Genomic DNA, 125103 nt, shown 5'->3' on the forward strand with positions numbered 1-125103 from the left:
CAGGATAAGAGCGTCTGATAAATGCAGTAAATGTAAATGTCAAGTCCAGGTGCTCTAAATGTAAAAATGTAAATTCAAACCACCACTAGGAATCCGTCTGCCGGAAAATGTCCCGGGTCGCAAGTTTGATCCCCTCGTGAGTTGTTCTGGTCTAAGGTCAGTAGCAGCACTGCCTTCACCCTGCCACACCCCAGCACAAAAACAAAAGGCCAAGCGGGCACAACCTCAGCTCCGAGGGTGCTCAGGGTGTGGCCGAGTGTCCAGAGCTGAGGAGGCGACCCCGTTGCCAGGTGACCTGGAGTGTGTGCAGGGCGAGGTGTGAGTCCGATCAGAGCCAATAAAGAGGATTAGCCGAGATGAGAGATCTCATGGTCGCAGCAGCAGATCTCTCTCAGCAGCCTTCACAGCCGTTCTTAAACCTGTTAGCATGCTTCATTTCATTGTCTCATTTCAACAAAATGTCTTTTAAAAATATGATAATTAGTAACTTACTTGCTAAAAATGACTCATGTACGGACACCGCATGACCGTGCTCGTAAGATGAGCTTTCTGCCAAGGTTTTCGCTTTGGACATTTACTCTCTGGCCCTCGCTTACCACTGAGCCTATTCAGTTTGACACAAATGGCCAGTGACAGGTCGGCCTGAGCTATTGACCAGCCTGCAAGACAGACTAATCTGCGACTGCTCAGGTCAACTCCAATCAGCGCTGAGGCTGGCCTGGCAGCAGGCGATCGTGACCGCCAGCGTGCCGGGGGTAAAAGCTAATCACCTCACTCAACCTCGGGTCCGTGAAGCACGCTCGCACCACATTTTAGAGAGCTGGCAAGACGTTATGCCAGCTACACCGTGCAAGCAGTAACATTTGTTATTATTTGCAGTAGATTAACTCGAGGGTTTAGAATCACGTGCCTGCTTGATAACATCAAAATTTTATTGTCGAGTAGGTTTTAAGTGAAAGCAACTTTTGCATTATGTTTCATTCTCTTTTGCTGTGATCTGAGTCAAAAATATTTTTTTATGATTTTCATGTTGTTTGTGTGTGCACAAGTTTATATCTTTCAGTCATGTTGTGCATTTTTAGTGGCGGCCTTGTGGAAGTGGACGAATCGCGGACCGCCAAAGTGCCACTGAGGTGCCACTGAGCAAAGCACACAATGCCCACTGGCTGCCTGCTGCTCACCAAGGGTGATGGATAAATACAGAGGACACATTTCACTGTGACACCGTGTGCTGTGATGCAGTGTATCACAATGAAAAAAACATTCACTTAAATATATATGCTGAGTTGAGATCACCTCATCTCTTCTGATTTGAAATGGATTCAGTAAGTATGCTCAATAACACATTATTTAGCCAATCAAATGGATATGATTTTGATGTATATTTAGTGAGGTGGGGGTTGAATGGACAAATGCGTTTGAGTTATGAATGGACAGTGACTCGATGCCACTTGGGTCACACGATGGCGCGTGCAGTTAAGTGACGTGACCTCACACACACCTGAGTCCCCACCCTGCACCCAGTGTCCCCGGATGGACTCCGGCAGCTGTGACCCTGAGTGACAGGACTAAGCAGTTGAGGAAAGTGAATGAGCGAATGTGAAATGATGCACCTTTACATTCCTTTTTTTTTTTTTTTGCCATTGTCACACGTTTGTGTGCATTTGTGTATTTAAATAAAGTGAGTTTGTACAAGACACAGACCAGTTCAGTTCCAGTAAATGTACTTGTGTTAACTGTTTAATAAATGGTAATAATTGGTTGCATTGGTAGTGGAACCATTTCCAGCAGCTGGTTGCCAGACACTGAGAAGAACTGGCTTGTGCGGCTGTTGCAGGGGGCATGGCGCCCACCTGCTGCATCCCTGACCCGCTTTACGCCGAGCACAGCCGGGGCGGCCGTCTAATAGCGTTGTTGTAAATAGTAGGGATTACAGATCACTTTGAGAGGGTGACACACGGTGGCAACGTCCTCTGTCATCCCAGATAAATCCGACAACAGTTGTTCCTCAAGCTCCCTTTTGTGGGATTAGCGATGGAGATATGGGCAGTAATCCGCCCACCTACGCCCTCCCCACGCCGGGCGTCCGCTGTGAGCCGCCAGCACTTCCTGTCCACCTCAACAGGCTTCCTGTGCTCCATTGCGCTTTACTGCCCCTTCTTCCAGATTTTTTTTCATTTTGAGATTTTTCCAGAAATGATTAAAATTACAATGTAGAGTGATGTGCGTCAGGTATCAGCCGCCAGGCAAGAGGATGCATTACAGCATTGGGTTTTAAGTCTGGTCAGAATTGTGGGGGGTCATTAATCTCCTCAGCACTGTGTGTGGACGTAACTGGGATAAAAGTCTGCTTCACCAAATGCATTATCACGTCCCCTTCTGCCCTGCCCGTTACTGCTCTCCAATGCGCGTCAGAGCCCTGCGGATATAGATTATGTGCAGTTGTTGGAGATGCTCAGCTTTAGAAAGTGAACATTTCCTGTCAATTTTGTAGGGTTATCCATTTTTACTTTTACATTTGACCATTTTACTTATTTTACAAGAACATGGAGTCACTTGGTGAAATAGACACAATTAACAATTTTAACAATTTAACAAATTGTTTTTTTAACAATTTTTTCTCATATTGCCATATTTGGTATCCCAGACGATTACTCTCATTATACCTCAAAGCAGCTGGATGTCCTGGCTTTAATGATGGAAATTCACTAAAGCTCCTCCTACAACTAGGTGGCTTGAAGACACCATGTTCTTTGTAAAGCTAGAGAGCGTGAAATCATCTGTGAGCAGTAACACTGTGAAATTTTATAACAAGCGGCAATTCTTCATAAACCTCTTCAGTTCTTCTGTGTCTACAGACCGAGCATTTCCCTCCCTGTCAAAATTATTACTTATAGGGTTATTATTTTTATTATTATCATATCATGTATCATCATTATTGTTAATGCACTTTTTTATTTTATTTTATGGTTTTATTATTTCATTATTATCATTGTTTATTTGAATTTCTTCTATTTCATATAAAATGTTTATATATTTTTATTATCGTGTTAAACTGTATTTAGACTTATTGTTTTCAGGTACTGGTTTGTTATTTTGTAGTGTTTCTCATTGTGCTGATGCAATCATTTTGCTGTAAATAATGATCAATAAACATATTAATACAAAGCAAAATAATAATAATTCACCCTGGCATCAGGAAAAGGTGAAAAGACAAAGACAAGGGCTGCAGATGAGCAGGTCATCCGTGTTGTGGCTGTTTAATTGCTGCTCCCCCACCCACCGCTGCAGGCGATGCTGAGTGCCTGAAGACTGATGACCCATTTCATCTGGACCTTCCCAGGGGTCCTTGCTTCATTGTTCTAAACAGACTCTAATCAAAGTGAGGTCCAGGGCTCATTTTCCATTTTCTTCCACTTCCTAGACAGATAGACACAAGAATTGCATGAGCGTTTATATAGATGAAGTGAAGATTCAGTCCCTCCTCATCATCTGCAGCAGCTGCAGTCGGGAATGTCCCCGCTGAGACACGCCCATCTGACAAGGTCCTGGCATATGCTGCACAGCCCTAATGGACACACTATTGACAACATAAGCCCAGTGGTTATCTGATCCTCCCTCTGTGCTGGTTTTTTTTTCTTTGATAAACTCTGTTTATCCCTCAGATGACTTAGTTTATTTCCATGTGTTGGCTAAAGTCACACCAAGTGGCACCAGCACAAGTTAGAGCATTTTTTTTTTTTAAAAAGGTTGTTAAGGAATGACTGAGCTTCTTAATTTTCATCCCACCAGGGTTACACTCTATTTGGATGTTAGTAGTGTTGTTTTTATGATGAAATATCTTCGAGACACAACGTGGTCATGAATTATATAGTGTAATATTGTTAACAAATAAAAGCAAGACTAAATGTGGTTTACAAAAAAATAATTATACAAAAATATCTCTTTATTCTCATTGACGTAAACGAGACAAGATGCTAATTCCTCACGTTTAATAACATTATTATTTTTATGCAGTTTTGGTCATACGGGTGACATCACTTCCAACTCTAAACATTTTCCTTCTTATCCTTGCCAATCTCTTCTACATTATGGACTTACCCAAGAAGAAAAAGTCTATTAATACTATCTATAACTTATTCATAACCACCAATCAAGAGTACTTAGAGGCCTTGAGATGTAAATGGGAAGGGCCTCTAGAAGAAACAATATCAGGTGATATATGCCGATTAAAAGAATATATTCTTCATCTGCCTCAGACACTGTAGTTCAATTTAATGTTTCATTTCAGCTTCATTGGTCCAGCGATTGATCCTACATGTGACAGATGCAAACAGTTGCCAGCTTCTTTACTTTACTTCACGTTTTGGACATGACCAAAGTTATAAAATTTTGGGGATCTGATATTTGATACCTTTTCCAAAATGTGTGGTCAATTTATCGCTCCATCTTCCACCATTGCAATGTTTGGTGTAACCTCTAATGATGTAAAATTAACTGATTGCTTTTTGTTCACTTGTTGCTAGAAGACTAATTCTGCGTAAATAAAAAAAAATAAAAACCTTTAATAAAAACATTTGGTTAAAAGACTAAAATGAGTCTGGACTAAGACTAATAAAAACTAAAATGACATCTTGACACAAAGACTAGACTAAAACTAAAAATAACATAGACTAACCAAAAATATTGTTCATATACTGTATGTGTGCTAGCATTCGAACTACACTGCACCTACCAACTAACTAGTCAATTTAGACAATTAAACTCTGTTTACTTTTAACTCCAACAGCTTTATTCTACACTTGTGATCCTCTTTCCATCTGCTGTGTTTTTTCCACATCTGTCTAAAACTATTCCACAAAGCCCAGTGAGGATAAGCTTGTGTCCTGGGGTGTGGTTACATGTGGTTTTGTTCTCCTGTTCAGTTGGGTCTTTATGCAGGCGGCAGCAGGCTCCGGATCGGTGATCCTGAATAGGGTGCCGAGGCGGGACAGTGCTTCTGCTGTCAGACGAGGCCTTTAATGCGCGCCTGCTGCATATAGCAAGATTACCGTCTGAATGAGGAAGAGTTTTGCATGTAAGGCTCAGTGGGACTGAGGTGGGCCAGAGTGTGAACCATGTGGCCTTCAGAAATTGAGGCTGTTGTATGAATCCCGGGACACCAGAAGCGAGTACAATGAATCTTTTATTTGTTCATTTTTATTTAATTGGTCCCTGTGTGAGATATTGATTTTCTGAGCTCTAAATTGTGATTGCAATTATTTTTCACACAAAAATAACATTTCAAAAGTTACAATGGCAACTGAGCAAAAGAACAATTTTAATAAGATTTAATAAGATCTTCATTAGATGGAAGCTAAACACATTCCTAGCGGTTAAGGAAGGGGCCCCGTAATCAGAAGGTTGCCGGTTAGAATCCCGATCCGCCAAGGTGCCACTGAGCAAAGCACCGTCCCCACACACTGCTCCCCGGGCGCCTGTCCTGGCTGCCCACTGTTCACTCAGGGTGATGGGTTAAATGCAGAGGACAAATTTCACTGTGTGCACTGTGTGCTGTGCTGCTGTGTATTACATGTGACAATCACTTCACTTTCACATTCATAGCTGCTGGTGCTGACAGTGCTGGTGGGATCTTAAAATGCAGTTAGAAGGAAGCTGCTGCTGTCACAAACATATTTAACCTCTCATTACAAAGTGACTTGAAAGTGAAAGTGAAGTGATTGTCATTGTGAAACACTGCAGCACAGCACACGGTGACACAACTAAATTTGTCCTCTGCTTTTAACCATCACCCTTGGTGAGCAGTGGGCATCCATGACAGGCGCCCGGGGAGCAGTGTGTGGGGACGGTGCTTTGCTCAGTGGTACCTCAGTGGCACCTTGGCGGATCAGGATTCGAACCGGCAACCTTCTGATTACGGGGCCGCTTCCTTAACCGCTAGGTCAGGACTGCCCAAAGACCTTGTGGCTGTCGTGAGCCTGATTTCCATCAACGACATGGTGGCCTACTGAGATGAGATGAGGCAGGACATGGACTTATCCCCTCGGTGTCATTGACTACAGTTCATGCTCTCAATTACATTGGTGGCGATCCACTCCAGAGAGCCACTTCAATATAGAGGTATGATGTCTGGGTTTCACATTATAAAGATTTATAATAATTAATCTGAAACGTGTTGAAGCATTGTTGAAGATGTGCTTAACCAGTCATTAACTGCATTAATGTTTTTCTCTCTCTCTCTCTTTCAATTTCTTTTAATGAGATGCGCTGGAGACTCTACATTCTTATGTATTATGTCTCCATGTTCATCCATTGCTCCTCATGAGTGTAGATTACAGGGTCACCCTGAGGTCACGACACTAATCAGCCCTCAGCCAGTCAATAGCTCGGCGGCCGAGAGAGCTTATCCCTCTGCAGTCATATTTTCACCTCCGGCCAGATGAAATCTACACCGTCCAACTCTCCAGTGCTCACCAAAAAAAAAAGCTTCAATGTGCACATTTTGGTGAGATAAGGATAAGAATCGATTGTTTGCTACGAGGGGGTCCCCTCAACCCCCCTGTGCCACCACCACCCATCATTTGGGCAGTCACACTGGAACAAGGTCCCCTTTTATGGCCTTCACCAGCTCCAGCCCAGTTAACATTCCAGTAATTACAAAGTCAATATTGTTGCTTTTGATTCCTGTGGCAGTTTGAAGATAATGCGAACCATAACTCTCCTGAGCCATTTACCCTGTCCAGCGTGGTTCTGAATTACCACCAGAATTAAACAGATAAAAAAAAATCTGACCTTGGTTATATTTGATCTAACGTCAAATGACTATGTTAAAGTGGAATTGATGTGGTCCGCATCTCATTCTTATCCTGGTAATGTGAGGCAGATGTCTGATGGCATGAAACTAGTCAACACCAGTCAGGTCTGTTTTCGCTCTGTGTCTAATCAGTCATTACAGGTTGAGTATTGTGAAAATAAATAAATAAATAAATAAATAAATATATGTATGTATATATGTATGTGTATATATATATATATGTGTGTGTGTGTGTGTATGTATATGTATATATATATACACACACACACACATACATATATATACATACATATGTGTGTGTGTGTGTGTGTGTGTGTATATATATATAAATTCTTTTTTTTCCACAATACTCAATGTAACCGTGTCTAGTAATGAGTCTCCACAACTCCAGGACGGTTATTGGGACAATCCACAGACCCTGGAGACACTCAGGGTTACGTGTCTTGCTCAGGGATATAATGATAGTAAGTGGGGTTTGAACCTAGGACTTTGTGGTCTTCTGGTTATGACTGATTGTCCACTTATTTGATTGATAGATACTGTTTGTTTGTGTAACCCACTTAAAAATGGGGTTCAGTTGTGGGCAGATTTTACTAGATTGGCAGCCATGTGGACACTGAAAAATCATCCAGTACACATATTCCTCCAGTTTAGCTTTTCTACGTTGACCTGTTATCATTACAATCGGATTCTCTCAGATGGATTAGCGAACGACATAGAAAAATATTCACCTCTTCGGACATGCAAAGTATTTCCTGAAGTCAGGGAAGAGAATGCAGCACTGTGGCTGATACGGGGTGTTTACATGATGCTTTACAGATTAAAGCATTTTCAGATGTGGAAATAAAAGAAGAAAAAAACCACACACATTTAAATCAACACGGCGCCGGGCTTAAATCTTTTCATTCTATCAAGAACATTTTTTTCTGCCCTCCACAGGTCCAGACTCCAGGCCTGGTGTTGGGTCTCTCCCTGTCTCGAGTTCACTTTGTCTGTCTGTGTTTTACATTTACAGCATTTATCAGACGCCCTTATCCAGAGCTACTTACAATCAGTAGTTACAGGAACAGTCCCCCCCTAGGAGCAACTTAGGGTTAAGTGTCTTGCTCAGGGACACAGTGGTAGTAAGCGGGGTTTGAACCTGGGTCTTCTGGTTCACAGGCGAGTGTGTTACCCACTAGGCTACTACCACCCCCTGCTTCATAAGTACAGCATAAGTATCAACTACTCAAATGTAGTTGATGACGCGATGCAAGATCTTAAATTTTATGAAAGTGGCCATAAAAAGAGTCTTTAAATGTTGAATTTTATTTTTTTTTTTTAAATTTGGCATCCTTAACCCTGCAGATATTTTCCCCTTAATTAAGGCACACAGTTAATTTCACACATAATTTCCCACCCAAATTCATCTGTCACACACAGGAGTCAGAGCTTTAACTTTGTCCAGTGGTATTACATCTTATTTAGTGGTGCTCCTGAGGGCCCTAGTTGTCTATGCAGAGCAATAACACAGTGCCTTGTGGGATGGCCTGATTCAGGAGGGCAATTTTCAGAGGCCACAATGTCCTTTTACAAGCAGGCAGGGACTTTCACACACTCACAAATAAGGAATCCACACAGAGTCGCATTTCACGTCATACACGCTGTTATGATTCACTGCCAGTAACAATATCAGCTGAATGGGTGTTCCGCTGAACCTTGACCCCCCATATGTTATCAGATCACAGCGTGCGGGTCAGAGTGTCATATAGGTATATGTGGGTGGTGTTAGTAGATTGTTGCCAGGGATTAAAAGAAGAATAGTCTCACCAGTTGCTTCTAGTAGAATTCATTTGCTTGGAGAGAAGAAAACAAACCTGAAAAGCTCATTATCCTGCTAAGAATCCAGAGAAGAAAGACGTCTTTTTAGGCGGGGAGGTTTAATGAAAGATTACCGTGCATTCAAATCTCCAGATTAAAAAAAAATCTAATCTGAAAAGCAAGTAATCCTTATCGTGACTGTCATCCGGCTGAACTTTACATCAGGTCCCAGCTACTGCTATAGCAGGAGTCACATCATGTTGCGGCATTGGAAAGCAGGTGCATTGTGGGAATATGGACAGACGCAATTCAGGTTGTTGAGTAAAATAAATCCTTGTCGTATAATGAAAGTGTCACAAATGACAAGAAAACTCGCAGTTCACACACAGAGTGCTGCACACCTCGCTGTGTGTAATGCCGTGGAGCTCCAGACCGATCAGGGTGCCCATGCTGACCCCCTGCGTGCCACAGAAATCTGCTGCAATTTTGCGTGTTGGCACCAGAACTAGACCATGGATGAGGACGTCCCGGTCGGAAGAAGCACCAGCATGCACTTCGGGTCTAGGTTCTGCTGGGAAACCATGGGTCCCGCATTCATGCTGATGTCACCACCTAAAGATTGATGTAGACCACCTACACCCCTTCATGGTAAGCATCTCTAGGATTCCATCTATCTATACGTATCCGATATTAAATGTTGGACATAAATATGTAATGTGTGTCACAAAAATACTAATTCCCAGTACATGTGTTAGATATAATAGACTACAATTAAATAGTAAAGGTCACGGCTCTCTAATCCTGGTGTGTGTAAGACAACTTTAAAGGGCGTCAGATACAGCCCAGTGAGATTTAAATCCGCCTTGTTAGGTGTTGTTAAATTGGCTTTGTTCGTGTGCCTGTCAGTCCCGACTTGTCTATAAAACAGGAGAGAAGGAAGGTCAGATCCCCGAGGGGTGAGTGACCCTCTACAAAAACCTCCGTCGACCAGCTGGACTCGGCTCAGCGGGAGATTTACATACGAAGAAGGCTGCTGCATTTATTACTGCACAAAGAATGATGGCTGTCACCTCGTCTCCCTGTCCACACACACACACACACACACACAGGTTCTGAAAACACACCGCATTTCAGCAGGGTTAGTGTATGTTTATAATGGGACACAAAATGGCACAATTTCTCAGCAGTCAGTGTGGCCATTATATGCTTTTCCAATATGTTACAGTTGCTCTTTGTTATACGTTACTGCTCGCTTATCAATAAATCTGAATTATTAATACCCATTTCTAGACTTCCTGTTTTTAATGCAAACACCCTATGCATTAAAAGCATATTTCCTGTCACCTGAACGTTTCAATGATAAGTTGTGCAGTGATTTGATGATCCAGCACACTCGAGCAACCAAAAGGTGAAATACTGCCACCTGGAGTTCTTCCTCCACTACTGCGATCACAACATCTTTCATGCTTATTAAATTAACAGAATCAGCCAAAGTTCAGTATTAAGTGCAAAACATTTAGCTATTTAAGATGTACTGTGTGTGACATCAAAGCACCTTTTAAACAATAACTTATTAAAAAAATTATTCATCCCTTTAGCACCGGTATTTTTATTTCATTCTTTTTTTTTATGGTTTTATTACTGTTTTATCGTCCGCTACTTCAGCTGCTCTGCCACGGGTCCATCCTTCACCCCCGCACCCACCACAGCGAAGAAGAGGCTGGGGAAGAGGGCACGGGCGTACACTGCCACCCACGGGACGGGGTGCGCCATCACCACTTCACGCCTCCTCCTGCTCACCGTCCTCACAATTTCGTTGGCCAGGTCATCAGGGGTCACTCCAGTGGTCAACTTACTAGAAATGTCTGCGGGAAGCACAGAGAGGATGTCTGTATTCAGACTGAGGGCCTAAAAACGCGGTTTGTTTATTAATGTCTTTCCTTGACCATAATCCCAGCAACGTCATGTGACCAGTTCCTGACCTTATGACGTGGCACAGCATTAACGTTGTAATGCAGGATAAGACTTGAGTGATGATTTTTCAAAAGAGCATGCACCACCCTGTTGGGTGTAATCAAGGTATGAATTCGACATAATCCAACTAAACATTTCTTAATTCCGATGGGAATTAAGGATGAAGAAAACACCAGGACAAATGTGCCATCATTTGTTCTGTAAATCGTAGGCTGGTTTCAGACAGGCTAAGCTTCTTCATTCTACTAGTGTTGCCTGTCATTCTACACACGCGCTCATTCACACGGACTTGGGTGGACTCACAGGCACTTAGAGCTCTCAGTTTGGGATAGGTGGACAGGAAGGGGAGCGGCTGCGCTCTCTGTTGTGTGGCATTGATGAAGGTGTGGCTGATGGTGCTGACAGAGATGCCGTACTCCTCCACCTCCGCCCGCAGGCAATCAAAGAAGGCCTGGACTGCGTGCTTGGAGGCCGCATCTCCCGAAAAAAAAAAATTAAAATCTCCGTTACGAACAGAAATATTGCAACTCAGCAGTCAAGTGATGTCGGTGTAAACAACAGGCGTGCTGAGGGCACTGAAATTTCAGATTCAACCCGTGCTTAGCTCAGCAAACACTGGGCAAGCAGAGGAAGCACACTAGATTCTAGAAGCTAGAAAACATTATTGGTTGATACTAACACAAAAACTAACACATAACGACATGGAGGTTAACAATTACGGGGTTACCAAAAAGTCATTTGGTTTTAGTAGAAAAACAAGATGCTTACAGGAAGTGCGGAAGGGGACCGACAACCTTCCCTGGATGCTGTTGACCAGTAAGAAATGGCCTGATCTTCTGGAGATCATGGAAGGCAGGACAGCTGTAACACATACAATTATTATTTCAATAGAGCAACTGCATCTGTTTTTGGCCATGTTAAAAGTTGGCCCAAAAAAAGGTTCTAACGTACACGTCACCATATTTCTAGACAGGGGATAACCAGGTGTGCAGCTGAATCTGAAGAACATATAAACCACTTAGCCTGCCTGTGCAAAATATAGGAAAACTGAGCATTTTGTCTCGCGTTTTTATTTTTCCTGTAGTTCCCATAGGTCAAGTGACACAAAAATTTACATATAAATTAAGGTTAGTTCGCCTTCATGCTGGATCTCGGTTACCATTTGTCTTGCATGCTTGCAAAAAGGAGCAATGACTAACTAGTTTATAACAAGAAATAATTGCTAGCTAGTTATCCGTATCTTTCAGAAGAGAAACCAACTTCCCTTTCTGTTGATGTGTATCATTATTTCACCCAAAAGATGATCTTTAATGCAGTTTTAATAAACAGAGTTTAAAATGGTAGAGGCCCGTGGCAATGACAGATATCCGTCATTCATCCAAACAGTGTCGCCAAAAATACGCAGAGCTGCGGATCTGAAAAGTTCAGGCTCTTCAACTCTTGAATCCAAATCCAGGCCTGGTCTTCAGTTCTGCCAGGATGTTAGTTATTCTTTATATCGGCTGTAAATCAGCAAAACTTTTTTTATATATAAGACAAGAAGCGAGAGAAGATAGATACAGAGAGAAGATTTTACACCTACCAATATTTACTCAGTTAATTTTCACTGACAGTACAAAAATTTCTCTGTATCGGAGATCGGGCAACTGATAACCGCCAACAAACGAAGAACGAAGCCTTTAGTTTTCGAGGAGCCCTATTGAGCCTGAAACTGCTCATGGCCTCGGTGGACGGCGGACACCCTATTTATATTCAGTCTGCTGATAGAGCTGTGGGTCTGGTTTTGTGTTTCCTCTTCCTTTTACTCTGCCCAGGCTGTGATAAGAAGAGAGAGATAATAGTCGGCAGCGTGCACCTTCGCGAACATCTGCATTTCCTGGTTGGATCAGTGAATGAAAAGTGTTGTGCTGTGTGTACCGTTTCCCAGTCACAGGACACAGGACAGGGTTATAGATGTAAACAGACCAAATATGCCTGTCACTGATAGAAATATTCATAATATGGAAAGCTCTGGCAAATACAGTAAAGTCCCAATATACAGCTATAAAGAAAACACGAGAATAGGCACAGCATCAGCATTACCACGGTTCAAATACTTCAACAAAATGAAGGGCTAATGTTCCACTATCGCAGCTTTGAGATGGAATGGATTTACAGTACAGGCCAAAAAGTTGGAGACACCTTCTCATTCAATTTGTTTTGTCCTTAACAAAAAAAGGTGAAATAACTGAAAACATGTTTTATATTCTAGTTTCTTTGCTCTGATTACTGCTTTGTACACTCTTGGCATTCTCTCAATGAGCTTCAAGAGGTCGTCACCTGAAATGCTTTTCCAACAGTGTTGAAGGAGTTCCCAGAGGTGTTTAGCACTTGTTGGGGTCCAGCTCACCCCAAACCATCTGGATTGGGTTCAGGTCCGGTGACTGTGGAGGTCAGGTCTCCACTTTTTGTTAAGTACATAACTCCACATGTGTTCATTCATAGTTTTGATGCCTTCAGTGAGAATCTACCAACGTAAATGGTCATGAAAATAAAGAAAACACATTGAATGATAAGGTGTGTCCAAACTTTTGACCTGTACTGTATGCCGATCGATTACATTTCATTTCTTTTGGCTGCAGATCTTCTCCAGTCCAGCTTTTGTCCACTAATTACAGGAGCAGGGTTTAATAAAATTAAATAAATAAATAAAAAACTACATTCACCTTTGGCAAGAGTGATTGGCCCAAAGTAGTTGACATCCATCACGCTCTTGTCCATCTCCAGAGATGTGTTCTGCACTGGCGCTTTGACCTTCATGCTGCTGTTGCAGATTAAGACGTCCACACAGCCGTAACACTCCAGCACCTCGTTGCTCACCTCCTGCAGGCTGTCAATGTCGTTGAAGTCCAGTAGCACCAGCTTGGGCGTGAACGTCTGTAGCACAGACACAGAGAGTTATAGGAGTACTTGTAATCATATTAAAGGACCAACGCATTGCATAATGGGTGGGTGGGTGAGCTGTCAATCGACTGTCTGTTTACGTGATGACGGCCGCCATTTACAGTTTTCAATAAAAGCGACGGTGACCAACACAACGCTGTGGTAAGATATCTGGACTGTTTGGAGTGTCTGCAGAGGACAGCGAGCTGCCAGCAAGGACATCCTGCCATTGTTCCTCACAGAAAAGGACGAGCCAGCTGTGACGCGGCGTTGGAGTTGGACCTCCAGAGGAGAATTAGCGAGGAGGGGGTCTGTGATGATCGTTCCTACAGGATTTCCTGCTCATGTCTATGGCGTGCGGCTGAAAACTGGAGCCGGGAGACGGTCGGGATTCAGGCTCTTACCACGCTGGGGTCGGAGTCGCTGCAGAGGGCATCGCTCAGGGATTCCAGCTTATCCCAGCTTGGTCCACACAGAACCAGCCTGGCACTGCCTTTGTGGAGGAGCCTGGCACACTCTGCATCAACACAAACAACAATACGTTATGAAGCACGTATTTGACTTGGAGAGCAAGTATAGATTATAATTAAAGCAAAAAACTGTATGTAAAAAAAAAAAAAAATGGTATTTTACCAGTTCCCATTCCTGACACAGCATCAGTTATCACAACCACTTTGTTCTGCACCACAGACTTGGTCATGAACCGGATGATCTCGTTGTACACATAGTAGACCCCAGCAAAGACTACTATCAGCAAAGGCAATACCATCACAGACGGGACCCCCATCTCCTGGAAGACAGCGTGCAAAAGATAAATGATCAGCGACGCCCTGATTGTTCATTTGGAGGACTTTTGGAAAATGCCATCATGCCATTCACAGAAAAGCATGATCTTCCGTCAGGAAAAAGCAGCTGACCGTTTTGACTATTTGACTGTTCAAATGTTGTTTGCACACTGTGCAAATGCAATGTTTCTGGGAAAAAAAAGTGTTCTATGCATGAATTGAAATGAATTTCAGTATTCGTGTGTGTGAAAACCTTTTGAAAAGCTGCTTGCCCGCCACATGCCCAGTGCCCAGTGTCTCTTGCCCATGTTTAATGTGCCATTTGTCAGCCCAGCTGCACCACTGTCACTGTTGCCATGTACAGTGTCCGAGGACAGATTCTAATTATACACCGGCAATGACTGGCTTCACGGTCTCTGTTCGGTCTTTTAAGAAGAAAAATACCCACTCTGAAGTGCTTTAAGTCCAATATTTCATTGATACGATTGACAAAACCTTGAAATGTTTCAAACATGTGCAGCTACAGTTATACTGAGTCTCGGCGTGCAGCTAACTTTAAAACATTGTACAGTCTACGGTCACTTACAGTTCCTGAACGTTGGACCTAAGCCTCCACAGGGAAATGGCGTGGTTTTCGGCCAGGTAACCAGCTCAACGCCCGTGTCCTCGTCCATTCACAGAGCCCCTCTGGACAGGGCAGTCCAAGCACCTTGTGGTGATCCAGTTTCTTTTAATAGCTTGTAGCTGACTCGGGTTTCCAGTGCACGTAGCGTGCAAAGTATCTTGGGTAAGACAACTGGCACCCATGCCAGTGAGCAGTGAAAAATGTTGTAAAGCAAATGTTTTAAGATGACCAGAAGCTTTAAACATGGGTCTATTCTAATTATTTATACATGTGATGTGCAAATGAACAAGTCTACGAAAATTGAGTTTGCCGAAGTTAGCCACGAGCAAAAAGTTGCTAGTGGGTAACACACTCGCCTACTGATTGTAAGTCGCTCTGGATAAGGGCGTCTGGTAAATGCTGTAAATGTTTGCACTTTTGACCCTTCTGGACAACCTACATGACTATATAGTTAACATGAAAATAAGATATGTGGCTTTTTTGCCTAAAATCATTCAATCTGCTTGAGAATTGAGTAATAAATTGCTTATTAAATATAAGACCACTGACGAAGCGTTTGATAATAAGCCCACTGCCTTGCCGTGGAAAAACTCCCCGTCCAGATCCAAGATGGCGCCCTGGGCAGCTCTCGCGAGAACTCGCGGAGCCGCAGCCGCAGATGAGGGAGCCCGCGACCTCCCTCCCTCCGTCGGGAAGCAGCTGACGCGAAAAGCGGGGAGGACGCGGCGCAGCAACATGTAGCGGCGGAGGGGGGGGTGGCAGGCTACGCGAGGACGGCACCGAACTCTGCCCCGGCTTTCTCCGCAGCTCTCGGAGCCCAGCGCGGCCCGGAATTCTCGCGGAGCCGGGAAGGATTTGAGTGGCCGCGGCGGAGACCCCACCTCGTCCGGGCTCTCCAGTGAGCCTAATCCGGGCTTTTTTTTTTTTTTCGGGAGGGGGGGGGACCGCTTGGCCGCTGGAATTTAAGCGGCGGCTTAAATTGGAGAAGCCGCCGTGCTCACTCTCGCTCGGCTGCGGGGACGGTATTGATCTCCCCGGGCTGCCGCTGGCTAATCGCTCCGGTCCCCGCTGGCTTTGTGCGGACAGGCCATGGACGCGGCGGCGCGTTGTTAGGCGGCTAGCCTGGAAGCTAGCTGCCCCACGACGGAAAGCGGCCGGATTTCTCCCCCCCAACCGCGTGTTCCGCGGCCGAAAACCGGCGGCGCCGGGCTTTAAATGAGTCGCACGGGCGCTCCATTATTTCGGGAAGGATAAGCACAAGGGCCCCGCCGCGGGGTTTCTCGTCCCGTTTGGTGTCGCCCCTGAACGGGAGGGATACGAGGGGGGGAGAAGGAGGGGAGAGAAGAAAAAAAAAAAATGTCGGCTAAAGAGAATCCGTGCAGGAAGTTCCAGGCGAACATTTTTAACAAAAGCAAGTGCCAGAACTGCTTCAAGCCCCGGGAGCTGCATCTTCTGACCGACCAGGACCTGAACCAGGTAAAAAAAAAAAACAGCCCGACTTGGCGTTGGTTGAAAGGGGAGCTGTCACGGTTGTCGGTGTTAAAAGTTTAATGACGAGGGCCCTGACCTCACCATCCTCATCATCCTCATCCCCACCACCACCACCGTCCTCCTCAGTCGGCGATGACAGCCCGTGTCTGTGGAATGCGCGCTTAATTACTGTTACGTAAGACGTCTCACTGCGTTTCTAGGAACAATTAGGGTTCCAGGTTTTTTTTTGGTTTTGTTTTATACGGTTCGGGCTTCATTAAATCTGTCTGCCGAGGTCATTGATATTCCGTGCCGAATTTCATGCGCCTGGCAATAAAGATCCTCGTCCCGCTTGTGGGTTCGGATGGTTTGCATCTGTGGCGCCTTGACGCGTCTCCTTTCGACAGGAAACCTGTTTGTTCCTCGTGTAATTTGGCTTTTGGCGAATTTCACGTTTGGATCGAAGCCTAGTCTCCTGGACTAAACTAAATTTGCCACCATAGGGTGGTAGTATGCTAGTGGGGTAACACGCTCGCCTGTGAACCAGAAGACCCAGGTTCAAATCCCGCTTACTACCATTGTGTCCCTGAGCAAGACACTTAACCCTGAGTGTCTCCAGGGGGACTGTCCCTGTAACTACTGACTGTAAGTCGCTCTGGATAAGGACGTCTGGTAAGTGTAAAATGTAAACATGTTTAACCCATGAACGGAAGGGAAGTGTCCCTTCTGTGCAAATGATGGCCGTCTGACTTTGCGTGGATATTTTTGACCTCCTCCGTGAGAAGGGGTCGCTTTGCGAAACGGAAACCACGTGGTCCCCGCGGCCCTTCGCGATTCTGCCGTGACTCTCCGCCCTCTCCCTCCCCCGGACGGATGCTGAGCTCATCCCGACCGTGAGAGGCAGGCAGGCAGGCAGCGCTCTGGATGTTGTTTCAGGGTCTAATGTGACTTCCATCCTGGGAACGTTGGTGACTCTGAGGCCCTTTGGCTCTGCAACGGTCTCCAGTAATTTAGAAGGCGCGGATATCCTTGTTCTTGTGTGAGCGGAAGATGTTCTTCATCCAGTGGCCACTCCTGTTAAATAGTCTAAACCTCCAACTCTCGCCCTGATGATCCCTACGTGCCGGCACCGTCTCGGTGTTGTATGATCTGCGTAGTGCTTTTCCACGTTGGGTAATATGAAACGGGCCACCGTGTTCCCGCCGTTGGAATCAGCCTTCTAGATTAGAGTATGCAAATGAGGAGGCTAATAACGCACGTTGGCGAAAATCCGCGCTTTAATCCGGCTCGCGGTTGCGAAATAGTCCCTCCCTCCCCTCCTGTTAACAGAAACGCTTTTTCGCAGCAGATTCCGGTCCTCCGTTGTGTGTGTGTGTGTGTGTGTGTGTGTGTGTCCATTAACCACGTGCTACTGTTATGAGGTGCTAAGAAAAACGTGTGCATCTCTGATCTGAGCAGAATTTTATCAGACGCGACGGCTGCACTTCCGCTCACATTAGATTTAGAAACGATACTGCAAAAAGTTTGGCTTGTATGTTTCGAGGCGCGCCACCAACTCTTAACGAATCGGAGACGCATTAGATCAATCCTTTTATATGTTAATATATATTTTTTTATTTTTACACTTTTAATCATTTGCTGATCAGTACTTTGTTTAACTTTCTACATTTATAATGTAATCAGAAAACTTTATTAATCCAGAAGGAAATTGCTTCTTAATCCATAGTCCTTTCCATGTTGTATTATATCAATTGTTAATTTTTTTACATTTATTTATTTATTTTTAAATCATGTACTATATATTAATCTCATCGTGATAAAATGTTTTTTTTTTTTTTTTTTTTTTTTATGTTTACATGAGAGGTGGTAGTAGCCTAGTAGGTAAAAACCCAGAAGACCCAGTTTCAAACCCCATTTACTACCATTGTGTCCCTGAGCAAGACATTTAACCCTGAGTGTCTCCAGGGGGGGACTGTCCCTGTAACTACTGATTGTAAGTCGCTCTGGATAAGTGGGTCCGATAAATGCCGCAAATGTACTACATGCCCAATAATATATATCATTCTCTGTTTGCGGAACACGTTTCTAATGTTCGTTTCTGTTATTAGACCATGTAAATGATTCCACTTTTCCACTGGCCACTGTCATTGTTTGGTGTCCGGCGTGCATCCAGAAGGGTGTGGTCCAGCACGTCCCTCGGCTGCCCGCTCTTCACCCCTCCCGAATCTCAGTCTTCATTTGGCTTTAAAAGAAACCGCTTGGAAATTTCGACATGTTGGGCTGTCTTGTAATTTTGGCCTTGTTGCCCGTGCAGGTGTTCCTCCCGTAAAACAGATGTTGTGCATGGAAACCTGTCTGCTGTGTTTTCTAACCGGTGAAGGACGGCGCAGGTGGCCTGAGACCCAGCAGCAATGTCAGAATGTTCCGGTGCCCGAGAGAGAGGTTAATCTTTTCCCACCGGCCTCCCTGAGTCATGTTATGGATTTCCATTATTTACTAGCGGGCGCAGCTGGGCAGAAAGTTCACTCGTCTGTTGTTTTTTTTTTTTTTTTTTTAATTCAGTGTACGTGGTCCCGGCCGAGGAACGGAGCTGCAGGATGTTCAGGAACATGTTTGTTTAGGCTTGTGTGGTCTGAGTGTGTAGGAGGACGGTCGTAAAAACCGCAGAATGAGAATGAAAGCGCTCTGTAATGAAGCCGACCCGGGCGGGCGGCGCGGTGCGTTACGACACCTCGCGCGGCGTCCTCGTCGGTGGCCTTGTGCAATCGTTCGCCGTCCTCAGCTCTTACGCCGATTACTGGCAATAAAGTTGGGCAGATAGTCAACGTTATTTATTGTAAAAATATTTTGGTCCTTATCTGGTAATGTTTTTATGACCACCAGTGGGGTTTAGGCGTGTAACAAGATGTTGAAGTCGTAATATTGTCCCCCCCCGCCTCTCCTCCATCCACTGTAACGGGGATTATTATATCATTTCAGAAATAGAAATGAGAGAACATATAGGGCACTCGTTTCTTTCTTAAAGATATTTTTATATACTTTAAGCAAAAAAAAATACGATGCACGCAATATTAAAAAAGACCTCACTAAGTAAATCAATTCTGTAAGAGTTGCATACCAAGATGGGGTAACATTGCAGTAGAGTATTATAGGAAAAATGGCAATTTAGTCATATTCGAAGAACAATAATGATAATAACGTCCCAGATTGATTCATTAAAAAGAGCAAGACCACAACATTGTTTCTGGAACTTTACTGGGTAACGCCAACAGTCGGATTCTGGGGCTGAAGGCTTGTAAAATACTCCAGGAAGGGCCCCCGCACCTTTTTGGTATCACTAATTGAGTAGCCTATCTTTTCGAGGCCTGGACAGGACACAAGGTCCCTCATCCATTGAGCACGGGTGGGAAGAGCAGCACCCTTCCATCTGAGTAAGACTGCACGTCTGGATAAAAGGGATTTCACCGTTTTTCTTGGGCGGTATATGTCGTATTGGCACCACTGCTTTTTGTCAATTGCGCCGTTATTTATATCCTGCGAATACAGTTTCTGTTCCTTTTACAGCTTTCCTCCGGTGGGGGAGGGGGCCCGTGACGGAGTGAAGTGATTGTCATATGTGATACACAGCAGCACAGCACACGGTGCACACAGTGAAATTTGTCCTCTGCATTTAACCCATCACCTTGAGTGAACAGCGGGCAGGCATGACAGGCGCCCGGGGAGCAGTGTGTGGGGACGGTGCTTTGCTCAGTGGCACCTTGGCGGATCGGGATTCGAACCGGGCACTTGATGATTACGGGGCTGCTTCCTTAACCGCTAGGCCAACCGCTGCCCCGGGCGTCCCGCGCGTCACTCGCGCGCAGGTACGGGGCAGGTGAGCCGTCGCGTGGGTGCTCCGGCCCGCGGGGGGCTTGTGGGAACTGCGCCTGAGAGGAAGCAGGCCCGCGGTGGCCGGAGGAAGAGCGCGGCGCGCCCCACCCCTCCCGTCTCCCAGCGCGGGCCACGGCCCAGCTGGGCTCGGGTCAGGGTTTGTTTTAGTTCCCCCCCCTCCCGGCCCTTTCTTCTTTTGAGGAAAAGCACCAGAGAAAAAGAGTTCACAAAGCTCTATTTATATCCCAGCGATCTGCAGCAGATACCATCATTAATGGGGAGCCGGGGTTTCAGTTTCCCCGTCGGCCATGTTAACGTTTTCCGCAGTGCGCAGTTGAAATGGAAGACCGTATGAATGTGTTGTACGGCTCGCGTTGCTTATTAGTTCGAGTGTAACTGAAGGGACGAGGGGAAGAAGCCTCCGGCGGAACAACATTTGCAACATCTGAGCCAGAGTGTGTCCCCACATTCCTGTAATCTTTGCCTAAATAGTGGTGTCTTCTTTTCACAGGCCAAACCCATTTATGGCGGCTGGCTGTGCTTGGCTCCAGAAGGAACAGATTTCGACAATCCTATGCAGAGATCCCGGGTAAGAGGGGTGGGGGGAGCTGGCTGCTACCTAATTAATTTCAACTCAATCTCAAGGTTTTTTAATGTTCTTTTCTTGTAAAACAAATCAAGTTGATACTGTTACTGTGGGTAAATGATGGTAGATGAGGTTTCAACAGTTATTGTGGGGATACCATAACTTCTGGACTAAAGATATATACACACACACCTTATCTACCATCAATTACCACCAATTAGTAGGTTCTCTCACACACACACACACACACACACACACACACACCCACACACACACATATATATATATATATAGGCCACACCTACTATTTTTATTTATTTATTTTTTTAGATATGCCACACTAGTGGTGGCCTAGCGGTTAAGGAAGTGGCCCTGTAAACAGAAGGTTGCTGGTTCGAATCCCGATCCGCAAAGGTGCCACTGAGGTGCCACTGAGCAAAGCACCGTCCCCGCACACTGCTCCCCGGGCGCCTGTCATGGCTGCCCACTGCTCACTCAGGGTGATGGGATAAATGCAGAGGACAAATTTCACTGTGTGCACCGTGTGCTGTGCTGCTGTGTGTCACATGTGACAATCACTTCACTTTACAGAAGTGAAAAGGTGAAATTGAAGTGATTGTCATTGTGAGACGCTACAGCACATGGTGAAACGTGTCCTCTGCTTTTCACCATCACCCTTGGTGAGCAGTGGGCAGCCATGACAGACCCCCGGGGAACAGTGTGTGGTTTGCTCAGTGGCACCTTGGCGGCTCGGGGAGTCGAACAGACAAACCTTCCAATTCCTTTGCCGCTAGACCACCACTGTACATAAGCCACAGATTTCCACGTTGAAACATGCGGTATTAACAGACCAAGATGTTGCAGGAAATGTAATTAAATAAATACTGTTAATATCGGCAACTACATACATGCTGTAAATGGGTTTTTCTGAACAGTGCTTTTAACTACAGTTGTTGTCTTCTGTATCAGAATTCTGTATCAGAATTGAAAAAAAATAATATAAAAAAAAAATGCTGATCTGAAGAATTAAGTGTGAGTAACTTTGCCGCAACAGTTTTTTATTGGTCCACTGTGACCTGTTCAGTAATGTAATTGGTCTGGTATGACCAGGTTAAATGTGTTGGCGGCAGGAGACTAGCTAGCTCATAAGTGTTCATAAATTTGCCGCATCGATGTAAAAGCCGCACTTGTCGCCATGGTGACCAAATCGATGGTCAGTGTTTGTGAGGGAAGGTGGTTAATTTTTCACTCCATGTGCTATTGTTGCCATGGCGACCAAATCGATGACCAGTGTTTGTAAGGGAAGGTGGTTAATTTTTTGCCGCTGCATTTAGCAACAAACTCCTGTGGGCCACGGGGCGTCGGCCTTGTGCTACTCGCTGGCTCCACTTGTGCCTACTGCGACTGCACAACATGCAAAGCGAAAGCATGTCCAGTCTGTCATCTGTCCTAAACCCTTTTGTTTTCTCCTTGACAGAAATGGCAGCGTCGGTTCTTCGTGCTCTACGAACACGGCTGTCTGCGTTTTGCCCTGGACGAATCGGTAAGCTCTTCTGCCCCCGCGTGTTCCACCCCCGGAGTTCTGTACTGTTGACGTGGAGAACGGAGGAGACGTGCATCTGGGCCCGGTCACTGTCTTCACTCGCACGCATCAGCAGACGCTTCCAAGCTATAAACCGTTGGAACCAGAGCTGCTGGTGATGCTGCGTCCGCACGTTAATGCATTTTATTCATACGCTGGTCACCAGTGGACCTTCTAGGTTCTGGTTTATGAGGTGACAGTCGCATCATTCCTCGTCTCTTCCTGTTTAAGATCCCAGACAGCTGCCTTTTTCAGGCTGCTGTTGTGGTGCAGCTGTGCAAAACCTGTATTGTTTTATTTCTCGATAGTGATCGACGGTCCTTTTTCCAGAATGACATTCATGTGACATTCCAGGTCGCCCACCCCTCACCAATCCTGATAATAAAAAAAAAAAATCCTCAAATCCAAGAATCTCAATCCCATTGATTTCTATGGGATGCGCGACTGAAGAGCGCCTTACGCTGCGCCCAACAGAGAGGCGCAGCAAAACGATGGTCCGCGAGCCACTGCAGACATCCCGATTTAAAGTTGAATATTGTTCAACTTTGACCTCTGTGTGTTGTGACACATTGATAAGCAACCAGTAGAAACTAAGCATCGAAGCAGTGCTCCAACCAAGATGGAGGAGAGGTTGATTTTATAGCGATTTAATTTGGCGGTATCATCTTTCTGGTGTATAGTTATAAATCGCATTATGTGTTTGTGAATGGTGGTGCTTTAATTAATCATCATCCCTTCTAGCGTTCTACTGACTTGCCTGCTTCCCCACACGCCCACCTACCGCACTCGGAACCGCCTGCTGTTAGAACTGAATTCCACTCCGTCTTTGCTTTAGAGGGGCTTCAGATGGTTTTCTTTGACATCTGACCTCCACGCCGACTCTGCGCTACTTTTAGAATTTTTTTTTTTAGTATTATTATTACTAAATATTTCAGATTTGCGTCAGTATGTTTGGAGATCTCGGTGTGTCTGAAGTCTGGAGAGCCGCTTCTGAGCAAGGCTGGTCCTGCACTCCAGCAGCAGGCCGTTTAAATGCCCATATTTGGTAAACAGTAGAGTTTGTCAGTGACTCTGCCTCAGCCTGAGAACATCGGCCCCCCAAAAACCGCATCAAAATGCCAAATATGTCTCTTAAGCTCACATTCCCCCACTTCTCCATCGCAGCACCTATTTCTGTAATAATTTAGTAAGTGCATAGTGGCTTGTTGCGGTTAATGTGAAATAAGGACGCTCAGAAAGACGCTCAATAACTTTTCAAAGGTTGCCTGAGGTGACTGGTTGCCAGGTGTGGAGAAAAAAAAAAAATATATATATATATATATACATAATTTTTTTTTTTTTTTTTTTTTTTATTGAACTGACAGTTTGAGCTTCCACTGGGGAAGGAATGAAGCCGATCCTCGGCGGCCTGTTTGATGGGAGTCTGTGCTGCGTGTTGAGGCACATTTGCAGGGGCCGTATAATGTCCATAATCCCGATTTTACCACTGAATTTAGGCCAGAACTTTTTTTATTTTATTTTTCACAGCTGAAACCGCTGTGCAAGGTTTGGGTCAATAACCTATTTTTTTTCATAAATCTCTGTTGTGTCTAATTAGGAGATTATGTAATAATCGGTAGTCTGACAAGAGTACCATGTGGCATTTTTCATGGGAATCTCCTGATAAGATAATATACGGATACTTGGGGTGTTAGGAAATATCAAAAAGCAAAATATTGTGATATTGTATTGATTCAGGGACAACAAACATCGTACAATTTAGCTATATAAATTTTGTCCAAAATTCAGTTGTGCGTTATGCCGTTTTTAATCGTATCAATATAATCATATAGTCACCCCTGTATCGCAATACGTATCGCAAGATCCTCGCCAATAAAAGATTCCCATGTGTTATTATTGAAAGCGTATACATTAATTAAAAAAAACTATAATTTTAAAGGACATTCATATCTCGCAAGCTTTCTGGGGATTTTTTTTTTAGTTCTACAGCAGTCTTTTCCAAATAACTTGCATCTCATACTTCAATATAAGTTTATTTATAAAAGAAACAAACATTCACTTTCCTCATAATTACATAACAGTTCCTTCTGTTTGGAGTAGGAGTAGGTAGAAGTATAAACTTATTAGGCCCTACCCCTTTTAAATCACTTACTTTAAACAAAAAAAAATATCTAGAAAACCGAACAAAATTATTTCATTCAACTACATAAAATTTGCAAACAACCATTTTTCAAATAAAGAAACAAAACAAAATGACACATCCTCCTTCGACCTCCTCAGCATTAGCATAACATTCGGCTCTCCGTGGCATCCCGCACCAATTTCCTCTGGGATCGTTTTATCCTGATTTCATACTTGTTGTTTTTCTTTGTCCTCATCCTGCTCTTTCAGAGTTTACGGAAAGGTTCTATCAAATTACTAAAGTTTCTGAGACCTAGCAGTGATAGATGCTTGCTATAGCTTTGTTCAGTCTAAAGTTCATGCTAGGTAAGCGGACCATGACACAGGCTAATGCTTAACTACACCATGCGTTCTATGGCCGCATGGCTAATTGGTCAGGTTAAGAAGCCCTGTTCATCACAACGTCCCAGTTTTCTTAGTGCTGTGGTCTCAACGTAACTGAGCGTGTAAATCCAGCAGAGGTGTCGGCCTTCACTGCTCTCACTATTCTGTTCAATCACGAACATCATGTCAGCGATTCGTTGTCGTCATTCGTCGTGCATCAATTCTTTCTATATTACGTTGTTTTGCGTTGATTATGAGATTAATCTCGACAGCCCTTGTGTCTAGTAGAATCTGCGTGATTAGCGAACTCTCTAGTACTGGGCTCCCCTTATTTAGTTTAAGTTGAGAATTAGTATCGGTACAGAATTCAACTAACCTCATGACGTGAGGGCTATATAAAATGCCGGCATGTTTTCTTTATGCAGATGTGGGCCACCTCCATTTTTAATTTTTTTTTTTTTTTTTCTTGTCTGTCGCTGAGATGGTGACTGGTGCCACATGTTCTCCTCTGAAGGGGCGGACCTGCTTCTCCCCAGGGTGGTTTCATGTTGTCGGCTTGTGCGCTGTGACGTGAAGCTCCTTGTTGAACGTCTCTTCCCCCTCCTGGTGTCTGATTACGTCCCGCCAGCAGGGCTGCAGTGTGGAACTGTGACGCTCTCTAATTGCCATTTTTGGCAACCCCTGGGGTTTACTGGCGGCTTTTAATAAAGCCGGATCGCAGTAAAATGTCCATAAAAGGGGTGGTGGGGAAGCCGGCACCTGCTTCACATCCCCAAGCAGCCGATAATGGTCCAGAGCAGGGATTCTGCCAAACAGGTTTTATTCTGACGTGATTATTTAAAAAAAAAAAAAAACTTTAAAAATTGCAGGTTTGTGTAGTTGTACTGCAGTCGACTGTTATTTTACACACACTAAGGCGTGCTTTGTGCTCTGAAGGAATGCAGAATGCTTTCGGGTCCCTCCCCTCACAAAAGAGGCTTAGTCCTGCTCTTCCTATGCTGTCACCTTGTCCATTCAAGCAGCTGCCACTGCAAAAGAAAGGATCTCTTGCATTGCCATGGTGATGATGATTTTTTTTTTTTTGTCCCCGCCCACTCTCTCTTTTTTCCCCCCTCTGTTTCTGGATGACTGTGGAATGACCTTACAGTAGAGACGGATAAGTGCTTTAGGAGGACACGAGAGAAGTTACAAACAGACTACGTTTTTCTATATTATACCTGCAGGGGTTGAACGATTATTATTCTTTTTTTTTTTTTTTTTTTTTGGTTAAAAAAGTGAACACTGTTCAGTATTCACTATACTATGTGTATTTAAAACCAGACAATGAAATATGAACTGTGCTGTAAGTAGCATACCACAGGTTGAGTGCGAGTGTCCATGTCTAAGTGGGCGTGGCTTTAGCTTTTGACACTTCTGACTGGTGAGCGTGATTGTCTGTCACACAGGGACATCAACGCAATGTGGTTAACTGTCGTGGCACCTGTCAGATTTATCAAGTCGTTTTATTCAAATCACAATTTTGGTTGAAATTCGGGACCTACCCTGTTAAAACTGCTTTTGTATGGAATGTGGTGCTAAATATGAATTCTTCTGAAAGATAGACTGGTGCTGAAGTTCTTAGTGCAACACAGTTTGTGTGCGAGTAGAATATATATACGGTTAATGTTGTGCACTTGCAATGTCGGAAGTGGACCTCCTGTGCGGTTACTGGTGTGTGAACGTTAATCTCCTCTACTATTGAGGTTTTTGGTAGGATTTGGAACAATATGGTTTTTATTTGTAGGTATGGGGTTGTTTCTGTGGTAGCCCAGGAATAACTCGCCAGACATTGTCTAGATGCTGCATGTTTTCATGGAAGTAACCAGTTGGTAGGATTTACATGTATTCACGGGGCTAGTGCAGTTTTAAATACTGATTAGAGAATGAACGTGAGGTTGGATCTCCACTAAGTAATTATTTTTACAAAGTGAGAGTTTTAGGTTTCTTAGGCTTTTTCTGTAGCCGTGGACTAAGTAATCAGACAGTCTTGACTGGTTTTACAACAGACTTGCAGTAAACATGCTCATTATGTAGCAATTGTGAGAACCCCCCCTTTCTAAATCATAAAATCTGCCCTTTTGCAGCCAAGCACACTTCCTCAAGGAACCGTGAACATGAACCTTTGCACAGATGTGATTGACGCAGAGCCCAGGACCGGGCAGAAGAATGCACTGTGCATCATCACTCCTGACCAGGAGTACTACATTCGAGGGGAGAACAAGGAGATCATCAATGGGTATGGATCTTCAGTCTTCCACAGTGTGCGGTTTTTGGGCAAGACCGAGGCCTCTCAGAGACTTTATGATGATCGCTGAGGAATTGTTTCTGGTTTTCATCCCAGGTGGAATGAGCAGCTGGTGGTGTACCCAAGGACCAACAAGCAGAACCAGAAGAAGAAGCGGAAGGTAGAACCTGCAACGTCCCAGGTCAGTCTTTGAGTTTTAGGCTTCTTTGAATGTCATTGCATGTCCTTTCTTCACCCCCTAGGGTGGTAGTAACCTACCATTGTGTCCCTGAGCAAGACACATAACCAGCGGGACTGTCCCTGTAACTACTGGTGCTCTGGATAAGTGACGTAAATGTCATAGTCTTGTCTAGGGAAATGGTTTCCTGAGATCTTCATCTGGTGTTTTAACAGCAGCCCGACTTTTCGCGTGTTGTCTTTGGTCAGCTTTGATTGTTTTTTTTTTTGTGTTAAATGTAGTCATAGAAACCTGCTCTTTTGAAAATGGCCAGTCAAAGACCAACACAAAAAACCCACTCATCTGATTGTAAAACTCGTTTCAAGCCTGGCTTTTCAACCCGAGTTATCGTTAGAGTTAGTTAGATGTATTTGGTGGCGGCTGAATTTCCGGATGCTGATGATGCGCTGGTGTGAACGGTTGTCAGGAACCAGGACCAGCCAAGGTAGCGGTGACCGGCTCCGGTATCCCCGATGCTGAACAGGTACCCGACTCCAGCTCCATCATCTGGCAGGAGGAGTTGCAGAACAGAGAGGCAGACGTGGGCCAACCGTGGGTCGCCACAGACATGGCGCCGCTCTGCTCCCCACCCCTTTCTGCAGCAGGTAGGGATCTTTGTGTTTTTATAAAGATGAAGTTTTGTCGTTTGGTGATGATGTAACGTGTGGTGCTCACACAGGAGAAGGGTCTTCTCTGAGCCAGATGTCGGACCAGGGCTCTGTGAACGGAGATGAAGTGGGCCGTGGCGCCTTCCCATCCTCCGTGCCCGTCCATGGCCCTCTTTCACCCACTGGGAGCTGGTCGAGCCGCCAGGGCGCCGCCGAGCTGGGCGGCGTCCCCAGGTGCCCGTCTCCGGTGCCCAGCGATCCCTTTCCCTCTGGCAGCAGCCTGCTGTCCAACGGCTCCCACATCAGCGGCTCCATGAGTTCTCTGGACTCCGACGCCAGCGGCAGCACGGTCACCAGCAGCGACAGTCACTTGACCGACCAGGCGGGGCTCCGGGGGCACCGCGCCCTGGACACGCCCCGCCTGCGCCGCCTGGAGGCCGAGGCCCGCAAGGCGGAGAAACGCAGTCGGGCGCTCAGCCCCGAGACGCAGCGGCCAGAACCGCTGCTCAGCCCGGAACGGAGGTCAGCGCTCTATCGCTCCTTTCTCTCTTTCCACATTCTCTTCTTCATCTCACTTTTCCCTCCGGCGGCATGGCCCCTCCCACGCTCGCCATTTAAAGGCAGAATGAGCCGGCATGCGAGGACCGTACCAGCAGAAAATACCTTATTAGGCCAAATCTGCCCCCCCCTCCCGTGTCTGAGGAGCGGTGGATAATGGCTGGAATTTATTTTCTCCCGCCAGTTCGGCAAAACACGAGCGCAGGCTACAGTAAACACTCCTTGTAGTCTGCATTCGGGTTCAGTTTCCTCAAGATTCCCCCCTTTTGCTGAAGGTCCTACGGTGAAGTTCTGCCGAGTTGGCTATTGCAAACAAAGAGAATGACAAACCGCCGGTGTGGAGTGCTTCCATTTGGGTTTGTGGGATCTGTGCCACTCTGCAGCCCGTGGTCATGTGACGCGCATGCCTCGCTGATTGGCTCCTTGCTGCCTTTTAAGGAGGCCGGCTCAGCAGTGGAGCCCAAATAAGGCCAGGATTTAAAAAGGATCATTGAATATTTCTGTCCTTCAGTAAACCCTGTTCACCTTCTAAAGAAACAGAAATATCTGGCTGTGCTCTGCGGATTTGGAGGAAGGAGAACTTTGTGTCCTACGAAGTATAAATGTCAAATTTGGCCTTCACCACAAGGCCAATCACCAAGTCTGCATCACCCCAGACAAACGGAAGAATGGCCAAAAAGTCTGTTAACCACGAAGATCTAATATTATTACAGTCACCAAAATGTGCCTTTTTAATTTATTACCAGGATTTGGTCATCCAAGTAATATTTATCAACTCATAAACATTAGTTATTTAGCATGACGCTAAACCTGGTAGCAGGTTCAAATCCCACTTAATACCATTGTGTCCCTGAGCAAGACACTTAACCCTGAGTGTCTCTAGCTGTCTGTCCCTGTAACTACTGATTGTAAGTTGCTCTGAATAAGGGCATCTGATAAATGCCATAAAATGTAAACGTAAAACACACCCTCGTAAGTTGTCACATCACAATCACAGATGTGGCTTTTATGAAATTATTTAGATGTGATCGTGGAGTCGCCGTCATGTCGTGTGGCAATGTAGTTAAAAAAAAAAAAAAAAAAAAGATTTACACAAGTTATAAATATATATGTAAATCAGTTCTTATTTAACTCCTTGCCTGATCATAGCAGCGCTATTATATAAGGGCTGGACCGACTGTTCGTTCTGCTCTCTTCTCCAACAGCGAGCGTGCCAATGTGATTGAGAAGCTGCAGGCGCTGGAGCTTGAGAACGCCGAGCAGATGGATGTGGAGGAGGCAGCCCCCAGCGGAGCCCGACAGGGCCGCAGCCAGATCCGACGCCCACACAGAGAGGTAGGCCTGGCATCTCTGCCGCGGCACAGCGCGCCCACCATGTTCCCGCTGGGACCGAGCCGCTACTTATACATAAATAACAAAGCGCTGTCTACATCTGTGGCTTAGTGTGATTGTCATGCATTCGGACACAATGTCCGTCTCCTGGACAAATCTCCCAGTAAACTGGCTAGGCTGTGGGTGTGTTTAATGTGATCCAAAGCAGCACCATCAGCTGATAATGAATTTGCGATGTAACAGAGGCCTTTAGCTGTTTAGAAGTTGCCCAAGGTCCAAACCAATCTTACTGTCATGATGATTTCCTGCAAATGTGTTTTAATAAAACAGGCAGGTATCAAAATCAGATCTTTCAGAAACATACCTCATACTTATGTTCCCCATGATTCATATCTGATTCCACTTTCTCGATGTCGGAAAATCCAACGTTGTCCTGGTTTTAAAAGTGCCCCGAGTTCCTTTCGTGACCTTGTACGCACTTCAGCTTTCTGAACACTGACCGATTAGAACTGTAAATGCATTTAAACAACTCAATAAAACAATCGGGTAGAATCCCAACACGTGTGTGTGTGTGTGTGTGTTTTTTTTTTTTTTTTTTTTTTTTTTTTTTTTTTTTTGTTAGTTTTGGGCCTGATCCGTGTTGTGGTGGTCGGTGAGGGGGTTGTAGTTGGAAGTGTGTTATCTACTCTGGTGCACTGGATGTGGTTTGTGGTCCTGTAGTTGACTCTCTTCCCCCTTTGGGCCGTTCCTCAGGACCAGAAGCAGTGCGGTGGCCAGACGGCGTGCTTCCAACACCACGCCCTGCCCCCTCTGAGGAGAGCCAAGTCACTGGACCGCAGGACCACAGAGTCGGTTATGACCGTGAGTGTTCACTGCTGCGTCCACACACATGCTCGCTCACTAATTCTCTTTCTCGTCTGTTCTCACACACGCAGGGCCATTCCCTTAAACAGGGAACAAGATTCCTTAATGCCAAAATACCGACCACACATCACTCTATTGAACACACTCCATACATAATATCTGTTCTAAATCCATCAACATCACTCCTGAATGTTTAAATGCTGTGTTTTGTCTTTGTGCTCATGTGGCCCGTCCCGTAATTGTCACCTGATCAACCCATCTGAATTTTTTTTTTAATTTTTACTCTTGAGGCACCCTGTCGAGGGTAGTGGTCCTGGACGTCAGCCCCTCCTGCCCAGGTCATCAGCAGCAGGCGCCGTATTAAACTGAGCTGTGCATTTATGTGGGATTGTGGGGGGTATAGATGATTGTTCATAGAATATAATGAATGAGAACGTTTGTGTGTGCGCGCGTGCGCTTTTGCACGTGTCTGTGTGTGTAGCTTTGTGTATTTTAGAGCTTGTGTTATCTGCACATTCACAAATGCTTCTCCTGGGCACCTTGCACCAATGCCTGTAGTGAACGTTGATTCCGGCGTGTGAAACACTTGACTCTCTTCTCACCGGAGTTGCGCTAATCACCGCTCATCAGGAGCCGTATCAGTTTCTGTTGGGTCGTACTGTAGCACCTCCCATACTCAACAACTCCTCGGCAGCGTTACTGTAGAAGTTCCCACGTTCATCTGCGACAGTCTTCTAGCAGTTTCTACCAGCGGTGCGATGGTACAGGTATCCCATTGTATGGTCCGTACCTCGGTTATGCAAGTGGCGACACAACGGTGATTGGACATTAACTCGTGGGGAGGGGCATTTAAAAATGAATTGCAGAACCATAATCCTATGTTGGACCATGCAGGGCGGTCCGAGTGGTTCAGTATTTTACCGTTGCATCAGCTGTAGCTCGCTCACTCAGGTCCATTCTCACCATGCTCGGCCCCAGTAGTTCTGTGATGGTTAACAGGGTCATGTCAGTGGCCACATATGCTAATCACCAGCAGTACGAACAAAATAAAATTGCATAAATGTGCCCTCAGGTTTTCGATTGGCTGCCCTGCTCAGCCTGGATCTTTGTTTGACTTTCTTAGTTAATATAACACCTGACTGAAAGCATATATCTGTCATTTAAAACTTTTTTTTTTTTTTTTTTATTGCACGGGAGTAGTGACAGTTGCCACCGACGGTACTGCCGTTCGATACCAGAAGTTGTCTCTGCGTTTCCTAAGCCCACAGCTCGTACACACCTCCATCTCCCCCACCGGTTGTGCAGCAGCTGCCTGCCGCTGCAGGCTGTTTGGGTGCAAGGTGGACGTGCAGCATGTGCAGCTACTGCAGTCCTTCAGCTCACCAGTTCTTCCACACAAAATGAAGAGAAGTACTGTGTGCATTTGAAATGTTGATGCGTATGATGCGTGTTGTGCTGCCGTATGCTGAGAAAAAAAAAAAAAGTCAAATATTTTTTTTTACGGTACATGGCTATGGTCGCAGACAAATGGGACCGTAGACATGCACTCGTACGAATTGCTGTTTGTCAGCATGAGACTGACCGTGTGACTTCACCGATGTGAAAGTGCTGCTTGCCCGTCTGAAGCGGTTCCTGCCGCTCTACTCACTGGTGAATTTTTTCTTTCACAGCCAGACCTGCTGAATTTTAAGAAGGGTTGGATGGTCAAGCTGGATGAGGAGGGACAGGTAGGAATATATATTTTTTTTCTGGCCATTTTGTAAAATCCTCACCAGCTCTGCATGCTCCTCCTCATTATTATTTTTTATTATTATTGTTTTATTGCAGTTTTATATTTCCAGCTTTCCTAAAAATTGAACCAGCGTCACATTATAAAGGATTTGATTTTATCACCCTTTTGAGACCACTGTGTTCTTCTATAGTATTACCCCAGTGCCGCGAGTGACCTCCCAGAGAACAGAGAGGGATGCAGGCGCAGGGTTTCAGGCTTTGGCTCTGATGAATTCATCAAAGCAAACCTACCTGCTCAAGTAGCTGCCTGTGCCCTGCCCAAGGCACAAAGGCACACCTTTAATGTCCACTGCCACACTTTGATAGTGAGACTTCAAGGTGAAAGTTGAAAGGACACGACTGCTTGACTTTCATTTGATTATATATATATAAAAAGAGGTTTAAATGTCCCTTGCCTTCACCTGCTCTTGGACAGATGAGGTAGCCAGTCCAAGCAAGCATAGCATGGCATCTTCTATCAGTGGAAAAACCTTCTTTGTTTTTATTATTCTTCACAGTGGAAGAAGTACTGGTTTGTACTGACCGACCACAGTCTTCGCTATTACAAGGATTCTATTGCAGAAGAGGTGATGTAAAAATATATATTCATAATATTAATTATGCTGCAAAATCCAGTTTTCTGACTGTAACTTCCTCAGCAGGCATCAGACCTGGATGGCGAAATAGACCTCAGTAACTGTTACAATGTAACGGAATATCAGGCTCAGCGGAATTATGGATTTCAGATCCATGTGAGTCTCCTTTATGATTACGCTGTCTTCCTGTGATGCTGGTTGTATGGTTATGCATTGGAGCTGATTGACCATTTCATACTTTATCGGTCACTATTTTAGAAGAATTCACGGTATGATGTTCTTGGAGGACTAGTGCATGATCTCATGACCTTTTTTTTTTTTGAGATTCTTGACTGAATCATGTTAATCTGTAGAGGTGGAGTAAGTGTGCGAGTATAACCTCCAGTCCTTTATATCAGTTTTCAAAATTATACATTTTATCTTGTCCGAAGACAATTAAAGATAAATGTCAGTTCTGAGTTATGTTGTTTTGGCTGTAGTGGTGGCCTAGCGGTTAAGGTTGCCAGTTCGAATCCCGATTCGCCAAGGTGCCACTGAGCAAAAGCACAGTCCAAACACGCTGCTCCCCGGGCGCCTTTCATGGCTGCTTACTGCTCATGGTTAAAAGCAGAGGACACATTTCGTTGCGTCACCCTGTGCTGTGCTGCAGTGTTTCGCAGTGACAATTACTTTCACTTATTAATGTAATGGGATCCACCCAGATTGTTCACAGAATCTTGCATTTCAGCTCTATTTTTACATTTTCAGTGAACTGTAAAAGCTCACTATATATCCGCTCGGTATGGCGATATGACCTGATATAATCGTATCGTGGCCCAGGAAATAGTATCGTGAGGTCCTGGCCAATACGCACTGCTACTAATCGGCTTGAAATTCCGCTCACAAGACCCAGGAAGGAGTTCACACACTGTCTGCCATGACTGCTGGGATACGCCGCAACTGGATCCAGGCGGTGATGAAGAACGTCAGGCCATCGACTGCACCGGATGTCGCCAGGTCAGGCACGGTGCTTCAGTAGCCAGTAACCTGTTTGTGTGGTTTGCTAGTCTTCTGATAGACTTGCTTGTAACCGCTACTACAGATTATGGTAACATGTCGACTTAACTAAGTCCATTTCTTCCTGTCTAATCAGCCTGGCCGATGACCTTGCCCCCAGTGGCCCTCTGGAGGGTTTGATTCGGCCGGACGTGACCCAGGACTCGCAGTCTTCTGAGGAGCGCGAAGTGGGACCGAAAAGGAGCCGGGCGCGCGAGCGAAGACGAGATGGACGCTCCAAAACCTTTGACTGGGCGGAGTTTCGGCCCATCGCCCAGGCCCTGGCGCAGCAACGGGCCAGTCAAGCCGACTCGCTGCAGGCGGAGCTGGGTGACGCCGAGCGCAACCGGAGGCGCGAGGAGCGCCGGCGGAGGCGCTACGAGTCTCTCAGCGGCACCTCCGTGGACGCTCCTGCTGAAGCCACCGGCATGGACTGTGAGGGTGGCACAGCCGTCGGTCCCAGTGGGACTCTTACCGAGAGGTGTTCCCCTTCGCTGAAGCAGAAGGTGGAGGAGGAGATCGAACAGCAGTGGCAGCAGGTCGAGAAGACCCCCATCCGTCAGGAGAGGAGGGTGCCGCTGTCCACCGGCACGCAGAGTAGGGACATGGTCGAGCTGGAGAATCTGCTGGAGACGTACAAGCGAGGGGTGCGTACAGGACAAACAGTGACCCTCGAAAGCCAGACATTGTTCCCGAGGAGGTCTTCAGGTCCTTGTGTCCTTCTCCCCTCTTCAGGTGGAGGAGCTGAAGACGCAGCTGGACAGCTGCCACATGCATCTGGAGGACTCCAACCAGCGCAAGCTGCATCTGGAGCAGGACCTGAGAGCTGCTCTGGAGAGGGAGCAGCAGGTCCGCGCCGGATACATCTCTCCCGTAAGTCTCCCCGCCGCGACCCTACGTGCAGGCTGCCCGACGTTCTTTGCATGTCCTTAAGTAAAACAACTCAACAAAACGTGGAAACGGGAGCGTGCCTTGCATGACTGCATTGCATGGAAAAGAAAGATCTGGTACTTTCACTCATTGTGTTGTGTTTTTTTTTTTTTGTGTGTTTTTTGCTCTTCTTTGGCTTGTTCCATCTGCCCTTTGCCATGTTTTACACAGTCGCACATAATATATATGCAATACGTACCCTATTAACCGTAGATGTTTAGACCGAGCCGAGAGCCGTTTTGTGTGTGCACCCTTCTGATATACTCATACCCTTGATAAAGGACCACAGAAAAGCAACCGGAAGGTCTTCATTACGTAGACCACGCTTGATTTGCCGCCGCGGCATGCACACCGAATTTAACGTGAAGCCGACTGTCCGGGCTGTTGGCATGCAGCCTGATGCTGGAGACGTCCATTTCACGTCACTTTTACACACCGCGTGTACACACGCTTAGAGGCCAAGCACAGCAAAAAACAGCTTCACTGTCCAGTTCCAGCCACTTATTTCCTTCCGTGTGTTTTGACGGCATGTTTTAACAGTATGCAGTGTTTTCTGCGTAATTTGAATGGGCGTGTGATGGTGGACATCTCGAGAGGAGTATTTTTTATTTTTATTTATTTTTTTATAAATCGGTCACTTTGATATATGCCTTCTCCACTTTTTAGTTCGCGGTCTTTCTTACATTCCATAGTCAGTTATACATCATACTACATGATCCATAAATATTAAAAATTACCTTTTTTATTGTATTTATTTTATTTTTATTGTAATTTTATTTTTTTCCAAATACTGAGGTTAACTGACTAACGCCCTGTTCAATAGTCTTTGCTTCCAGGTTTTTTTCAAGGGTATTAGACATATCTAAAGGTTGTTGATCCTTTTGTAGATCCTTTTCATACTTAACAGCTTTCAACCATCCATTCTTCCTCCTAACCTGGTGAAGCAAACCATGTTAAACGTCTAGTTAGACTGCACTTAGTGTGTGTGTGTGTGTGTGTGTGTGTGAGAGAGAGAGAGAGAGTGAGAGATGCATAGTTAGGTTGAATTTCTTGCTGAAACTGGCAGATCTTGTTTGAGTGTACCCAGTTCTCCAGTGAACCTGTTATGAGACCAAGTCTTTTGTGTGAAATATAAGGCCTTGGAAACCTGAATCTGGAATATCCGCATAGGGAAGCTGATATTTGAAGATGATCTGCATTTGTTCATTTGTTTTCCAAAGCGGCAGCTTGTGTGGTGTTATTTTTATGCAAGTTATGTTTTTTAAAAGGCCTTTATGCCATTTTATTTTAATGATTTATTTCGGCCACCTTTTGTGCAAAAAACGTTTTTGAGTTTTGATCTGCTTTGGGTGACTACTTTGGCATTTCTGTCTTAGTTCAGACAAACAGGAATAAGCTGCAGTAACATAGCTAGGACTAATTTCCATTACTCACGCCCTTAAAATCTTAATTAATTTGCATGTCTTGTAACTTACTAACTATTGCAATTGAACTTTCTTTACTAGTGCCTCTAATTTGCATCATTTAATCAAATATCCTGGATGCATTCTTACCTTTTTTCTTTAGTTTTTTTTTTTAACCTACATGGTAGTAGAACTACGTTGTTTAATGATAATGTTCATTTCTATGAATCTTTTGAAAGGTCATGAAGAAATAGTGATTTGAAATTATAATCTGCAGTTTATTGAGCTTTCACCCCTGCTGATTTGTTAACCAACTGTCTGGTCCCTTTCCCAAGCTGGATCCCCATTTGGGTCTTGAGGCAGAACTTGAATCCCAGATGAAGAGGACAGAGCTGGTTAGTTCTCAGGCGCAGACACTTACACGGAAGTACCAGGAAACCAAAGAGCTGCTGCATCTGCAAGAAGTGAAAAGGCGCAACATGCAGGCACAGCTTGGCCTTTCTCTCACACACCCCCCTGAGCACCAGCAGCCTGCTGTTGCGGAGAACCACCCCCCGGATTTTGTGCAGAAACCAATCGTTCTGTTGCTTCAAGATAGGGAAAGCAGGATAGAAGAGGTTGAGCAGATGATTTGTGGCAAGACCCTGACCTTGCAGGGTTTGATGGACCACCTACGCTTGCACAGTGAGTTCAGCCAGGGGCAAGTCTCAGGTAGTCAGGATTGTTCAGGTGAACTCAGCAGTTTCCAGAAGCTTTTGCTGAGCCTCAGGCACCAGCACGAAGTGGAAAGTGAAACCATGAGGAGGAGCTTGGCCAGAGCTGGTGACAGCATCCGCAGTTATGAAGCAAGGCTGGTGACCATGGAAGACATGTTGGGTCGAGTTCACAAGCAGGCCCTGGCCGACGGAAAGAGTCCATATGGACCTATGTGCCATGTAGAAAGCTGTAATGAAAATGCGAACAAAGGTCTCTCCCAGAGGGTGGAACTTCTAACTTCAGAGAACGAGGCCCTGAACCAACGCTACCAGGAGATCTTGAACCAGCTGCGAGAAGCAGACCGAGAAATAGACAGGCTGAAGTCTGAGGCAGCAGATGGAGAATGGCAGCCAGTCAGAAGGTTGCAGATGGATGTTAGTTCGTTTGAGCAAGGTTTTTATGAGAGGGAGTTGAGTTTGAAGTCTCAGAAGCTGGAGGAGGCCCTTGCTAATTTGGAGGTGCTTGGCAACAGTCTGAAAGAAACAGAGAAGCAGCTCAATCTGAAAACGGCAACTCTGAAGGGTCTGGGGTTCCAGACAGTGGACTGTGAAAGTGGAAGCAACGAGCTGCACATGGAGACAGAGGAGGTCCATCATCGGCTCAAGCTCGCCGAGGCAAAGCTGTCTGAGAACGAGGAGATGCTGGAGATCGCGCGTTCAAAGCTCTGTGAGAAGGAGGAGCAGCTTCAGTCAGTTGAAGGGCTGTGCAGGGAGCTGCAAGCACAGAACCTGGCTCTCCAGTTGAAGACCCAAGAACCACTTCCACGCAGACTCGGTGTAGAAGATCAGATGCATGATCTAGAGGTGAAGTCAGACAGAAAGGAAGGGGATGTTGATATGTACCAGGAGGAGGAGGAGGAGGCTTCTGAAGCAAGTGTAATTGACAAGGTGATCGAGGAGCTCCGGATGAAATCGGAGGCAATGACTGCAGTAGTGGAGATGCTGAAGGCCAATGGTGATTTGAATGCCCTTGGTCGTATGGAAACTCTTTTTGAGGGTCCTCAGATGAAACAGATGTTCTTTACGGAAGGAGAGTTTTGGAGTAGACTTGTAAGTGATGCAGGTAGTGGTCAAGTTGGTCAAGAGGGCACGCAGGCATATGTGATTGTGACTGATGTGGTAGAAGGGATGCTTTTGGAAAAGATACTGTTAATGACCAGGCCAAGCTCTCATCAACATGTAGAGACAGAGACACCAGATCTTGAAGACCCCAGACAAGAAGTTGGTACGGACTCGTCTTTGATTATGAACAATCTCCTGCAGACCATACAAGAGAAAATATTCAATTTAAACCAGGTTGTTTCCACCCTTAAATCATCATTTAATGACCAGGTCCATGGCTTGGTTCTCAAGTTCTCGAGTTCTGCACGTTCGAAGACTCAATTATCAGACTATGTACGAGAGGCAGTCCTGGAGGCGCACAGCCTTTACCTCACTTGCAGGCAGCGATTCATTCCGGAAAGACCGGCAGAGCTCCTTCAGCCCGGTGGATCTGCTGTAGGTCATCAGGACCAGGATGTCGTGAGCGAAAGAGACCCAGGGCAGCAAAATCCAAGCTTCTCGGCTGAAAACCAGGCAGCTTTAACTTGCATACAGATCGAAGGGGAGCCTATCGACTCGCTGGACAAAGCAATACAGCTACAAGACATGGTGGCCCAGCACCGGAGGGAGCTGCACAAGGTGAAGGAAGCCTATGAGCAGGAGATGCAGAACCTGAGGCTGGAGGTGAGCAAGGCGGAAGAGACCCTGCGGATGCGCTCTGAGGAGAACGTGAAGGAAATCGACTCCCTGACCGTCTGCATGGAGAACCTGAAGCAGAAGCACGAGAAGGAGCGGCGCCTCCTGGAGGAGAGCTTTCACCACGAAATGGAGGATCTGAGGAGGGTTATAGGCCCTGGCCACTCCGCCGGCGGCTCCCTGAAGGAGCAAATTCAGGAACTGGTCTCGCGTGTGTCGTGCATGTCCGAGGAGATGAGGCGGCACGACCGCGAAGGGGATGCAGCGCTGTTGCGACTGAAATACGAAAAAGACCTGGAAAACCTGAAGGTCAAGATCTCCCTTGTATTATTTTTACCCATTCTCAGTCCGTGATCCCTTGTTTCCCTGTGGCTTCCTCCAAACCCTCCCCTCCTCTCCCAAGCCCCTCCCACAGCCCCTGACCCCCGCTAACCCCCCCGCCGTACGCCATCGTTCTACTAAATCCCCGGAGCAGTGCATGCGCCCAGCTCTGCTTCTGCATGCGGCCATGGCGCTTTCTGTGTGAGGAACCCATTTTAATACCCCAAAACGCTAACTTGCTTTTTAAAACGCGCCCTGTTCGCGTCGCGTTCTCGAACAAATGAGGTAAACCAGATCTATCATCTGTTGAAATGTGTTCCTCGCTTTCTAATGGCAGTTGCCAGGCCTCATCAGCGGTATGCAGTGATTTATTATTTTTTTTTTTTTCGATCTCATCGATTGACCTGATTCGTTTGCTATGAGGGACGATAGAAAAAGCCCAGCGTGCCGTAGCGTCGACGGGCCCCGGTTTTTATTCCCCTCAGAATTTCACACCAGGCTTATCTTGTTGACCTGGCGCATTGTTCTCTACGGTGACGTTTCTGCCCTCCCAGATTAACAGTCATTTGTGCAAGTCCCTACAAAAACTGCTTATCCTAATGCCTTGCAGAATGCTCGCTGCTGTAAACAAAATGCTTTATGTAATACAGCAAAGACCTCGCACATTCTGGTGGCTTCCTTTGAGCCACAGTTCAGAGGGCTTACTGTAGTTTTTGACTTATACGGGTTTCATTAGTTTCACTGAATTATTGGAATTGAATGTCATTTACAGGCCTTCTGAAGCTACAGGCCTTTTGCTAAAGAACTCCTTTTTGCACAGTTCCACATTAATAATGTGGTGCAATCAGAGCGTGAAAAGCTGCTGATGAGCTCACAAACTTGAAAAATGTACACGTTATGTCAAATAAATCCAAAAATATTACATCAATAAGTCAAATGCAATTGGATACCAGACCATTGATATACATTCTGCAGCAGATCTGTGTGTGTGTGTGTGTGTGTGTGTGTGTGTGTGTGTGTGTGTGTGTGTGTGTGAAGGTCTATCTTGGTAATATTTGCAGACAAATTACAGCTTTATGGCATGCTGGATATTTCTTGTCAGTTATAACCTGTTATAAGCCTCATGTCTTGCTCTAGGCAGCCAATTGGTCGTTTTTTGTTTTTTTTTTAGATTTTAGAACACCGTGTGATTCTGGAAATTATTTGGAATGTAAAGATCGGCTCTTTTCAACGTACAATGGACTAGTTGTCATGGAAGGGAAGTCGTATAAGAATTTGTTCTAATGAACGTGGTGCAGAGAAGAAACGAGTTGACCTGGCATCTGTATTTTACGCTGCAGTATCCATTATGCCTCGATAATATGCTAATATTAGAATGAACAGAAAAGTGCCATTCGGGGTGCTCAGTAATTACCTTCTAAATGGCTTTATAACCCTGAAAATGGCTTCTAGCTGTAGGTTCGGAAAACGTACACCACCGACCTTGGCGAAAGGGAAGTGGGATGCTTTTTTTTGGTTGTGATGGTTGGACTGGGAGTGTGCAGTAAAAACAGCCTCCCTTGGCCCGTCCTGAACAATCCCTGTGATTTTAGTATTGCTGAATGGAGGGCGGACGTGGCCATAAGCCGCTCTGATCCCTCCGCCCGGAAACATCATTGTAGTGGTAGGAAGAGCTGAATTGTCTACAGCAGTGTCATCTGCAGGCTGTAGAACCTGCCGAATTCATGATCAGTTTCATGACCTTTTTCCTGCATACCAGGCAGATTGACCTGCCATGCACTGGACGTGTGATGTTGTCCTCTGTGTGTGTGTGTGTGGTGTGTGTGTGTGTGTCTGAGGAGGTGCTGATTGGTCTGATTCTGCCTCGCAGGCCACCTGTGAGCGTGGGTTTGCCGCCATGGAGGAGTCGCACCAGAAGGTCGTAGACGAGTTGCAGCGGAAGCATCAGAGAGAGCTGGAGGACCTGAAGCAGGAGAAGGACCGGTTGCTGGCTGAGGAGACGGCCGCCACCATCGCAGGTCCGTAGCCATCTGGGCCTTGGTGGTTTATTTTATAAGCGGACCCGTAATTAGAAGGTTGCGGGTTCAAATCCCGAACAACCGAAGCACCATCCCCACACACTGCTCCCCAGGCACCTGTCATGGTTGCCTACAGCTCACTAAGGGAGATGTTTTAATCACCACGACAATCACTTCACTTTTGTTAATAACGCCTTTGTCTCATCAGCCATTGAAGCGATGAAGAACGCTCACCGCACCGAGCTGGAGAGGGAACTGGAGAAAGCGCGCAAAGCCAACAGCAGCTCTGAGAATGCAGACATCGAGGAGATACGCAAGCAGCATGAGTAAGCCTGACCCCATCTAAGGCAGCATCTCGTGTGTATATACGTAAATTAGTCCCGTTCCATGTGTCCTTTCAATGAGAAGAGGGCTCTAATTTAAATCAACTTTAATTTGTACAGCACCTTTTGCAATCTACATTGGCACAAAGTTCCTCGCATTAGAACAGTGCTCATTAGTGACCAACCAAAGGTGAGAGTGACCAGGACAAATTCTGAAAAAGGAAGGAACCATGGCGCAGCAAGGGGAACCCATCCTCCTCTGGTCAGCACTGGGTTAGGCTGGGATGCTCTGTGAGATCCATGCAAGAAATGAGTCATATAGAGGTTATTTGAGTCCAGTTATTTAAGGTATTAAGGTAGTATATTACGATCATCGGGTGACTATTAGGTTGGATCAGCCGATGCCAAGCCAGGGTGCTCTCCTGGAGAAATTTGGGAGAGGATGGTGAGGGATCGAGAAAGTAGAACGGTCTATCAGAGGGACTGTAGGTGAACTGAAGACTAAATATGCTCTATTTTCAAGTAGGCCTTCACTCAGAGAGCCAAGGGATCGTGGTGGGTAACGACAGACTAGTAGGTTACTAAGATATACTGGAGCATTACCATGCAAAGCTTTATAAATGAGAAGATAGTGACTGGAAGCCAATGTGGAGAAGACCATACAGGGGTAATGTGTCCATACAGTCTTGTGTAAGAAATTCATTATCACATTAGCGAAGGTGCTTTTGAGTTTGATTTGATTCTACCTAATTATAATACACTGGTCAATGCAAGGCAAAGTGCTCAGAATTAGAAGGAAAGGCTTCTTTCATAGTTGTGGTGCTTTAACCAGAAGGAAATGGAACGGTGGGATGGGCTTCATCTCTTTCATGTTATGTTACATTTAGCAGACCCGGCGATACAGGGACAGTTCTATTCTGTGTCACCGTGCAAGACACAGCTAGATTAATCCCCTTAATCAACACCTATTAGTGGACTAAAGCCCCTTCATCTAGACTGTTTCGTTTATAAGAAGGCACCACACAGGAGACAAAGCTGTGACTGGGCCCTGGTGGCCTGTGGCCTGCCCTGGAGGAATGAATTTTCAGGGCTTTTAGAACTTGGCTGCAGATCTGTCTAGACATAGCTCCCCAGCCCTTGGCAGAGAGCAAGTCATTGTCAGACCTGGAGGGTAGGTTTACAGGAACACCTTCAACGTCTCGTGGCACCACTCCGGAGACGTGCACCTTCAAGAAGCCACCGTGATCTATAATTTTTTTTTTTTGGTCTGAAAATGTGTTTACCAGATTTAAAGTGCAAATACGTTCTTTTGTCTGTGTTTCCATGGTCAGGAGGCTTGGCTTAAAAGTATGAGCTGTGTGTGTGTTGTGTAGAGAGGAGCTGCTCTCCTATCAGAGGGAGATTGAGGTGCTGTCAGAGCAGTACTCTCAGAAGTGCCTGGAGAACGCCCACCTGGCCCAGGCCCTGGAGGCCGAGCGGCAGGCGCTGCGCCAGTGCCAGCGGGAGAACCAGGAGCTGAACGCACACAACCAGGTACACAGAAACTCACCCGGCTGCCGCCTGACAGCTCACTTCCATGCCGGGGCTGATGGGCTCTTCGCGATGCTTCCAGGAGCTGAACAATCGCCTCGCCGCAGAAATCACCAAAATGCGCTCGATGAGCATGGATGAGGGTGACGGGGGGTCGGTCATACAGGGGAAGGAGCTGTACGAGCTGGAGGTGATGCTGAGGGTGAAGGAGTCGGAGGTGCAGTACCTGAAGCAGGAGATCAACTCTCTGAAAGATGAGCTGCAAGCTGCACAGAGAGTGAGTGGCCTGGGGAACCTTCTGGAAACATTCCTTTTTAAGGTCATTATTGGCATCTAAAATTAGTAAACGCTTTTTAGGACAAGAAATACGCAACGGACAAGTACAAAGACATCTACACGGAGCTGAGCATTGTGCGGGCGAAGGCGGAGCGGGATCTGGGTCGACTGCGGGAGCAGCTCCAGATGGCCCATGAGGCCCTGGGAGAGCCCACCCCAGACGATGGCGACCGCAGTGGCTACGGTACGCTCGAACCCCACCGGTTACCCAGAAACACAGTCCCGGGGTGCAGATGTGTGGAGTTCCATAAAATAAATTAAATCAAATCAGGTGGAGTTTCGAATAGAGGTGTGAACCTTCACTGGTCTCACGTTTCGATTTGCACTTATCAATCTCATTTACATTTACGCCATTTACCAGACGCCCTTATCCAGAGCGACTTACAATCAGTATTTACTGGGACAGTCCCCCACTGGAGACACTCAGGGTTAAGTGTCTTGCTCAGGGACACAATGGTATTAAGTGGTATTTGAACCTGGGTCTTCTGGTTCATCGGCAAGTGTGTTACCCACTAGGCTACTACCACTCTGGTCCATAGGGTTCTTGTGTAAGAACTTCAGTATCACATTAGCTAAGGAGTTGATTGATTGTACAAGGAAGACAAAAATAAGAAACGTCTAAGTTTGAAAATGCAACTCCTCAACTAACTACCCGAAATATTAGATCGGCTTTTAATTCAGTATTTAACAGTCACTATTACATATTGTACCATATATAATACATTGTTTTAATGTTGTGGCTGGTTTGTGTTTATGAGCCAATTTGAACTGATGTGAGATGTGGCTGCTTCTCCTCTCTTCTGTTCGGACAGATATCATGAAGTCAAAAAGCAACCCAGACATCCTGAAGATGGCTGCAGCAGCCAAGCGCTCTGAGCGCACAATGAGGTCAAAGGTGAGTCTCAAGACCCGACACCTGCCCTGACCCAGCCTCCTTTCTTTTGTATTGGCCAGTAGTAGCCTAGTGGGTAACCCACTCGCCTCTGAACCAGATAACCACAAAATCCCAGGTTCAAACCCCATTTACTGCCATTGTGTCCCTGAGCAAGACACTTACCCTGAGTTACCATCGCTGTAACTACGGATTTACAACATGTTGTAGTGCTACTCGAACATCACGGCCTGAGCACTGGGAATGCTGTGATCGTTGCTCCTTGCTGCCCCCCTGAGGAGAAGTGATTGTACTGCCACCTGAAGCAGTCACGGTCCAGTCTGCTCCGCTTGACTGTGAGGAGGTGGTCTTCTGTCCTCGTTACTCAGTTTAATTAACCCACCGGACCCCTCAATAAGTCACTTTTTCACACAACATGACAATAGAACCTTCTGACTAATAATTTTAATGAAATATGGAGGTTTACAGCCTAAACTGTAATGGCACCAAATGGCATCCAGTCTTTTTAATACTTATCCATTTTGTGCTCTGGCTGAATATCATGAAAGTTTGTTGCGACGCTGCCTCGGGCAGTACTTTTCACGTGGACTTGTCAATCTGACTGGAAGGTGCAACATGCCCAATTTGGCTCATCATTGTCCTCCACAGTGGAGCCTGGTATAATAATTGAACTTTTTAAGTTATTGTCGTAAACACATTGGCGTTACTGTGAGGAGGTGAGTTCACATCATCCGCGGCTTGGTCCCCTCGTACGTTTTTATTCCACCATCATTGGCCATGGACCACCATTCGTTTAGCTTGCAATGCTGCCGTTGCCCCCTTTTTTCTGTCAGACATATAATATATTTAAATGCTCACGGGCGCTCTTCATCCAGCATTTAGTTTTGTCTTTATTGTGACATTTCTGTTGTTGGTGGCGTTTTTGTGTCTGTGTCTTGGTATAATTTAAGCATTTCTGCTCCAACCCGGTGTATGTGTCTGTGTTTGCTTGTTCACTCACCCATCTTGCAGGAGAAAGCGTGGTAAGTTCGCCTGAGGTATGTTTGCTGTTGACACTTCCCCCTTTGAACACGAAAGTGGGTGTGTACGAGGGTGGGTGTGTGTGTGTTGCCTCCCTCTTTCTCCTGTCACGTGCATGTTTGTGTGCATTTCTCCTGACGTGTGTAAGCGGCGTGTTTTATCGTCGGCCTGGTGCTTGGTCCACTGTCGTTATTTACTTGTGCTGTGGTAGGGACACATGAACGGGATTTTCATCACTACTCCTGTATGATGATTCAGTTGGGCAGAAGTGTAGAATTGCACTATTTGAGCATACATATAGGTAATTTAGCATTGCCACTCCTTTTGAGTAAAAAAGCAGAACTCGTATGCCTTGTCTGTAGGACATTTCGCATTTCTGCTGCTGTAGGCTGGTTCCACAGCTCCATAGAATCCAAAGTCCAGTGGAGAACACTTTCGTTATCACTCACATGTAAGAGGTATGACGAGTTGCGTGTGTGATCCGGAATGTGTCCCCTCCGCATGCTTTACCTTCACTCGGGGTGCTTGGTATCCACATGTCGAATGGCACGGCGGTCAGCAGCTCTCTTCCCCGTCTTGTGTTTGCAGAGTCTGAAGGAGGGCCTGACTGCTGACCAGAGACTCCACTTGTTCGACAACAAGGACACCAAGGAATTCTGACACTGAAGCTCCACCCCCTCCCTTTGGCATGAACATAAGAGCCCACTATATTTTAGCCCAGTAATTAACCGTTCAGAAATACACTGGTCATTTGCGTCAGAAATGAAACGTATAACATTTTGTCATGCACTTCAGTTACTGTGAGATTCGTTTTTTTTTTTTCTCTCCATTGTCATGTCTTAATGTAAATAGTTTTTATTAAGCATCTGTCTTGCATACACTAAATATATTTGTGTAAGCTACTGTTTTAACTCCTTAGTTATGAATGACTAGCCAAAGGAACATGTACATGTGTAAGGGCTCAGCAACACCACCAGTCGACTGAATCTTGCGTAACCCAGTCATGCTTGCAGGCTACTGTGTGCGTTGTAGGTGTGGTCAGTATGCACATCAGCGCCCCCTATGTCCCTATCTTTTATTTTTTAGCACAGACAGATTGCGGGCGCAAACTTGAGGGGAAAGAAATTCAGTCACATTTTGACGTCGTTCCATGACAGTGTTGCCTTGCACATGCTGACTAACATCAGTCTGTGTGACACGATGTAGGTTCATTAGCCGACGTCAATTTAAATCAGATGGAGTAAAGTCTGAGTAATTTTTAATTTGAATTATCATTTCCCACACCCAGAGTTGGTTGATTGTACTGACAGTCCCTTTGTATTTATTTAAATGTTAGTTTTGCCTCTCATTTTCATTCTGATATTCTGTGTTATTGTACATATACAGCATATGCACACCAACTGACAGCAGGTATATTAGCAATAAATATTTTTGCACCATCGTTTTATTTCTGCATTGTCCTTTAAAAAAAAAAAAAAAAAAAAAAAAACACACACACACAATTTAACTACTATAAAACTGCCATTGCCACATGTTAACATCTACTTTCACATTACATTGTCCAGTGCAATAATGCTAATGTAATTTTTATGCATTCCTCTAAACGTGTTTGGTCTTTTTCTGTTTTTTTTTTTTTCTTTTTTAATATACAGATAATGTGTTTACTTCACTTCTTTTACTTAATGTGTTTTTACCACATTTTTCTTTAGCCCTCACAATTTTACACTCATGGTCTAGACCAGAAATGCTACACCAGTAGATTGGACCGAATGCCACTTTGCTATGCTTTTGTTGAACAATCTGACTTTCACAATTACGTTAATGAAACGTTCACATTTGTACAAGATTATAAATTAAGTCTGATGCCAGAGACGAAACCTAAATGGAGATGGACAGTTAATGAGTTTTAGGGTCTTTTGTGGGCTTCGTTTAAATTGACCTGGTACCAAGTGACACAATTTAGATGTGACAATTTACCGCCGTCACTTTTGGTGTACGGGTTCGAATTCGTTCAAGCAGCTCCCAATGAACCACTGTTTTTTTTTTTTTATTACGCTGCACACTGTTTTCTTTACAGGGTTTTCCCCCAAAAAAGATTAAAATGAAGGTCCTAAATATAGTTTAAAATGATATCCTTATATCCAGTGTCTAAAGGTCTACTACAGACCCAATAAATCTATTAACTGGTCACCTATCAGAAGCAGATTATTTATATGTATTTTAAATATTTAAATATTAATATGTATATAAATATTTATATTATCGATTACTTACCTTCCATCGGTCCGTAATCCGCAATATAAAACCGTGCGATTTAGATGGATGAGCACACGGACCGAAGCGATGATACATAATTCTCTCGGCGATTGGTGGTGCGAATACGTGTACGAAATGTACGTTTTTGGTGAACTGTCGGGGCCGAGATATTAAACTCTGGGGCTATAACTCCTGTGTCAGGGAGGTGAGCCAAATAAACAAAATAAAATTACTTTGATTACTTTTCACAGGGTTTTATCCAAACGAGTCAAAATATGAAACCAAAAATATTGCAGTTGCCCCTAGTGGCTTGCTGCACTACAGCTATAATGGGTCTGGTAACATTGACAAAGGCTAAAATTTGGAATTAATACTGTATTTTAGAGGAGCATCTGGCCCTCACACTCTGCCCCTTGGAGAAATGTAGTTGACGCCGCAGATGAAGGGTCTTAAATTTGGCTTCCTTAAGAAGAACAGTTAATCTGGCAGGATTGTCACCAGTAATCAGTAATGGATTGTTCGAATTAAACATGTTCACATTCACAAAATCAAAATTCAAGAGAATACAGAACAAAGAAGCATGAATCTAATAAGTTTTAATCGGACAATAGCTTCACAAGTAAGTCCTGACTAAATGACTGGGGCAGTGGGTGGCCTAGCGGGCAAGGAAATGGACCCACAATGTTGGAAGGTTGCCAGTTCAATTCCTGATTCGCCAAGGTGCCACTCAGGTGCCACTGAGTAAAGCACCGTCCCCACACACTGCTCCCTGGGTGCCTGTCATGGCTGCCCACTGCTCACCATGGGTGATTGTTAAAAGCAGAGGACACATTTCGTTGTGTCACCGTGTGCTGTGTTTCACAATGACAATCACTTCACTTTTACCTTTTTTTCAAGCCTGTAAACTGGCTTGAAATGACAACAGAACCACCAATGAAAAGTCACCCTGGAATTCCTCTTTTTTTGCTACCTTCTGACCCCATCCACAAGAGCTTCATCCACTTCAAGTCATCTTCTGTCTTCTTGACACTGCAGGTAGAAAATAATTAACATCAAGATAATTAACATCAATGCTGACATCGAGTCTGAGTCTGAAGGCTAAACTTTTACAGCCTGTTCACTGACGGCACCTGTTCAGAACAAATTGTCTCTGGTCTATATCGATATCACAGGACCGACATATTTGTACATTATAATCATCTCTCTCCGAACAGGCCAAACAGTTTTATGGAATTTTCTGTGCCATGTATCAAATCTTTTCTTCCACAAGTCCGAATAATTAATAAGAGCAACGCTAATATGAAAATTATTCACGAAACACCCTTGAATTCATCAAGTGATGAGGGCGATGGTGGCGGTAAACCTGGAGGAAGCCGGAGCCAGATTCTGACCCCCAGCCTCGGGGGCCTAACCAAATGCCACCTAACACAGGCTCTGTAGGCCAGTGGTGTTAAATTAGAAAGAACTGATGAATGAACGGCACAATTTTCCGTTAGAAGGAAATCCAGATTAGACATGTAATGTTGTCTGCATATCGGCCATATGTGCCGCCGTGTTTGTTATACACACACACACACACAGTAGAGGCCAAAAGTTTCGACACACCTTCTCATTCAATGTGTTATTTTCATGGTTATGTACTTAACAAAAAAAGGTGAAATAACTGAAAACAAGTTTTATATTCAAGCCCTTATTACACCTCACACTGCACCTCGTATACTCCGAGCCTCAAGTACTGCTCGACTTGTCCCTCCATCTCTGAAGGTAAAAGGAAGACATTCATCTAGACTCTTCTCCGTCTTGGCCCCTCGGTGGTGGAATGAACTTCCCCTTGAGGTCAGAACAGCTCAGTCACTGAGTACTTTCAAACGGCAGCTCAAGACCTTCCTCTTTAGAGAATATTAAGATCAAATCATAACCCTTTAATTGTTTAACTTATGTATAGAAACTACAACAGAGTGAATAAAAATATTGTATTTATAGTTGGGGGTCCTAGTGAACCAGCATTGATCACTTCATCGATGGTAACATGGAAGCATGTTGTAAGTCTGCCAAATGCCTTAAATGTAAATGTAGTATCTTCAAAATAGCCGCCCTTTGCTCTGATTACTGCTTTACACACTCTTGGCATTCTCTCGATGAGCTTCAAGAGGTCGTCACCTGAAATGGTTCTTCAACAGTCTTGAAGGAGTTCCCAGAGGTGTTTAGCACTTGTTGGTCCAGCTCACCCCAAACCATCTCGACTGGGTTCAGGTCTGGTGACTGTGGAGGTCAGGTCTCCACTTTTTGTTAAGTACATAACTCCACATGTGTTCATTCATAGTTTTGATGCCTTCAGTGAGAATCTACCAACGTAAATAGTCACGAAAATAAAGAAAACACGTTGAATGAGAAGGTGTGTCCAAACTTTTGGCCTGGACTGTATATATTTTTTATTATTAATCGGATGTGCCACTCGGCCCACGTGACCCAACGCGGAAGTGGGTGCTGAGCCGCGCGTCTCCGCCACGAAGTTCATCTCCGCCGCGGGGTGACGTGCTGCCCACGCAGGGAAGCGCGGGGGACCCCCGGGCCCGACGCGGGAGTAGCGACGCGGCGGCGGAGCCCCGTCCTCGGTTACGGGTAGGTGTGTTGTGTGGATGCGCGCAGGGCCTCGTTTCTGCGGAGAACGGAGCCGCGTCGGCAGGCGGGGCGCAGCGGACATGTTCGCGTCTTCAGGAGGCGGCGAGCAGGACGCCAGCGGCGCTTTATTGCGACCACGTTCATATTTCACGCCGCTGGAATGCAGTTTGCAGCGTGTTTAGATATTGTTTTTCTTTATGTCTGTATTTTTTTTTATTTACTAATGAATTTGAATCCACATTTTCCGATTAAAAGACCCATTTTCTGCAGGAAATGCGTATCAAGATCACTTCGTAATTATGACGTCGCGCCATTGTTTTTGTGTGCTTATTGGCTGAGCGGAACCCTGGGCGGGGCATCCGGTGTCACGTGATAACGTGCCGCCGAATGACGTTGCTTAGAAACAGATGGATCGTGGGACAAAATGTAAAAGTTTCTTTTCTAAGTCTTAGTATTTATCAAGCCATCGAGGAAACTGAAATAATTACGCGGTCAAAGGTCAAGGTCAGTGTCTTCGACGTGGTGTAATAATGCTACCAATCCGGGTTTTTATGCTATGGTGGCCGATCAGGTTAGTACTAATATTCTAAAAATCTCAACTGTAGGAAGGTGAGGCAGAAAAACTTACTTTCGAAAATCATTTTTATTATTATTTTAATAAGTCTCAATTAAGGATGCAAAGAACCTTGTTGTCCCCACAGCAAAACGTGGACCACAAAAATGCGTCAGTGTGCACGTATAGATTGATACCAGTTAGTAGATATGCATGATTTATTGTTTTAATAAAGTGTGTTCAGTTTTGAAAGAAGCCTCCTGTTATTACTCTTTTAGGGGAAAGTTTAGTAATCACTTCTAGTAAAAAGTAAAGTTTTAAAATGGGTGATCTGTAAATCCATCTACTGAGTAGCTAGTTTATGGGGGTTTACGTAGCTAAACCTGGGGTGTCCTTTTACAGCTGAGATGGACCAGCAGAGCAGCACCTCTGATGGACTTCACCCCCAAGACCTCTCATCTTCCTGCATCCCAGTTGTGTATGACTTGAGCAGGAGAAGTGAGGAGTGCCTGTTGAAGGGCGGCGCCGTGGAGGCCTTGCATGCCGCCCAGCCCCCTGGCTGGTACGTCTGTGATGGCGGCGGAGAGGCGATGGTCTTCCCGCAAAATGACTGTGACCTCATACCTTTTCCCAGCCAGCAGATTCAGCCTGACGACGGCTTCTGCAGCTCCACTGTCACCCTCTCGTACGTGAGCAGGTCTCACGTCTTCACCTCCAGCGGCGTTCCTCCGCACCTTGTGGACCGCGACCTGGCCGCGGAGGACGGTCACCAGCCTCATCAGCAGGCCTCGGCACCGGCCACGCTTCCCGCCGAGGTGGTGCAGCGAGTGGCAGTTTGTTACCTGACACACGCGCAGAACGTCCAGCAGGAGGACCCTCAGCAGAATGGACTCTGCGGCCTGATCAGCATGGGCCCGCCGGGCAGGGAGAACGTTTCCGACTCTGAGCTGGGCCTCCTCGTCTCTTTCACCGAGGAACCCGCTTTGCACCACAGGGCGAGCGCGGTCGCGTTCCCCTTCAGCCCGGAATACGGCGGCGCTTTAGAAGATCCCGCGCCGTTAGACGATGCAGAAGATGCGTTCCAGCTCCCACAGGCGGCTGCTTCTCCCAGTGGAGACGGGTTTGCTGACAGCGGTGTCACCGAACCTGCACGCACAGGCGTTGAACAACCATCGAACTGCCACGTTGCAGATGTTCACCCGGCAGAAGTCCCTGACAGCGATCCCGATCCCCAATGTCCCGCGGGTGGGCAAGCGCCCGCGAGAGACGAGCCGTTCGAGAGGAAGAAGCTCCCAGCGCGGTCGGGAAGGGGCATGCGGCTCGAGGCCATCGTCCACAACATCCACCCTTCCTGGTTCAGGGCGCGGGCCTGTGCCTTCACCAGGAAACCGCGGCGGCCAAAACCTCAGGCGAAGGAGCAGGGACGTCTGAACTCCTGTGGTGGCCAGAAAAAGACGGGGGGCGGCCTGCAGGAATCGGCCTCCCTTGAGGAGGTCCCGGAAGGACCGTCTTCCAGAAGATCCGGAATTGGAAGCCCTGTGACGCCCCCCGCTACCAAACCCAGGAGGAGACCCAGAGCTGGACGGGCGTCCTATTTGGCTGTCCAGGAGCCTGAGCTGAAGTTGAAGTGCCTGAATGAGCGTCGGGGGAGGAGGGAGCCGCGGGTGGAGAACTTTTCTCCGTTTGTTCGCGTGGAGGTCCGAGGGAACGCGACCTGCACCGTTGTGAACCACCCAGAGGAGAGCCCGTCTCGGCCCGGCCAGCAGGCGCCCTTCCCCCGGCTCCTGTGCGCCGCGGCGCCCTCGGCGTCCTGCGTGCAGTACGGCCGCGTGTCCGCGGCTTCGTCTCGCCGCGGCGCGCTGGTCTGCTCGTTGTGCGGCGCCTCGGCCAACGCCCCCGACCTGGGGGACCTGCACGGCCCGTACTACGCAGAGGGCTTCCGGCCCCCTTCGGAGCCCTCCCCCGACTCCCCGCGGGACGATGGCAGCGACTCGGACTCGTCCTCCAGAGGCAAGAGGCCGTCCTTGGCGCGGGAGATGATGCAGGCGGACGCCGGGAGACCGTGGTCGGCAGCCATGATGGACGGCTGGTTCCGGCCCCCGGTGGTGCCGCTGCTGCCCGCCGAGTACTGGCTGCATGAGGACTGCGCCGTCTGGTCGGCTGGGGTCTTCCTGGTGAGGGGACGGCTGTACGGGCTGGAGGAGGCAGTCCGGCTCGCACAGGAGACGGTAGGACGTCCGTCTGCTTTATGTCCTCCTGTTTTTTTGGGGGGTTTTTTTTGTAATAAATTCATGTTCATGAATGTAAACGATTTCAGGAATGTTCATCATGCCGTGACGCTGGTGCCACGTTGGGGTGCTTTGTAAAAGGCTGCCCCAGGAAATATCATTACATCTGCGCGCTACACTCCGGTGAGTCCTGCTCTGAATTCACAAGTAAACCAGTAATCGGCAAGTATTCGTTTTTATCCGTTTAGAAAAATAAATAAATAAATCGTGTTATATTCTGAAGATTCGTAATCAGAAGGTTGCCGGTACGAATCCCGATCTGCTGAGGTGCCACTGAGCAAGGCCCCGTCCCCACACGCTGCTCCCCGGGCACCTGTCACGGCTGCCCACTGCTCACCAAGGGTGAAAAGCAGAGGACTCGTTTCGTTGTGTCACCGTGTGCTGTGCTGCAGTGTTTCACAATGACAATCACTTCACTTTCATTCTTGTTTTATTAGCAGCGCAATATTTTCAACATTAGCCATTGGTTAAATGATTACACGAACCACTGGGGGTCAACGCGGTGAATGTTGGCCGATAATGATGCATAGCAGATAGATTGTTTCGTTTAGGTTTTGTGCGACCTGCGTTGAGTTTAAATCAATTTTCTGTTTACAATGCAGCAATTCTGAAAATAATAAGGCAGAAAATGATTGGTTATTCCTTTGTTCTGAGAGAATAAGGTTGTGTACATTCTACAAATGTTTGGAGCATATAGGCATAACTGTGGAATTACTATTGTCTATGGAAGTTTATATATATTCATCATATAAACCTTCACTAGCATGCTGTAAATGATCCATATCTTTTGCAAAATAACAAAATGATTTTGCCACAGTTGCACAGTGTTGTGCAGCGCGCACAACATTGTCCTACTGTTCGTAGGACAAAGACAAGTGCTAAGGCAAGGTAAAAAAAAAAAAAATTAAGAAAGTAACTGTCCATACTAAATCTAGACATGTATTACTAACGCGGTTTAAAAAGTTGGAACGAGTGAATTTTTTTTTTTTTTTTTCCCCTTTGCAGACTGTGTTCTGAATGAAGACAACTTCTCAATGAAATGCACAAAGCACAAGGTATGTTTGTTACCCAGACAGGATGCTTTTTGCCTGTTTAATATGTGTCAAAATAGCACATTATTATAAAGTCACGTAATGATTACATGTTCAGACATGTGAACCGGAGCAGTTATATCCTGTAGAGTCTAAAACAGCTGAGGTGCAGTGCAGTGGATTTCCTTTTTTTCTTAAAATGATTTAAATAAAGAAAGTGTTGTAGTTTTTAACCATTTTTAACGTACAGGCCTGAAACAATATCTACAGGGTAGGTTTATTTAAATTCACATGTTTCATTCATCATGTTACTTGCTACTGATTCACCTTTTTGTTATAGAGGTTCCTAATTAGGATTTATATCTGTCCTAAATGTCCTTTTTGCAGACTAAATTAAAGAGAGGCTCTGCAGATGACTATCAGAATGCCAGATGACAAATCAGGAAGGAGAGACACCAGGTTCGTAGTTCTAGTTTACAACACGTTGCAGAACCAGTTGGAAAGAATCTCTTTATAATTTGCATTTCTAAATGATAATATATCATTAGTCTGCAGTTGGAGGGGGAAACTTTTTTTGTCATTGAAAGGCGAAGGATCTGTTGTTTTAAATGGCATCTTTTCTTCCAGACGCCCATCCTGCCCAGCAGCTCCAGTGAGTCCTGAGCTCAGCGAACTGGGGTTCGTGCCCTGATTGCGAACGCCCCTGGAACCTTAATGCAGCACTAAACTTATTAATTCTGGGGTTTTTTTTTTATGCAGTATGGTGGGGCTCACTTCAAGGAAGCAGTCAATGTGGAATGTAGACCAATATTTACACCCGAGAGAAAAATATGTTTAGCAACACATTATTAATTTATGTACAACATGAAAAACACAATGAAATTGTATACAATTATTATTTTCTTTTTGTAATGAATGATAAATGATTTATATTTGCATGCTGGGCTGTTAAATATAAATATTTTTTTGTTCTGAGACTGTTAACACTCATCACATGATCCTCAAGTGTCTAGAACAGAGTGACGGCTGTTTGGTTACGTCTCAGTTTCTGGAGGTCTGTCTTTCATGGACCACATTGTTCAGCCTTGTTAAATTAAGACCGTATAGAAAATGTGGTTTTAATCGCTTTTCGGCTGAAAAGGAACACAGTGCATTTTTGGGACGGGGCCTTCTTGGTTCAGGAAAAGGTTGTGGTCTGCAAGCACATTTATGGAAGACTTCCTTGGCATGGACAAAGGAGGCCATTCAAGACCATAGTCAACCAATAAAGGTCACAAGGTCACAAACCAGCTGAATGTTCTGTAGCTGTATGAGACCAAATAGTATATGAAATGAAAAATCTGTGATGTTTTTCACTGACATGGTAATATTTAGTGGTGTCAGTGTTAACATGTTAACGCTTTATTTTTTTTAACGTTATTGAAAAGTGACGAAACAACTGAGGAGACGTCCGGATACTGAAATGCATTTCTGGGCTGGTAATGATGGGGAAAAAAAATTCAGAATCAGGTTTATTGGGCCAAAAAACAGACTATATATTTTATCAGTCATGCACAAAAGTTTCCAGATGAATCACAATCATTAATGTTTACAGCAGCAACAGCATTTATTTCTAGTAAAGCCCAAAATGACAGTACATGGGCTAAATAAGCACTATAAATATATCCGTTAACTACCATCTATAATAGCTGCTCATTTGTAAGATCTGAGGACTCACAACCCTTCAGGAACCACTGCACTTAATTCATGGTAAACCAAGACCTATTACTACTTCACAAATGCTGCCATTACTCCCCAGATTGAATTCTTCATTACCTCTAATCACCATTCACAGCAGTGGCCTTCAACTGACCGATATTCCTACAGGAGCTTCATTTTATTCACTTTACTTACCGGAATGCTTAACCAGTGAAACACTATTTTTCCACCTGAGCTCTGTGTGTTCCGCAGTTTTACATGCGTGGTAATGTGTGTGCAGTTCCTACTCGGCATGATGGGATGTGGAGTTTGTAGGACCCCTCTGGTCGGTGGTGGTGCGCGTAAGACCAGTGTTAGGCCTGTCCTGTGTCAAACCGTGCTCCGTGATGTGTGTTCGTGCTGTCCTTCCTGTTGCCATGTTGATTTTCTTTTATATTTATTGGTTTAATATCAAGGATTAAAGCCAAAGTCCATTATAAACATGTCTCTCACCTATTCTGTTCTTTTTATATTTATCTCAGGGTTCAGTTTTTATGATATCTGTAACCTATTTTTTTTTATCCTGTAATGCAAAAACCGCATTGGTCACAGAAAAAAATAATAAATCTTTTTTTTTTTTTTTTCCTGTTTATTTCCTCTCATCCCTTAGATGCAAGTATATCACTGTGGTAGCGCAGGGACCTGCGGAATGGTCATCATTTTTTGGGGTCTGACTACTCTGTGTTTATAGTGTAGCATAATTCCTAATGTGACTTTTAAACACAATTCAAATCAGTATCATCAGCAGAGGAAGCATTAAGGTTAAAAGTGAACAGAACATCTTTCATGTTAGATAGTGACAGCAGACCCGTGACAGCACCTTCAGACCAGACTTTTATTATTTGTGTGGTGGCATTTTTCTGCTGGTATGATGGGGTCAGCAGCAGGAAAATGTGATCGCACACAAAATGTGGATAACAATTTGGTCCTTTACACTTCAAAAACCAATATATATATAATATAGTTCTGACTATTAAAAATTAATTAGATCTATATAATAAATAAAATAAAATATAGATATAAAAGTTTCTGTTTGGTTTCTTCTCCCTCCTGTAGTATTGGAAATAGTGTCGAGTACAATCATTAGTATCGGTATCAAGATGGAAATTTCAGTATCTTGACAAGCCTACTTCCACCAGTCAGTGGATGCCTTTTGCTGGCATATTAGGACTTTGCTCGGCAGAGGTCCCTTTAGCCAGAGCCACCGTGCAATCTAAAATGATCTGGACGGGAGTCTTACATTTACAGCATTTATCAGATGCCCTTATCCAGAGCGACTTACAATCAGTAGTTACAGGGACAGTCCCCCCCCTAGGAGCAACTTAGGGTTAAGTGTCTTGCTCAGGGAAACAATGGCAGTAAGTGAGATTTGAACCTGGGTCTTCTGGTTCACAGGCGAGTGTGTTACCCAATATACATACTGCCTAGTCTACCTTAGTCTTCTGCGGCTGACTACTTTGTGCCAGTTTGCTAGGCATCTGATAAAAAATAAAAGCTCTCACTAAACAGTTTTCAGCTGGGCTCCGGCTGTGTTGAGTAAGTGTTAAGTTCTTGTCGAGTTTTCGGCGAGTCACTGCAAGGCCACTTTTTTGCATTTTGTGTGCACTCTGACTTTATTGTGACCACATAGTACAGTCAATGCAACTTCATAATAAGAAATGTAGTCAAGGACTATTAGAATTCAAATAGTGCAATGAAGCATTTCACAAAATTACAGCCTCAGATAAAACGCATTTAGGAATGGACAGATAAAATTATTAAAAAGATAAAACAATAAAAACAGTAAAATAGATTTACAATCAATATATAAAAAGACACACTAAAGAAAAAAAACTCACACTAATAAAAACATCTCCACAGTTTTGGAATGTAGTTGCTGTGCCAAGTTCTTGATGCGGCAGAGTCGGACGTTTTGGGAGTCGCCAGCGCCATAAACTCGGTACAGATGGTACTTGTCCCTGACCTTCAGAGCGAAGTCCAGCTCATTGGCAGAGAGGTGGATGAACTTTCTGTCTTGCTTGACTGTGGTCTTCACCTCCACAAAGATCTCGTTGGAACCTGGAGAGTGAGGCTCGTTGAATGTGACCTTGAAGTCAAATGGCTTCCCGCTCTCGCCGTTCTGGTTGTACCAGGTGACGTCGGTGGGTCCAGGGGACCCATCTTCCTTCCAGTGGCAGAGAAAGGAGTGGACCAGCTGCTCACCCCACTCTCCAATGCGGACGGCGTCGGTGTGGTCTTCTGTGAAGGCCACGTTTTGGGGCAGGGAGCACTTGAGGTCCAGGTCCTCCAGGAACTCACCGGTTTGTGGATGGGTCCACACCGCATTGTCCAAGGCTCTGAGTGGGCGATAACCACAACCCTCCCCCTGAAACTGGCTGCACACCACGACTGGAGCGTCAGGCTTTGGACTCCTTAAACAAAACAAAAAAAAACACATTAAACACAGCAGCTCCACAAACCACTCACATGAATTCTTCATTTTCATGGCTGGGATTGTGCAGAAGGCGATTCTCACTGGTGTGTGGGTTCTGACGATGCCGTCTGCTGCTTCTCTGGTTCTACTGGGTGTTGTGTGCTCTGTCTTCGCTCTTCTTGATCTTCACAGCCGCCTCTTTGCTCTTGATGAGGAGGTTCAGCAGAGTTTCCCACAGCTTTACCTGGAAGATACACATCTTGTATCTTCACATCTCACATCTTCCGTGATAAAGGTAGATCTGGGTACGTTATAGATACCTGTGCACTGTGGCGGGTTGTGGCTGGCTGCAAAGTCCACCTGGGTCGGTGCCGGCATCTCCTCCTCCACCTGTGGAGATGAGAGCTGACGGTGGCTGTTGCTGTTGCTGCTGTAGCTCTTCTCTGGCACGTAGTTGGGGTCAACCGGTGGAGGCCACATCTTCACCACCGCGTCCACGGCCTTAGCTGCAGCACGCCACATGACAACATGACTTCATCACAGCATGAAGGTTAGGTAGAAGATAAGACAACTAGCATCCTGCAACTTCTGACACATCCGGTATAATGTATGCAAAACATGCCTGTTACTATCAGGGTTCTTACACATTTTTCAAATAGAATTTCCACGACTTCTCAATTACTCTAAGGCAGTGGTTCGCAACCGCTGGGGTTACAGGATGGCAAGTAGGTTACAGGATGGCAAAAAAATGGCAAATTTGTGATGTATTTTCGCTGCAAAAATAGACCAAAACAGTCATTATTTCATCAAAAATGTACGTGACTTAACATTATTAACTTGTTTGTTGAACTGTCATATGAAATCAGTGTCCCATTTTCAACAAGCAGCAATTTGAATGAGGGGCAAGGTTTCAATGACTTTTCCATAACTTTCCATGTGTATTTATTCTGTATTTCAAAAAACCACCTGGAAAAGACCTGGAAAATTCTCTTGCTCGCCTATTTGTGTAAAGAATGGTAGTAGCAGAGTGGGTAACTATGAACCAGAAGAGCACAAAGTTCCAGGTTCAAATCCCACTTACTACCATTGTGTCCCTGAGCAAGACACTTAACCCTGAGTATCTCCATGGGGGACTGTCCCTGTCACTATTGTTAGTGACTTACAGGAGGAAGACACCAGCAATTCTTGTTCGATTTCTATAGAATATTGAACTAAGAGCCCTGATAAGGCCTAACTTGTCAGCAAAGAGCATGCTCAGAGATAAATAACTCAGGAGTTACAAATCTCAGGTCTCCACTGAACCAAAATCTTTGAGTCCTAACGACAGCATGTTTAAATTGTAAACTCGGTCATAGAAATATATCTTATAATCGTTAAAACATCAGTTGCTACCATGAAAATTGCATAACTTAGTTTCTTTGCACCATCTAAATCTGCTCACAGACGATTAGCACTACTAACCAGAGTCAGTGCATCCTCGGTCCAGAAATATTGACCCAGACCAGTTTACTGGACGACTCAGGGGAGTCAGATCCTAAAACTGATCTGAATATAAGGCCGTCTGATAAAATGCCATAAATGTAAATGTATTGGTAGGAGAATGCCGCAAAACTGTCCCACATCATTTGCATAACACAGAAACAAATTGTAATGTCCACAATAATAAATCTAATTTTTCTCAGATTTTGAAACAATACAAGGATGCTGACGTGATTCACATAAAAAGAAAAGAATTTGGATTTAAAATAAATGTAAAAAAAAAAAGTGGGGGGAGAAACAGATGAACGGCATCACATTTAGAGTGAGAAATTTGCATGCCAGAGAGCGTTCAGATATACTACATAATTAAATGATATAAAATATACATACATACATTTTATGCAACCACTCTGATTAAATCTAATAAAAGAAAGCGAATAGAAGTAATAAAATGTTTCTGTTGACTGGTGTTCTTGCTTCGTACCAGTGTGAGATGAGCCTCCAGACTGGTGAAGGGATGACTTGGGTGGCCAGCACTGTAAAGTTTCGTGCCCATCCTGCTCCACTCTCCGCCCCACTTCTTGGTCTTCCCCTTGGTGAGCGCTGTGCACTGTGGTCTGCACTGCTAAATGGAAGTAAAAGAGTTAGAAAGCTGTTCCAACACTCAGTTTGGGTGTGGCACTTGGGTAGCATGGTAGAACATGCCATAACCCACCTGTAAGTTCCGGTTTCGGAAGCAGAGGCATTGGCACTTCCCAGCGCTCCTCCTCATCTGGCAGATCTTTGATGCCTTTCTTGTTCAAATATCGCTTCAGAGCACATTCATCCTGAATTAAAAGCGAAATAGACTATATGACAAATACACATCTACACAAGCAATAGTTTAAATTCAATAGTGTCAAATTCACGTCATCTGCTTTTAGTGGTGAAGGTGTCTCCAGACAGACATGTGCAGCATCACATACCTGTGTGGAGACCAGGAGACCCTCCAGGAAGTGCTCCAGATCCTTCCGCAGACTTCCCTCAGGGCTGAAGAGCTTCACCAGTTCCCTGCGTCATCAACCAGACACAGAGATCTGTAACCATTGCCCAGCAGTCATAACAACCTTTACACTGTATTTCTATACAAATGCTACAATAATACACACATTATCATAATATGCAATCATAGAAATACGATATATTAGCAGATATTACATAACACTTTGTTAAATGTATTTGGTATCAGTGTTTGCTTTGTTTTTTGCAATGTGAATAATTATTATCTATTATTGACTGTTAATGCTCAAATCACAACAAGGGATTTCTCCTGATTGGTCTATACTCTTTTAAAATCTTTACTAAAAACATTGAGGCAGTACCCGCAAAGTTCCAGTTTGGTGTTAAGGTGATCTTTCTGGATGTAAAGCTCCCTCTTGTCTTTAAGGAGGCATATGATGTCCTCCCGCTGAAATATTTCTACTCCATCAGGCAAGGTCAGGGTGTAATGAAGGTACAGCTCCCCTACCTGTTCACACACACACACACACACACACACACACACACACACACACACACACACACACACACACACACACATATTCCATTAAACAACTCATTCATCCAGAGGGTGGTGAAACTTCTTACTCATTCATAAAACTGTCTGCATTTGCCACACACAACTGGATATATTTTTCTGATCTTGTGAGCTTACCTGACCAAAAGTGAGAGTCTTGATTTTCTGCCCGATGTTGCTCTCTAGTAGGTCGCTGTACAGCTCAGCAAATTCCTCTTGGTGGAACAAGAAGCTCTGGATGTAAGGAATCACCTCCCTGACCAGAGCCTGCAGGGCTGGGCAGGGCCTGTAGCTGACGGTCTGGGCTTCAGTGGTGATGCACTGAGAGAGTTTCTTCAGCCCGCAGATCTCCAAAAACAGGCCTCGATCCTCCTCCCGGAACGCTTTACCTAATGCCAGAGCAACAGCAAGCACTGAATCAACTGTAGTTGTTTTTTTTTAAGTCTATTTTTAAAGTTTAGTCAATGAAAACACATTACATTTTAGTCTAGTTTTAGTTAATGAAAGTTGTATTTTAGTATCTTTTTTTTAACCCAGTCAATATAGTACATATTCAGACAAAAAGAATTCTTTTTTACCTTATAGACTGAAGAATACATGGGAAACAGAATACTGCATAATTATAATGCGATCAAATGAGAGGAAATAACTTCCCATTTTAGTCAATAAAGAGTCTTATTTTTCTTTGTAGACCAGTATTTGTGGCAAGCAGTGGTGGCCTAGCGAGTAAGAAAACAGACTCGTAATCAGAAGGTTGCCGGTTCAAATCCTGAACCACCACTGAGCAAAGCACAGTCCCCACACACTGCTTCCCCGGGCACCTTTCATAGCTGCTCACCAAAGGTGATGGGTTAAAAGCAGAGGGCACATTTTGGTGTCACCGTGTGGTGTGCTTTAACAATGACAATCACTTCTCCTCTTCTTATCTTCTTGTTTTGTATTGTCATAAAGGTTTGTTGATCAAGATATTTAATCAAAAACGTTGGTGACTAAAACAAGACTATTTTTAACTTCGCCAGGTTCTACCTACCTTGCGAGGGATTCCTGCCCTGGTTTGTCTGAGCAGGGGGGAGGTTGAGCAAACACAAATCCCTACAAGTCTGGAAGATCTTCTCATAACTTTTGTTATCTGGTATCAGCGGCCTGCGTTCCAGTGTCACCCAGCCATTGTGCTTTGTGGGAAAAACTCTCTTTCCAGACACCATACCTGCTCAAACAAGAAATGAATTCAGTCCAAGGTCAGTTCACTAATGTCAATCATATGACATCAAACATACCTTCAGGATTTACAGAAATGAAAAAACTGCTTTCTAATTATCTGAATCTTGGGAGAGGAGGAAATAACAACCCTTACTATGTGTTACCCACTAGGCTACTACTACCCCATGAAATGGGGTGTAGGAATATGTATGGACATGTATGGACAGGTGTGCATGATCTGGAATGACTATGGTCTGATAGTTACATGCATTAACTAGAGGAATGAGTTTACGATCGACTAAAAAGTGATCTATAAGTAAATGTCATATGAGTAGGGGAAAGGAATGAATAATCTCTAGATGAAGGATTTCTGAACTGCCAAATATCCCCATGCCATATGTACTCAGACATTAGCTAATAAGAGTTGGATCAAGAGTTGGAGCCAACAGTTCATATCACCACCAATGTTAAGATTATTATTGACTAAATAATAGGAATGTTCAAATTATTCAGATAATCAATGCATCGTGATGCAAACGTGGATGATTCTGCATCGAAGCAGTACAGAACATAATAGATTATATCATAATGACGTTTCTTGGTGATTTTCTGGCGGTGGCAGAAAAATTAGTGCTGGTAGTCACAGTGGCTGCCTGATCTGAGCACAGCGCCGCTCTGAGTCCTGTCCAGAGATCTACTAAATAAGAGAGCTGCAGGAATATTTCTGTAAAAAAGATCCGGTTATCCCAGTTTGGAGCGTATGTATGGTCTAAGATTACCGGGGTATTAAACAGTTTACCCATTGCGATAACTTATCAATCAGCCTCTACTGTTGAGGCAATAAACTGAGTGCTTTTTTTAATAAGAATAGCGGTTCCCCTACATTTATGATTTAGATTAGAGTGTTATGCCTGACCTACCCAACCTCCCTTAAGGTGATCAGAGTTATGTAAGTGTGTCTCTTTGAGGAAATCTATATCTAACCTTACGATTTTTCAAATAAAATGTGTGATCACCCTATTAAGCGTAAAAAAGGTAATTTAATGATTTGACATTCCAACTTATAAAAGTAACCAGACAGCCATTATGTCGATGTATTAATATTTGTTTAGCTTATGAACATATAAACAATTCAATAAACATGGGGGTGGGGGAACAATATTATGTACAAAAGCCATTCACCCCTAACATCTACTAGGTGACCCTGAAATGTATACTAATATGCACATCGCTGTGTTTGTAATGAGAACCGCTAGTCTACACAAAAGCACTTTGAACTAAATAACAATTTACACATTTTGAAGCGCAAAAACAATTGTAACAATATTTACAATTGTAAATATTAATAATGAATTAAAAAAAATAGATATACACAATTACCCAAAGAAATAAGTATTTTAAAATATGATGCTATTCTTACTTTTAAGAGATGCAGAGAAGGCAGGATTACACGTTACAGACAGATCTTCACCATGCACCCTGCATTTATCAGCTGGAGATGAAGCACACAGGTTATTTAAAAATTTGCAATTTATGACTAAAAGCCGAGAATTCTCAAGCCTGTCAGACCCTACACCTGATGAACAGGAATACCCACCCAGCTTGGCATAAATGACGGAGACATCCTGAAGAACAGCACTGGAGGCCTGAGGGTCAGAGTCACAGATGAGTTCCAGCAGGTCAACATACTGTTTCATGGAAGGGTCCGGCTCCACCTTCAGCTGCTAAATATGAGGTAAATAAATGTTTTTACTGGACATTTTCTACTCCAGAAACTGATCAAGGTACACAACAAAAACTGATCTACTGACAGAAATAAATAGAAATAAATCCAAAAAGACAATCACAATGTAATCTGAAACATAACTTGAATTGGTATGCAAATTTTCAGTTGTGCACACAATAAAAGAATTTGAGTTTTGTTTTCCCAGACTTGAGAAAAGAATGGATAACGTCCAAGTCCGACCCAATCTGACTTCCTGTTACTCACCCTTAGGAACAACTCCTTTATTTCTGGTGAGACGCTGTAGAAAGTTGCCAGAATTCTTGGCTCCTGCAGTCCACTGTTGAGCGTTCGTAAAAGCTCCTTGTACCTCTGGAACATCCGGGTTGGTTCAGCCCAGCACACGTCTTTCAGGTGGTAAAATTTCCCTGAACACCAGTCATCATTCATTCTGGGAAAAAAAAAAAAAAAAAAAAAGTCAAACAGCTCAACAAAACTGGCCAGTGAACCTTCACTGGTCTCATGATTCGATTAGATTCCGATGATCAATGCCTTGATTAAAGATAAATGAAAAAGGCATCTCATAATTTTTTCTACATTACTTCACATTGTGTTTTCAAATATGTCAGTGAGAGGAGAGTTAATGCCTCATTCACACGGACATTCTCTGGCGCGGTGAAGGATGAGCGTGGACTGAACGCCTACTGTGTTCGACTGGCTGCACATTCGGATGGCATCAAACACTGCATGCTATGTTTTCTTACCTTCAAATTCTGGCAAAATCCCAACGAATGTTAAAAAGCGACAAGCAATTGCCAATAAAACGGCATTTGAACACATCTTAAAAAAACAACAAAAAAAAATGTCCGTGTGAACAAGGCCAAAATACCAGTCACATTCACTAACTACTTTAAAATTTTTATACTGCTGCCAGAAAATCACAAAGCTATGTCATTATGATAGAACTGATTATGTTCGTCCACGTCCGCATCGCCATGCATTGATAATAAGATTAATGTCAACACCCCCAACTGGAAGCTCCCAATGCACTGCACCTGAACTTGAAAACAAATGTGCCTGTTTGGAACAGGCACATGAAGTACGCAGTGAAGTACGCCACTCTGGATAGAGTGTGCTAATGGCATAAACATTAACTAACTAACTAATTCATTAATTATGTGACAAAGTCGACCGTTGCCGTCTTTGATTGTGCTCACCTCTCATGCTCCACGAAGACTGCTGGAGTGTGGCGGAACAGATCCCAGAGCTGCACACTGCTGCAGTTCCTGAGCAGGTAGGAGTAGACGCTGTGGATGTGCTGAACGGTGCTGCAGAACGAGCCCGCCTCGCCCCCATCAGCACTCCACTTTTTCACCAAGTCCACCACCATATCCACAGTCACCATGTGCCTCACACCTAACATCACGGGCAAGAGCATAAAATTTCATTTAGACCTTGGGTAGTTTCTACTTTTCACATTCAATACCTCCTCATAATGGCTTTGTGACTGGCACAGGAGGCAAATATATTCCTAATATGAATCCGCCATCAACACAACAAACACACAGCATGTGAGGATATTAACTGTACTACCCTGAAGACATTAAGAGTAATAACTACGCCTCATTTTAACAATAAACCCCTAAGACTCTTGCTGTACAAGAACATCGCACATCGGATATACATACCAACATCTGAGAGGAACTCGCTGGGGGTGATGTTGGTATCGATGTAGTCGACGTGAGCTCCCAGGAGGCTGTGCAGCTGCTCAGAGTAGAGGTATGTGGTCCCGGGGCATTTGAAGCCAGTGGCCTCAACGCCCTTATGCTGAACACGGAAGGTTGGGACCCACGGAAGTTGTCTTAGGTGGAGCTGGAAGGAAGACAGTGTTTCCCTGAGGAAATGGCCGTCACCATCTCGCACTTGAGCACTCTTGAATTGTGAGTACTTCTCCCTGCCATAGAAGAAGCCAGTGAGCAAAACTGACACCGTTTGACAAGGTGTGCGTTAGGAGGCGGTACAGGGGGGATGGGGGGATGGGGTTACCCGGAGTGCCAGTTCTCCGCCAGCAGCACCAGCAGTTTCCGTCTCTGCTGCAGCAAGGACTGGGCGCTCAGTCGGTCAGTGGTGGCCAGGACACGGAACTCTTCACAGCAGTAATCCTCGATAACAACGTTCCCGTCGGCAGGCTTGGGCCAGAACTGACTCTCCGCTGCCCACAGGCTGGACGACTTGCAGAGAGGATGGGAGGAGAGAGACAGCATGAGACTGTAGGCAGGGGCGTGTCTGACTGAAAAGGACATGTCTAGACAGATAGTGAATATTGTAGTTGTGGGGGTTAGGGGTCGGGGGGTTAGTGAAGATTGTACTTGCTACCCAAGATTCCACATGTACAGATGGGCTGGACACGTTCGGGGAAAAGACGAGACCTGGTCACCCTAACTTAGTGGCACTATGCTAATTCTACACAACTTACTTAATAATAATACATTTATTTATTTATAAAGCACAGTTTCAAAAACAGAACTGTACATAGTAATAATACACTGAATAAAAGCAATGGGTGAGGACAATAGTTAACATCAAAAGTAAAAAACTTAAATGTTAGAAATAAAAGGTTGCAAAAAACAAAAGATAAACAAATAAATATATTTAAATTAGTAATAATAAAAATAAAACAATAATGAATAAAAAAGATTTTTTAAAAGTGTGTAAATTTATGCTTTCAGCTGTTTTTTTAAACGTATTTCTAAAATCTACTGGTAGCCAGTGCAGGTGCCACTAAAACTGATTTAATATCATCTCTTTTCTGGTTAAGACCCTTGCTGCCGCATTTTTGCAGGTGGGCAATTGAGGACTTATTTAGACCTGCATATAAGCCATTGCAATAATCTAACTGAGAGGATAATCAGGTTAGAAAGCATGAAATTACTTTATCTAGATCTGTGAAGGAGAGGTTATGCATCATTTTGGCAATAATACGCAGTTTAAAAACACTGTTCCTAATAAAAGCAGAGAGAGGAGCGATCCATTTTGTAACAGAAATAAGCTGCAGGAAATTGCTTGTCATCCAGCATTCGATTTGTTCACAGCATTTAAGTTGCCGGTGGGTCTTAGAGGAATCTTATCTTAACAACTTAAAGCAACATATGCAAATTATTAAACACCAGATATTGCAAACAATGGTTTACTTACTCCAAGAGGAGTCAGCTTTTGAAGCGTGGCTCTAATTGAACAAACTGATCAAACTAACAGCCCTGGTGGGGGGTGGCCAGGCGGTGGCTAATCAGGGCCATGAGCTACTTGGCCCTAAAGGTTCTATAAAGTCCCTGACCTCAACTGTTCTTATCATACGCAGATAACAGTATGACAACTTTAAATGAAAAAACGTGCTGAGGTCTGAGTAACACTGAAAATATACTGTGGAGAAAAAAAAAACATTATTACTCATTAATTTGTTATGTTGCTGTTATCAGTAGAACTACTGTATCTGTGTTTCATGTTCTCTAACGCCTGGACTTGTCTCATCTTTCAAATGTGGACCGTTCAACTAGCTTCCATACCAGCTCCTTAACGGTGAGCGAGCGAGTCTCCTTCCGGACAGTGAGGAGGCTGTGGACCCCCAGGGCGCCGAGCAGCTTCCTCCACCCGTCCGTATCACCATCAGCTAGCAGGTAGCAGGGATGCAGCAGAACCCAGTCCACCCCTGAGAGAAGAGAATCAGAGGGAGAACAAAATTAGAAAAGCACATAATTCCAGCTGAACAATGAACAGACTGGATTTGATCGAAATATGCGAACCTGCTCAAGCTAAAGGCACCAAGAAAAAATTTGCTATCATCATTCATTCTACAGAATTATAGTTCATAATGTGATACAGACCACCCAAAACCTCCTTACAGTGTGTTAAATGTACATATACAGTACAGGCCAAATGTTTGGACACACCTTCTCATTCAATGTGTTTTCTTTACTTTCATGACCATTTACATAGGTAGATTCTCACTGAAGGCATCAAAACTACGAATGAACACACGTGGAGTTATAATTAAGAAAACACATTGAATGAGGAGGTGTGTCCTGTACTGTATGTTACATTTACTGCGTTTATCAGACGCCCTTATCCAGAGCGACTTACAATCAGTAGTTATAACGGTAGTAAGTGGTTCATAGGTGAGTGTGTTACCTGCTAGGCTACTCCCGACCCCTAACTAAGGACGCTGCAAGTTTACGGCAGTGCAGGTGTGTGGCGTTTACCAGGGAGAACATTGGGCAGGTCCACGTTGCCGTACTCTTTAGAAAAATGCACCGGACTCTCGCTGGGGCACACAAAGCCCTGGTCGGTCAGCACTGGGATGGACATGTTCTGGAAGTCCTGCTGCTGGCCATGTTGCTTGATGAACAGCAGGCAGCTGATGACCACATCATCTGGTTTGGTCTGAAAGGAAGCGGTTCCAGCAGATGCAATTACATTGACAAAATGCCCTTACTGAACATCATTTATGCCTTTATTGATCACAATTTGTGTAAATATTAAAAAAAAAAGTATCATAAAAGAAAGGGACAGTGGGGACATAGTAAGCCCAAGTTCCCCTGTGGTGGGTTTACCTTCCAGGCCCCACTTCTCAGCATGGGCATCACATGCTCCTGCAGAACCTGCTGCGGCTCCAGCTCATGAACCTGCAGGCGGCGCAGCAGCTCGCGCACTTGAGAGTTGCCCAACTCGTCCAGACACTTCAGCAGCCGCGGTGCCACGCAGCTCAGGTCCCGGTAGAGAGCATTCAGTCCTGGGTCGGGACAGCAAAGGGGCTTTTCAGTTTTGACTTTTAGAATTCCTGCAACTACTTGACCTTTGTTTTGAAAAGGAATGGAATTTTTTATATGAAAGCACACAGTGACACACAACAAAATGCATGCTCTGCATTCAGTAAGCAGTGGGAAGCCTTGAAACGTGCCCGGGGAGCAGTGTGTGGGGACAGTACCTTGATCAAGGGGGACCTCAGTTGCACCATGGCGGTTCGAGACATGCAACCTTCCAGTTACAAGGCCACTTCCTTACCCACTAGGCCACCACTGCCCAACTAGATAGATTTCGCTCCACTTACACATTTTAATTTAAATTTAAGACCATTATGAATAAATTGCAATTCATGTGAATTTCAGTGCTCTGTGTGTCTCTATCAAGATAAACTGCTTGAATTCTGGGACACTGGTGTAGACTGGTGGATGTTTGGCACAGGATTGGGTGGGGCTGTGTGATTCCACAGTTACCTGCTGGGGTGTCGCCTGATTCGCTGATGGGGAAGAAGACGCCTCCTCCTGATAGTGCCACCAGGCGTCCATCCGCAAGTGGGATCATGGGAATTCCCCGGAGCTCCTGCAGGGTATCGTCATTCAGGTTGTACTGAAGCTCCTCAGCACGGAAATTACACAGAAGCAGCCTGGCCAGCTGGACCATCTGAGAGTCTGAAAACGAAAGAAAAACCAAAATCACCCTTAACACAGACATCAAAGTTCCAAAAAAAAAAAATTGTCTATCATCATTGTCTAATGATGATAGTGTGTTCAGTGTTGAGAGTGGTTCTACCTGTCAGGGGTGTGCCATTTGGGATCAACTCCTTCACCATGGAGCGTGTCACCATGACAACCTCTGCTGCTGTAAGCCGATGTACGCCCAGCGTGGACAGGAGGGACTGGGACAGGTGAGACTGCAGGGTGGGGTGCAGGTATGACAGGCTCAGGTGGCGGTTCAGTTCCTCTGTTCCAATCACATCCAGGATCAGAGGGTCCTGACAGACAGCCAGCTGGGAAGCTTGCTTCAATGTCACTGTGCCATCTTTTAATAGACATTGCGGAAGATGCTCCTGGGTTACTGAATCACAATCCTACGAGCCTAAGATCTTTAATGGTTTGATTCCATTCTCACCTTTGTCTTCTTTGGCAGGCAGGCATGGCCTGCCTCTGAGTAGCTGGAGAATCTGGCTGGCGACGGGCTTGAAAAAGTCTTGAATCTCGTCAGGTAGAGGAACAAACTGCAGAAAGTAACAGAGGCCTTTCAGCCCACTGAACTCTGGATGACTCTGAAAAAAAGAAAAGAAAAGAAAGGACAGTAGGATGAGAACAGGATTTTATTTTGGTGGTCATCAACAAAGCGGACCGCTGAGATGTTCTTACGCTGAAGATATCCAGCGCATTCATGAAGAGCTGAGGCAAGTTGGAACGAAGCCACTGGTTCCAAGAACTGTCTCTATCAACATCCTCTCTTGAAGATGGGATGTCAAAGTCGCCTAGATAAAGAAGAAAACAGCCCTTTTTTCTTCTGTTCATTGACTGAATATAACCACATCATATAATCGAGGATATAAATTCGGACCTTGGATTATGAAGCGGAAGCCAAAGCTGCGGAGGGGCAGGAAGGCGAAGACATTCTGCTGCTGAGGCTGAAGCCAGGAGCTGCTGTCCACGCTCTCGCTCAGACAGAAAGCAAGAGCCAGCTCTGTGGACTCCACATCTGCCTTAATCTACAGGAAACAGAAACAGTTACGTTCAGAAGGGCTTCAGCAGAAGAAATCGGCAACCAGTAACCGGCTACAGAATGCTACAGGTCACCATCTTGGGGTAGAGGATGCTCTTGACTACGAGCCAGCGTTGGACGCCATCAGTGTGATGCACTTCCAGAATGTTGTCGCTCAGGTCTTTCCTCGTCATCGACACCACACGCTTCTCCACCTGAGATTTTTAAAAAGGTGATGAAGCACGTAGAGCAGGGGTGCCCAGATCTACCCAATCGACGTGTCATTAAAAAAAAAAAGCTGTCACCCAATCATCCATCCTCCCTGTAGCATTTGGCACTTGATTGACATACAGTACAGCCACGCTTGAATACTCTACACTGCATGGTCCAGGACATCCAAACGTGGACAGATGCTCTACACTACACTGTGCACTGATGCCAATTGCAGGCTCACTCTACCTTGGAAGTATCACTCTGTATCGCTCCTTCCCAAAGTTCCTTCCTTTCTCTCTCGTTTTTTTAGTGGAGTTTTTCCTTGTGTGCAGAAAGGTCAAGTGTCGGGGGTGTCTGTCAAAGCCCACTGAGACTAGTTGCCTGGCCTCACAGCTAACCTTAAAAGCGAAGTTTCCTTTACAGAATTGTATTGTGCCATACACGTTCATGGTGTTATGCAAGGAAAGCTAAATATATAATTTAAACAGAACCAACAGGCTCAGAATTGGGCTCATAGTGAATCCGTCTGCACTACAGCTGGACTACTGGCTACCTGGTTGAAGATAGTGATGGAGCGCAGCCGATGGAGGAAGAGCAGAAGAGATGGGTGAACATCGCGAAACAGATTCCTTGTTTGTTGGTTCTCCGGTCGGAGAGGCAGCAGGATCTTTGTGGTCCATCTATTAGGTGCAAGAAGATGCTTGTTAGCTGAAACATGCAACAACATCCTCATGTCGAGGCCCAGTACCGGCGTCTGACCTTTGCTCAACGATCTCAGTGGCTTCAGCAGTCAACGGCCTCTCCTCATCGACCCAGTGAGGAAGGATGTATCCCATGGGTCCGCTGGTCTTGTCAAAGCATATGTGGTAGCCACTGGAGTGTATCTCAGGGCGGTCGGTCACTTTGAAGACAGATTTAAAGCCGATACCTTTCTGCCCTGTAAGAGTTCAAGTTGAAGTTGAGCTTTATTGTCACTTAAGCTACTTTACATACAGGTTAGACAGTATGTAGTGAAACAAAACAAAGTTTCTCCAGAACCAGACACTACAATGTGACATTTAAACAAAGTTACATACTGACAACGTGATACAGACAAACCGGGTTACATAAAATGCAAAAACGTGGGACTCAGGCAGCGCAGGAGTAACATTTAGGCCAAGCGGTTAAGGAAGTGGTCCCGTAATCATAAGGTTGCCGGTTCGAATCCCAATCCGCCAAGGTGCCACTGAGCAAAGCACTGTCCCCACAACACTGCTCCCCGGGCGCCTGTCATGGCTGCCCACTGCTCACTCAAGGTGGTGGGTTAAATGCAGAGGACAAATTTCACTGTGTGCACCTGCTGGGTGTCACAAGTGTCAATCACTTCACTTTACTCACTTTTAAGGCAAACAAAACATGTAGACAACAAAGAAGACTTGACAGATAGACAGACAGCATTAAAACCAGCTAAATGAATTCAACGTAAGCAATAAAATTACTGCTGCAATAGTGCAAATACTGCTGTAGAGTAGAGTGTGTGTATGTGTGTGTGTCTCAGTCCAACGAGGAAAAAAAAACAGTACTTTGATCTCAGTGACCTTAGCGGCAGCTCCGCGGTTCAGGATTAGAAAGTGCAACCTTCCGATTGCGAGTCCGTTCCTTACACGCCACTGCGGGTTTGGCCATTGTAAAAGTTTACATTTTATATTTTGTATCATATTTCAGAGACTGCACCTAATTTTGTTGTACTTGTTACAATGACAATAAAGATATTCTGATTCTGACTCAGGTCTAACAATTCACTTCACCTCCACCCAACTAGAATAGGTACCTATGTAGCCATATTTGTGTTTTCCCTTGGTGCTCCGGCCCACATCACATATCGCTCGAATGTTCTTCTCCTCAAAGCCGTGCTCGTTGTTGAGAATGGTGACGCAGTCTTTCTCAATCACAAATGCCAAGGAGGGCTGTGCTCCATCCTCAGAGTAGCTGTTGTCATCTGCATTCTGCACATGTTAAACGTGACAGAATATATCAAGAACACAGCACAGGTTCTCAAGCATCTCCTGCTGCTGGTCTTGCTGGACGAGGCTAAAGACTCTCACCTGAATGAGCTCCAGGACAAAGTGTGTGTCCTTGCTGTACAGCTCAGTAGAGAGACGTTCCAAGCTTCGACCCAAACGGTCCTGGTGAACCTTCATTAGGTTCTGGCCTTCTTCATTCAGCTCCACTCCAATGCCAAACTCGCTCTTCCTAAAGGAAAAAAAAAAAAAGAGATGAGTTTATGAGAATCTGTCATTTTTACAGTTACATTAACTTATGAAGTTCATCCTTGGGAGTCGTACAGTTTATACTAAGGAAGAAAACAGAGAAGATTTGTGAAAACGTATAAACCTGATGTCATCGACAACTGCCTTGTGTGAATGTTCTCTTGATTCACACTGCTCCTCTGTGGCGTCTCCAACTTTGTCCAGCTCTCCAGTCAGCACTGTGGTGTTTGTATCCAGAGTTATAGGACTGTCACTCAGCTCCTCACTCTCATCTGATGATGTCTCAAACAGCCCCTTTTCATGACCGTCACCAACGTCTTCTAGATCATATTAAAAGAAACAGAATTGTACTTACATCTTGGGATCACTTTCACAAGAAATAGACATTTTGAGAGCAGCGATTACAAAAGGATTAACCAAGTAATAGCTAGATGTATGAGTGGTCTTGGTAGGTATTTTCAGACGGACCTTCCTCTCTGCTGGAAGTTGAACTGGAGATCTGGACCTCTTCCTCTGAGGTGTCTCCACTTTCGCAAACTCTGTGCTCAAAGGTCCTTCTAGCCAGGGAATTTAGATGCTGCAAAAACCCAAGAGTCCATTAGTCATTAATTCAATAGCACTGGGTGAATTTTCACTTCTTAAGGGTACACTAACCTTGGTGAAGGGGGTCTCAGGAGATCTAAGGTTAGTCTGAAAGCTCTGGGTCCACTCTGTTATGCCTAGGAGAACACCCATCTGGTGGAGCTTATTGAGGTAACGTGTACCGGCCATGTTCAGGAGAACCTTTCTTGACATCGACTGGCCCACAACCTTGGAGAGGGGCTCTAGGAATACCTGGGGGGAAAAAAAAAAAAAAAAAAAACATTCTCAGGGTTACAATGGAAATCTTATAATTACAAAAAGGGACAGCAGAAATATGCATGATGTTCCTCTGTGAATTCCCAGCAAAATGAACAAAAAACTTAAATCCTTAATTCCTCCAGAAGGAGAAAAGTTTACATTTTGGTATACATTTATACTGATATTTTCAATGTCACAGTTTGAGAGAAAAATGCTTATTGAAACCCTTTATCTTGTCAAATGAAAGTTACGACTAATATAGTAATAAGAACAGATAAAAACAGTATATGTGTGTGTGTGTTGTATACCTGCTGCAGAAGAGCTTTGCAGATTCTTGTGGGGATTCGAAAGATGCACTCAAGAATGAAACTGGCGATTCTTCCATAAGATTTCTCCTCAGATTCACCACATATGGCTGGAAAATAAACCGCATTGGGCGAGACTAAACCAGGAAAACAGGAAGTACCAGAGTTCATCAGTCATTAGAGGGAACTATCAGTGCAGCAGCTTCTCTTACCTTGCTGAGCCACTGCAGCGGCTAGAGAGCTCTTCATATGGTTAGCAAGAAGTGGGATGGGGGCATTCTGCACGCCATGTGACATTACAATGGACACCAGGTGGCCCGCGGTGCCGATGGGGTCCAATATCTGTGCTGCCTCTGAGAAGAGTGAGTCACTTGTGCAGGAAGTGGCTCTCAAGATTACCCCTGGGGCAACTTCCAGAGCCAGCAGGTCAGTGTGGCCTAAACAGGAAGAAAACCACCATTTACAACCAATGCAGATGAACGTCAAATGCCCAAATTATTACCTATAGAATTAATATTTGTCAATGCCATATCAATAAAGACAAGTCAGACCTGTGCTGGTACATTTGCATCAAAGAGGTAAAAACAGGCCTGGCTCACCACAGTGACTGTGGATGAAGTCTTTGAGGGACCCATGGCTGGGCTGGAACACCAGCTCCCAAAGGCTCCAGCTGCCGAGATCTTCCAGCAGGGGTGTGGACAGCAGACTGAACACGGCCTGCTCACGGCTGACCTCCCCCAGCCTGCCCACCAGCTCGCTCACCTCGTGCCTGCAGAAATACAGGGTGACACAGTGGCATTTTACTTCCATTAGCGAAATGATACTAAACTATAAATGATACTAACTAGCTGGACAAAATAATTAACTCCTGCCATATTATGCTGAATGCAAAGTACAGAATTATTTTTTTGTCAAGAGTGAATTTGCATTTTAAGTAAAGGCAAGGACTCAAGTCTCCTCCTAAACCTTCTCTACAAACAGAGATGTGAATCTTACCCTGAGTGTGCAGGGAGCAGTGGAGCTTCATAGTGCAACAGGCATGGACCAACCGGGTCACCAAGCTGTCTCTGGCGCTGTACAAGCTCCACCAGGGTCTTAAGTGGCCCGTACCCCAGGTCCTTGCTGTCTCCAACGGCAAAGTGATTCCGCAGAGCACATTCAGTGAAGTCCAGCTACACAGGAACCAGAAAACCAGAAATAAAATAATACTGGGGGGAAAAAGGAACCACACGTTTGCAGTATAATTCCACAGAATGAAATTAATGGATTTCACTATGAGAGATTATTTAACATTATTAAGAGTTCCCCTAGCCTGTGGTCCTGCAGCAGCTAGAAATGGCGATCTGGATAAAGAGTGCTTTGGTCATGCTTTGACCACCCAGAGACTCCGCACCCCCCTCACTCTACTGACAGTCTCAAAACGTGCGAAGCATTGCAGTTACTTGGTCATTGGATGTAAAAATGATCACAAATGTATTTTTTCCTGTCTGTGCCAAACATTGTGGTAGGTGTTGACAAGCTACAGCCACCAAAACAATGTGTCCTGGGGAAATCTCATTGTGGGATTGGATCAAAGTTGCTGTAATTCTGCACCAAGGGTGAATTTCGGAGAGAGACCTATACAAGTTTTTTCATAATAGGGGACCTTTAACAGAATGATGACAAAATAAAACTCACTTTGCTGGAGTTTTCCTCCCCACACTGTCTGATGAACTCAAATACATCCTGTTTGCTGGGTCTGAATCCGCAGGGTCGAGAATCCGGACAATTCAACATGATTGAGCCACCCGCAACCTGTTGCAGAATCTGAATACAGGACACAGAAAGCAGATTTATTATATTATGGTAGCTAAATGCAGAATTAAAACAGACAGCCAGGCAGATAACACTAAATAAAGTGAAATACTTTTAAACCCATCACCTTAGTGAGCAGTAAGGTGCCATGAAAGGCGCCCGGAGAGCAGTGTGTGGGGACAATACCTTGATCACCAGGACAGTTCGGGACACTGGAGGAGCCGAACACCTACAAGACTTTGGGTAGGTCGCCATTTTGTCACTAGACACTACTGGCATGGATGCCACTAGACTAGCCCTGAAGGTATGCTATGATAACTGGCACCACATCATCCATAGCAGCTCCTTCAAACAATATAAGCTTCAGATGCCTCCATGGGTCAGACTAGTTTTGTCCAGCACATCCATTTGATACTTCATTGAATTGAGATCAGGAGAATTTTGGGGCCATATCAAAACTTCAAACTGTGGATCCCCTTGGAATTCAAATACAGTGCTGGTCTGGCCATCCCTGTAAGTCCACCTACCTAACCTCCCACCCCCAAAGGGTGTCCTGGTGCCATGTCTTCCCGAGGACTCTACGGTGGTTAATGCATGAGGAAGTACGTACCAGTGTCTGCTTAACCAGGAAATCCAGGAAAGTGTTCTGCCCCAGCTGGTTGAAGTCTCTGAAGGAGAAGTGCTCGGTCACCTTCTTCTCCAGTTTGGACAGGGAGGCGAGTGTCAGCGGTCCGTTAACCGTGGACACGCACTTCAGCAGGTACTGCTCCACTGCAGCCACTGCAAAGCATAGACACGCGTGTTGGGAAATGGCAGGCAAAGGTAACAGGATTCTAACATCGGACCAGCGTCACTCACCACTGGGAGGTACCACGTTTGCAGCAGCACTCTCCTCATGCTTCTTCTCAGAAGCAGATTTTTGCGGTTTCTCCTTTGGGTTGAGGTCCCGGGAGGGCTCCAGGGAGCCACAGCAGATAGCCATCTGGAAGAGGGACCTGGTCGGGCGATCCTTGGCAACGTGGTTAAGGAAATCCTGCACTCGCTGTAATGACCAGACCAGACAGTCACATACAGGTGATCAGTAAATACAGTACAATTTAGAACATCACTGTGAAAAAACAGATCATGATCCTGCTGTTCTAAATCTGACTTTTTCTAGTCAGATGTGCTTAAAAAAATGTGTGTTTAAACAAGGGCTATAAGCAGAGCTCTAAATATCAGCAGTTTCTGGAATCAAATGAAAAATAATTTAAAAATAATTATCTGGGTTATGCACAAAATGCATAAATAACGTTTGCCCCCCAATCAATTACAAAGCAATACATATCTTATAGAACATGTAAAACCCTTGTGTTGCCATTGTTACCATCATCATCATCTCACAAGCATTAAATGTGACAGGACAGACAGCAGTTTGTCTAAAACAACCGCAAGGTTCTCACCTTGGTCATTTTGGTGTTGAGCATGCCCTCAGAGTTGGTGAGAACCTCGATCACAGCGTCAGCAGCACTCATGTTGGCGTATTTAAAGCGGAGCTCAGTGCTGCCACAGGGCGAGAAGATTGGCGGGCCCTGAGCTGGGTCCATCAGTTTCTTCTTAATTTTCCATAACTGTGCCTGTACCTCCTCCTCCACATCTTTCTGTAGGATGTTCTTGGCGTGATCCATGTTGTCATACATCTCATTGGTTACCTTCTTCAAAGTCTATTGGAGGAAACAGACTTTACACCTTGAAAAAACTGATTTAGTGTTCTGACAGACAGGATTCAGATAGCAACTTACTGAGATGGCCAGAGCAACACTCTGTATTCGAATTCCCAGCTCATAAGGAGATTCACAGTTGTGCTGATCAGCAAGGAACTGCATGAACTCAGCCAGGTCCACCATCTGCTTGGTCTGCTTTTTCCTAAACTCTCTCAGACTCTAAAAAGCACAGAGAGGGAACAGCAAGAAATTAACTCAAATGTTAATATATACACACACACACACACACACACACACACACACACACACACACACACACACACACACAGTACAGGCCAAAAGTTTGTACACACCTTCTCATTCAATGTGTTTTCTTTATTTTCATGACCGTTTACATTGGTAGATTCTCACTGAAGGCATCAAAACTACGAATGAACACGTGGAGTTATGTACTTAACAAAAAGTGGAGACCTGACCTCCACAGTCACCAGACGTGAACCCAGTCGAGATGGTTTGGGGTGAGCTGGACCGCAGCGTGAAGGCAAAGGGGCCAACAAGTGCTAAACACCTCTGGGAACTCCTTCAAGACTGTTGGAGAACCATTTCAGGTGACGACCTCTTGAAGCTCATCGAGAGAATGCCAAGAGTGTGCAAAGCAGCAATCAGAGCAAAGAAACTAGAATATAAAACTTGTTTTCAGTTATATGACAAAATGTGTCCAAACTTTTGACCTGTACTGTAAATAAAAAAATAAAACAAAAATTATATATATATATATATATGTGTGTGTGTGTGTGTGTGTGTGTGTGTGTGTGTGTGTACACACACGTTAAATGGGCAATTTATTAGGTATGCCTGATCAGTAAAGAAACATGTTATAATGCACAGGCTCACACGTGCAAAGTGACCAACGCATATAGCATATATACACATCGCACCCTCAAAATGTCCACTGTCTCAATCTGGTGTATATCCTCATCCTTGGTGTTGGGGTCCACTTTAAAGAGCCTGTGGATGATGGGGAACTTGCACAGAGGACCCAGAGAGAGCTCCTCAAAGCGTTTCTTGTTCTTCAGACCAGCCAAGGCCAGGGCCAGTTCGTGCAACGTGCACATCGTAGACACAGTGTCTACGCACTAGGGACAGACAGACGGACATGTACAGTCAAAATAACAAAACATTATTTATACAGATCTAGGGCCATCAATCGATTAATCGATTATTAAAATCACAATGAATTTTGCAATGACTGGTTCTCAATTGTTCAGCTGGGCAACTTTTTATTTGTCTTTTTTAATGCAATTACCACATAAGGACATATTCAGATGACTCACCCCAAAATGCTGTGATCTACATATACATTTAAATATCAGGCCCATTAAGAACCCACTGCAAATGCATTGCTCAAACAACAGGCACCCTAAACCCACATCATCTGATCCGGCCCTGCTTTGTCTGCCTCCATCTTTACTTATTGCTTAGCTTTGGAAGTATACGGATGCACCAGCTCACAAACTCTTGACGCTGGCATCAAGTGTCATTTGACAAACATGGCATACTATATCAGTCTATATAAGTTTCTGGTAGTATTTGAAAGAAATTAGATAAAAATGATTGATCAAATGATATGCAAATGACATCATAATACATTTTTTTGCTATATCGCCCAGCCCAAACTGTTTCTGTGTTATTAAGGATTCTTCTTTGACGATTTTATGTGCTACCAATTAGATAAAAGATATGATGATATGACCTGATATGACCCTACAGGGGTCAGGAGATGACGTTTGTTTGCTGATATCCCTCTGTATGAGCAGTTGACCTGTAAACAGGCCTAACCCGAGCCAGACCCAATACGACCCCGACAAGAACAACTTTTTTGGGTGTACAAGGTATAGAGCGCTAGACTAAGAGGGTAAAGAGATGTGTGGGGAAAGGAGCGGTTTAAGACAAATCACCAGAGGCAGGAGGGATTTAAATAGAAAAATGGAACATGATACCTGTGTTCTTCCATTTAAACGTTTGTTCTATAAAAAATGATTAAAGGTGTGGGTTGATGGGTAGTGTGTCCCTAATCTCCAAAGTAGAAATAACTAGCAACTAGGGCTCTCAGCCTTGATGTTGTGAGCGAATACTGCCCATCTGCCCAGGGGGTGCACGCCTCACCTCTATGAATACGTTGACCTCTTTGATGCTGCGTTGAAGATTCTCCACGGCTGGGAGGTCCCGGTGGGTGATCCTGAAAGCCTTCAGGGAGGGAACTTGTAAAAGCGCACACACCTGAGAAATAACCTGAGAGACAGAGAGACAGAGAGAGAAGGAAGCAGATCCCGGGACTTGAGATGAGGTCGTGCGCATATTCAACAAGTGAATCAACGTGAAGCGAAACAGGAAGAAGTGTTTAACCTTTTCGACAGTTACAAGGTCTCCACTGGTTGCCAGTGAGCGGATGACGTCTTGCGCCAGACTGTTGACCTCCTCCACGCTCACGACCTTCCTCCGGCTCCTCTGCGAGCCTGTCTCCTCATCGTTCTCCAAAGTCTCAGCAGCGCGCGTGTTGCTGTTGTGCCACTCCCTCAGCTGGGCGTGGTAGGACTCGCGGAACACCGGCCCGCGGCCGCCGGCCGCCCCCCTCGGCCGCCTCTCCTCTGCTCGGCTCAGTTTCGCGCCCAGCGCCGGGAACTCTGGGTCCACCGGCGGCGGTAGCTGCAGCGGCGGCCCAGTCAGCTGCAGCACGGCAGCGTCCCTCAAGTCTTCAGTGGAGCAGTGGTTCGATGCCCCTCTGCGCTTTCTCGGTTGTTCTGCGTAACAGAGGAGGCGTGCAGGACATTACAAACAACATCATAATCATCAAGATCTAATTTTGTCAGACAGATTGCTCGTGAAGCGATATTAATTATGCTCAAGTATGGTGCCATGAAAGGAGGAGCTTTATATCAGCACCGGCAAGTGACATCAAGCTGCAGCGCAGCGTCAACCCCACCCTCTGACTCATGATCAACTATCCTGCAGGTTTTAGGCGGAGCCTGTTCAGTGGTGGATCACAAGCAGTCAGGTGGCCCGAGGACATAGGCCACCCAAAAGCGGCAGTAAAGTGACAGAACCACGGGGCGGCCCGGGGAGTAGTGGATCGCGCTGGGGATTTTTAATGGATTTCGCTGAACAGAGAAAATTTCAAAAGCGTGGCTGAATAATGAGCCTTTCAAGTCATTAATAATAAATGTGGTTTACTGAACTTGTTTGATGCCACAAGTTTATTAAGGCCGTTTTGTCATGGAAACAAGATTTCAAACATTCAGAGAGGAATTTCATTGGTCATAATTTATGACTATTTGTCAATGCTACCTATGGATTAAATATTTGTAGCGCTCTGGCAACGCGGGTTGGTATGAGGAAGCAGGAACTTTACCCAGACACTGAGGCACTGCGGATACTGCGCCAGGCACTTCAGACCGATGGAACACCACCTGGTCCACCGTGACCAGCTCCTCCAGGGAGTTGATGTACTCGGTGATGTTGCGGTAGCCATGCTTGGATGCAGTCAGGTTCTTCTTGTATTTCTGACTGAAGAACACTGCCAGTTTATTCAATGGAATGCCGGCTGGGTTCTGCTTTACCAGCTTCACCACTTTTTGAGCGTCTGAGGCCATGTCTGTCAGGGAAAATATGGAAAATACTAAACATCATAGGACACTTATGTAAAAACCCATAACGTTTCTGCGTGCCACACCCATCAGAGGACCTTTCAGGTTCCTTCAGACATCTATTACTCAGCTGTGGAGAAAACAAAACCTAGAGCTGTGCAGTTCCGGAAGGAAGACATTACACATCAGATCATGCAGATCTAGCCTTCTCTACCTTCTGAAGATTACAAAACCAGGTAAATTAGTTTCTGCTCAGATGGAAGTGGAAGTGAAGCGATTGTCATTGTAAAACACACAGTGACACAACAAAATGCTTTTAACCATCACCCTTGGTGAGCACCTCAGTGGCACCTTGGCAGTTCAGGAGTCTTTACTTTACTTTACTTTACTTTATTTGGCAGACGCTTTTATCCAAAGCGACTTACAATGGGAAGACACCAGCAATTCTCGTTCGATTTCTATAGAATATCAAGTATACAAACTAAGAGCCCTGATAAGGCTTAGAGTCGAACCCACAACCTTCCGATTATGGGTCCGTTACCACTGCCCCTACAACAATGGGGACAATTAAAATGGATACCTCTTATACTATTAAAATTTGTCATTTGAATAAGAATAAGTGTCAACACTTAGTTCAGTATAGCAGGACTACTGGCTATATTATCCACCTGACACAATAACTGTAACGAAACATACAAACTTTAATCTGCATGGAAACAACATACAAATACTCAATAGATAAAAACCATACAATGAAACCTCGAGAGAGAGAGACAATCTCAGCTGCTTTACTTACTGTGCAGCACATCAACATCCACGTCACAGTGCCAAGGAATGAAGCATGAAAGCATTTAAATGTCCTACCAGCTTCACCCCACCGCGGTGAGAGCCAATCAGAAGGCCAGACGGAGTTTTCGGGAAAACAGAAACCGAAAGCGGTCTCGGGCTGAGCCCTCGGTGCAATCCGCGGAGGTGCCACCGCTTTAAGTTTCACATTCCTGCTCTGGGAGCTGGCAAAGTGCCCAGGCTGTTGCTAAGGAAACCAAACCACTCACGGCTGCGTAGGCCGCCTCGGTTCCCATGGCGACGCCGTGGCTGTGCCGCACAGGCCGACTCCACCAAGGTGGAGATGCTCTCTGTGCCCTGTAGTGAGAAGACCTTCTCACCGACAACAATTTACACTCACACAACATTTCAGCTCACGCGTCCGATAGCAGCATCACTGGACAGCGTCCCCCACAGGCAGGGGTGGCAAAAAACGTCAGATATTAAAATTTTGTATGGATTTACATATGCGAGAAAGTAAAAAAAAAAAAAAAAAAAGTTAACCTGACCGGGGCACGTTAGCCGTTTAACTATTAGCCACATTAGCATTACAGTAGCGTCTAAAGCTAATAATAAAATAACGACGGTAATATAATTTACGAATGAAGAATGACGTCTCCACAAGTCACCTTCCCATGGCGTCCTTTGTCCGTGTCCCATGTTGGTTGGGGAAATTGAGCTTATATTAACGCTGCACGTATTTCACGTCAAGCCTCAAATTTTATATATACTGATTCATGCGGATTTGTTTTTTTTTTTTTCTTTTTACTTTAAACACGGTTTCCAAAAAAACAAAAGTGGGCAAAGTATTAGAAATGATTAAAAGCAGAAGGAAAATTCCTGAGCAAAGGTCCTTGTTTCGGGGTACCCGACAGCGGTCTTTGCACATACAGCAATAGAGCAAAAACCCTTCTGAAGAAAGTGAAGTGGTTGTCGTTGCAAGCACAGCACACGGTGAAACGTGTCCTCTGCTTTTAACCATCACCCTTGGTGCGCAGTGGGCAGCCGTGACAGGCACCCGGGGAGCAGTGCGTGGGGACGGTACCTTGATTGTTGGCACCTCGCACCGGCATCCATCCCATTACGTGTCAGCATCTAAGGCCTATTGCATAGTATTGCATTTACTACAAAAAGCACATCCAAGGTCGTAATCGTGTGATGTGTCATCTTACGGATAAATTAAATTCTAGCAGCTTCCTAATCACAGACGGGTTTACTTTCACTCCCGCCTCGTCCAGACACTACGCCGAGGAGCCGGGATTCAGGAGACCAGCGCCGACCGGCCGCGAACAGCACACGTGCGAGCGGCAAGACATCCATGCATATAAGCAGAGGTGCTTTGAAACATCTGCTGGAGCGACGTCGATTTGTGAGGGAAAGAAATCAACTTTACCATGGCTGGATCAGCGAGACCAGTCAGTAAATGAACAGAATGGCGGCGGCGAGGAGGGAGCCGAGACCATCGCGCCCATTCCGAGCTCAAACCCGCACTCGCCACAACAAACCGGTACTCTGTGGTTTTCGCGGCCACATGAACACGTCTGAGGCGCAACGGCGCCCCCCTCCGGCCTGGAAGCGCAGCGCCTACAGGCTATCATTGAAAAAAAAAACAATAAATGAAGTGTTAATGAGCAGCATTTTGTTGTCTGCTGCTCACATCCTGTAGTGAATATACATTGGGCACAATAATCTCATCCTCCAACAGAGGATGTGTTTCAAGTCAGTCATGTTCGGAGACGGTTCTACACCTCCATCACTATCTGGCATGCTGCTGCTTCAGCCAAGAACAAAGGCAGGCTGCAGAACCATCCTCCCTCCGAAACCTCTATGCCTCCAGATATGGGAGTATGAAAGAGACAAAAATGTTACAATAATAAAAAAACAACTGGATTAATGCTTGATTAAAAATGCATGTAAGTTTATGTAGTCAAATTTGTCTCGGATTTATTTCAATTGAATAAACAACAACAACATTTATCTCTTATATTTCTTATAATACAGTTGACACCCCCCACACTTGACCCTTCTGCACACAAAAAAGAGAGAGAAAGGAAAGAACCTTGGGAAGGAGTGATACAGAGAGGGACCCCCTTCCAGGTATACAGCATTTATGATTCAATATAGAAACGTTCAACCATTCAACCAAAAAAACAAAACAAATATAATCATTATAACACAACTGTAATTATCTCTTTTAAATTGTTAAATTAGGTTTTTAATCCCAGATGCAATTTGGTCATTAATTCAAGCTGAAATTGGGTTGTTAGGTCAAGATGATCAATATTCTTTATTAACATTTTTTGACAACTGAGTACAAAAAGAGTACATTGTGTTACATTTGGTTAAATTATTAATGCATGTTCCAGTTGGCCTTGGCCTGGCCTGATTGCTGTATAGGTAGAATATGAAATGAAATAATGTTTGTGAAAAGTGAAAACAGAGGTTCGGGTAAAATAGAGATTTCACTATCAACTAAAAGCTCTTGAAGAGTTATTTTCAAGGTCAATGATTAAAATGTATAATTTCTTCAGAAATACTTCCATCTATGTAACTCTACTTCTAACCACTTGTGTATTATCTGCCCAAGAAAAGTTTAACATGTTTAAATATGTAACAGCGAGACGTGACTGCGTTCACATACAGTCCATCCAACAGCCATGCCACTTCCATACCTCAAACCCGTACAAGACAAGATTCGGAACAGACTATGCATGATGGTCAAATATTGGCTCTGACATTCTCTCACACACACAATCAATTACTTCAGTGCTTTTTGTATTTCTTTATGTGCCACACTGACTTAACCCATTCCCAGATTTAACACATTTTCTTACTGTCGTACTATTTTTGTATCCTTCTGCATAAACAAATAAGGATAAATTGTAGTAATTGTGTTCAATTCTATATTAATAATATATTAGTAATCTTAAGACAAATGAGAATATTACTGCCATGTGTCTTACTACAAGTTAACAACATCAGAACAACATCAATCCCACACAAATTTAAACTGGACATCTTGCATTTTTGCTTTATACACGGCATCAAAGCGTTCTGACTGGGCCGCAGTCATGTTATTTTTCCAGTCTCCAGCAACTCCTAAATGCAAAAAGAAAAATAATATTACATAATGAATAAGACACTGCAAAGTCAACCAGATGCAGTCTACTGACCAACCTTTCCTAAGAAATTCAGATTTCTTCAGGTCCATAAACTCCTCTGGTACCAAAGAATAGTTGGACATCTTGTTTTGTTTCATGTTTTTGAACAGACAGTGGTCTGAGATCTTCTCAATCGTGTCCGGCTTCAGAGATTTCCCCAAAAACTGGGAGAGTTTGGACACAGACTCTTTCAAATCCTGTTGAACACCAGAAACAGTATTCTCCCAATCTGCTTATTACAGGCAATACATTTCACATGTAATTCTCTTGAATTGCCTTAACTGAAGCAGCAGTTTGCTTTGTAAAGACGTGCACTTATGAAAATCTAGACTGAATCTGAATGCGGCACAAAGACACAGACTTACATGAACCATTTCCTCATATGAGATGAACATAATGCGCTCTTTGTCTTTAGCACTGAGCCACCCCTTCACATGGTCAAACCAGGAACCAAACATTACTGAGATGGAAACAAGAACGTGAGGACCGAAACACGCTGGACAAATAACTGGAACTGTATAAAAATGGTGTACTAATGTACTGGCCGAAATACAAGAAAATAAATAAATACATACATACATACATACCTACATAAATACATATAAGATCTGGCAGCATTTTTTTCTCTTTTTGTTATGAGAAAAAGAAGCATCTTATATTTGCGCCAGAGTAGTGATTTTAACCTTTGCCACTAAGGAACTTCTCCATGAACTCATCCATGGTCCCAGGGTCCACCATGTAAGAGGCCATTCCATTGTAGTGGAATGAGGAAGCAAGGACGTCCTTCGGGTTCCGCAAGACACAGATGACCTGGAACCAACAACATTAATCAATTGGGAATGTCAGATCTTAATTAATCCTCCTCAACAAACGCCTGTATGAATACACAGTTATTAATACACAGTTATTATTTATTAATAATACACAGTTCGCCACCTTCACCTTGGGCTTCGCTGTGAAAAAGGACTGAGGCATCATGCCATAGTGAAAGTGAGTGGCAAACACACGAGGAGACGGCCTCTCCTCCAGGTTCAGCACCATGGCCCGGTTCTCCTCCAGCCAGGGCACCCTGTCCCAGTTTGGGATGGTTTGGACTGGGGTCAGGTCCCCCTCACTCATGATCAGAGGGACGATCTCTTGCATCCATGTTGTGCCTGAATCAAAGCAACATAGCGTGTAGTGAAAGCCAGATATGCCACAGATGAAAATGACTTTTCGCATGCACAACAATTATAATGTGAATAGATATAATCTTGCAAAGGAGAATTTAATCTGAGCAAAAAAAAATATTATTCCGGTATCTGTGTCTACATGTCTGCTACCAACCATGTACACTTTCCGAGCCCTGATCTCTCCCTCAACCTCTGTCCCTCGCTCAGTTTCTCACGTTTACTACGTATTTTTTACTACGGTATGCAAACGAGGCAAACAGATTGTGTACTGATGCTTCTGCCAAATTTCAAAATAAAAGTCCAGTTCACAGGGTTCATCATGATACGTTTCAACCCTTTTTTTTTTTTGCTATGCAACTTATCAACATTAAATGTTAAGAGCATGTCAGGACATTTTATCACTTTACAGTGTACAAGCTTCACCGTCACACAAAGAATGTTTCCATAAAGGCCTAGACAAAGTCCGTACTTGTACCAAACAGAGCTGCTGTACAAACAAGCAGTTCGCGGCCAGAAAGCCTGAGCCTGGTTCAGCAAGGAAGAAACCGGAGTAAAGTCAGCAGAGAGTTCTGTATTCGACAGGATTGTCTCTCTCTCTCTCATTAAAACAACACCAGGTAATCATGTATGTCTGTGATGCTTTGGAGGGGATGCGGAGGGGTCACATCTTTCTTTTTTGGGGTATTCGACAGCCAGGTGGGAAATATCTATTACAGAACGATTCCAGGATGAATCAGATCTGTTTTATCGACGCGGGAGACACAATATCCGGCAGGCGGTCTTAAAAGTTGTGGCTGCATGGCTGCACCTAGAAAATTATCTAGGGTACAAATCTCTTCCCATTCACGCTGTTTGACCAGGAACAAAGTGCAGCTGTGGTGCTTTAGCCACGTGGGTCCACTAAATACCAACTTTAATATATATATATTTTATATATATATATATATAAATGCACATAAATAAAAGGGAGAGCTCAAGATCCACAGCTGAACAAACTTGTGTCCCGGCTGCAGGTTCAAACTCACCAGACTTCGGGTAGGTGACGATTAAAACGTCGTCGTGGCGGAACGCGAACTGTTCGTAGTACTGAAGGCTCTCCGCAGGGTGCATGGCTTTGGGGACGTAGACGCCCTTGTGGACGGAGTACAGCTGCTCCTCGGTCATGCTGCTGCCGGTGTCTCGGGTTCAGGTGGCGTCCGGAGCGGAGTGGCGGTTTTTGATCCGGGAGACAAGGGCGTCATCACGGGCATCTGACATTTTTTTTTTTTTGCTGCCCTGACATCATGACTGTGTGTGTGTGTGTATGTAGGGCATATTTATATGGTCCTGCATACATGGAAATGTCCGTATTCATCATAAATCTATGTGCTCATGAGCAAAGTTCCAAGGGCAATTTGACTGTGCTGTGCTGCAGTGTTTCACAATCACTTTCACATTCTACAGGGTGGGCCATTTATATGGATACACCTTAATAAAATGGGAATGGTTGGTTATATTATTGTTCTGTTTATGGCACATTAGTATATGTGAGGGGCAAACTTTTCAAGATGGGTGGTGACCATAGTAGCCATTTTGAAGTCGGCCATTGGATTCAACTTTTGTTTTTTCAATATGAAGAGGGTCATGTGACACATCAAATTTATTGGTAATTTCACAAGAAAAACAATGCTGTGCTTGGTTTTAACGTAACTTTATTTTTTCATGAGAATTATAAAATGTGTTCAATGTCACCAACCATTCCCATTTTAATAAGGTGTATCCATATAAATGGCCCACCCATGTACAGATTTAAAACATTCTTTATTTCTGTACGCCTCGCTGCAATACCTGCTGAGCAGTATTTAAGGTGGAACTGACCATTCTTTTTTTTGGTTATACTTTATTAATCCCAAAAGAAAATTGCTTTTCTGCTTTTAACCATCACCCTTGGTTAGCAGTGGGCAGCCATGACAGGCGCATGCGTGGCGTTTCACTCTCGGAGCTGGTTATTAGATGCCACTCCAGTCAGTCAGAGATTCTCCTGATGCCCCCAAGGAAGCAGGCGCACCTCGCAAATGAAGGGAGCCCTTACTCCCAGGAAACAGGGAATAGAAGGCCAATTTGTGGCCATGCAATTACGATGTCAGGTCATCATGGGTCCGCACGATGCCCGAGATGCCACCCTGGGCCACCGCCCATGTCTGAAAAAAAGAATAGTTCTGAAAAAAGAAATAAGAACTTTATCACTGTCACCGTCTATATGTTTATGGTAAAAAAAAATCTGAGGTCGCAGCCAGGGAACGGCATGTTATTCCTGTGCCAGATGCAGCGAGAGATTGACGTCTCATCTCGATGTCCCATCGGTGTGGCATCGGTGATCTGATTGAAACGTGCCTTGACAGTTCCAGTCTGGTTGCCTGCAGGACACTAAGAGACAGTGGGCATGGGACCTCAGGGCGACACACATAATGACATTATTTGTTTGCGTGGTAGGCCTGTGTCGTATTTCTCTCGTTCGACTACTTTTGTTTCAAATCTTTTTTTATCTTTTTTTTAAAACCAATAATCAGTTTGTATTCAACTGTAATTGATCAGGGATGTCATCTCTATCACCACCGAAGAGGCTGAGTCTAATGTTAAAGGACTAAGGCCTTAAAGAAAGGGCTCGGGACCTTCAGCTGGGGGATGAATATGACTAATGCTAGACCTGTAGTGCATTTGGGAGGAAAAGAAAGAGTCATCTAAAGAACTCGTTGAAGAACTGCACTACTTGCAGTTAATTTACCAAGCTATGTCAGGGGAAATAAATCATTAGTGTTCATTAATGCATTATGAGATTTGAATAGAAAAATCCCTGCATTAACAAAAGTGTCTTTAGCTAAGAAACTTTCTTATATTTCAAAAACACCAAGAGGTAGTTCTGAGAAAAGAAATAAGAGCTCAATCATGGCGGCTGTCATTATCTTTATTGTAAAATAAATGCCCAGGCTGTCAGGGACAGGCTGTTATTCCTGTGCCAGACGCAGAAAGAGATGAAATCACATCTCAATGTTCCATCAGTGTGGCGTCAGTGATCATATTGAAACGTGTCCTGACACAGTAATGACTTTATTTGTTTGCATGTTAGACTGTGAAGACAGATGCACTACACACAGTAAGTTAGGGATATTGTTAGAGACTGGTCTCATTGTGTACAGGGGTGCCTTATATATTATATATTACATTACCAAGAGACAACCTTTCTCAATGTGGCATCAATTTCAACATTCTGTGGGAATAAAAAGGTGGTATTGTCAGTAAGTCATTACAAGTTCATCATTTAAACAGCCATGAACACACAATGTCACTTAACGGACGAGCAGTGTCACCTGGCCATGGCGCGCCTTCGGGTCGGTGGCAGGTACTCAGATGTTGTCTGGAAATTGAGTCAGCGCAGAACAGTTTTGGTTATTGTACATGGCTCAGTCACTGCACGTACTCACCTCAGAGACATCACAGAACCCATCATCATCCCCCAATTCCGCCAGCACACCCCCAACTTTCTGTGCATGGATGATAATGCTCCACCACCTCATGGCAGAATTGTCACAGCTTGACTTCAGGAAGTTGCCTCATATGGCCATCAATGTCCCCTGACCTGAACTCCATAGAGCACGTCTGGGACCAGTTGAGGCAGAGACTGAATGATCGTACCTGGCAGAACAACATGTAGCACTCGTACATTGCCTCAGAACAACATCATGAGGCTGGTGAGGAGCATGAGACGTCGCTGTCAAGCTGTCATTGCAGCAAATAAGTAAAGTGTGAAGTGATTGTCACTTGTCACACAGCAGCACAGCACACGGTGCACACAGTGAAATTTGTCCTCTGCATTTAACCCATCACCCTGAGTGTGCAGTGGGCAGCCATGACAGGCGCCCGGGGAGCAGTGTGTGGGGACGGTGCTTTGCTCAGTGGCACCTCAGTGGCAACCTTCTGATTATGGGGCCGCTTCTTTAACCGTTAGGCCACCACTGCCCCTGCCATGGCCAGTATGGGGAACAAACCCGCGACCTTGGCGTTATTAGCACCACGCGCTAACCAGCTCAGCTAACTGGCCTTGACATGGTGGAAACACCCGCTGGTGGAAACACCCGCTACTGACATTGTCAATTTTTGTTCTCATTTGTCGTCTACATTTTTGGGGTAATAAATATTAAACAAATGAAAAAGGTGTTTCTTCTCATACAGTACAGGCCAAAAGTTGACACACTGTCACGTCTACAGATTTACGGGGGATGGAATCGCAGAGGTCTGACATGCTGGGAAGGGGTTTTTATTTTTAAACAAACAATAAACTCAAAGAAATACAAATAAACAATGGCGCGGTGGCCGAAAACGATTTAACTTAAATAAAGAACTGAAACTAACCCGTAGGCCTGTGGCGATTGCCAGAACTCAAAACACATGAAACTAAACCAGGTCAAGTTCGTGCAGAGAGTCCACGAAAATCCAGAGACCCAGAACGGGCGGAAACTTCCGGCATTTATGGGGCGTCAGGATTGGATTCCGGTGTGGAGCCCAGCTGCAGGCAATCCTGACAGAGCCCCCCCTCCAAGGGCTACGTCCTCGGAGCCCCAACAGTACCATCAGTGGAGGCGGCGGGGCGGACGGCGGCAACCACAGGGCTCCTGCCCTGCTGTATCCTCCCCTTGGAGGACCCGGTCCCTCGGGCTGGCTCCCCGGCGTGGTCAGGCGTGGCGGCCCCGGTCCCTCGGGCTGGCTCCCCGGCGTGGTCAGGCGTGGCGGCCCCGGTCCCTCGGCCTGGCTCCCCGGCGTGGTCAGGCGTGGCGGCCCCGGTCCCTCGGCCTGGCTCCCCGGCGTGGTCAGGCGTGGCGGCCCCGGTCCCTCGGCCTGGCTCCCCGGCGTGGTCAGGCGTGGCGGCCCCGGACCCTCGGCCTGGCTCCCCGGCGTGGTCAGGCGTGGCGGCCCCGGTCCCTCGGCCTGGCTCCCCGGCGTGGTCCCGCGTGGCGGCCCCGGACTCCCGTACCTGCACACAATAATCAGGGCCGATCCATCTGGGTACGTGTGGGCCCTGTCTCCACACGTCCCCTCTGACACGTCTTGTGTCACCCCCTGCACCGCGCAGGGAGATTGTCCCAGAGCCTCCGGCGACTGTTCCAGGCACCCCAGGCTGGTGCCTTCTGGGACCATGCAGCCCCTCTCGCTGCACGGCCCTGGTGCCAAGGGGGGGGCATTGCCAGACCATCCGGCTAGCCCCTTCTGCGTCCGTTGGGACAAGCAGGCCCTCTTCCTGCCTGTCCCAGCTGGGTCCTCATGCCTATCCGGGGGCTCTATGGTGCTCCACCCCTCTGGAGGCAGACGCAGGCCCATGCCTGGCCCGCCCTCCTCACCGGCTACCGGAGGACCCAGCTCCATCGCTTCCCCACCTACCCTCCCCTCAGGAGGAGCCCCCAACCCGAACTGCACCCCCCCAAAAAATTCTTTGGGGGAGCACCCCCCCCCGGCTGGACTTAGGGGTACCTTGGGGCTCGTCCCACACGGGGCTGGGCACGTCGCTGGAGATGGTGGTAGGTGTGTGGTGTGGAGGGGGGTGGACGTCTTCTCCAGCAGGTGTGGACGCTGGTGCTGCGCTGCCATTTCGCTGGGGAACGTCCGGGCAGAGGGAAGGCGGGTCGGCGACTGGAGCAGGAATGGAGGATTCCCTGCGAGGCAGTCCCGGCAGCGCAGTTGCTGGCTGGCGACCTCCCGTCGCCCTCTTCCACCAGCTTTCCTCACACTGCTGGGAGGGACGTGGGTCTCCACGGACCTCGTGACGATCCTGGATGGGCGCGATGGGCGGAGCCATCCCGGCACCGACTGCCCAAACGGCGTCATCCTGGTCGTCGTCCGTGTCCACCTCGTACCCCCGGAAGTCACATGGGTCATCACGGACGCCGCGATGATCTCGGACGCGCACGCTGGGCGGAGCCATCCCGGCACCGACCGCCCACCGAAAATCCACGTCATCATCGCTTTCGTCATCCGTGTCCTCCCACCGGTGACTCCGAGGGTCGTCCACCCTGCGGACATCCTGGACCCATGGCGCGATAAGCTCCCATGGGCAGTACTCTGGGCATTCGGGCTGGAGGCTGCCCATCCCCTCGCTGGAGGAACGCCGCCGTTGTTGCCGCTTCTCACCCCCCTGGAAGTGACGTGGGTCCCCACGGACCTTGCGACGATCGCAGACTGGCGCGATGGGCGGAGCCCAACTCTCGTCTCCCGTGCTCTCGTCGTCGTCCGTGTCGTCCCAGTCCACGGGGAGCCTTGCCAGCAGAGCGCAGAGTTCTTGGCTCGACATGCCGAAGATCGTGGGGGTCGCATCATCTGCGCTCGCTGCCCACGTCACTTCCTCGCTGCTGCCGACGCCAACGTCCTCGCTCCGCCCACTCACCCGCCGACGTTGTCGCTTCCGGGTTTCGCGGAGTTTCCCGGGGGTGACGTCATCACGTGGCGCCGCGTACCACGGCTTCTCGGGGAGAAAACGCTCCACCAGAACGGGCGGCGCGTCTCTCCCCTGCCGTCCGCGTTTCTTCTCCTCTGCTTTTTACCTCTGCGCTTTTGGGGGGGTCGCTGGCATTCTGTCACGACTACGGACTTACGGGGGAAGGAAGCGCAGAGGTCTGACATGCTGGGAAGGGGGTTTTATTTTTAAACAAACAATAAACTCAAAGAAATACAAAGAAACAATGGCGCGGTGGCCGAAAACGATTTAACTTAAATAAAGAACTGAAACTAACCCGTAGGCGTGTGGCGATTGCCAGAACTCAAAACACATGAAACTAAACCAGGTCAAGTTCGTGCAGAGAGTTCACGAAAATGCCAGAGACCCAGAACGGGCAGAAACTTCCGGCATTTATGGGGCGTCAGGATTAGAGTCAGGTGTGGAGCCCAGCTGCAGGCAATCCTGACACACACCTTCTCATTCAATGTGTTTTCTTTATTTTCATGACCATTTAGATTAGTAGATTCTCACCGAAGGCATCAAAAAGGCATGACAAAATACAGGACCATGGAAAACATGGACAAACATTCAATTACATGACAAGGACTAAACACAAGAGGGCAGTATAAACATTCAGGTGATCAGGGGCGAACCCCGGACCGGCACATGCACCGGGGCACCCCCCCATGGGCGGAACCGTGACAATGGCAATTTTATAATGGAAGGGCAGATAAGCTCTATGGTCAAGTCGAGCTTATGTCAATTAAGACTTTTACCCAAAGCCCTTTTTTAAATTTGAATGATTTTGAGAAGGTCATACATGCTTTTATAACATCATGGCTTGACTACTGTACAACTGATACTGAGATATGTGGTTATAGTGGTATATTGGTGCTACGGTGGCCCGGCACCCTAACTAGGACAGCCTAACTATGGTGAATTTAACACTGTCTGTGTCTAACAGGGTGACTTTGTGATAAAGTGGACTTAATAATTGACACTGTGTCTGGGCCTTTAACCCAAGGCCAGAGAAAACAGATGTGTTTTCAGTTTAAATATAAACCCTGAGACTGTGTCTGAGTCCTGAACACTGACCGGCAAGCCGTTACTTTCTGGTACTTTGGGTACCAGTAGTGACCCCGCACAGTTTTAAGGCCCTAAATGGACAGGCCCCACCATACATAATTTGCATGTTCACCTTCAGTCTAAGAGCTCCTCCCATGGAATCAGTTCCCCCCTGATTTCAAAGGTGCTCCTACTACCTCTGCTTTAAAATCTAGACTTGAAACTCGTCTCTTTTCTTTAGCCTTTCCAGGCTTTTAATGTTTTTTTACCAATGCAGCAACTCTCATGGCGTGAGACACACGCATCTGAAAATCTATTTTATCCATCTGATCTGGCTGCCACCACTTGCAATCGAGCGATTATGCCTGCCGCAGGGCTGAACAGGGAGATGCTGAAGAAGCTGTGATTGGAAGTGGGATCGATTGGCAGTTTAGAAGAAGATGAGGATTCCAATCTGGTGTGTAATTATCCAGGCCAATATGTGGCGTAAATATTTTTACACTTAAAAATGAATTGTAGGCTAACGTGCCGCAAAATATGCCTATGGAATAAAACAATGCCGCTAATATGCCTACGGAACAAGCACGTCTTGAATATTTCTACTGCCATGGTGAGAGCTGTGTAACGATATTAGGGCTACGGTCTTTTCCCTGGTACTAAACACGCCACGCAGCCGGATGTTGTTAATCATTTTATTGATTGCCAGAAGTGGGACAAAGTCATTGCTTTTCAAGTCACAAGTAAGTCTCAAGTCTTTGCCCTCAAGTCCCAAGTCAAGTGCCAAGTCAAGACAGGCAAGTGTCGAGTCAAGTCCAAAGTCAAGACTGATAAGTCTCAAGTCAAGTCCTAAGTCCTGCAGTTTGAGTTTCGAGTCCTTTCAAGTCTTTTCAACCGCAGAATAATAATCTATTTTCACCGATCGTGTATGCTTTTAAAATCTATTGTTTTATTAAAACAAGTGCAATTGAAACTGCAGAAATAAATAGTGCTGACATTGCACTATTAACTTCATTTTTAACATTTAACTCATATTTTTTAAGAATATTCTTCATTTTAAACCACTGCTTTACAGAATAAACGCATCTGAAAAAACAAGAGCAACTGTAATTATTTGAACAAAAAGTGCTAACGTTGTATTTCCATGACATATTGCATTTCAATTAGTTCCACAGCAGTTTGTCCTGTCCTGTAACAAATACATGAACATAACAGACTTAACCGCGGGAAGTGGAAAATAAGATGTACTTGTGTTTACCAACTGTTTATTCAGTTAAATAGCTGCATCCATGTTACCACGTCACGTTTGATGTGGTAATTTCACAGTTCGAAGACTCGTTCTCGCCCCCTACAGTGCAATTCGGCTAGGTATACATCTGCGCTAAAATATCAAGGTGAAAGTCATCATAGTGTAGCGGTTCTTCTTCTGCGTTGTGAAACTTTTTGATTTTGTTTCTTGAAACACAAATGATGAGCTGACACCCAAGAGATTTTCTGTGCAAAGTATGATGAAAGTATTATGTGGATGTTAAGAACCGTTTCAATGGCTGTCTAAAGATTTATGATTTATAGTTCGTTACTAATTTGGTTTGGTCCAGGACCGTAAAGGCTAGGTGTGATTTGTCTGGTTGAAAACTAGTGCCAGTAGTGACTGTGGCGGCCTGATCTGGGCAGAGGAGTTACGCGGCAATCGCCGGCCTTGTTCTCTGACCGCGGTAAAAGGTGAAATTTGTTGAACGTTGACCGCTGCACCACGTGACGTATTTTCGCACGACCAATAGAATCCACGTGGGCGAGGGTTCGAAACACACACACAAAGCTGGAATGCAGATTTTCCAGTGATCTACAGAGATCCAGAGACGTGCAACATGACATTATCGGCTTTAGTTTAGTTTAGAAAAACACGCATACTTTTTTTGCGCTGTCGCGTTCAGTCTGAAATTTTAGATTCTTGATAATTGCAATCGTAATCGTAATTGTAATCGAATCGTGAGACCAGTGAAGGGTCACACTTCTAATAAAGGCTGGTCCAAGTAAACAGAGAGGAGATGGAGAGTTGAGAAGAGAGGAGTTTTATTTTTTAGATGTTGACTCACGTATTATTTATTATTTAAAAAAAAACTGTATTTATTGAAGTATTTTATATATATAATATTTTATGAAGTAAAATACTTCAGTATATATATATATATATATATAGTTTTAAAAAAATAATAATAAATAATAAAACGTGAGTCAACCAAAAATAAAACTACTCTCTTCTCACACACACACACACATATATATATATATATATGTGTGTGTGTGTGTGTGTGTGTGTGTGTGTATATATATATATATATATATATATATATATATAATTGAATAAATGGAGTCTGCCTCCAATGACCGTCCACTTCGTGCCACCCTCACCGCTCAGTTATTCTGCACAGGGGGGGTCTTCAGGTCCTCCCTTACACACAGAGAAATGGAAGCGCCACTGTGTACCTACACGGGTACAGATGCTTGTTGCTGGGGCAGCACCCTTCTGAAGAACAAAAATGGACCCGTCCTCGCAAGTACTTTTTTGTGCCTTAGACATCTGCACCGTTTAAGGCACAACTGGAATTTAAAATGATATTTACATATAAGTATTAGGTAGTGGTCTGCAAAGACCCCAGGGAGCTGGGGGTTAGAGACCTTGCGTAAGGAGACACAGGCGCGGGGAGGCTGGGCTCGAACCGGCAACCTTCAACTCACAGGCACAGAGTCTTAGTCCGCTGAGCTATACGCTGCTGTGTCTGTCTGTCTGTGAGTTTTTTTTTCTGTCATTGATGTATTTTCACGTACATTCCTTTTGTCCTTTGTTGTGTTTTGCTGCTGGGAAAAATTTACTGGGAAAAATCAGCCTCTTTTGGGAAAATTGGTCAGATCCACCATCCATTCTATCACTATTGTGGAGCTGAAATCTAGCAATTTACAAGCATTTTTGTTGGCACATTGGGGTTAATTGAGATAATTTATATGTGGTGCAGGTTCGTGGGTACGAACTATGTACTTTCCCCAAAATCATGTTCTTTAAAGGTACAACATGGTATCACAAAGGAACGGTCCAAAGTACAACCCACTGAAAGGAACAGTTTTGTACCTGGAGGTTTAATATTGTACCCTGTGTGTACCTTTATTGCACTGTGTGTACACTGACATTAACACCGACGCCACACCGATGGGACATCGAGATGTGATTGAAATCTCTCTCCACATCTTTACCAGGAATAACACGCCCTTCCCTGGCGGCGACCGTGACCGAGCTCATATTTCTTTTTCTTTTTTTTTGTCCAGAACTACCTCTTGTTGTTTTTGAAATGTAGGTTTTCAAAATGAAACATCTTATGTACAGTACAGGCCAAAAGTTTGGACAATGTGTTTTCTTTATTTTCATGACCATTTACGTTGGTAGATTCTCACTGAAGGCATCAAAACTATGAATGAACACATGTGGAGTTATGTACTTAACAAAAAAAGGTGAAATAAGTGAAAATGTTTTATATTCTAGTTTCTTTGCTCTGATTACTGCACTCTTGGCATTCTCTCGATGAGCTCCAAGAGGTCGTCACCTGAAATGCTTCTCCAACAGTCTTGAAGGAGTTCCCAGAGGTGTTTAGTACTTGTTGGGGTCCAGCTCACCCCAAACCATCTCGACTGGGTTCAGGTCTGGTGACTGTGGAGGCCAGGTCTCCACTTTTTGTTAAGTACATAACTCCACATGTGTTCGTTCATAGCTTTGATGCCTTCAGTGAGAATCTACCAACATAAATGGTCATGGAAATAAAGAGAACACGTGAGAGTGAGAATGAGAAGGTGTGTCAGAACTTTTTACCTGTACTGTACATCGAACATGCCGCTAAAACAACCAAATAAACGCCCTACACGGCAGAACCGGCGACTCTAGCCGCAGTGCTGAAGCGCCCAGTAAAGCGTGTCGGTTTTCACCCGCATGACAGACGCTGCGTCGGGAACGCGACGCCTGGAGAGGAAGTTGCGTCAGAGGCGAGTCCCGTTCTTCAGGAGCCCCGCAACGCTCCGGACGCCACTCGGACCCGAGACACCGGCAGCAGCATGACCGAGGAGCAGCTGTACTCCGTCCACAAGGGCGTCTACGTCCCCAAATCCCTGCACCCCGCGGAGAGCCTTCAGTACTACGAACAGTTCGCGTTCCGCCACGACGACGTTTTAATCGTCACCTACCCGAAGTCTGGTGAGTTTGAACCTGCAGTTCGGACAACTGTGACCCGGCCGTGACCCCGTCTCGGAGGTTCAGCTGTGGATCTTGAGCGCTCCCTTTTATTTATGTGCACATTAACTTTTTTATAATAATAAAATTATATTAAAATTGTATACATATACACACACACAAACATAGAATATATATAATAATTTTTTTAAGTTGGTATTTAGTGGACCCACGTGGCTAAAGCACCACAGATGCACTTTGTTCCTGGTCAAACAGCGTGAATGGGAAGAGATTTGTACCCTAGATAATTTGCTAGGTGCGGCCATGCAGCGACAGCTTTTAAGACCGCCGGCATCTCTCGTGTCGATAAAACTGATCTGATTCATGCTGGAATCGTTCTGTAAAGGATATTTCCCCCCTGGCTGTCGAATACCCCCAAAAAGAAGGACGTGACCCCCTCCACATCCCCTTAAAACCATCCTTGGCAATTTTCAGCATTAGAGACGGGCCCTGTCTGGAGGCGCATTTTTCTTTACTAAGTAAAGTTAGACAGTTTTCACAATTTATCCGCTGCAACAATTGAAACACCAACGTGTGTGTGTGTGTGTGTGTGTGTGTGAGTTAACAGACATACATGATTTACAGAATATCCAGCGCAGTTCTGTGAATGCCTGTCGAATACAGAACTCTCTGCTGACTTTACTCCAGTTTCTGTGGAGCAGCCGGGCGGTGCTGCGACATTCTTTGTGAACTGACTTCTTTGTGAACCCTTACACCTGTTTTGTAGTGTTGAGTTCTGGCAATGGGCACACGCCTGCGGGCTGGTTTCCGTTCCCCCCTTTTGTTTCCCCTGTTTTCGGCCATTGAGCCTGGTTTCCTTTATTGTTAATAAATCCTTGTTTTCAGTATGTCCTGCCTCTGAAGAAAAGAAAAAGTGAAGTGATTCTCACATGTGATACACAGCAACACAGCACACGGTGCACACAGTAAAATTAGTCCTCTGCATTTAACCCAGTGAGCAGTGGGCAGCCATGACAGGCGCCCAGGGAACAGTGTGAGGGGACGGTGCTTTGCTCAGTGGCACCTTGGCGGATCGGTATTCGAACCGGCAACCTTCTGATTACGGGGCCGCTTCCTTAACCACTAGGCCACCACTGCCCCAAAGATCACAAGAACACGCAACCTTCTGAACTGGAGTCAGATCTGTGCTTCCCAATGTGACAGAATGTCGGAGCCCTTACGTAAAGCGCAGAGGAAGAAGACCACGCAGATGAAATCAGCCAGTCGTGCTGAGTGCGGGTGCCAGCGGGGAGTGCTGGATGGTCACCCATGGGGTCAGGAAGATCTGCGGCAAGATGCGCCGGGACCGGGATACAACCCCCAGGTACTGGTTGAGCCTTTTCTTCAAAGCGATGCGGGGGTTGAGCGAGCGGTGCCGAGGTATGACGTTGACCCTGGAAGGTCCTCAAAACCCGGAAGTGGCAATGTCGGCGGGTGAGTGGGCGGAGTGAGGACGTCAGTGGCAGTGACGAAGTGACGTGGGCAGCGAGCCCCACGATCTTTGCCATGTCAGGCCAGGAACTCTGTGCTCTGCTGGCAAGGCTCCCCATGGACAGGGAAGACATGGACGAAGACGATAGCGATGAAGACGCGAGTTAGGCGGTCGGTGCCGGGATGGCTCCACCCATCGTGCCTGTCCACGATTGTTGTGAGGTCCGGGGGGACCCACGTCACTTCCGGTGTCGGAGGACACGGATGACAACGAGAGCGCCGAAGACGCGAGCCCATGACGACCCATGTCACTTCCGGGGGTGCGATGAGGACCTCAAGGAGGAAGACTGCGATGTGGGGGTAAACTGTTGGAACAGGGCAACGGGAAGCTGCCAGCCAGCCTCACGGGTAATCCACCTCTCCAGCTCCGGTCGCGGACACGCCTTGCCTCTGCCTGGACGTTCCCCAGCTGAATGGCAGCACAGCACCAGCACACCCGCCTGCTGTAGAGGACGTCCACCACCCTCCACGCTACACACCCACCATCATCTCCAGCAACACGCCCAGCCCCGTGTGGGACATACCCATGGTGCCTGGACCCTTCTGCGGAGCAGCAGGTACATGCCAGTCCTTTATAACATCCTGTGACGTGTACTTTGCTGCTCATCCCTCCCTCTCAGACTTGGACAAGATCACCACCATCCTCATGCGTCTGACTGGGTCAGCATGGGGCTGGGGTGCAGCCCTTTGGCAGCAGGGAGAGACAGACAAGATGGGTTATCGGGACTTCCTGGAGAGACTGAGGGCAGAGTTTGATTGGCCAGAGCCCGAGCCAGTGATCGAACCCTGCCCCACCACCACATCTAGCGCCAGTCAGGATCCTGTGCAAGAAGAACCAGCACTGTCAGGCGGCAAGAGGGTTGCGCCTCCCGTGATCCTGGCTGTGCTCCCTGAGAGGGAACCTTCTCTTTTGTCTGTCCCTGTCTGTGTGTGTGTGTGTGTGCGTATGTGTCATGTCCATATGTCACCCCCACTTCCCCTCTTTGAGTCCACCAGCAGCGGAGCTGAACCCCAGGAAGGAAGCTCCTGACCCGACTGCGCCAATCCGGAATGAGGTGGACAAGCCCCAAAGTACCCCTAAGTCCAGCCAGGGGGTGCTCCCCCAAAGTTTTTTTGGGGGGGTGCAGTTCGGGTTAGGGGCTCCTCCTGAGGGGAGGGTGGGTAAGCAATGGAACTGGGTCCTCCGGTAGCCAGTAAGGAGGAAGGAGGGCCAGGCATGTGCCACAGAGGGACACGCAGCGAGAGGGGCTGCATTATCCCAGAATGCACCAACCGGGGGTGCAGTGAACGGTTGCCGGAGGGTCCGGGACCGCCTTTCTGTGAGGTGCAGGGAGAGACGATGGTCTCACTGCCAGCAGGGACATGCAGCGAGAGGGGATGCATTTTCCCAGAATGCACCAACCGAGGGTGCAGTGAACGGTCGCCGGAGGGTCCAGGGCAGGGAACGACGCAAGACACATCAAAGTTGACGAGCGGAGACAGGGCCCGCATGTACCCGGAAAGGTCGGCCCTGTTTTGTATGTGCAGGTTGGGGGACCGAGGCCACCATGCGGGACCACATCTGGGAGCCAGCCAGAGGGTCCGGGTCCGCCAGTGGGAGGAGCCCTGTGGTTGTTGCTGCCCGCCTCCTCCTCTGATGGTACTGCTGGGGCTCCGGGGACGTAGCTCGTGGAGGTGGGGCTCTGTCAGGATTGACAGCACCTGGGGACTCACCTGTGCATGATCAAGACGGCAGTTTAAAAGGCCCAGTGGAGCAGCCGGGCGGTGCTGCGACATTCTTTGTGAACTGACTTCTTTGTGAACCCTTACACCTGTTCTGTAGTGTTGAGTTCTGGCAATCACCACACGCCTGCGGGCTGGTTTCCATTCCCTCCTTTTGTTTCCTCCATTTTCGGCCATCAAGCCTGATTTCCTTTATTTTATAAATCCTTGTTTTCACTATGCCCCGCCTCTGCGCAGAATAATTATTATTTTTTGCTCAGATTAAATTCTCCTTTGCAAGATTATATCTGTTCACATTATAATTGTTGTGCATGCGAAAAGTCATTTTCATCTGTGGCGTATCTGGCTTTCACTACACGCTATGTTGCTTTGACTCAGGCACAACATGGATGCAAGAGATCGTCCCTCTGATCATGAGTGAGGGGGACCTGACCCCAGTCCAAACCATCCCAAACTGGGACAGGGTGCCCTGGCTGGAGGAGCACCGGGCCATAGTGCTGAACCTGGAGGAGAGGCCGTCTCCTCGTGTGTTTGCCACTCACTTTCACTATGGCATGATGCCTCAGTCCTTTTTCACAGCGAAGCCCAAGGTGAAGGTGGCGAACTGTATATTAATAAATATTCATACAGGCATTTGTTGATGAGGATTAATTAAGATCTTAAGATCTGACATTCCGAATTGATCAGTGTTGTTGATTCCAGGTCATCTGTGTCTTGCGGAACCCGAAGGACGTCCTTGCTTCCTCATTCCACTACTATGGAATGGCCTCTTACATGGTGGACCCTGGGACCATGGATGAGTTCATGGAGAAGTTCCTTAGTGGCAAAGGTTAAAATCACTACTCTGGCGCAAATATAAGATGCTTCTTTTTCTCATAACAAAAAGAGAAAAAAATGCTGCCAGATCTTATATGTATTTATGTATGTATGTATGTATGTATGTATGTATTTATTTATTTTCTTGTATTTCAGTACATTAGTACACCATTTTTATACAGTTCCAGTTATTTGTCCAGCGTGTTTCGGTCCTCACGTTCTTGTTTCCATCTCAGTAATGTTTGGTTCCTGGTTTGACCATGTGAAGGGGTGGCTCAGTGCTAAAGACAAAGAGCGCATTATGTTCATCTCATATGAGGAAATGGTTCATGTAAGTCTGTGTCTTTGTGCCGCATTCAGATTCAGTCTAGATTTTCATAAGTGTACGTCTTTACGAAGCAAACTGCTGCTTCAGTTAAGGCAATTCAAGAGAATTACATGTGAAATGTATTGCCTGTAATAAGCAGATTTGGAGAATACTGTTTCTGGTGTTCAACAGGATTTGAAAGAGTCTGTGTCCAAACTCTCCCAGTTTTTGGGGAAATCTCTGAAGCCGGACATGATTGAGAAGATCTCAGACCACTGTCTGTTCAAAAACATGAAACAAAACAAGATGTCCAACTATTCTTTGGTACCAGAGGAGTTTATGGACCTGAAGAAATCTGAATTTCTTAGGAAAGGTTGGTCAGTAGACTGCATCTGGTTGACTTTGCGGTTTCTTATTCATTATGTAATATTTTTTTTCTTTTTGCATTTAGGAATTGCTGGAGACTGGAAAAATAACATGACTGCGGCCCAGTCAGAACGCTTTGATGCCGTGTATAAAGCGAAAATGCAAGATGTCCAGTTTAAATTTGTGTGGGATTGATGTTGTTCTGATGTTGTTAACTTGTAATAAGACGCATGGCAGTAATATTCTCATTTGTCTTAATATTACTAATATATTATTAATATAGAATTGAACACAATTACTACAATTTATCCTTATTTGTTTATGCAGAAGGATACAAAAATAGTACGACAGTAAGAAAATGTGTTAAATCTGGGAATGGGTTAAGTCAGTGTGGCACATAAAGAAATACAAAAAGCACTGAAGCAATTGATTGTGTGTGTGAGAGAATTTCAGAGCCAATATTTGACCATCATGCATAGTCTGTTCTGAATCTTGTCTCATACGGGTTTGAGATATGGAAGTGGCATGGCTGTTGGATGGACTGTATGTGAACACAGTCACGTCTCGCTGTTACATATTTAAACATGTTAAACTTTTCTTGGGCAGATAATACACAAGTGGTTAGAAGTAGAGTTACATAGATGGAAGTATTTCTGAAGAAATTATACATTTTAATCATTGACCTTGAAAATAACTCTTCAAGAGCTTTTACCCGAACCTCTGTTTTCACTTTTTAATAAGCCATTAAGACACAAACATTATTTCTTTTCATATTCTACCTATACAGCAATCAGGCAAAGCGCACAGTCACTCAGACACATTGTACTCACATTTTCTGTGTTACTTACTGCTTTGATGATATTTAAATTGATGTGCAATGTTGTTGAAATTTAAGTGGAACATTTATTAATGTTCTTCGACTTACAGCTGCTCCTGTTTGGGGTCATTTATCCAGGCTTGGGACCGGCACCACATGCCTCCACAGTGGCTGGGTTAACTGGAACATGTAATAGTTTAACCAAATGTAACACAATGTACTCTTTTTCAAAAATGTTAATATTTGTTTTATTTGTCATAATGCTTATTTTGTGCTCTAGTGTCAGTGGGACAGATTACACTGGTAAATTATATACCGAAACAGCTCACGTTTGATCACAGCCTCTTTGCAGGGGGAATTGCTTGTGGGAGGGCTCTGGAATGTTTGCTTCCTGCTTCATAGTCCTGGATATGGAAGTATTACAGCAACAAATTTATTAAAAAATGTGAACGTGAATTGAATGGTTCTATGCTTAAATAGAAATTTAACTACATATTTAACTTACATGCAAGTTTTTTTTTCAGTTGCAGAACTTTGGTACATTCTTTTAAAATGAAAAACATTTGTCGCAAACCGGGCTACATAAAGTTCAGTGCATAGTACATAGAACACCAATACACTCCAGCACTTTCACTCTGGACTCTCTGCACAAATCACTTTGCACAAAAGCTTTGCGCTTTTTTTCTCTTTGCATAATCACTGCTCTTTTTACTTTTTTTCTTTTATTTTATATTATACATTGTCTTTCACTCATTTGCACACCTTCACCCTACGTGTTACACATATTTTATGTTAAAGACGTAAAAGTGTAATATTTGGTTATACTTGCAACATTTGCAATACTGTGGTCTGTAGCAGTCGCAAAAAGCATTTCACTGCATATCATACCGTGTATGACTATGTATGTGACAAATAAAATTTGAATTTGATTTGAATTTGGAGAAATAACAGTTAGATAAAAAAAAAAACGTGTAGACAACAGAGAAGACAGACAGCACTAAAAACCAGTGAAATCAGTACTGAAGGTGCAGCATAACAAATGTGCATATACTGCTGTAATAGAAATGTAATAGAGATATGTTCTGAACCTATGAGGTACAGGGTGTATGTCAGTTCAGAGTGGAAAGTCCCTGAGTGTTCTGGTGTCTGATGGCCTGTGGGATGAAGCTGTTGCACAGAATACTTTTTTTCCGGATGGTAGGAGGGTGAAGAGTGAATGTGAGGGGTGTGTAGAGTCCTTCGCAACGCTGGTTGCTTATCTGATGCAGTGTGTGTGACTACCATTGTGTCCTTGAGCAAGTCAGTTAACCCTCATTTGCCCCAGAGGGACTAACCCTGTTTGGGGTCATTTATCCAGGCTTGGGACCGGCACCACATGCCTCCACAGTGGCTGGGTTAACTGGAACATGTAATAGTTCTGTAATAGACTGGGCCGACGGTTCACCTTACTGATTGTAAGGTGCTTTGGTTTAGGGCACGTGATAAATGCCATAAAATGTAAATGTAAATGTTTTGTAAATGGAAGAGAGACTCAGATGATATTCTCTGCTGTCCTCTATCTGCTGTAGGGTCTTGTGGTCCGATTGATTGATTGATCGATGAAACCCTGTATTGCAACAAACCATATCAAAAGTACAAGTACTACTGAAACTTGGCCATCAACCTGACCATACAGGTCAAGAATATAGGGGTGCAGTTCCCAAACCAGACAGTTATGCAGCCGGTCAGAATGCTCTCAATTGTCCCTCTATAGAAGGTGGTGAAGACGGGTGGTGGGAGATGAGATTTTTTAATTTTTAGAGGGTAGGACATTGTTTAAGAGGGCATTGTCCCCTCTTGTCACAGTGTAGCCCCGGTTCCCAGTGTCCACTGGGCAGTCTTACAGGATGAAGGGTGGTTACATCAATGTGAAATATATTCACTACATGATGTGAGCAGCAGACAAAAAAATTCTTCTCATTAGTACTTTATTTATTAACTGACATTTACTACAGTCCGAAGTGAGAATTTTTAGGCACTGTGCTTCAGTATATAATCTCCTCCACATGTACATTTGGTGGTAAAACCACCTTCATCATTTGGTTCATTTTTTGACTGGAACATTGTACTGAATGTACAAGAGCGTAGAAGATCAATCCCATTGTACTAGTATTGCTAGTATATGCTGATACCAACATGGTATCGATCCGCCCATCCCTAGCAGGAACTGGAAGACTAGTCAGGATAGAGGGAAAGATGACTGTAGCTATGTACAGAGACACCCTGGGTGAAAACCTGCTCCGGAGCACTCTTGAACTCAGACTGGGCCGACGGTTCATCTTTCAGCAGGACAACGACCTTAAACACACAGCCAAGATATGAAAGGAGTGGCTTCAATCCAATTGAACATCTCTGATATCTCTGAGTAACATCTCTGTGATACACAGCAGCACAGCACACAGTGCACACAGTGAAATTTGTCCTCTGCATTTAACCCATCACCCTGAGTGAGCAGTGGGCAGCCATGACAGGCGCCCGGGGAGCAGTGTGTGGGGACGGTGCTTTTGCTCAGTGGCACCTCAGTGGCATCTCAGCGGCTCGGGATTCGAACCGGCAACCTTCTGATTACGGGGCCGCTTCCTTAACCGCTAGGCCACCAATCTCCCGAATGTTATTTATGACCGGATTTGAACCGGCGACCTCTGCACTCTTGTCTCAGTGTGCTACCGCTGCGCTACATTGGCAGGTGCTTGTGACATCACATTCAAATAGGCCTGAGGCTGTAATTGTGATTATGTGAACATGTGATTTCTTTTTTCTTATACATTTGTAAAAACCTCAAGTAAACTTTTTTCACATTGTCATTATAACAATAAATGTGGAAAAAGAGATAAACTGTGAATGCCAGTGTGTGTTAATAACAGATAAGTCTTGTGTAGGGCAAGTAGCTGTTATTTCCTTCTTTGCATTAGCCATTTTCCCTGCTGTGGTGGTCTCATCCGTGTATAAATTGTATATAGTTGTAAATATTTATGAATTTACCAAGCACTGTCTGGGGAAACAGAAAGGAGATTAAGAGCCGACCACACATGCACAAATATAATAAAAAAAATCACAAATCATTAGCATTCATTAATACATTATCAGATTTGAACAGAAAAATGAAAAAGGCTCTATGAATCTATCTATTAAAAAAAACGATTAAAGGGCATTGGAGCCATAAGAACAACCATGCATCTGAGGCCAAAAGCTTTTAGCGCAGCATCTGACCTTGGATAATGGTCTAGAAATCCCTCCATGACCAGTAAAATAACTGATGGGTAATACCAAAAATCCACCAGAAGAGGGAGCAGGCAGCACGTAGTTCATTTGGAGCTCTCTCCCTCAGAACATGAGATGAAAAAGTATTTTTAAACTCTTTTTTTTTATTAATATTTCTTAATGACAATTCTTCCTTACTGCATCTCCACCTGTCTCTAAGGTGCGTGTTTCATATTTTTGTCTGTTCCTTGTTTGGTTAGGTCTGTGATGGATGTAGGAATATATCATTTTTGTTGTCATACTGTTTTTTTTTTGTTTTATTTGCCAGGTAAGGCCCTACAAGTTGAAAAGTTACAGCTTTGCCAGGTGAGACATGCACTTTCCTGGCTGGAGAGGTCCTTGTTGTTCCCGGACTTGGACGAAGTCTCAGAGGAGCGAAGCCTGCAGTGGTGGTAGTAGCCTAGTGGGTAACACACTCGCCTATGAACCAGAAGACCCGGGTTCAAATCCCACTTACTACCATAGTGTCCCTGAGCAAGACACTTAACACTAAATTGCTCCAGGGGACTGTCCCCTGTAACTACTGATTGTATGTCGCTCTGGATAAGGGCGTCTGATAAATGCCGTAAATGTAAATGTATGTAAAATGTCTCGCTGTTGTGGCTACGAAGCCAGCTAGCCATTAAAAAAACGGAGAGGACACCCCTGAGGAGGAGGTCCCAAGCACCACTGCTCCCATAATGGCAGCCAATCCCTGCGCCAGAGCTCCAAAGCAGCGGCTCAGACACAGACAATATCTGCACTGCAACCTCTGTCCAGGTTGTGTGTGTGTGTGTGTGTTCCTTCATTTTCAATTTTCTATTTCACCATTTCACCATTTCACCATTTATCACACGACAACATCCATGACTACAAGTTACTATTTAACAAAAGTGTCCTCTCCATCTTTCACTCATCATAATCAACATCAAAAAATCTTGTAACACTCATGAGCTCAATTCGGTTCAGGCAAACCGGTCATTTCATCGGTATGCACATATTTTTATTTGGACTTTGCTTTAACAATTTGTCTGCTTCTGTCTGCAAGCATCTCTGTAGGCATGGCGGGGTTCTTCACCAGGCCCTTTCTGCATGAGCTTCCACTCGCCAGGCCCCCTGCAGGGCATGAAAAGTCGGCTTTTATTCCATCTGGCCACTGCCCTGGGATTCGGTCCAAGTGTTCATTTAACCGGGGATTAAAAACAAGAAAATGTGTTTCATTTCTGCTTGTCCAGATCAGACTCATCATTTCTGTTTCTCTTATCCAAAGCTTCTTATCATGCTTTTAATTATATACATTTATGATTTTTAGTGTTTTTTTTTTTTTAAAGCGATCACCTCTTCACTCTCAAACATTGCATGTAACGTGAAATTGAAAAAAAAAAAAAAAAAATTTATCCCACAAGCAACTCTGGATTGGTGGGGGTGCAGATTTGTAAAAATTACCTACTGGGTTTTTAAGTGAATTAAAATCAATTCCAGTTTTACAGTTTTATTTGACTCGTTACAAAAGCTTGGTCAGTCTGTGTCTTTATGCTTACAGGACTACGATTAATGAGGAGAACTCGGCCAGTGAAGTATTACATCATTTAAATGGTCGGGCATAGTGTCTAACTGTACATATAAATTAAGGTCAATGTGTGTGTGATTTAAACTCACAAAGTATGAAGTTCAAAGATAACCTTGCGCTGTGTGTAGGTTATTGGATCCTTTTAGGGTGGCAGTAGCCGAGTGGTGGCAGTAGCCGAGTGGAGCACAAAGTCACAGGTTCAAGCCCCACTTATTACCATTGTGTCCCTGAGACACTTAACCCTGAGTGTCACCAGGGGGACTGTCCCTGTAACTACTGATTGGTAGATGCTGGTAAATGCTGTAAATGTGCAGACAGACAGTCCTAATAATGTGGAAATGAAACGTTGCTGAATTCCAGCACTAGGAGTGAGTGCAAAGTCACTCTCTGCATTTGAAGAGTAATCCTCATTTTAAAAATTCGAATGAAACTCAGCGTTGACATGGCTACAGCTGCAGCACACAGCCAGTGGGCTGTAGATAGGACTGGGCTTTAAGGGCCTGCTTTGAATAGCTGTTTTATCGCTTAGCAGATATCTGTCTGCTGGGGCTTGATAAATGGCTGAATCCCTGTCATCTATTTCCATTTGTTCCCTTTTCCTTTCTAGTGTTTCCAGCCGGTCCCCAGGCAGCCCTGTTCTGCCAGTCAGAGGAACAGCATGTAGGCATCTCAGCTGCTTCAGCCCGAAAGAACAGAGCTCCATCTCTATGGTCTGTGTGCACAAATCCATTTATATTGATTCAATGCTGGGTTGGAGTCATGTTTGTCTTGCATTGTTGTAATGTTGTTAGCGCTGTGAAGTGTTGGGGAAGATGAGCAGCATTTCAGATGCAACGGCAGGGTGGGGGTGTGGTGGTGGTGGGGGGGGGGCTTTTCACACCAGTACGTTTTAATTTTTTTAAAAAATCTAAATCGGTACACATATGTGCTTATCTCAAGCGTAATAGAACCCGGGGAATGAAAAAATCTATCTATATTAAATACCAAACTGCATTTGTAGCCTAGTGGGTAACACACTCGCCTTTGAACCAGAAGACCCAGGTTCAAATCCCACTTACAACCATTGTGTCCCTGAGCAAGACACTTAACCTTAAGTTGCTCCGGGGGGGGACGGTCCCTGTAACTACTGATTGTAAGTCGCTCTGGATAAGGGCGCCTGATAAATGCTGTAAATGTAAATGTAAAGTGTTCATCAGAAATATGCAAAGATCAGAGAAATATTCTTTGAGCTCTTATCAGTTTTGCTAGCCAATGTTTTTATTATATATATACACACACACACACACACACACACACACACACACACACACACACACACACACATATATATATATATATATATATATATATATATATATATATATATATGGTAGAAATATAGTTTTTTTTTTAGAATCACTGCATCTGGTTAAGAAAGTGTTTCATTGTTTGAACAAATCTTAAGCTGCAATAGGTGACATTTTGATTACTACGCACAGAGGCAGTTGCTAAGTAACCACTTTCTCACAATCCTGACTTTAGCTGTGATAAAATATTTAAGATATCACTGAAAAGTTCCCCTTGGACTTCAAACGCAGAATGGCTGAAGAGAAAGAGGCATTATTTCAAACAAACGCTTTTTACAGCTGCAGCGTCATCTGAACATAAAAGACGTTGGCGTGGGGTTTTCACCCCTCCCTGCCCTGCCTCGGCTTTTTCACAGCTTTCGCACATCATTCCACGAATTGTGTTAAAGAGGTAGGAGCGCTGTGCCAGTCGCAACGCTGCCTCAAAGAGCATCCCTCAGCATGCATGTGGTTGTGAAGATGCAGAGGGCTGATCAGCAATCTGCGCGCTTAGAACATCTCGACAAAAACAATTAAAAGATCTTGCAGCGTGGACACTGATCTGCATCGGTGGGCGCACGATTTGCCCGAAACAAGAAAAATGACTTGAAAATGAAACATACGAGGCGTACAGAAAGTCCTGGAGCATTTTAATTTTCTGTTGTTCTTCCGGAGCCCATCCCGGGACTCAGGACGCAGGGCAGGGAGTCACTGAGAGCCGAATGCCAGCCCACCACAGGGCAACACATACACATACCCTGACACCTGTAGTGAGTGACCAATACATCTAGCCTTTGGGTGTGGAAATTTGTTCCAGAAGTACAGTGAGATACTTTCAAAGACCAAAATGTCTTGCGTATCCAGTTCATTATAATGCACTGGTTTAATTGGGGAAAGAAAAGGTTGCTGTGTCCGTGCTGAGATGTCTTCACGTTAAAAGAGAGGGGAAAATGCATCTATTTTAACCACCTCCTAATTAGGGAGTGAAAAATGCCCACATACAGGCCACAATGCAAATGAACCAGTGTGGGTGGATAATTTACTTTATGTTTGTGTGTGCTTGCGCTCAGCTTCCCAATGTGGGACGTGCAAAGCGGACATTCAAAAAGTTTAACAATAGAATAAAGACATTTTCAAAAACACAATAAAACATCACAAAAATGGTCTATAATTGATTTACTCGTCATGACCTGGGTGTTTAATGCTTTTGTCTGCCCGGCATCCCTACTGGCTCCTAACTGTTCAAACTTTGTTCACAAACCTTCAGGGTTTCAGAAATAATGACAAACCAAGATGGAAACAATTAGCTCACAGTCCTTTCCTGGTTGTATCTGTGCTTTTTGTTGTGAAGAATTTCCTCTGTTTATTGTGAGCCTTTTAGATTGCATATTTGTGTTCTGCAAAATGCTCTTTTATTATTATAATTTTTTTTAGTCCCTCAGAAAGATGCAACCTCAAGGACACAGTAGGAAATACACAACAAACTGATTCTGTTCTATTCTCACACTGTTTCAGTCCTGGAGCATCTTGTTCTGAATCATAGCCTCACAATGGGTTACATCACCATTCTATATCCTCTTCATTCAACCAGTTTACTGGTTTGTCTAATAGACTAGTTTCAGGAGGAGAGAAAAATGATAGTCACACACTGAGACATTGAGTTCCATGTGACATTTGCATTTGCATTAACGTCATTTTGCAGACACCCTTGTCCAGAATAAATCAGATTTGACTTCCCTGTCATTGTATACATTATGATGCTGGTTCACTAGAACCTGGGACACATGTACAGTCAGTCTAAAAGATATATACACTTCCAGAAGACGTAGGATGAATGTGTGCATAAATCATTTTAATCCATTTTCATCAGGCAGCTGCTGCTATAAATCTTGATATTGCTGTTCTTGGTAAAAACTTGCTTGTAAAGTTCTCACAGCAGTCCTCTAAAACTCTCATTAACCACCAGATATGGTGGAAGGTTGCAGGTTCAATTCCCAAAACCGCCACGGTACTTCTGAGGTCCCCTTCTGAGGGCAGCCTTTAATGGCTGCCCACTGCTCACCAATGGTGGTGGTTAAAAGCAGAGGACACAGTTCGTTGTGTCACCGTGTGCTGTGCTGCTGTGTTTCATAATGACAATCACTTCATTTTCATTAAGTGACTGGTGTCATGACTCTAGGTGTCCTTGTCCTATTGTCAATGCTCATGACCCTAGGCCTGAATGTAACTCTGGGTGGTGTCACTTTTCAGCAGTGTGTGGCACAAAAGGCATTACTGAGCCCTTTGATCTCCATCTCCATGACACGGAGTACAAGTATAATCAAGTATAACCCCCCTCCATCGTCACAGGGTGCTTAATTACACAAACTGTCAAAAGTTTAAAAGAGGACCTTGAACAGACTGCAGAACAATGGCACAAATGCAGCACTCACAAGTGACTGATATTTTGTGTGGTAATCTTTCATAGGATCTTTCACTCAATGTTGCCAGGTTGGGCAGTTTGGGATTTGATGCTTCAAGTAAGTTATTGTTGATTATTGTTCTTATTCAAGTTTGCTAAGAGGTCAGAGCAGTCAAAATACTGATCATGTTGCACATTTTTGGTCTGGACCAATCAAATCTGGTAAAATCATTTGACAGGAGTAGGTTTAAAATCATCCTAAATCCTTTTCTGCTCTTTTCTGTAGATTTTTCTATTAAATTCTTAATGCCTTGAACTATATATTTGTTTTTGTTTGCTTGTTTTTTTTAATAAAACTGAAAAAAATGAATATGCCATAAAAAAATCTCACCAGTTTCATTATAGCTCTGAGCAAGGTGAATTAACATTAGCAGAACTCTACAAGTTTGATCTTGAAACAGTCAAACCTCTACCATCTCTTTCAATTAACAATGAAATGAGGAAAGGAGAGGTTGTAGGTGGAACGGCTGGAACAGTTTTAAATAAGTTATGTCAGGGATTCTGGGGGGATGGCGTCTCTGGGGCAGGACATGCAGCCTTCATAATGAGGAAAAGCCACTCAGCCTTGGAGCAGCGCGCCTCCAGTCTGCAGCAGTAAATGAAGCGGCCAAACGATGCATGCACCATATTTCCACCAAATCTCCCGGGCCGCAGACGTTTCTGAGAGCCCCGTCTGCCAGGAGAAGTTCAAGGAATAAAACTTTGAAGTAAGTATATGGGGGTCTGGGGGCTTGGTTTGTGATGACAGCCTACAATTGGGCATTCCTATACGGAATTTTATATCATCTCCAGTGTGGAGCAAAACTCAAAAAGAAAGCGCAACTGAAGTAGCTTGAAGTTGTGCGCAATGCAGCGTGAGCATTAAGGGAAATTAACTAGATATTAGTGCAGTGACATTTACAGGTACACAAGCAAAGCAGAAAAAAAACAATGGCAGCCCCCCCAGCGAACATCGTTTCACAGTGAAGGCCAGTAATATGTTGTATATCAGGGGCTTCCGCTTCAGAATGTAGACAGAGAGATAGATTAGGAGTCCGGCTCCAGGTAACCACGGTGAATTATATTTCCATCCTTGCGGCTTCATCTGCTGTGGATTGAGAGAGTGGAGCAGGAGTGGTGTCTGCCCAACGTAAGAGAAGCCTGGTGTATGGAAGGGGGCAGGTTGAAAGGGACACGAGTCGCGAGTTCGAATCCGTGTGTGTGGAGTTTGTATGCTCTCCCCATGTTGCCGCAGGTTTCCTCTGATGTGGATTAACCAGAGTCATGAGTATACAAAGTCTCTTATTTCTAAGATTCTAAGATTCACGAGTCCCTTTTTGGGGCGATGGGACCTGGGGTTGTGGTGGGGCCAGCAGTCCGTGTCCACAGCCGTACCTCTCTGGTGGTCTCTTCATTGGACTCTGGAGGTGGTCCTGGGCGCATGATTCAGAAGTATGTGGTTATGTTGGTGCATTAGTTAACCTAAGTAGGACAACCTAAGGTGAATTGAACACTGTCCATGCCAGACTAGGTGACTGTGTATTGAAGTGTTCTTAATAATTGAGTAACTGAAACAGGCAACTGCTTTTAGAACTTGGAACACAGAACAGTCTCTGTACCTTTTGTTTTCATCACTGTAACAGCGCAAGGAGTTCTTTACCCCACATTTGAGTCTCGTATCACACGACAAGCTGCGGTGTTGTGTTGCTTTTACATCCCACCTCTGTGTGGAATTATTCGCCACCTTCAAAGAAAGAGATTAGATGCTTTGAATATTCAATCAGGATCAACGCCACTGCACACGTATCAGCAGAAAAGCACTCGGGGAATTGAACTGCTATTTCCAGCTCTGTGAAGCACTAGCATCAGTGTTTCTGTCTGAAATTGCTTCCTCGTGTCATTCACTGCCCATGCTTCCCCATAGGGAATGAGGAAACCGGGGGCCCATTTTATCCGGGCAGGGATTTAGTTAATCCACCCCTGCCGCATGTGGTCTAATGAAGCCCTATCTGATCCAGGCAACTGCGTTCGCACCAAGGTGACTTCTTAAAAGCTTCCTTATGCATACACCGTCTGATGTGTAAAAACGTCCACTTCCGGCTGCTGATGTGAAGGAGGATTACCCTGCAATCGATTAAAAGAATAATCACACATTTTCAAAAGAATGTTAAATATTCAGCTCGCCATAACGTTTAAAACTATTACAGAGACAAGTATGGGAAAGACGTGCTGAAGGCGCTTTGAATGTGCTGCACCCACCCCACCCCACCCCACACTGCTGACAGTAAAAATTGTGCTGCTGGTTATGTGGTTCGGTTTAACTTGATGTGCTAAATATTTCATATTTACACCAATAGCAGTGATTAATGTGTTAATCTTTTTGCTGTAGTATAGAATAAAAGAATAAAATGTTGCATGACAGCACTTCTGCGAACAGACACAATGAGGGAGTCAGATTCTGGATCAGCAACTAAAAAAACCTCAACGTCATTGATCGCTCGCTGTCGAAAGGTGCTGAGACAAGTCTACGTGCGTTCATGATCCATGAAAAAAAAACACAAAAAAAAACAGAGATTCAATATACAGTATAGCATCAAGGTGCCGAGTGGCCCTCTGATGTTCACCAGGAGTCGAAAGCTGCTAAAGTGACACTCGTCCCGTGTTTAGGAATTGAGTCTGAGACCTTTACATGAAGCCTGATTTATTCAGACCTCAGATGATTTCTGGTACTCCGGTCTAGTGTTCTCATGACCAGTTTGATGTTTGCTATATTTTTTGCTCCTTGCTCAATCCAGTCCTCATTTTTATCTGTATACCTCTCTGTGCACGTTCCATTTCTCTGAGAGGAACGTGTATTTAATGCACCTGCTTGTGAGTCAAGAGCACATTGTGGGTCTTCTAGTCCCAGTTGGGGAGCATGTGTATCAGGGTCAGCGGTAGCCTAGCAGTGAAGGAAGCAGACCCGTAATCAGAAGGTGGCTGGTTTGAACCCAGAGCTGCTAAGGTGCCACGGAGGTGCCCACTGCTCACCAAGGGTGATGGTTAAAAGCAGAGGACACATTTCGTTGTTTCACCCTGTGTTGTGTTTCACTTTCATGTGTGCATTTTGTGCAAAATAGTGGGCATCACACACAGATTCACAAATGATCATATTTCATAACGCTTAGGGCTTAATTAAGATGAAAGAATTTTTGCTCGCAAATAACCAGGGTAGTAACCAGGGTAGAGACTGCAAAATTCTTAGAACACTTTCCTTTCTACCACAATATTCAATCAAACTGGGGTGAAACACGAGGTGCAGAAGCATGACATTTCAAAAAAGGAATATATTTAAGAATAAAGAGAAATGGGCCACATAACACCCAGTCAGCACCAGGCGAGCCAGGGCCACCGTGGCAACACGTGGACAAGGTCTCGTGTAAGTATGTGCATTGACACTAAGCTGCACGGGGGCACTGCAAAGACACGAAGGGAGATGTTGAAAAGAGCAACAACATCCGCATCCACATCCAACATCCATTTTGGCAAATTGAGGATTTAACATTCAACTGTCCCTCAGGAGGGATGGGGGAGAGGAGAAGCGGTCTGGGAGCGGCGTTTTGACTCCTTCCCCACTGAGGAGGCTGGGAAATGTGCTCATCTTAACAGCTGTGACCCATTTCTTCCTCAGTCCTTCACCTGGCTGGGAGAAAACCAAAAGGCAACTGAGCTCAACCGTCACGTCCCATCAGAAAATCCACTATTCAGCCAGAAATGAGACATTTTTTTGCATTTTCTGGAATGAATGTGTCATTTCTCACTTACACGTGAGCGAGCAACGGAGCGCAGGCCATAACTAAAGCAGAGGGAACGAACCCAACTGTGCAGCCACATTAAACTGTGCATATGGATAAGCACAGCTGAGTCTGTTGCCGTGACAACACCTGTGATTCAGAGGGGTGCCTTGTAATAGGCTGAGAGAGCCGAGGGTAACTCCACATGTGACGCAAAAAGATGAGAACTGCTCCTGCATGGGAACAAAGCATGAAAATGCTGCGAGCAAGCGGACTTCATCCAGCCAGGCTACAGGCATAATGTGGGCGGGGATATTTTCCAAGTGGAATTGTGGGTGTAGGTGAGAATGTTTATCCTGGATTATCATTTGGCCTTCACAAAGAGCCCTCAGCAATACATTATATTCATTATATGTAAACACACACTCTGGCAAAAACAGACTATTTTCCCATGTAAGTGCGTTTTATGTTCTACTTGTGTTGTATTAAAATTAGTATGGAAGACTCTGAATGCTTCATTGTACTGAATTTGCACAGACAATTGATCTGTCATAAATACTCTTGTCACCAATTAATTACGTAGTACAGATAATATGTACGTAGTACAGATAATATGAATGTGAGAATGTAATATGTGTATATTTGATACACTATTGTACAGTGTTATAAATGTGAAAAAGGATCATGTTATAAACTGAGTGGATGATTGCTGGCTGATAACTGCGTGGTACAGGACTACAGTGAGTTGTGCATCTGTGGATCTCACGCAAAAATAAAATTAAATAAAAAAATAAATAATGTGCCTACAAATGCATAAATCATCAAGCAGTTTCCATGTCCTGAAATTGAGCGCAACCCTTTGACTTGCACCAATTATGACGGCCCACACAGAGTGCAATACAATTTTTCCTGCAACATTACTAGTCAGGAAGAACCGCTGAGCAACGGCTGTTGCAAATTTCCCACATGTTATCTGAGTCTCAGTTTCTGGAAATACGACTGAAATACACAAATACTTTCCTCCCCAAAGTATGATTTCATGTGCATATATGAATTGATTATCTTAACTGCATGGAGAGGATTTTTATATTTCAGGTCGTTCTATTAAACAAACTGTTTCTTTCCTAACCATTTATGTACTAGGATGAAAAAAAAAGAAGCTCTGCAGCAAAATTTAAATGTAACAATGCTGGATGTGAGGTGGGAGGAAGCCCCCGAAGATTTCGTCAGCCGTCCTCGCCAGCCGCTGGAGGGACTTCTTCTGCGGTGTCTGATCCAGAAAGCGATGCCGCTGCACAGGGTGTTCACTCTAAGGTCCCCCCGGAAGAATGGGAGGAGGGAGGCTTTACCTTTTTTGGCCTGTGCAGGAAGCGGAGGCACTGCTGGTCTTTTTCTGCTGATGTTCTCTGTCCAGATTGTCGGGGTGCATCACCTCCACACTGCTGACATGCAGAGGCAGGCTCCGTACATACAGTGGTGGCCTAGCGGGTATGGAAGCGGACTCATAATCGGAAGGTTGCAGGTCTCCTTGATCAAGGTACTGTCCCCCCCACGCTGCTCCCCGGGCGCTTTTCACGGCTGAAAATCAGCTCCCTAAGAGTGATGGTTAAATGCAGAGGACACATGAAATGTTTAAGTGTTTGTTTTTTCTTCCCTGGCAAAAATAACTTGTATACTTAGAATTGTCATATGACACCCATGGCCGATTATGCTGTTGATTTGCATAATGTCACTCCTTTCTGCATTTGAGCCAGTATGAAGAACAGCAATGCTGAGGGACTTGGTAAAACCCTCGGCTCGTGGTTCTTGAGGTACATTTTAATCTCAAAATTAATCTCAAACTTTGCTCACGGAATTTTCCGTTATTTATTCTTCCCTGTACCAACGCGATGTTCCCTGACAAAGACAAAGGATTTAGGCGACTATAGTGCAGGGCAGTTTTTCTTCCGCTGACTCTGCCATCAAGGTCATATATGTTCTGGTGTCGCTGCATAACAGTGCACAACAGATCGAGAGTCTGAATGTTCCAGTCAAACAGGTCTTTTTATCTGCCAGTTCTCATCATTACCTTCAGCATTCCTGTTCACTGTTGTTTCTTGATAACGCTACAAACTGAGAAGGTTTTGCCATCTTCTCCTGCTTTGTGAGCATCAGTTATTGCATAGAGAAGCCATTGACTGTTGAAATTAGGAAATTTTGAGGAATATACTGCCTTTTTAAACAATGGTTAAACATAATAGATTTATTATGTCCAGTAAAAGTCTGGAACTCAGATGTAAAATGAAATAAAATAAAACTTTTGAAATCCACTGTACTTTGCATAAGCAGACCAGTAACAAAGTGGGGAGGAAAGGGGGAATAAATATTCCATATTAAAGGTTCTTGAAGGGACATGACTTGTTTGCACATTTTTTAATGATCACAATCCCAGCATGGCATCTAAGTGGCTGTGTCTACTGTTTCCTTTATTTCTGCACTTCTTGCTGTCTTTACGGTTTCTACCATTTCATAGCCCACACTCAAACCCAAATGGCCCAAATGAACCCAAATAGCCTCCCAATCATCGCTGTTATAGTCAATAATAAACCAAACCAAAGCGATTGGAAAAACAATTTATCGGCCATTCTAATTTGAAATTCTGAATCAGCTTGAAGGAGCCTAATTCTGCACCCTCTGTGTCCTCAGATGATTTCAAATTTCCATTGCTGAACATTATTACTTTCTCCAAAGTGGTTTTACATTAAAGGTTTTATTTGCCCATGCAATCTGGACATTGTGTTTTATTAAATGTTGTCTGTCATTCGCTGCCTCAGCAAGTCACTGTCTTGATGCTTCACCCTTAAGAAAGCAAGCACATGCAATACTATAATAATAATAAAGCACCCTCTCAGTCTTTGCATGTACATTTTTACTTCTTTATTATTAAAAGACCACCCTTGAACAGAAGTACACATGTGTAGGGTAATTTGAGCCCAAATGTGTGGTCAATATGTGAATTGATTCATGATTTTTAGTAAATTATTAATAATTCCACTCGTCCGACAAGTAAGTCTCATGGTAATTTTTAACAATAATGTTCTTATAACGGGCCGTGGACAAAAGTGCGTCCCCAGAGGTCGTCCATGATTATTAGCAGATAACTCAAGTTAGAGCAGGTTTGATCATTATCAGTGTAGGGACCCTAGATTTTACTGCTGATATTCCTGCTCAGGAGAAATGCCTTTTGGGGAATTTTACTATATACCAGTTCTAACACTATCACAAACAACAAATGAGGAAAGGGACAAGCCGATCCACCAGGAGAATTAAAAAAAGGATTTTTCTTTGTTCTCCAGAAGTTCTGGCAGGATGACTTTTAACCCAGTCTCCTTTTTATGGCCCATTTGTTCTCATCTTTAGAGCAACACAGAGAGATCTGCAGTGGTCATCTTGCCCTGATCTGTGAGGGTTGTCTTTGGAGCAACGTCAATGGACTGTGCAATGCGGTACCATCTCTGTCCCCCTACACAAGTAATTATCTCGAATGTACCAAAATAAAAGTACTGTGATTTACTTATAGGTTCCCATCCTATAAAAGGACTGCCTGCACCGTGTTCCAGGACTGGTCTTTTTACCGTGACTCTGCTCTGTGGTGTGCCCTGTTGCCATATGGTAAAGTGTCTGCGGTGGTAGTAGCCTAGTGGGTAACACTCTCATCTATGACCCAGAAACCCAGGTTCAAACCCCACTTACTACCATTGTGTCCCTGAGCAAGACACTTAACCCGGAGTGTGTCCAGGGGGACTGTCCCAGTAACTACTGATTGTAAGTCACCCTGGGTTTGGGTGTCTGGTAAATGCTGTAAATGTCTATTTACCATTGTCTGTCAATCTCTTTCAGGTGCCTCCCCCAACCCATCCTCACCACATTTTGTGGCATTTTGAGTGGCGCAATCGGTTACTCATAAAACACTTTCTGATGAGGTGGGGCAGCTGGTGGCCTAGCGGTTAAGGAAGCGGCCCCATAATCAGAAGGTTGTCGGTTCAAATTCCAACCCTCCAAGGTGCCACTGAGGTGCCACTGAGCAAAGCATCGTCCCCACACACTGCTCCCCGGGCGCCTGTCATGGCTGCCCACTGTTCACTCAGGGTGATGGGTTAAATACAGAGGACAAATTTCACTGTGTGCACTGTGTTCTGTGCTGCTGTGTATCACAAGTGACAATCACGTCACTTCATCATCATTTTACAGAGGCACCAACGAGAGCATCCTGACCAGCTGCATCACTGTCTGGTAGGGCAACTGCAACACTTCTAACCGCAAGTGCCTGCAGAGGATGATGAAGACTGCTGAGAACATCATTGACATGCCTCTCTCTCTAAAGGAATTTGCCTGGTTGTGACAAAGTGAAAAACAGTGACTACTGAATAAAGCTTTTGATAAATTCAGAAGAAAGACTTAAAAGGTGATATCACACGGGAAGTGTTATACATGCTAAATGTGAAGCTTTGTCTGTAACACTAACAATTTCTATGATATTAACCCTTTTTAATTGTAATGCAATTGTATTCCAAAAATAACCAAATTATTTTGCGCCCTTGTACGTGTGTCTATTTAATTTATTTTTATTCTTGTACAGTACAGGCCAAAAGTTTGGACACACCTTCTCATTGTGTTTTCTTTATTTTCATGACTTTACTTTACTTTACTTTATTTTGCCGACGCTTTTATCCAAAGCGACTTACAGGAGGAAGACACCAGCAATTCTCCTTCGATTTCTATAGATTTTGAGTTTACAAAAACTAAGATCCCTGATAAGGCCTAACTTGTCAGCAAAGAGCATGCTCAGAGATTGTTAAGTGCTAGACGAAGAAAAAAAATATATTTATATCAGTGCACAACAATGCATCACAAACTGCTTGAGAAAGCTGTTCTACTATGATAATTGGTGATGAAAATAAATTATGTTCAATAAGATGTACTTGTGTTTACCAACTGTTTATTCAGTTAAATAGCTGCATCCATGTTACCACGTCACGTTTGATGTGGTAATTTCACAGTTCGAAGACTCGTTCTCGCCCCCTACAGTGCAATTCGGCCAGGTATACATCCACGCTAAAATATCAAGGTGAAAGTCATCATAGTGTAGCGGTTCTTCTTCTGCGTTGTGTAACTTTTTGATTTCGTTTCTTGAACCACAAATTATGAGCTGAGATTTTCTGTGCAAAGTGTATTCTGTACAAAAAGCAAGGTCGCGTCAGAACATCGCGTCACCCATCGCGTCTTTCTGCACCTCTCTCTACAATATACAGTATTAAAAGAACATAAACATAAAAATATACCCCAAAAACATACTGTACATACCCAAAAATGTCTTTTCTACCAGACTGCCAAGACAAAAATAGTGTTTATACAGCATTTTTTCATGACCATGCAACATTTGAGTGGTTAATTTTCACACATGTATAACATGCCATAAACATGTAAGTGAAAGTGAAGTGATATTGTAACAATATGAATTTAATATTTAATGTCCAAAAAAAGTTCTTTTTTCAATGTGGAGGATTTTACACTCCATTTTATTCTCCAGTCAGAATTATGGACTATGAACTGTCCAATAATTTGATGGATACAAGCACCGAGGCTCAGAACAATTGTACAGTTTGAAATAATTTCCCTTGAGGCATTCACCAGCTAGGTAACTGTGTATCAGACCCCGTGACATCTAATCTTTTATGTGGAACTGTTTCTGGTTTTAATTAGTCCTGTTCCATCGATTCTACGCCTGCAGCTTTTAAACTTGCCCTTATGTACATTATATACATAAACTAGTGACTCTGCAGACCAATTTCCAGTCGGCTAGACTTCAGAGCAGCTTTTCATGCCATGGACATCAGCAAAATTCTTAGTCATCTCAAGAAGTGTATATACATAGAGAATACATAGACTTGCTTTTATGGTTTCATGAATATCATGTTATTGCAATAATAAATCATGCTATCACATAAAACACTGAAGTTTGGTGTGCAGGTTCACACAGGGGTTGGCCCTTGGCCCTATGCTTTTTCTATCTACAGTAAATATATCACTTACAGTGTTATCATTTCCAATATGTTGTGTTAGTTTTTATGCACCTCCACAGTAATCAGCCATAACGTTAAAACCACCTACCTTAAATTCTGTAGGCTCATTCCTCCCACAATTCTAAAATTAATATGAAAATGTAAACAAGAGTTTCAGATGAAAAAAATTTGAACTGAGTATGAAGAGTATGTAAAATATTTAATTAATGTGGCAATAACATGTAAATTAACCTTTAGCACAATTAGTCATGGATTTAGGCTTTTATTAAATACCTTAATGAGTGTATTCATGTTCTATGTAATGATACTTGGTACATTTAATTCCTTACTTTATTTTATATTTTTACTTCTCTTTTCACATGCACATTTCACAGATGCAGACCTAATGATACGATATTTAATATTTTTAAATGTATTTCATTGCAAGTAACCTACATTTTTCTAGCAAAAAAAAGGGCTGAAGGATATAGCATCAGCTTGTGAGCCTCAACTCTAACTACGCCAAGCGGAAGAGCACCAAGAGCCAGACAGCTATTTGAGTTTATCTGAGCTGACGTAGCCTGCTACAGCTTCTGCATTCTGCATTTCTCCCCCCCAGCAGAAGATGGATGTTGTCTGAATTTTTTTTTTTAACTGTGCCCTGCCACGCGTACTCAAACACAATGGCACAGTTCTCTTAAAAGCTTTATTCCAGCACAAGCTCTTACGGTAATTGGCGAACATTGTTTTCAAAAGAAATGAGGTCACAGCAGTGGTGTAGGGTTGTGGCCATGTATAAGGGTTTTTGTCCCTGAAGAAAAACAGTACTTGGAGTCGGGCGCCCCGTGGATGCTGTTGTCACAGTAGTAACAGAAAATAAAAAAGTTTGGAGGAGTTGCAACATTTCCAGGGCAAATTTAAAAATTCCCTGCGTACTGTACTGAAACCAGTGGTTACAATACAGTTCAAATCGACTTTCTGTACCACCATACTTTGATCAGTAACAAGTAGTGAAACAGCATGGTAATGTTACATTTGGCCAAGATTCTCCGGTTCTTGAAGTGATTTGCTGCTGCTGCTCTTCTCCTCTGGTTTCTGTGGTGTATCCCTGTAGCGCTTCATCCATATAGACAAACAACGTGGTCGTAGTTAATATGCAGATCAATCCTGAACAACACAAGCAGAAGACAAGCGAAATTAAGAAATTCTTTAAATGAACACAAAAAAGACAAAGACTAAAACAATGGCAATGGAAAAGCTACATAAAATATGCGGGGGTGCATATTAGGACAATTTGTCATGGGTGTGGCTGCTTCCAACAGCTACTTTTAAAATTCCCGCCTATTCTCCCACGGTGAGCAGTTTCCACCTGATGGCAACTGGTGGAAAAAATATGGGGAAGGACAAGTCAGAAAGAACGTGGCAGGGCCATCACAAAAGTAGATGAACTATAAAAAGGAGATGATTGTAAACCTTGTTTATGGACTAAAAAGCTTGAAAAGCATTCCGATTCACGCTGATAAAACACTTCAGTTGTGTGAAGTGCAATTGGAATGTTGTTTTTGGGATGTGTAAAACCTTTTAATACATGAAACAATATCATTAGGACTGATAAGTTTAATAAAAATAATGTAATAACCGCCTTTTGGACTCATTTTACAGTAATATCACACAGTTATAAAGTCATATAAAGTTGTGTTAAATCCACAAAATTACTAAAATCAAATATTTAACTTTCAAGAGCATTGAATAATATTCATGGTTAATAACTTCATGGTTACTATGTGGTCTACTGGTTCATAGGCACATGTGTTACTCTAGGCTACTACCGCCACAAAATGTGTTTTATAAATGTGTTTTATGTACTTCATTAACAATGTGAAAAGTAGGCTTTGCTTTATAATGACGGAATCTAACTGGCACTAAAAATACAGCCGTGTGTCTATTTACTGTACAATGATGGAATCTGAGTGTGAATAGAATTACAGTCGTGTGTCTTTTTACTTTATAACGACGGAATCTGACTGGCAATAGAAATACAGCCGTGTGTATATTTACTGTACAATGATGGAATCTGACTGGGAATAGAATTATAGTTGTGTGTCTATTTACTTTATAAAGACGGAATCTGACTGGCAATAGAATTACAGTTGTGCGTCTATTAACTTTATAACGATGGAATCTGACTGGAAATAGAAATAAAGCCATGTGTCTATTTACTGTACAATGATGGAATCTGACTGGGAATAGAATTATAGTTGTGTGTCTATTTACTGTACAATGATGGAATCTGACTGGGAATAGAATTACAGTTGTGCGTCTATTAACTTTATAACGATGGAATCTGACTGGAAATAGAAATAAAGCCATGTGTCTATTTACTGTACAATGATGGAATCTGACTGGGAATAGAATTACAGTTGTGCGTCTATTAACTTTATAACGATGGAATCTGACTGGAAATAGAAATACAGCCGTGTGTCTATTTACTGTACAATGATGGAATCTGACTGGGAATAGAATTACAGTCGAGTGTTTATTTACTTTATAACGACGGAATCTGACTTGCAATAGAATTACAGTCGAGTGTTTATTTACTTTATAACGACGGAATCTGACT

At 44.7% G+C, this 125103-nt stretch overlaps 6 protein-coding genes across 15 annotated transcripts; 3 read left to right on the forward strand and 3 right to left on the reverse strand.

The window, feature by feature from the left end:
* Positions 1 to 10199: 10199 nt before the first annotated feature.
* On the reverse strand, positions 10200 to 15436 carry dhrs7cb (dehydrogenase/reductase (SDR family) member 7Cb). The gene is made up of 7 exons (XM_028988418.1): positions 14882 to 15436; positions 14144 to 14300; positions 13915 to 14027; positions 13294 to 13504; positions 11357 to 11449; positions 10892 to 11065; positions 10200 to 10479 (listed from the first exon to the last, which is right to left on the reverse strand). Exons 2-7 carry the CDS (start codon positions 14295 to 14297, stop codon positions 10271 to 10273), a joined length of 954 nt encoding a protein of 317 aa, XP_028844251.1. The 5' UTR covers positions 14298 to 14300; positions 14882 to 15436; the 3' UTR covers positions 10200 to 10270.
* A 151-nt stretch (positions 15437 to 15587) lies between these two features.
* Positions 15588 to 46903, forward strand: mprip (myosin phosphatase Rho interacting protein). Of its 3 annotated transcripts, XM_028988416.1 has the most exons (24): positions 15588 to 16396; positions 20772 to 20849; positions 22324 to 22389; positions 27057 to 27208; positions 27314 to 27398; positions 27862 to 28039; positions 28114 to 28564; positions 29806 to 29935; positions 30686 to 30793; positions 32467 to 32523; positions 33085 to 33153; positions 33229 to 33318; positions 34049 to 34158; positions 34295 to 34844; positions 34933 to 35070; positions 36866 to 39331; positions 41214 to 41361; positions 41570 to 41687; positions 43058 to 43217; positions 43297 to 43491; positions 43572 to 43734; positions 44363 to 44445; positions 45454 to 45464; positions 46051 to 46903. In XM_028988416.1, coding segments are annotated over exons 1-24 (5727 nt in total). In that variant the 5' UTR covers positions 15588 to 16276; the 3' UTR covers positions 46052 to 46903. The 3 variants fall into 3 exon arrangements, with proteins under 3 accessions (XP_028844249.1, XP_028844248.1, XP_028844250.1); XM_028988415.1 differs by lacking the exon at positions 45454 to 45464 and having other exon boundaries at positions 15589 to 16396; XM_028988417.1 differs by lacking the exons at positions 36866 to 39331; positions 45454 to 45464 and having other exon boundaries at positions 15592 to 16396.
* Positions 46904 to 50186: 3283 nt separating this feature from the next.
* Positions 50187 to 56390, forward strand: LOC114795782 (uncharacterized). Of its 2 annotated transcripts, none has more exons than XR_003750543.1 (7): positions 50187 to 50340; positions 51296 to 53121; positions 53211 to 53304; positions 54187 to 54236; positions 54600 to 54671; positions 54840 to 54890; positions 54972 to 56390. XR_003750543.1 is itself a non-coding variant. In XM_028989417.1 (7 exons), exons 2-5 carry the CDS (start codon positions 51301 to 51303, stop codon positions 54645 to 54647), a joined length of 2013 nt encoding a protein of 670 aa, XP_028845250.1. In that variant the 5' UTR covers positions 50187 to 50340; positions 51296 to 51300; the 3' UTR covers positions 54648 to 54671; positions 54840 to 54864; positions 54972 to 56390. The 2 variants fall into 2 exon arrangements, 1 of the variants encoding a protein (XP_028845250.1); XM_028989417.1 differs by having other exon boundaries at positions 54840 to 54864.
* A 1159-nt stretch (positions 56391 to 57549) lies between these two features.
* Positions 57550 to 83929, reverse strand: LOC114796163 (uncharacterized). Of its 7 annotated transcripts, none has more exons than XM_028990114.1 (45): positions 83799 to 83929; positions 81346 to 81588; positions 80343 to 80737; positions 80103 to 80228; positions 78875 to 79072; positions 78015 to 78155; positions 77676 to 77936; positions 77092 to 77275; positions 76844 to 77013; positions 76117 to 76245; positions 75436 to 75611; positions 75039 to 75208; positions 74652 to 74876; positions 74443 to 74576; positions 73949 to 74128; positions 73763 to 73871; positions 73419 to 73614; positions 73130 to 73277; positions 72856 to 73030; positions 71805 to 71982; positions 71599 to 71725; positions 70928 to 71047; positions 70692 to 70839; positions 70493 to 70605; positions 70245 to 70398; positions 69906 to 70154; positions 69590 to 69784; positions 68927 to 69105; positions 68576 to 68756; positions 67883 to 68025; positions 66366 to 66550; positions 66008 to 66273; positions 65537 to 65735; positions 64587 to 64770; positions 64194 to 64320; positions 64017 to 64088; positions 62427 to 62603; positions 61535 to 61785; positions 61203 to 61348; positions 60807 to 60891; positions 60557 to 60668; positions 60326 to 60466; positions 58683 to 58868; positions 58465 to 58606; positions 57550 to 58360 (listed from the first exon to the last, which is right to left on the reverse strand). In XM_028990114.1, exons 2-45 carry the CDS (start codon positions 81584 to 81586, stop codon positions 57784 to 57786), a joined length of 7995 nt encoding a protein of 2664 aa, XP_028845947.1. In that variant the 5' UTR covers positions 81587 to 81588; positions 83799 to 83929; the 3' UTR covers positions 57550 to 57783. The 7 variants fall into 7 exon arrangements, with proteins under 7 accessions (XP_028845947.1, XP_028845949.1, XP_028845946.1 ...); XM_028990116.1 differs by lacking the exon at positions 83799 to 83929 and adding an exon at positions 82445 to 82575; XM_028990113.1 differs by lacking the exon at positions 83799 to 83929 and adding an exon at positions 82377 to 82483 and having other exon boundaries at positions 74443 to 74549.
* A 724-nt stretch (positions 83930 to 84653) lies between these two features.
* On the reverse strand, positions 84654 to 87955 carry LOC114796010 (sulfotransferase family cytosolic 2B member 1-like). Its single transcript, XM_028989790.1, has 6 exons — positions 87764 to 87955; positions 86509 to 86720; positions 86250 to 86376; positions 85932 to 86026; positions 85583 to 85763; positions 84654 to 85504 (listed from the first exon to the last, which is right to left on the reverse strand). The coding sequence occupies exons 1-6, from the start codon at positions 87900 to 87902 to the stop codon at positions 85395 to 85397; spliced, it is 864 nt and encodes a 287-aa protein (XP_028845623.1). The 5' UTR covers positions 87903 to 87955; the 3' UTR covers positions 84654 to 85394.
* A 10125-nt stretch (positions 87956 to 98080) lies between these two features.
* Positions 98081 to 104511, forward strand: LOC114796009 (bile salt sulfotransferase-like). Its single transcript, XM_028989788.1, has 7 exons — positions 98081 to 98103; positions 98247 to 98500; positions 102128 to 102339; positions 102452 to 102578; positions 102802 to 102896; positions 103065 to 103245; positions 103324 to 104511. The coding sequence occupies exons 1-7, from the start codon at positions 98096 to 98098 to the stop codon at positions 103431 to 103433; spliced, it is 987 nt and encodes a 328-aa protein (XP_028845621.1). The 5' UTR covers positions 98081 to 98095; the 3' UTR covers positions 103434 to 104511.
* The last annotated feature ends 20592 nt before the right edge of the window (positions 104512 to 125103 follow it).

The sequence above is a fragment of the Denticeps clupeoides genome, chromosome 8 (assembly GCF_900700375.1).
Source record: "Denticeps clupeoides chromosome 8, fDenClu1.1, whole genome shotgun sequence".
NCBI lineage: Eukaryota > Metazoa > Chordata > Actinopteri > Clupeiformes > Denticipitidae > Denticeps > Denticeps clupeoides.

Coding starts and splice junctions, on each gene's coding strand:
- LOC114796163 (XM_028990109.1), bottom strand. CDS start 82,431: ATGCTTTCATGCTTCATTCCTTGGCACTGTGACGTGGATGTTGATGTG. Junction 77,937..78,014: donor GTGTTGCTCTGGCCATCTCA/GTAAGTTGCTAT, acceptor TTCCTCCAATAG/ACTTTGAAGAAGGTAACCAA. Junction 68,026..68,575: donor CCTGCCCAATGTTCTCCCTG/GTAAACGCCACA, acceptor CTCTTCTCTCAG/GGGTGGACTGGGTTCTGCTG.
- dhrs7cb (XM_028988418.1), bottom strand. CDS start 14,297: ATGGGGGTCCCGTCTGTGATGGTATTGCCTTTGCTGATAGTAGTCTTT. Junction 11,066..11,356: donor GGTCCCCTTCCGCACTTCCT/GTAAGCATCTTG, acceptor TTTTTTCGGGAG/ATGCGGCCTCCAAGCACGCA. Junction 10,480..10,891: donor ACTGAGAGCTCTAAGTGCCT/GTGAGTCCACCC, acceptor TGCTTCCCGCAG/ACATTTCTAGTAAGTTGACC.
- LOC114796009 (XM_028989788.1), top strand. Junction 98,501..102,127: donor CGTCACCTACCCGAAGTCTG/GTGAGTTTGAAC, acceptor GCTTTGACTCAG/GCACAACATGGATGCAAGAG. Junction 102,579..102,801: donor GAAGTTCCTTAGTGGCAAAG/GTTAAAATCACT, acceptor TTTCCATCTCAG/TAATGTTTGGTTCCTGGTTT.
- mprip (XM_028988415.1), top strand. CDS start 16,277: ATGTCGGCTAAAGAGAATCCGTGCAGGAAGTTCCAGGCGAACATTTTT. Junction 20,850..22,323: donor ATCCTATGCAGAGATCCCGG/GTAAGAGGGGTG, acceptor TCTCCTTGACAG/AAATGGCAGCGTCGGTTCTT. Junction 33,154..33,228: donor AGGATTCTATTGCAGAAGAG/GTGATGTAAAAA, acceptor CTTCCTCAGCAG/GCATCAGACCTGGATGGCGA.
- LOC114795782 (XM_028989417.1), top strand. CDS start 51,301: ATGGACCAGCAGAGCAGCACCTCTGATGGACTTCACCCCCAAGACCTC. Junction 53,122..53,210: donor TCCGGCTCGCACAGGAGACG/GTAGGACGTCCG, acceptor AAACGATTTCAG/GAATGTTCATCATGCCGTGA. Junction 54,237..54,599: donor TGAAATGCACAAAGCACAAG/GTATGTTTGTTA, acceptor TCCTTTTTGCAG/ACTAAATTAAAGAGAGGCTC.
- LOC114796010 (XM_028989790.1), bottom strand. CDS start 87,902: ATGACCGAGGAGCAGCTGTACTCCGTCCACAAGGGCGTCTACGTCCCC. Junction 86,721..87,763: donor CGTCACCTACCCGAAGTCTG/GTGAGTTTGAAC, acceptor GCTTTGATTCAG/GCACAACATGGATGCAAGAG. Junction 86,027..86,249: donor GAAGTTCCTTAGTGGCAAAG/GTTAAAATCACT, acceptor TTTCCATCTCAG/TAATGTTTGGTTCCTGGTTT.